General features: G+C 62.9%; 2 protein-coding genes and 2 long non-coding RNA genes across 7 annotated transcripts; 3 read left to right on the top strand and 1 right to left on the bottom strand.

Annotated features, from left to right (window-relative positions):
- The first annotated feature begins 75,536 nt into the window (after positions 1–75,536).
- Positions 75,537–112,927, top strand: PPP2R2D (protein phosphatase 2 regulatory subunit Bdelta). Of its 3 annotated transcripts, none has more exons than XR_016221398.1 (9): positions 75,537–75,755; positions 75,839–75,931; positions 95,174–95,271; positions 99,693–99,858; positions 100,246–100,358; positions 103,257–103,434; positions 105,224–105,407; positions 107,356–107,617; positions 112,476–112,927. XR_016221398.1 is itself a non-coding variant. In XM_051830098.3 (9 exons), the coding sequence occupies exons 1-9, from the start codon at positions 75,749–75,751 to the stop codon at positions 112,753–112,755; spliced, it is 1,362 nt and encodes a 453-aa protein (XP_051686058.1). In that variant the 5' UTR covers positions 75,582–75,748; the 3' UTR covers positions 112,756–112,927. The 3 variants fall into 3 exon arrangements, 2 of the variants coding, with proteins under 2 accessions (XP_051686058.1, XP_069913171.1); XM_051830098.3 differs by having other exon boundaries at positions 75,582–75,755; positions 105,243–105,407; XM_070057070.2 differs by lacking the exons at positions 75,537–75,755; positions 95,174–95,271 and having other exon boundaries at positions 75,901–75,931; positions 105,243–105,407.
- A 7,936-nt stretch (positions 112,928–120,863) lies between these two features.
- Positions 120,864–131,602, bottom strand: BNIP3 (BCL2 interacting protein 3). Its single transcript, XM_051830100.3, has 6 exons — positions 131,411–131,602; positions 125,339–125,489; positions 124,755–124,839; positions 123,180–123,286; positions 122,964–123,113; positions 120,864–121,544 (listed from the first exon to the last, which is right to left on the bottom strand). The coding sequence occupies exons 1-6, from the start codon at positions 131,454–131,456 to the stop codon at positions 121,499–121,501; spliced, it is 585 nt and encodes a 194-aa protein (XP_051686060.2). The 5' UTR covers positions 131,457–131,602; the 3' UTR covers positions 120,864–121,498.
- LOC149121884 (uncharacterized) lies at positions 128,279–129,561 on the top strand. The gene is made up of 2 exons (XR_016221399.1): positions 128,279–128,413; positions 128,632–129,561. It is a non-coding gene; the product is annotated as an uncharacterized LOC149121884 (long non-coding RNA).
- Positions 131,603–131,719: 117 nt separating the features above from the next.
- On the top strand, positions 131,720–137,291 carry LOC149121883 (uncharacterized). 2 transcript variants are annotated; one of them, XR_016221400.1, is made up of 2 exons: positions 131,720–132,055; positions 136,484–137,291. It is a non-coding gene; the product is annotated as an uncharacterized LOC149121883 (long non-coding RNA). The 2 variants fall into 2 exon arrangements; XR_016221401.1 differs by lacking the exon at positions 136,484–137,291 and adding an exon at positions 134,396–134,691.
- Positions 137,292–137,769: the final 478 nt, after the last annotated feature.

Raw genomic sequence — 137,769 nt, 5'->3', positions numbered from 1 at the left:
GATCAGCCCAGCTCCAGCCATTGCAGCCATCTGGGGAGTGAACCAGCAGATGGAAGACCTCTCTCTCTCTCCCTCCCTCCCTCTCTCTCCCCGTCTCTCCCTCCCTCTCTCTCCCCGTCTCTCTCTCTCTCCCTGTCCCTCTCTCTCTCTCTCTCTCCCTCTCTCTCTCTCTCTCTCTCTGTAACTCTGCCTCTCAAATAAATAAATAAATCTTAAAAAAAAAAAAAAAAAAAAAAAAACAAAAAGAAGACCACTCAGCAACACAAGGGGGACACCAGAAAAGGCAGCTCTGTTTCCCCATCCCATCCCAGCCCCTGGCCTGGCACGGTCAACAGTGTCCACTCATGGCTAAGCGCGTGTGCACGCGTGCCACTCCTGCGTGAGCTGGGTGCTTTCGTCTGTCCCTCCCAGCACAAGGAGCATCCTCACTGGCACCTGCCTGAGCTCACATCCTCCAGGAGCCTCAGGCGTGGGCGCCGGATCCGTCAGTCTACCTGGCTGTTACCAGCACCGACACTTGCCCCCTGTGCTGCCCTCGTGTGGCCACATCCTGCAGGCCCAGCCCTGGGCTGCCACATCAGAGCTGCCTTCCCAGTCAGAATCAGCAACCGGCTGACTCCGCCTCCGAGGGCAGGGCCCCCACTACTGGGCCCCACTACCGGCCCGCGGCCCAGCGGCGGAGCTGGGCGAGGAGTGGGGTGGCTGCGCTCATGTCCTGTCCAGCAGTGGGGCTGGGCGAGGGAGGGGGTCGCTCCTCTCACGTCCTCTCCAGCCGTGGGCGGCTGCGCTGCCTTATAGGAGCTTTGCTTCCTCTGCTGCCACCCTGCGTCCCTCGAGCCCCCGGAGCCATCGCGTCCTCCCGGAACAGCAGCGAGAGCAGGTCCCGGCCGCCCTCCCTCTCCTGTCTGCCTACACGTGCAGGGGGCCTGCATGGTGCTGCAGGTGGAGCCCTGTCCACCTCCCAGGCCTGCGTGGGCCCTGAGCCTGTTGCCCTCTCTGGGGAGCAGCGAATGGGGGTGCGGCACACAGCAGTGTGGGTGCACATCAAAGCCCAGTCCAAAGAACATGCAAATTGTATGCAAATGGGGGCTACAAAGGCAGCCTCAGCTTTGATTCCAAGGGCTTTGTGTGTGACCCCAAGTTACAGGCTGCCCTGACCACACGGTCAGTCCACCTGTACTCCAGGAACGGCCCTCCCTCTCCGTCCTGAGCACAGCGCTCTGTGTGGCGAGAAGCCCCCGGTGACGCCGCCGACATCGTCACAGGCCCCGGTCTGCAGTGAGACTGGCGGGCCAAGGGGACAGGCAAGTGCATCTGGGTCCAGCCCCTGTGGCAGGGGGCTCACGTGCGCCCTCCAGAGGACTCAGGTTGGAGCTGCAGCTGTGGACGCCGTGGCTGCACAAAGCATGCCAGGGGCTCAGCTTCGGGCACACCGCCCACCTCCCCCACGCGCTGCCAGCCCCGGAAATAAACCGCCACCCTCTCCCGGCAAAGGCGCAGGCGGGGAAGGCAGCGGCACCTCCCCAGCCACAGCTCTGCAAACGGGCGGCTGCTGGGCGTGATGGCAGAGGGCGGATCTAGAGGTCTCCTTCCCAGTGGCGAGTGCTGCTGTCTGGAGCTCTTCCGACAGGAATTTGCAGGCAAACCCGCACCTCCCCCTGGGGTGATCTGTCCACCCAGAGTGACCCGCACTTCCCCCTGGGGTGATCTGTCCACCCAGAGTGACTCCCACCTGCCCCCTGGGGTGATCTGTCTACCACAGAGTGACCCGCACCTCCCCCTGGGGTGATCTGTCCACCCAGAGTGACTCCCACCTGCCCCCTGGGGTGATCTGTCCACCCAGAGTGACCCGCACTTCCCCCTGGGGTGATCTGTCCACCCAGAGTGACCCACACCTCCCCCTGGGGTGATCTGTCCACCCAGAGTGACTCCCACCTGCCCCCTGGGGTGATCTGTCCACCCAGAGTGACCCGCACCTCCCCCCAGGGATGACCGTCCACCCCAGAGTGACCCGCACTTCTCCCTGGGGTGATCTGTCCACCCAGAGTGACTCCCACCTGCCCCCTGGGGTGATCTGTCTACCACAGAGTGACCCGCACCTCCCCCTGGGGTGATCTGTCCACCCAGAGTGACTCCCACCTGCCCCCTGGGGTGATCTGTCCACCCAGAGTGACCCGCACCTTCCCCCAGGGATGACCGTCCACCCCAGAGTGACCCGCACTTCCCCCCGGGGTGATCTGTCCACCTAGAGTGACTCCCACCTGCCCCCTGGGGTGATCTGTCCACCACAGAGTGACCCGCACCTCCCCCCGGGGTGATCTGTCCACCCAGAGTGACTCCCACCTGCCCCCTGGGGTGATCTGTCCACCCAGAGTGACCCGCATCTCCCCCCGGGGTGATCTGTCCACCCAGAGTGACTCCCACCTGCCCCCTGGGGTGATCTGTCCACCACAGAGTGACCCACACCTCCCCCCGGGGTGATCTGTCCACCCAGAGTGACTTCCACCTGCCCCCTGGGGTGATCTGTCCACCCAGAGTGACCTGCACTTCCCCCCGGGGTGATCTGTCCACCCAAAGTGACTCCCACCTCCCTCCAGGGATGACCGTCCATCCCAGAGTGACTCCCACCTGCCCCCTGGGGTGATCTGTCCACCCAGAGTGACAGGTTTTCTAGACTCATGCCAACCAGCACGGAACATGGCAAACACACGAACACACATGTGCCAGAGACACCCACACACACCACTCACACGAGCTATATACCCCCCACACACACACACCCCAGCCCAGACACTGAGAGAGAGCCTCCACCCACGCTGTCCACGCCCCAGACCTGCAACAACCAGACCTGGGCCGGGCTGAAGCAGGGGCCGGGACTCCACCCAGGTCGCCCACAGGGGTGGCAGGGACCCCGCCCTTGAGTGGTCGCTGCTCTGGTCAGGCGCACGGCCAGGGAGCCACATTCGGGGCGGAACAGCCGGGGCTCAACCAGCACGCGGGCACGGGATGCCAGCCTCCACACGGCCTGACCAGCTGCTCCACTGCCAGCCCAGGGTTTGCTTTTTTCACCCAGGAAACTGCCACTCTCTCCCCAGGGCTGTGCCACGTGCGGCGGCCGGGCTGCCCACGTCCTCGCCAGCATCTGGAGGCTCACGCGTGTCCCTCCAGCCGCTTCCTGGGGGCCTGCGAGGTCTCCCGGGCCCCTTTACGCTTCCGTCCCGCAGAGGATGCACTGCACGGCCTCGGCTGAGACGCCTGCGGCTCCTGTCCCACGGGGCCGCCCCCGCCGGGCACCCGGTCTGCAGCCGGCTCCCTTCCTGTCCCCTGGGCCTTCCCAGAGCGGCCTCTGACCTTCGTGAGGTCCGGCTCAGCCCTCCTTCTCGGCCCACGCACTGATGCCCACTCTGGGAACGCCTGGCCGGCTCGAGACCTGGAGATTTCCTCCGTTTCCTGAGTGAGCTCTGTTGTGCTTTCAAAGCTGGGGCCCACTTGGAGTTACGTCTGGGATAAGGTCCAGATCCGGGTCAGGCTTCTCTCGTTTCCTCTCTCTGTGGTGTCCAGGTTTTGCAGCTCCGCTGTGGAAGCCACCGTCCACCCCGCACTGAACCTGCTCCTGCACCGCCGTCCCAAGTCCCGCAGGCGGAGTGGAGCGGGTCTCCCGCTGGCCTGCACGCTCTGTCCACGGCAGGTCTGGGAGACGAGTCGTCGGCGGACACCACGGAGTGGACTCACACAAGCCACAGCCCGTGCCGGGGGACACCACCCAGTGTGAGCGTCACGGGCAGTGAGCACGCCCCTCCGTGCCCCCGCTGTCGGGCTCAGTCGGGCAGAGGTCGTGTGGCGGTGACTGCGTGCCTCTCTCCGGTTAGCACAGGGCCTGGTGACTACGGCGACACGGTGAGTCCCCGGTCGGCGAGGCTGTGTCCTCCCTCCTGGCTCTGGGTAGCTCGGGGGCCTGGGCCTGGCGAGGGCCTGTTGACGGCCACAAAACGCTCTTCTCGGATTCTGGTAGGAATCACATGCAACCCGTAGAGCGGTCGGGGGCAGATGACGCCCCGCTGGGCCGGGTCTGCAGGCTCCCGAGTGACATCTCGCTGGGCTGGGCCGAGTCCGAGTCTCCAGGCTCCTGGGCACGGTGCCTCTTCCATCACGGGGTCTGATTTTCCCTCTGCAGCGCCGGCCACTCACTGCAGCCAGCGTGCCGTGTAGCAGGGCTGTTACACGCGTTCCTCCCAGCTGACAAAGGGCTCTCCGCCGACCACCGCCTCCCCAGCATCCTCATTCCACCGTCACTCCCAGAAGCTCCACAGGTTCCACACAGAAACCAGCCCACGCGTGTTTGCTTTCCGGGCGTGGTTCATCCGCACAGACACAAACGGCCGACTTACAGAGAGCAGGTCTCCGCTGCTGGCTACGCCACCACCCCTTACCCATTTACCTGCTGGCTCCGTGCTCAGGCCGCTGTGAATAAGGCCACAACACACACGGGGTACAGGGACCCCCTGCCCCGGCCGTGTGCCCGGGGGCGGGGCCAGGTCGGACGGTCGCTCTGGCTTCAGCGTTCCCGGGAGCCTGGACTCGGCTTCTAGGACGCTGTCCCAATTAGTGCGCTTTCCTCTCCTCCGCTCCCTGCCCCACTTGGCGTCCTTCATCTCTTTGATATTGGCCGCGCTAACAGGTGTGCGGGGAAGGCTCTGTGGTCTGACTTTGCATTCCTCTGATGAGCGGCGGTTCTGAGCCGGGTTTCATCTGCCTGCCGGCTGTCTACGCCGCGCCTGTGCGAGTCTCGCCCGTCTTCTAATCAAGGCGCTCTGGCTGCTGAGCTGTGTGAGCTCCCGACACGTCTGCACGCTCACCCCGCCGCCCGCGTGGCTGCACGCGCGTGCCCCCTCCGTGGCGGCCTCCTCGGCAGTGCACAGCTCTCGGGTGCCACGCCAAACCATCAGTCACTTTCGCTTCTGTTGCCTGTGCCTTTGAGTTCATAAAAAAAGAACGGATCATTGCCCGGGCCAGTGTCAGCCGGCGCTCCCCCCATTTCCTCCTAGCGGCTGGCAGTCTCGGGTCTCCCACGACATCCTCCTGGGCACAGGAGCACCTGCCGTGGGGGGCTGAGAAACCACGAGGTGCAGAAGCACGTACTTGGGAGACCCTGAGCCGTCCAGAGCCCACCCCACAAGCATAAAGTGGGGGCAGTGACAGCCCTGAGGCCCCTGTGAGCGCCTGAGACGAGTCCCACACAGCCCAGTGTTTCGGTACCGCACAAGGCCTGCTGCGGAGCCTCGGGCAGCTGCTGGCAGCAGCGGGAACACAGAGCCTTCTCGGCACCTGCAGCACCCGGCCCAGGGCTGCCAGGTCAGAGAGCCGGGAAGCCCAGCGAACGCGTGGTGAGATTAAGGGGCGACTTCCAGCAGCCAGACCTGGAAGGCAAACTCAGGGCGACGGGAGGAGTCGGTGCTGGGTTTGGAGCAGCAGCCGCTGGGCACGGCCGGGGGCTGCAGGGGCAGCGCGGTAGGAGGGGGCCACAGAGGCCCCTGGTAAGAGCCTTGTCCTCGGAAATTCAGACAAACCCCAGGGAAAGAGCAAGCCCACTCCCCTCGGCTCCTGCCCTCCTGCCTCCGCCCCAGCCCCCAGTGGCACAGCAGAGCCGACGTCCAAAGGCCGGGAAGCCCACACGCTCGGCCGTCCTGGTCAGGGGCAGTCAGAGGTGGGGAGAGGGCGTGGGAGTCCAGGAGAGCCCGGCCAGCCTCTCCACCCTGGGAGCTCAGAAGCCGGTCTCTTTGGTCAGCGACCGGCGGTTTGTAGATTTGGCCAGCACTGGCGAGACACGTCTTTCTCGGCACACTTGGTCTCCAGAGCAGCTGCAGTGGACACTTGCGCCCCCTCGTGGCAGGTGCACCTGGCACAGCTGAGGGTTGGGATGGGGGACACAATTCGCCCTGAACATCCTCATCTGTAGGGTCCCGGAGCTGCAGGGAGTAGGGGGCCTGCAAGGGAGCCCGGGGTGATGCCCGCGTTTGCCCCCGGCCGTGTCCCCAGCTGAGATCCCAGGCCCCGGCTGGCTCTGTGGCGCGTGAGCCGCCAGCCTTTGTGCTGGGCGGAAACACGGGGTGAGGCCCCAAGGGCCACCCTGGGCACCCAGACAAAGCCCCAGGCACCCGTTGCCACCACTGTGGGCTGCCTGTGAGCCCAGGCCACACACGGAATGTCCACGGAATGTCCACGGAATGTCCACGGGGCAGGCGCTGCTTCCTGCATGGGAGGAGCTCCGACGGCTGTGAGTTCTCGGCCCAGTGGTGGGGCAGCAGGGAAGTGAGGGAGACCCACGAGGACCCATCAGCGCGCCCAGGGCACTGTGGAGCGAGAGCGTCCCCCGTGGTGGCTCAGGCCGCTCGTGAGGGTGGCAGAAGACCTGGACTCTGCTGAGACAGGCACAAGACAGGACAGCGGCGTGCAGGGCCCACAGCGGCGGGAGGGGCCCGAGCAGGGGCAGCCTGGCTGACCACGAGGTCCCATAGCCGGGAGCAGCAGGGTCAGGGCCAAGGACCGGGGAAGCTGAGGTCAGAGACAGAGATGCAGGGGAGGAATCTGGCTGTGAACATTTACAGGCCCCCCAGGCCCCAGGAAAGGTGGAGCCCGTGAGGGACACGGCTGCCCCGGGCTGTGGCCACAGAGCCACAGGCTCCCGTCGTCCTGAGCCGCCAGGCATGGGTGACCAGTCGCAGCAGCTACGTAAAGCTGGATCAGACTGAATTCTACCAGAACACTGACCCGGAACAAAATCCCAGCGAGTGACCGACTGTGACAGCGTGGTTTCCAAACACCCTTCAACAGACAGGCAGACGCCACAGAGGCTGGGACAGCCACGAAGCCACCGAGGGGTCCTCTGTGTGGCAGGGCCATCATGGAGCCTGGGGTGAGCGGACAGCGAGCCGAGCGCACCCTCCAGGCCCCTTGGCGGTTGCTCAAGTTCAGCTGCCCACCACTGGTCACAAAATACCATCTTCCCGCCAATCAGTGGCCGTGTGTGAGCACGTCCTGCTCTACACATTCTACGTGGGTCAGGTGCACCTGAGGGTGACAACACGGGGGGGTCAGTGGGGGGCTGCGCTTACTCCTGGGAGCAAAGCTGGGGGGCTTCTGTGGCAGTGACGGATGGCCCAGGCCTGGGGGAGTGGGCAGCCATGGCCGAGGACACAGAGTTAGGGTTTGACGCAGGGGAGGCGCAAGGGGGCAGATGTCAGTCTCGCACCTGTGTGGTTCCCACTTGTGAGGGAAACCAGTGGGAGCCAGGTCCAGGGGAGACCCAGGGGGAGGAGCCCACGGTCACCCTGAAGAGATGTCCTGGCCCCCGGGTGTCCAGGCTTGGCGGGGGGGGGGGGCGGGCATGGAGAGCAACAAAGCAGAAGCCAGGGTGGGAGACCAGCAGAGGGGATGGGGAGCTGGGGGCAGGGGCAGGGGCAGGCGAGCTGGGGGCAGAGGAGCTGGGGGCAGGGGGCAGGGGGCGGGGGGGTAGAGGGGAGCTGGGGCCAGGGGCAGGGGAGATGGGAGCCCCAGGATCACAGCGGGGGGGGCAGGAAAGGACACCCCTGGGGTGGAGCTCTGAGAGCGATGGGCCTTCCTGCGATCCCATGAGTGATTCAGGCTGCCCTGCAGGACAGCCGTGCACCCTGGACGTCACTTGAGGCATTTGGAGGTCCCCTGAAGAGAGCAGGGTCTCTGACCATGGAGGGACGGCCTGCACCTGCAGAGGGAGCCCCCCACGCCTGCACACCGGGGCTCTGGTACTTCAGGGTCTTTATGTAAAAATGCGGACAGATGCTTGACAGCACTGGGATATTCCCTGGCAATGGGGGTGCACAGTCCCTGCACAGCCTAGTGTCCCCTTCTGTCCCCTGCTGTCCCAGCTATCACCTGCTGTCCTGTGCTGTCCCCCTGCTGACCCTTTGCTGACCCCAACTCTTCCTGTACTGTCCCCCGCTGCCCCCCTGCTGACCCCAGCTCTCACCCACTGTCCCCCTGATGACCCCTGATGACCCCTGCTGTCCCAGCTGTCACCTGCTGTCCTGTGCTGTCCCCCTACTGTCCCCAGCTGCCCCCCTGCTGTCCCCAGCTGCCTCCTGCTGTCCTCAGCTGCCCCCTGCTGTCCCAGCTGTCACCTGCTGTCCCCCTGCTGACCCCAGCTGCCCCTGCTATCCCAACTATCATCTGCTATCCTGTGCTGTCCACCTGCTGACCCCTTCTGACCCCAACTGTCCCTTTACTGACCCCAGCTGCCTCCTGCTGTCCCCCTGCTGACCCCAGCTGACCCCAACTGTCCCTTTACTGACCCCAACTCTCCCCCTACTGACCTCAACTCTCCATTTACTGGCCCCAGCTGTCCTCTACTGACCCCAACACTCTCCCTACTGCCCCCAGCTGCCCACTGCTGACCCCAGCTGTGCCCGCTGTCCTGCGTGGTGCTGAGGGGGACTGGTGGCAGCGAGGATGAGGAGGGGAGGAGTGACCACAGCGCTTTTGGTGCCTTCTCTGCTGAGGAGGGAGGAGGGGGACCAGACGCAGCCTCCTCAGTGTGGGGTGACGGCGGGGCTCCCACCTGGGGGGAGGGCTCACCTGTGGGGCTCCCACCTGGGGGGAGGGCTCACCTGTGGGGCTCCCACCTGGGGGGAGGGCTCACCTGTGGGGCTGCAGCCTGGGGAAGAGGGCTCACCTGTGGGGCTCCCACCTGGGGGGAGGGACTCACGGTGGGGGGGCTCCTGCCTGGGGGGAGGGACTCACGGGGGGGGCTCCAGCCTGGGGGGGAGGGACTCATGGGGGGGCTCCAGCCTGGGGGGAGGGACTCATGGGGGGGCTCCAGCCTGGGGGAGGGACTCACGGGGGGGTTCCTGCCTGGGGGAAGGGGCTCACGGGGTGGGGGCGCTTTTGCCTGGGACCGTGGGGCTGGGCTCGCTCCCTCCCTCCTCAGTGCCCACTGCCTCTCCCTCTGGCAGGTTCCGTGGTTTCCATGGAAACGGCTCTCTGAGGATGGGCAAGGGAGAGGGCCAGGTTCTTCAAAACAGCGGAAAACTTGCAGGGCCCGAGTTTCCAGCTACCTGGTGGTTTCCATGGAAACTAAGCCAATGACACAGCCTGGTGGAGGAGGCTCGATTCCCACCCCCACCCCAGGGCCCCCGGGAGGAGAGGCCCCCACCCTGCACCTGGACACAAGTCCACCCCCCGGGTGTCCCAGGGGCCCTGTGGAGGGTCAGGAAGGAGGGGGCTGTGGTGCCATCGGCCCCACCCCCGCCCAGGCCCCCAGAACAGGCAGGGGGCATCCTCCAGTTGTCATTCCCGGGTGCAGTCGGAGCCGAGCCCATGTGAGCCCCACCTCGTGCACCCCACAGGTACACCACCCAGAGGGGGCCCTGCTGTGTCTCGGTCCCACAGGCGGCTGCCTGGGCGGCAGACGGGGCCCCAGCTTCCTCACAGCAAGGCTGAGCCCACAGCACTCAGCCGGCTCCCGGCTGAGCGGCCGCAGCTGCTGGGCACCCCCGCGTCCCCCTGGACAGTGCCTGGGTTCGAGTCCCGGCTCCACTCCGATGCAGCTCCCTCCCTGCTAACGCACCCCGGGAGGCAGCAGGGCGACTCAGGTGCTAGGGCTCCGGCCACCCACTGGGAGACCCGGATGGAGCTCCTGACCCCAGTCTAGCTCACACCAAGCTGCTACAGGCATTTGGGGAATGAACCAGCAGGTGGAAAGTCTCTCTCTCTCTCTCTCTCTCTCTTTTTCAAAACAACATGTACTTTAAAACCTTTTATTGAAGGATATTTCACTGCAAGGCAGGAGCACTTCTGTCCGAAGAACGCGCGCTGGACCCACTCCTCCGGTGCAGTCCACAGCCGCCGTCTGTGTCCACCTCCGGGCCTCGTGCCGGGCCTCACTGTGAGTCTTCCAGAAAGATCCGTCTGCAGGATTACAGCCCCACAGCAACGCCAGGTCCGGGGGAGGGGGCGTGGCCAGCTTTCCAAGGGGGCAGCGGGGAGGCGGTGCCTCCACCCTGCCCTGGGCTGCGCCCGCTGGGACAGAAGTGGAGGACGAAGGCCTGCGGAGCGTCCAGCTGGAGCCCACGGCAGAGGCTCCCTGGGCCCAGGCTGCGTCCCTCAGCCGGGCGCTGGCCTAAGTGGACACTGGACAGCCAGGGAGCGAGGCACAAGGACGAGGACAAGCCCCGTCCGTGGGACACAGCCCCAGCCCCAGCCTCTCTCCTGGCCCTGCGGTCACAGAGGGACGCCCCCCGCCCCCCACACTGTGGCCACTGCTTCTGAGCGTGCACTGTGGCCACTAGTCCCTGAGGCCACCGAATCAGGCCAAGGTCAGCGGAGGGAGAGTGTCCAGGGGCAGGGAGGAAGGGGGCACCTGCGCCAGGGCCCTCACTGGGGCCAGTGCGGAGAGTGGACAACGAAGTCTGTCTCCTCGGGCTGCCGGCCCAGGCGAGGTGGGCAGGCGGGCCGGGCTCTGGGCCAGCAAATAGGACGCAGCCTCGCGTCAAACTGTCTCACACCCGGATTCCAGTCTGAGCCCGGAGCAGCACAGGAGCATGGAGTCAGCTCTGCTCCCAGCCTGCTCTTTGCACACGGCCCTCTCTCTGCTCTCTGCACACGGCCCTCTCTCTGCACACAGCCCACTCTCTGCACACAGCCCTCTCTCTGCACACAGCCCACTCTCTGCACACAGCCCTCTCTGCACACAGCCTATTCTGTGCACATGGCCTTCTCTGTGCACAAGGCCCACTCTCTGCACACGGCCCACTCTGCGTACACAGCCCACTCTGTGCACACGGCCCTCTCTGCTCCCAGCCCTCTCTCTGCACACGACCCACTCTGTGCACACAGCCCTCTCTGCACACAGCCTATTCTGTGCACATGACCTTCTCTGTGCACACGGCCCACTCTCTGCACACGGCCCACTCTGTGCACACGGCCCACTCTCTGCACACAGCCCACTCTGTGTACACAGCACACTCTGTGCACACGGCCCACTCTGTGCTCCCAGCCCACTCTGCACATGGCCCTCTCTGCACACAGCCTATTCTGTGCACACAGCCCTCTCTCTGCACACAGCCCACTCTCTGCACATAGCCCTCTCTGCACACAGCCTATTCTGTGCACATGGCCTTCTCTGTGCACAAGGCCCACTCTCTGCACACGGCCCACTCTGCGTACACAGCACACTCTGTGCACACGGCCCACTCTGTGCTCCCAGCCCACTCTGCACATGGCCCTCTCTGCACACAGCCTATTCTGTGCGCACGGCCCTCTCTCTGCACACAGCCCACTCTCTGCACATAGCCCTCTCTGCACACAGCCTATTCTGTGCACATGGCCTTCTCTGTGCACAAGGCCCACTCTCTGCACACGGCCCACTCTGTGCACACGGCCCTCTCTGCTCCCAGCTGGCTCTGTGCACGCAGTCACGCATCACAGGGCAGCAGCCCGCCGAGTGCCCGCCCGCCCGGCGCTTGCTCCCTCTGAGCGTGCAGGCACCTGGCTGCTCAGCGGAGGAGGAGCCTCCGTCGGCGTCTGCACCGCGCTCAGGACCTGCACCACCCGCACAGTGGGGCGCCCACTTCTGAGGACGACGCAGCCCGCCTTCCCGCTGGATCCCAGGCCCACGGCTGCCTGCTGGTCTGGCTGCGGCCCTGGTCCCCGTGGTCCCCGCCCCGTGCTGCTGGGGCCGGAATCGCCGTCCATGGGCTCCAGGCCTCGGGGTTCCGTGAGCTCTCTGCTGTCGGACAGAACTCGGGCCTCAGCGCAGAGGTGGGCCCGATTCTGCAGGAAGTCCCTCGCGTCCGCCTCGAGGCACACAGCCTTTGGAGCAATGGACGCCCCGGCCGTCTTGGCTCCCCGGTCCCACACTGACGCTCACACATTCCAGGGCCACACGCGGCCGGCAGGACCGAGAACCGAAGCCCGTCTCCGCCCCGAGGACCCCGCACGGCAACCACAGAAGGAGCAGCTCTGAAGCCGCGGGATGCGGCCCGACGCCTCCTGCTCCACCTGAACCCCAGCCCCCACGTGCAACTGCGGGTGTGTGTGAGAGAGTGCAAGTGTGTGAGCACGCGTGTACGTGGACACGTGTGTGAGGTGAGCATGCGTGTGTGTGAGAATGTAAGTGTGTGTGTATCAGTGTGAGTATGAGTGTGTGAGCATGTGACTGCATATGTATGTGTGCAAGTGTGCGATCGTGTGAGTGCATGTGAGTCCGAGCATGCATGTGTGTAGGAGTGTATGAGCATGCGTGTGTGGGTGTGCATGTGGGTGTGGGTGTGTGATCATGTGTGTGAGTGTGAGTTTGAGTGTGTGGGTGTGTGTGTGAGAAGATATGTAAGAGTGTGTGTGAGCATGCGAGTGTGTGAGCATGTGTGAGTGTGTGTGAGCGTGCGAGTGTGTGTAAGTGTGTGTGTGAGCGTGTGAGTGTAAGCGTGAGTGTGTGGGTGCATGTGGGTGTATGTGTGAGAAGGTATGTAAGAGTGTGTGTGTGAGCGTGTGAGTGTAAGTGTGAGTGTGTGGGTGCATGTGGGTGTATGTGTGAGAAGGTATGTAAGTGTGTGTGTGAGCGAGTGTGTGTAAGTGTGTGCGTGCAGGTGTGTGTGAGTGTGTGGGTGCGTGTGGGTGTATGTGTGAGGAGGTATGTAAGAGTGTGTGTGTGAGCGTGCGGGTGTGTGTAAGTGTGTGTGTGAGTGTGTGGATGCGTGTGTTTTGACCCACAGCACCTTCTCATGTTACACAGCTGATTTGTGTTGAACACGCCTGTGGACATGAATGAAAGGATAAAGGCGAATAAATGGAGCGGTTCCCGATGTAGCCCCTCCCCCAAGTACTGAGGAGGAGGGGAGGAAGAGGAGGGGGAGGCAAGGAGGAGGAGGGAGGAAGGCTGTGGCGCTGGGCGCGCCCTGAGCTGGCAGGTCCGCCTCACTCCCACGGGGGCACCCCAGCCGCCTCCTCCCGGGGGCCGCTCAGCCCGCTGGCACGAGCCTGGGGGTCCGCAGCCCAGCAGCAGGGCGAGCCCCTGCCTGGGGTGGAGCCAGAGGAGGGCAGGAACCTACGGCCACTTGTGCCGCCTAAGGGGAGCACCCGAGAGAGCGGAGCGGCCCTCCGAACCCTCGTCCTATCTCCCAGGCTCCAAACCCTTGGCGCGGTCACCCCAGGATCTCCAGGAACTGAGAGTCAGGCCACGCCCCCACCTCCCACGTCCATAGGCAGCCCGGGGCACCCGCACGGCTGGGCGGCAGCAGCAGGGCCTGCGGGTCTGTGGGCAGAGGCGCCGACTCGTCCGGAGCTACAGCCATAGCCACCTCGCGGCCCTGCCGAACCAGGTCTGTTCACCGATGACACCACGTTGCTTTCTCAGGAGTTGAGCCATCACACCATCAGTGGTCGTCGAAAACAGGCGGCCTTTCAAGGCTTCGGGCGCAGACACAAGGCCACCACCGCCCCAGCCAGGGGCTCCCTGCTGGCCCTGCCCCCCTCCCCCATCCCCACCCCCCACCCCGCTGCCCTGCCTCCGAGGCCTGATTCCAGGCTGCAGCCGAAGCCACCAGCACACGCGCAGGGATTGGGTCTTCCCGAGGCCAGCGGCTGCCTCGCTGAGTCCCTCGGGACCCTGTAGCGGGGTGGGGTGGGGGAGGGGGTGGCTCCTCTGCCACAGCCAGGTTGCGCCCGCCTGTAGTGCATTCTGGGTAAATACCAGAAACCGCAGTAAGACAGACACTCGGACAGAGGATCAAAAGGAAGCACTTTATATGGAAGCCATCCCTTTTTAGAAAAGATGTTTATACATATTTATTTCTTTGAACGAGTTACAAAGCGAGGAGGAGAGACAGGGACAGATCTTCCTGCTGCTGGCTCACTCCCTAAGTGGCTACAACGGCCAGGGCCGAACCAGGCCGAAGCCAGGGGCAGGCGCTTCCTCCGGGTCTCCCACGCGGGTGCAGGACCCAAGCACCTGGCCGTCTTCCACTGCTTTCCCAGGCCACAGCAGGGAGCTGGATGGGAAGTGGAGCATCGCCGGTGGCGACTTCGCCCACTACGCCACCACACCAGCCCTGAGCCTGTCCTGTGGTTAAACTCCACCTGGGAGCAGGTGTTTGGCCCAGCAGAAAAAGTGCTCACATTCAAGTCCTGGGTTCAAGTCCTGGCTCAGGCTCCTGAACTCAGTTTCCTGCCAGTGCAGATCCTGGGAGCCGCAAGTCACAGCTCAAGTGGTGAAGTTCCTGCCGCCGACAGGGGAGACCTGGATGGAGCTCCTGGCTGCCGGCCTCAGCCTGGCCCAGCCCGGACCACCGCGGGCATTCGGGGAGTAAACCAGCACTTGGGGGCGCTCGCTTGCTCCCTCACTCTCCCTCTCTCTCCCTCATGAATTTTAAAAGCAAACAAAATAAAATTTGACTCAATTTTTTAAGCAAAGCACTCCACAGCCCAGCGCGCAGGCACAGAGTGACCCGTCCCCAGCGGGCCCTGCTGGCTGACCACTGCTGAGGGTCAGGCGGACCACCGCCAAGGGCATGCACAGGACTCCAAAGACCCCTTCCTGCTGGTGACCTCTGACCCCCGACCATCAGTAAAAACTCATGCTAATCCTCGGATGCGGCTGGTTTATTTCAAGTGAGTTCAAGTCAGCCCTCGTGGACGGATTGCTGGGTCTCTCCCTCGAATCCTGCTCCGAGGGCAGGCGAGGGTTCTCGGGCTCCCTTCAGGGGGCAGCAGGGGCTATGTGACCCAGGAAGAGCACCCACAGGTAGTACAGGACCTGGGCCGCCAGTGCGCCCTTGCTCCTAACGCCTGAGTGAGGTTGCGTTCTAATAAGGCTCAGCGTGTGAGAGGGGCTGCATGTGTGTGAGAGGGGCTGTGTGTGTGTGTGAGGGCTGTGTGTGTGTGAGGGGCTGTGTGTGTGTGTGAGGGCTGTGTGTGTGTGAGGGGCTGTGTGTGTGTGAGAGGGGCTGTGTGTGTGAGAGGGCTGTGTGTGTGTGAGAGGGGCTGTGTGTGTGTGTAAGGGGCTGTGTGTGTGTGAGAGGGGCTGTGTGTGTGAGGGGCTGTGTGTGTGTGAGGGGCTGTGTGTGTGTGTGAGGGGCTGTGTGTGTGAGGGGCTGTGTGTGTGTGTGAGGGGCTGTGTGTGTGTGAGAGGGGCTGTGTGTATGAGAGGGGCTGTATGTGTGTGTGAGGGGCTGTGTGTGTGTGTGAGAGGGGCTGTATGTGTGTGAGAGGGGCTGTGTGTGTGTGTGAGGGCTGTGTGTGTGAGAGGGGCTGTGTGTGTGTGCGAGGGGCTGTGTGTGTGTATGAGGGGCTGTGTGTGTGAGGGGCTGCGTGTGTGTGAGAGGGGCTGTGTGTGTGTGTGAGAGGGGCTGTGTGTGTGAGGGGCTGTGTGTGTGAGAGGGGCTGTGTGTATGAGAGGGGCTGTATGTGTGTATGAGGGGCTGTGTGTGTGTGTGAGGGGCTGTGTGTGTGTGAGGGGCTGTGTGTGTGTGAGAGGGGCTGTGTGTGTGAGGGGCTGTGTGTGTGTGAGAGGGACTGTGTGTGTGTGTGAGGGGCTGTGTGTGTGTGAGGGGCTGTGTGTGTGTGAGAGGGGCTGTGTGTGTGTGAGAGCGGGGCTGTGTGTGTGTGAGGGGCTGTGTGTGTGTGTGAGGGCTGTGTGTGTGAGGGGCTGTGTGTGTGTGTGAGGGCTGTGTGTGAGAGAGGGGTTGTGTGTGTGTGAGGGCTGTGTGTGTGTGAGAGGGGCTGTGTGTGTGTGAGCGGGGCTGTGTGTGTGTGAGAGGGGCTGTGTGTGTGAGAGGGGCTGTGTGTGTGAGGGGCTGTGTGTGTGTGAGGGGCTGTGTGTGTGAGAGGGGCTGTGTGTGTGAGAGGGGCTGTGTGTGTGTGAGGGGCTGTGTGTTTGTGAGGGCTGTGTGTGTGTGAGGGGCTGTGTGTGTGAGCGGGGCTGTGTGTGTGTGAGGGGCTGTGTGTGTGTGTGTGAGGGGCTGTGTGTGTGTGAGAGGGGCTGTGTGTGTGAGAGGGGCTGTGTGTGTGTGAGGGGCTGTGTGTGTGTGAGGGGCTGTGTGTGTGTGTGAGGGGTTGCGTGTGTGTGTGAGGGGTTGCGTGTGTGTGAGAGGGGCTGTGTGTGTGTGAGAGGGGCTGTGTGTGTGTGAGGGGCTGTGTGTGAGGGGCTGTGTGTGTGTGTGAGGGGCTGTGTGTGTGTGAGAGGGGCTGTGTGTGTGAGAGGGGCTGTGTGTGTGTGAGGGGCTGTGTGTGTGTGAGAGTGGTTGCGTGTGTGTGAGAGGGGCTGCGTGTGTGTGAGAGGGGCTGTGTGTGTGTGTGAGGGGCTGTGTGTGTGTGAGGGGCTGTGTGTGTGTGAGAGGGGTTGCGTGTGTGTGAGAGGGGCTGTGTGTGTGTGAGAGGGGCTGTGTGTGTGTGAGGGGCTGTGTGTGTGTGAGGGGCTGTGTGTGTGTGTGAGGGCTGTGTGTGTGTGTGAGGGGCTGTGTGTGTGTGAGGGGCTGTGTGTGTGTGAGTGGGGCTGTGTGTGTGTGAGAGGGGCTGTGTGTGTGTGAGGGGCTGTGTGTGTGTGAGAGGGGCTGTGTGTGTGAGGGGCTGCGTGTGTGTGAGAGGGGTTGCGTGTGTGTGTGAGGGCTGTGTGTGTGTGAGAGGGGTTGCGTGTGTGTGAGAGGGGCTGTGTGTGTGTGAGGGGCTGTGTGTGTGTGAGGGGCTGTGTGTGTGTGTGAGGGCTGTGTGTGTGGGGGAGGGCTGTGTGTGGGGGGGAGGGGCTGTGTGTGTGTGTGAGGGCTGTGTGTGTGTGTGAGCGGGGCTGTGTGTGTGTGTGAGAGGGGCTGTGTGTGTGTGTGAGGGCTGTGTGTGTGTGAGGGGCTGTGTGTGTGTGTGAGGGGCTGTGTGTGTGTGAGGGGCTGTGTGTGTGTGAGAGGGGCTGTGTGTGTGTGTGAGGGCTGTGTGTGTGAGCGGGGCTGTGTGTGTGTGAGAGGGGCTGTGTGTGTGAGAGGGGCTGTGTGTGTGTGTGTGAGCGGGGCTGTGTGTGTGTGTGAGAGGGGCTGTGTGTGTGTGTATGAGGGGCTGTGTGTGTGTGTGAGAGGGGCTGTGTGTGTGTGAGAGGGGCTGTGTGTGTGAGAGGGGCTGTGTGTGTGAGGAGTGGCGCGTGTGCATGTGTGTCAGGAGCTGTGCACTTGCCGTGGGCTCAGGTGTGCAGGAGCCGGGCTCCACCTGTCCGCAGCCCGAGGGGCGCTCACCGCACAGCCCCCTTGCTCACCACGCGCCCCGGCCGCTGAGGCAGCCCCTGGGGAGTCCACGCGGTGTGCCGTGTGTTTCGCAGGTTCTTTCTTGCCTCCCTCCCCAGAGCTCATCACATTCAGGGCCCTCGGCAGGTGAGACCACGGGAGCCACGGGCTGCCCGGCTCCCCACGATCGCCCTGGGAGAGGCAGAGCCGGGCCAAGGCAAGGGTGGGTGGCTTCCAGTTCTCATGCACTGGGGAGAAGTGGGTGTCGCTGTGCTGCTGAAGCCTCGCGGAGCATCTGGGGGTGGCTGGGGCGCCCCGGCGAGTCCTCGGGCGTTGACGTCCCGGCCTCCCTCAGAAGTCCCCGGAGCTGCCCCAGCACCAGCGCCCGCCGCCCGCTCCTGGATCCCGCCGCTGTGGGTTCCTGGCTGGCTGCCAGCCGCCTCTCCTGAACCCATCGATGGCCACGATGAATGATTTCTGTCTGCGAAGCCCAAATTGCCGTCTCACTCAAAGCAACACACCACTCCCGTCTCCCTGACAATGGTAACATCCTCTGTGAGGGCCCCACGGGGAAACCTAACCCTGGTGACGGAGGGGCGGGCGGGGGCGCACCAGAGCCCGTGTGCTGGCTCCCCCAGACCTGGGCCTGGGCCTCTCTGCATGGCTGCTGGTGGACGCCCAGCTGACCGGCAGCCCACAGAGACCATTCCCTCTGCTTACCGCGTCGTGCTGGGCCTGAACCAACTTTTCTTTCCTCCCTTACGCGGTGTTCTGGGCGTGGGCAGTGCACCTGCCAGCTGGGCGCTGGGTGGGGTGTGCGGCGAGCACCTGCCCCAGGTGTCACAGGGAGAGAACCTGTCCTGAGACAGGGGAGGGCAGGAGCCCAGGAGACAGGCGCCAGGGACTGAGCAGCAGGAGCGGCCCGGCTGGGGACGAGTCACCCCGTGGAGGGAACCACCTTTCTGGGAAGCCATTGTACCGCAGGAAGGGGCGAGGAGAGGGAGACTGGCTCAGCGTGGCCGGGCTGCCGGGCCGTGGTGTGCACCCTCCTCCTGTGGGAAGGGGACGCCAGCAGCAGGAAGGACCTCTGGCCTCCAGGGTGGCCCGGGGACCGGGGCAGGAGAGCCACAGAGCACCTGGCACCGGGCACACAGGAGCACAGAGGCAGGGCCAGGAGGGGCACGCAGGACGGCCGAAGTCTCCACCCCCACCTCTGTGGCCCCTCCCCAGCCATGCGGCCGCAGGTGAGCCCAAGCCCAGCACCACGGTGGAAGGGCGTCACGCAGGAGGGGCCGGCCCTGGAGCTCGAGCCTGGGGCTCCCAGGCTGTGGAGGGTCCCGGTACTGCAGCCCGTCCACTTGAGGGCTGGCCCAGACGCTGGCCCCATGGTGTCCTCCACGCGCCCCCTCCAGTGGCCTGAGACCAAGGAGCTGCAGCCGCACCTCCGTGCCTGGGAATCAGGCCAAGCTTCCCGGGTCTGACAGCCGAGCCAGTGGTCTGAAACCCCCCTGAGACAACCCAGGGGACGGGGGCCCGGCAGGGGGGCTCTGGCCAGGCACAGAGGATGTGGGGGGCACTACCCAGGGCTGGACAATGTCGGGGTGGGCGCAGAGCTCACCCTGCAGGGTCTGGGGGGGACACAGGATGACCCCGGGACAGACACGTGGACAGGTTTGTCGCTGAGTGGCCTCAGGACCGTGGCGGCCTGGCCCCGAGTGCTGCCTCCTCGGTGCCAGTCCCCTTGCTGGGCGTGGCACCCAGCAGTACCCACAAGGCCAGCGGGACCCAGGAGGGGACAGTGCGTGAGCTGAGGGCACCAGAGCCCCGCCCCTCAGGGTGGTGACCCCCAGGTGTGCACCCTGGGCGTCCTGCCAGCTCAGCCCTGGGGGCTTCTGCCCAGGGAATCTTCCCAGAAGAGCCCCTCCCTGGGGCGGGGGGTGGGGGCTTCTGGCCCCTGAAGCTGCGGCGAGTGGTCAGAATGGGCTACCAGAGCATGAGCTGTGCAGGTGGAGGTGACGGGGACGGAGGCCACGGTCACGTACGCTTAGGGAGGATGGAGGCCATTTGAAAATGGAGACATCCCACTCAAACACCTGGCGGTGACGCGGCCGCCCGTGCCAGGCCTCAGGCCTCAGAGAGCACTCTCTCCCTGGTCTCAGCCGTGAGGAGCCCGTGGGTACTGTAGCAGGAAGGAAGTGGTGTCCCCGAGACACCTGACACGTGGCAGCCAGCAGCAGGCGTGTGCTCGGGGCTGCGTCGGGTTCCCTCCCGTCAGAGCCCTCGGTCACTCGGCATTGGCCGTGGAAAAGGAAACTGAGTCCCCCGGCCACCCGCTGGTTTGACCAGGACGCGAGACGGCGCTGTGAGCGCATACTCCGCCCGGCAGAAGCAGCGTCGTCTGCTACACCGCGTCACGGCTCTGTCGAGGTGCCCCGGCCCCCAGGAGACACTGGGCAGGGGCTGGGGGGACACTGTGCCTCTGTCACTCCTGGGAGGGGCTTGGTCGGTGTCCAGCTGGGGTGGAGGGCGGGGGGCAGGGATGGCCTCCTCCTGCCCACCCAGGACGTGGCTGCTGCCAAGGGCAGCCAGCCCACACCACGCCCGAGCTCCCGGCCACACGAGGTGCATTCCTGTCCCTCCGGGAACCCAAGGTTTTGTTCAGCCATGAAGGACGTCTGCCCTCCTGTGCACATGTGCACACATGTGTCCAGATGTGCACCTCCCACGTACACACGTGTGCACAGACGTGCACACACAAACACATGCACACGTGTGTGCAGACACGCACACGCATGCACACCTGCACTGCAGACATGCACACTCACGTGTGCAGGTGTGCATTCCTACACACATGTGTGATTGTGTGTGTCCACGTGTGCGCACAAGTCCAGACATGCACATGTGCATACAGATGTCCACACCCACACGCACATGTGTGCACACTCACGGACCTCCACGCAGTGCAAGCATTGCTCCCCTCTTCACCCGGCCTCGGCCCCTCCCCGCCTCCCACTCGGCCGCCTGCTGCCCACCCGCACAACCCCACTGCGTCGAGTGGACATCCCTTACGGCCCGCCCCACCATTGCCTTAAGACAGGACTTGGAAAAGACTCGGACTCACAGCCCCGCTCAGCCCTTGGAGCCGCCCGGCGCCCAGGCCGCGGCGCTTTTCTGGCGGGTTCCGCTTCACTCAGGACTGAGCAAGCCCCCAGAGCAGCAGCCACGTCCACCTCGTTCTTCCGGAAGAATCCAGTGAATGGAGGGAGGCGCGGGAGGCGCTTGATTAGCTTAGCCGTGGCCGAGCGCTGGGGGCGTCTGTGGACAAGCGCTTGCAGACGGAACATCAATATTTTAATACCTCCCAGAAGACACATCACCGTGCCGTGCGCATCTGGTCCGAGTCTGCGGCTCGCTTGTCCCTCTGGTAGATGGGGGGGCCACACGCATCCACTCCTCTCCCCCCCTGGCCCCAGCCCCTCGGGAAGGTGACGGGGCCCCAGCCCTGCAGGTGCTCCCAGCCCTCCTGGGTCGCATTTCCATCTCACACACAGGGAGATTAGGACGCGTTTCCAGCTCAGGCTGGTTTAGTGCTGCTGTGGCAGCAGCACAGGTCCCACCACAGACAGACACACGGACAGAGACCCAGACCTATGGACACAGACAGACAGACATACACAGACACACGGACAGAGACACACAGAGACGCACACATACACATAGACGCAGACACACACATACACATAGACGCAGACACACAGACACAGGAACACACACACAGACGCGCGCGCACACACACACACAGAGACAGAGACACACACATACACATAGACGCAGACACACAGACACAGGAACACACACACAGATGCGCGCGCGCGCGCACACACACACACAGCGGTGCCCTGCCCTGTCGGGGCCGCAGCTGTGGCGCCGGCACACACACACACACACACACACACACACAGCAGGGGTCCGGTGCTGCTCCGCGGCGCAGGCAGAGGCAGTGCTGCCTGCTCATAGCCCACCCCCCGCGTGCACAGGCGCCATCGCCCCAGTTCCCGGGTGGGCTGAGTCCAGTGAAGCCGACAGGAGAACACCACGTCAGCCTCCGGCCCCCAGCAGGTCTCCGAGCGCTGGGAGGGACCTCCTGCCCGCACGCAGCCCGGTCTGCTCGGCCGGCACTGACGCGGGAGCCCCTTGCCTCCCTCCACGCACCCCCTGCCCCCTCAAGGGCTGAGAAGAACGAGCCGGGGCCCGATGCTGGCCCCAGGCATCCCAGGGCCGGGCAGAGAGAAAGCAAGAGCAGGCCCGCCCCTCGGCCAGCACCCGGCTCACAGAGCCGAATCCAAGCGCACCCCATGCGACTTCCGTCCACCAGGGGCAGCCGCTGTCCCAGAATGGTGGCTCTTGATGCCTGTGTCTCACCAGACACGCAGAGTGGTACCCAGGAGTCAGCAGGAACTGGCCGTGGAGGCCTCCAGTGGGGCCTCTCAGAGGGGGTCCTCCTGAGTGGGTGCAGCGGTGACACGGGGCAGGGAGTTCACCAGGGAGTGCCCAGGGCCCGGGCGAGGCCATGGCAAGGCATCTCTGCTGCCTGGGAAGACCCCACCTCACTCTCACGAGGCCCAGCCCTGGGGGGAGGGGGAGGAGTCGGCACCAGCCTGGCTGGGCCCCGTCCTCAGGTCAGTCATCCACCTCCAGGTGGGAGCCTCGTGTGCCGCAGTGGGGTTCAGGCCCTGCCCCAGTGCCCCGGGTTGTGCTGAGGTTCACGTGCAGGTGGGGTGACCTGTAAACCAGGGTGCAGGTGCACCCCACTGCAGCTGAGTCCGGCAGCAGTCCACGTGCCAGCCAGTCCTAACAAGACCTGCTGCTCAGGTTGGACAGGCGGCTCAGCCCCACAGCTGCTGGCACTGGGGGCTGGGGTGGGGTTGGGGGGTCCTCTGTGCTGTGGGCCATTTAGCAGCACCCCTGGCGTCGGCCCATAAGTGTGATGACCAGAAGTGTCCCAGACACTGCTGAGTGTCCTCTGGGTGCAGAACCACCTGGACTGAGAGCTCAGAGTCAGGGAGAGTTGCGGAGTCAGGTCAGGGAGAACTGCTGAGTCAGAGTCAGGGAGAACTGCTGAGTCAGAGTCAGGGAGAACTGCCGAGTCAGGTCAGGGAGAGCTGCCGAGTCAGGTTTAGGGAGGGCTGCCGAGTCAGGTCAGGGAGAACTGCCGGGTCAGATCAGGGAGAACTGCCGAGGCAGGTCAGGGAGAACTGCCGAGTCAGGTCAGGGAGAACTGCCGAGTCAGGTCAGGGAGAACTGCTGAGTCAGGTCAGGGAGAACTGCTGAGTCAGAGTCAGGAAGAGCTGCCGAGTCAGGTCAGGGAGACTGCTGAGTCAGAGTCAGGAAGAGCTGCCGAGTCAGGTCAGGGAGACTGCTGAGTCAGGTCAGGGAGAGCTGCCGAGTCAGAGTCAGGGAGAACTGCTGAGTCAGGTCAGGGAGAACTGCTGAGTCAGAGTCAGGGAGAGCTGAGGAGTCAGGTCAGGGAGAACTGCCGAGTCAGAGTCAGGGAGAGCTGCCGAGTCAGGTCAGGGAAAACTGCTGAGTCAGGTCAGGGAGAACTGCCGAGTCAGGCTTAGCACAGACAGGTATGAGGCTTGGTCAAGGGCCCCAGCGGCCCAAGCAGAGGGACACAGGCGTCTGGCAGGCAGGGCTGCCCACAGTGGGCGTGGTCAACAGAGAGGAGGAGAGAGCAGGTCAGCCCACTGCGACCATGCCTTGGATGGAGATGAGCATAGCCCCGTTAGTGCCCAACCCCCTCCCGACATGTTCCCCAAGCAGCGCCTGGGCTCCCCAGGCGCGCCCACAGAGGGAGGTGGCGTCAGCTGAGGCCCTGGTGGCGATGACGTGGTCGGACAGTGGCCACCGACAGGTGAGGCTGCACCGTGCACCCCCAGGCACTGGCTGCCCCCAGGGAGCACAGTGGGAGCCGTGGAGGCTCCCCCGGGGGCCCTGCCTGGTCTCAGCCCCAGTGGCTTCTGTCCGTGGCCCCACAGGAAGGGGAGTTGTATTCAAGGAAGCAGAAACAGGAGGGAGCGCCGGTCAGAGCTCGGCCCAGCCTGGTCTCGTCCAGGCTTCCCCTGCTGGGGCCCGGGCACAGGCAGAGGCACAGAGGCCGTGCGGCCGTCCTGTGAGCTGTGTCCGAGGCTCCGCTGTGGGCCTAGCGCTCCCTGCTGCCAAGGCCCTCTGCTGGGACGGGCGGGGTCAGCAGCAGAGCCAGCCGGGTGCGGCACCACGTGGCCTGGACCCCTGGGCGGGCACCTTGGCTGAGCGTTTCTGGATCCAGGAGCTCAGGGACCCACGGATTTCCCCGCTTGCCTTCCTCCTGCACCTGCCGAGCCGGCACGGCAGGGCAGGGGTGTGGCCATTTCTGGAAGGGAACAGGGCTGTCCCCGCCCCTGCAGGGACTCTAGGCTTCAGCAAAGCGGCCGGTGCGCTCAGTCCCCGTGCCGAGACGGCATCGATCGGCATCACAGAGCTCTGCTGCTGCCTCCGGAAACACCGACCTCGCGGCTCTCACCGGCTCCTCCCCGCCGAGGCGGACCTGGGGCTGCTGAGCGGGGGGCTGGGGGTGCACCTGCATCCTGCCTCAGTGGCAAAGTAGACAGCACCCCTGCCTGTGGGCCCCACCCAGTCTCCCCTTTGCCACATTAGCCACGTTAGACCCCTGTGGCTGGACCCAGAGCGGGTCCCATCCCCCCAGCATCGTCGGCCAGAAGCCCCAGCTCAGCCCCCTCCGCACTGGCTCCCATCAGCCTCTCCCCTGGCCTCCCTCAGCCTGGGTAGGCTGGACACCCACCTCGTCTCCGGCTGCTCCCCACGCCACATCCATCCAGCTGGTCCCGTTGCATCCACCCCAGTGTGGACAGCAAGTCCCCCCGTCAGCTGGGTGCAGCCCTGGCTCCAGCACTGAGTGCCCTCAAGACAAGCCTGGCACCTACCGGGGGGGGACGGCTCAGGCCTGGGGGATGGCCCACCTGCAGAAGCCACACCCATGGCCCACCCCCTGGAGGGCGGAGCCAGGACCCCCAAACTCAGGTCCGGGCTTCCAGCCTCACAGCTGTGGCCCTGCTCAGGCCTCTCCCAGGTTCGCTTGCGTCCACTCCCCACGGCCCAGGCTCAACCAGCTTCCTGAAAGTCTGCTGCCCCCCAATCCCTGCTGCTTCTGCAGTGACTCCTGGCCACTCGATGAACCAGGAAGACCCTGGTGCCCACGAGCCCATGGGAGTTCCCTGTGGTGGTACAGCCGACGGGCTTCTGCTGGCTGTGTCCACACAAGGCTTGGATAAATCACTCTGAAAGCTGACCTCTGCATGTCCGACACACCGGGCCTCTCACGTCCACCATCAGCAGCCCTGAGGCGGGCACTGATACCGCCCCACTTAACAGATGAGACACAGAGACCCCATTCTCCCCAGGTGACAAGGATGGTGAGCCGCAGAGCCAGTCACCGGTCCCGTCACACAGGAGCGGGAAGGGAGGTGTGGCCGCCCGAGGCAGAGCTACTGGCCCTGGTGCGAGGGGACGAGGAGCGCCCGTGGTGGACAGACGCGGGCAGTGACCTGGAGACTCACTGGCAGTCTTTCAGCAGAGCAGGCGCGGAGTCAGGCGGGTGGGGGCGCCCACCATCCTCGGGGCCGGGGCAGGGGCCAGGGCAGGGGTCGGGGCCGGGAACAGGAAAGGCTGAGAGGCGGGTGGACGGAGCGGGGATCTGCATCCGGCCTGGTCTGCTGGGAGCTGTTCCTTCGACAAATGCGCGTCCAGGAGCCCTGGGCGTGGCCCCTCCAGGACAAGGTGACTGTGCCGCCAGCTAACACCATAGCCCTTCCTGGGCAGGCCCCGGCCACTCTGTGGGGAACTCAGGCACACCAGCAGCTGAACGCGGGCCAGCAGCAGCACACAGGGCACCGGCACGCACACGAGAAATCGAATTGAAAGAAAACCAGAAGTCCGTGCCTGGCTATTCCGTGGACTGCTGGCATGGACTGCTGGTGCGGACTGCTGGCAACGCCTTCTACACACGTGTTTCCCACTCAGTTTTGCACCAAAATGGAGGCGTCCTCAAAAAGTTGATAGAAAATGCTTATTATGAAAAACCTTTGTAGCAAATCCACGTGTCTTTCAGTTCCATTTTCCGTGAACTTTTGTTTGGTTTCCTGTTCCAGACGTGGCCACCACTGGAAACCAAACCTGGGAGGAGTGCGCGCTGCGGCCAGGTGGGGGAGCCGGGGTCAGCATCCTGCTCACAGGAGCGGTCGCCCTGCCGCTCACCTCCGCTCACCGGGGGCGGGGGGGGTGGACATGCGTGTGCGTGTTCACCGTGAGCGCCGTGTCACACATGTGATCCATGCACACGCCTCAAGGCAGTGTCTCCACCTCGAGGAGACCACGGCCGCTTTTCAAATCTCCGCAGGGCCTGGGGGCTCCTGCCCAGGAGTTAGCAGCCTGGCGGAGCCGGGGACGGACACACGAGCCGGGGACGCATGCACGAGCCGGGGACAGCCGTGCAGTGCCCTCTCTGTGGCGCGGCGATGGCGAGGGAAGGGCTGCGGTGTTCCCAAGGGGTCACAGCCCAGGCCTCTCTGTTCTGTTTTGCTGTCGGTGCCACACAGGAGGCACACGGGAGGCAAATGCGTATAGATCATGTGGAAGCATTTTGTCCATAATTATCGAGCAAGGTAATTGATTGAATTCCGTGCCACAGTCATTTATCATTTATCACACGGCCGCACTGGCCGCTGGGCCCGGTGCTGGATGCTCGGAGAATTAAGACACAAATTCTACGCGCCAGAGACCAAGAGCCTGCATGGAGAATGGACCCGCAAATAACTGGGACCCGGCGCAGGAACGCTCATGCAAAAGCAGTGTGGGCGGTGGGGAGAGACAGGTGTGGCCACGCCCCCAGGTGAGCTGGGGAGAGACAGGCCTGGCCACGCCTCCAGGTGAGCTGGGGAGAGGCAGGTGTGGCCATGCCCCCAGGTGAGCTGGGGAGAGGCAGGTGTGGCCACGCCTCCAGGTGAGCTAGGGAGACACAGGTGTGGCCACGCCTCCAGGTGAGCTAGGGAGACACAGGTGTGGCCACGCCTCCAGGTGAGCTGGGGAGAGACAGGTGTGGAGACACAGGTGTGGCCACGCCCCCAGGTGAGCTGGGGAGAGACAGGTGTGGCTACATCCCAGGTGAGCTGGGGATAGGCCTGGCCAAGCCTCCAGGTGAGCTGGGGAGACACAGGTGTGGCCACGCCTCCAGGTGAGCTGGGGAGACACAGGTGTGGCCACGCCTCCAGGTGAGCTAGGGAGACACAGGTGTAGCTACATCCCAGGTGAGCTGGGGACAGGTCTGGCCACGCCTCCAGGTGAGCTGGGGAGAGACAGGTGTGGCCACATCCCAGGTGAGCTGGGGACAGGCCTGGCCAAGCCTCCAGGTGAGCTGGGGAGAGACAGGTGTGGAGACACAGGTGTGGCCACGCCTCCAGGTGAGCTGGGGAGACACAGGTGTGGCCACATCCCCAGGTGAGCTGGGGAGACACAGGTGTGGCCACGCCCTCACTCACCGGGAGCTCAGGGCTCTGGGCCGGGTGGAGGCTGGGCCCCCAGCTGCGTGGCGTGGACACAACAGCTCCGTGGCCTGAATATCCCTGGGGAACGTGGACTGCGCCCAGAGCCACCCCCACTGCCCTGACCCAGGACAGGGGCACAGCTGGCGATCCTCACCTGTGCCGTCTGCACTGCACACAGAAGAGGCCGGGCTCTGCCGAGTCACAAGCACTGTGGCCCCGGCCTCCCCACCCTGCGCTCCCCAGGCAGGCGGGGCAGGGACCATGCACTGGCGCGGCTGCCCACCCCCACACAGGAACGGGAACAGTGTTGGCTTCTAAAGCTTCTGCTTAGAGAAGCAAGTCACGTGACCACGCCTACCACCTGACACCCTGCTCTCCTGTCATTGGCCAAGGCAACTCACAAGGCCACGCAGCCACACACACCTTTCATTTCACTGGCTAAGGCAAGTCAGGCGGCCGTGCCCACATTAGCGAGACATCCGGGGTCCTGAGCGCCCGTGGCCGCCCTGGCTCCGCCCTGTCCCCCGTGGTCCCTTCCTCGCCAGCCGGAGCTAGCGGGGAGGGCACCAGATGGGTTCATCCTGGACCCAGGGGGCCGCACTGCGCAGCTCCTCCCCCCGCGGAGCGACTGCCCCCACTGTTCACCCAGGGCCCCCCATGCCCGGCTCCTAACTGGGGAGCCCAGACATGGAAAACGAGAGCCTGAGACCCCACGGAGCCCACACCCCCCGCAGTCAGTGCCCTGGGAGGGAACGCCAGCGTGGAGACGGCGGCCACGCCTCATTGCACCTCCCTCTTAGCAGACACCGCGGGGTTGTCCTGGGTTGTTTTTGCTTTTTAAGATTTACTTATTTATTTATTTGAAAGGCAGAGTTGCGGAGACAGAAGGAGAGATGGGGGGGTGGGGCGCGAGGGAGAGAGGGAGAGAGGGAGAGAGATCTCACATCCGCTGGTTCACTCCCAAATTCGCCGCAACAGCCAAGGCTGGGCCAGACCAAGCCAGGAGCTCCATCCAGGTCTCCCACGTGGGTGCAGGGGCCCAGGGACTTGGCCATCTTCCCTGCTGACCCAGGCCACAGCAGAGAGCTGGATCGGAAGTGGAGCAGCCGGGACTCCAACCAGTGCCCACAAAGGTGCCGACGCCACAGGTGGAGGCTTAGCCTACTGCGCCACCGTGCTGGCCCCAGGTTTTTTTATTTTTTCAAACGCTGTGATGAATGCTGGTTTTTAAAATATTCCTTGAAAAGCTTTTGTGAGGAGATCACTCCAGAACTCAGCACCAAGAAAGCCTCCAGGGGGCTCGGGCTCTGGGAAGGACCTCGTCCCGGCTGCCGGCTGCCCTGCATCTCAGCTGCCCCGTGTCCCCGCATCCTGGCTGCCCCGCGCCCCAGCTGCCCTGCGCCCTGGCTGCCCCGCGTCCCAGCTGCCCCGCGTCCCCGTGTCCCAGCTGTCCCGTGTCCCCGCATCTCAGCTGCCCCGCGCCCCAGCTCCCCCACGTCCTGGCTGCCCCGGGTCCTGGCTGCCCCACTTCCCCACGTCCTGGCTGCCTCGGGTCCCGGCTGCCCCACATCCCCACGTCCCAGCTGCCCTGCGCCCCAGCTACCCACCGTCCTGGCTGCCCCGCATCTCAGCTGCCCCGTGTCCCCGCGTCCCGGCTGCCCCGCGTCTCTGTGTCCCGGCTGCCCCGCGTCTCTGTGTCCCGGCTGCCCCACACCCCGGCTGCCCCACGTCTCTGTGTCCTGGCTGCCCCACGTCTCTGTGTCCCGGCTGCCCCACACCCCGGCTGCCCCGCGTCCCAGCTGCCCTGCGTCCCGGGCAGGATGCAGAGAGGAGGCCCAGGTGCTAGACCGGAAGTATTGCGATCAGGGCAATTTTCACAATTAAATAAAATTTAATTTCTGGTTCACGTGGTAAAGACCATATCCGACTTCTCATTCCTTGGAAAATCAGAGGGAACTTAATAACAAATACCATAATTATGTGAGGACTGAACGGTGATCACATTATCAGGAGCCCGTTCCTCCTGGAACCGTTTCTTTAATTAGCTGAAGCTGGTGGTCTGTGTTAATATTTCCAGAGATATTTGCATACGTTTACAACAAGCCAACCAGATATTAGCTGAAATATAATTTTTCTCATATTATGTTAGAAAAAATTTAAATAAATCATATTATCATGTTTTTCCTATGATCATTAGGGTAGACTTTCTGGATTTATTACCATAAATTCTCTAATTTAGAAACTGAAATGCTCCTTGTTTTCCCCGATAAGATGTTTCGGTTCCACTGACAAAGTCAAGGCTGCTGGCCTGGAAGCCAGGAGCTGCTGTTTTAAACCATCCACAGCCCAGACGCTCACGGGTGGACGCGAGCAGTCCCGCCTGCTGTGCTGCCCGGGGACCACGCCCGGGGACCACGGCAAGGGCTCAGCCTAGGTGAGGACCGGTGGGGTCTCCTTGTCCCCGCCCAGCACGGAGCTGAGGGACAGGGGGAGACCGCACACTACAGCCACAGCCCCTTCTGTCCCCGTCGGCAGCCACGCGTGCTCTGTCTCACGGGAGGCCTCCCCTCGTGCCTTGTCTGTGAGGTTCAAAAACAATTTCCACCAAGGGTGGGATACACAGGAGAACCGAAGCAGAGATTTCTGGGGGACCGGGGGCCGAGGTGCGGGGCCCTGAGCAGGCCGAGCCCGCGAGCAGGAGGCCGACCCCACGCCAGAGCTCCTAGGCTTGGGGCGGGGGGTGATAACGTGACAGTTGGGCTCCTGAGAGCTGCATCCCCCCACAGTGGCCGTGGCTGGGCAAGGCCATTAACCCCATTACTTCCAGCCTCCAGCCAGGCTCGCCCCGTGGACCTCCCGGGGCCAGTGGGGCAGGAGCTTGGGGCAGGAGAGGCACCCTGTCCTCGGGCAGAACCACAGGGGTGTTCTCTGCAGCAGGCGCCCGTTAGCGGGTCCTCCCCGCCGGGGTCCCCGCGCCCCCGTCTCTCCCAGACGAGCCCCGCAGACAACACTGCACAGCCCGCAGCTGATCCCACCCTGTGAACAGGAACCACAGCCCAGGCCCTCACTGCCGCCCCAGGGAGCGTGTGCACAGGCAGCCCCTCTGGGAGACATGGCTACAGCCAGGTCGGTGCCCCCAGGGTGTGGCTCTGCCCCGTCCCTCTCCTGGAGGATGACGTGACTGGACTCAGGGACCCACAAAGGCCAGCATGGCAGTGTCACATGTGTGCATGCACAGAGACACAGGGACACAGATACACGGGGACACGGGGACACAGAGACACGGGAACACAGAGACACAGAGACACGGGGACACAGGGACATGGGGACACAGGGACACAGAGACACCAAGACACGGGGACACAGAGACACGGGGACACAGGGACACAGAGACACAGGGACACGGAGACACAGAGACACGGGGACACAGGGGCATGGGGACACAGAGACATGAGGACACGGGAACACAGAGACACAGAGACATGGGGACACGGGGACACAGGGACACAGAGACATGAGGACACGGGGACACAGGGACACCGAGACACGGGGACACGGGGACACAGGGACACAGAGACACGGGGACACAGACACGGGGACACAGGGACATGGGGACACAGAGACACAGGGACACGGGGACACGGGGACATGGGGACACAGAGACACAGGGACATGGGGACACAGGGACATGGAGACATGAGGACACGGGGACACAGGGACACCGAGACACAGGGACACAGAGACACCGAGACACGGGGACACAGAGACACAGGGACATGGGGACACAGGGACATGGAGACACAGGGACACGGAGACACAGAGACACAGGGACACAGACATGGGGACACAGGGACACGGGGACATGGGGACACAGGGACACGGAGACACAGAGACACGGGGACATGGGGACACAGAGACACGGGGACACAGGGACACAGAGACACAGGGACACGGAGACACAGAGACACAGGGACACAGGGGCACGGGGATACAGAGACACAGGGACATGGAGACACAGGGACACGGGGACACAGGGACACAGAGACACAGGGACACGGGGACACGGGGACACGGGGACACAGGGACATAGGGACACGGGGACACAGGGGCACAGGGACATGGGGACACAGAGACACAGAGACACAGGGACATGGAGACACGGGGACACAGGGACACAGAGACACAGAGACATGGGGACACAGAAACACGGGGACATGGGGACAGAAAGACACGGAGACATGGAGACACAGAGACACAGAGACACAGGGACATGGAGACACAGGGACACAGAGACACAGGGACATGGAGACACGGGGACACAAAGACACGGAGACACAGGGACACTGAGACACGGGGACACAGGGACACAGAGACACCGAGACACAGGGACACAGAGACACGGGAACACAGAGACACAGGGACATGGAGACACGGGGACACGAAGACACAGAGACATGGGGACACAGAGACACAGGGACACAGAGACACAGGGACACAGATACACGGGGACACAGAGACATGGGAACACAGGGACACAGAGATACAGGGACATGGGGACAGAGGGACATGGAGACACAGGGACACGGAGACACGGGGACACAGGGACATGGGACACAGGGGCAGCCCACCTGTGGGCCCCCTCTGAGGCAGAAAGTCTGCGTGCACGATGCCAAAATGTACCAGGAGAGATGCTTCCCTTCCCATCGAGACGGGCAACGTGTTTTAGGAATTAAAATGCAATAAATTCAAATTACGGCCGACTCAAATCATACTAAAAAGGAAATGTAATATTCATGCTCAACTTGTTACCCTAATTAATTTGTCCCTATTATTTCAGGAGTTCTAAAAAAAAAAAAAAAAAACAGGGCCATCATCAAGCAAAAATAGGAAAATAGGAGAATAAATAAGGAGATTCAACTGACTCCCTCTCCATCCAGGCAGATGGGCGGGGGAGGGGCTGGCCCAGGAGGGAGGGGGGAAGGGAAGCAGGCCAGGGACAGCGACTGGAGGACAGCACTTAGGAAGCGTGGCCTGCATGAAAAGGTGAGAGAGAGAGAGAGAGAGAGAGATCTTCCACCCACTGGCTCACCCCCAGGACAGGGCCACGCAGGAGCCAGGAGCTTCCTCTAGGTCTCCCACGGACTTGGGCCATCACTGCCCCCCAGGCCATGAGCAGGAGCAGCCGGGACTGGAACCGGTGCTGTGAGATGAGGTGCGGGTGTTGTGCCTGAGCGAGTGCGGAGGGACCACGCCCTGGTAAACTCTGGGGTCCGCCATTGCCGGGTGGAGAGCGGCTGGCGCCTGGAGAACACTCGACCCCAAAGCTCAAAGCAACAGGGTTTATAAAGGTGAAAACCACGGGAGGGGATGGGAATACGTGGTGCCAGGGGTCAAGCTGACCCACGGCCTGTGCGAAACTACCAGGAATTACAGTCCTGATAATACCAGTCACGGTCCTGACAGTCGTCCAGCTGCCGACCTCAGCCGTCTGGACCAGACGGTGTTGTAATTTTTTTTTTTTTTTTTTTTTTTTTTTTGACAGGCAGAGTGGACAGTGAGAGAGCGAGACAGAGAGAAAGGTCTTCCTTTTTTTTTTTTTTTTTTTTTTTTTTGGTGTTGGTTCACCCTCCAATGGCTGCCGCGGCTGGCGCGCTGCAGCCGGCACACCACGCTGATCCGAAGGCAGGAGCCAGGTGCTTCTCCTGGTCTCCCATGGGGTGCAGGGCCCAAGCACTTGGGCCATCCTCCACTGCACTCCCGGGCCACAGCAGAGAGCTGGCCTGGAAGAGGGGCAACCGGGACAGAATCCGGCGCCCCAACCGGGACTAGAACCCGGTGTGCCCGTGCCGCAAGGCGGAGGATTAGCCTAGTGAGCCGCGGCGCCGGCCTCTGTTAGTAAACTTTAATGCTTAGAGCAGCTTCAAGGTTCACAGCAAAATTGAAGGAGACGCCGGGGTCTCCCATGTGCCCCTCCCCAACTTCCACATGGCTTCCCCTTGGAGCACCTCCCCAGAGCACCACGCTGTGACAGCCGGAGGCCGACACTGTCCCCTCCCTCTGTGCTGTCCCTTCCAGGGGCAACACTGGCATCAGCGGTGCAGCCAACCACACGTCCACCCGGCACCCCGCCGCGCCCTGCCCCCGCTGAGCCTGGACGCCGCTGGTGCCGTGGCCTTTCCTGCACGCGTGTGAGCATCGTCCACGCAGCCCCCTCAGCTCTGAGTGACTTCCCGCTCTCCGGATGCACCACAGAGGACGCTCCACACCTGCAGGGCACTGCTGGCTGTGACAACAGTGACCACAGGGGCTGTGGACACCGCGCCCGTGCTGCTTCGCTGTGCTTGGGTAAAATCCAAGAGGGTGGCAGCTGAGTCAGGGGCTCGGAGCAGGCTCGGTTTTATGTGGAAACCACCGCACCCTCCCCCACCTGTCCCCACCTGTCCCCCACCTGTCCCCCACATGTCCCCCACCTGTCTCTGTCTCCTGCCTGTCCCCCAAGTGTCCCCCACCTATCCCCACCTGTCCCCCACCTGTCTCTGTCTCCTGCCTGTCCCCCAAGTGTCCCCCACCTATCCCCACCTGTCCCCCACCTGTCTCTGTCTCCTGCCTGTCCCCCAAGTGTCCCCCACCTATCCCCACCTGTCCCCCACCTGTCTCTGTCTCCTGCCTGTCCCCCAAGTATCCCCCACCTATCCCCACCTGCCTCCACCTGTCCCTGCCTGTACCCGCCTGTTCCCACCTACACCTGCCTGTCCCTGCCTGTCCCCACTTGCACCCGCCTTCCCCCACCTGTCCCCCACCTGAACCCGCTTGTCCCCACCTGTCTGTCCCCGCCTGCAGCCAGGGAGGCCCTGTGGCCAGGACGCCGCTGCTGTCAGTGTTGGGATTCTGCCCACTCCAGCAGGCGCGCATTGCCGTCCACTCTGCCACTGCTGTGATGCAGTGGAGCTTCCTGTCCTGGGACGTGGGCCCCTGCGGGGCGGGCCCTCTGTGTGGGGTGCACCTGTCATTTATTTACCTGACGCCTCTGTGCCTTCGGGACAAGGTGTGTTTTCGAGTTTGTCTTGTGTTGTTTGGGTTTGGAGATCCTGGATGAGCTGCGCCCCCACCATGCTCCCGGCCACCTGCGGCTTCTCTCACCACCCCACCCGGAAACCCTCAAGGTTAATGGCGCCATCGTGTTCGTGCTCCGGGTCACCCAGGCCACCTGTGTGGTCTTCCCGGAGCTCTGCACTTGCGCCTTCTGCTTCTGGTCCGTGACCAGCTGGAGCAGCTTGCGCTGGCTGAGCCCTGATCTGCACTCATGCGTCTGCCTGTGTCCGTGCGTCCGCCTGTGTCCCAGTGTCCACCTGTGTCCCAACGTCTGCCTGTGTCCCAGTGTCCGCCTGTGTCCATGCGTCCACCTGTGTCCCAGCGTCCCCCTGTGTCCGTGCGTCTGCCTGTGTCCATGCGTCCACCTGTGTCCCAGCGTCCGCCTGTGTCCATGCGTCCGCCTGTGTCCCAGTGTCCGCCTGTGTCCGTGCGTCTGCCTGTGTCCCAGCGTCCACCTGTGTCCGTGCGTCCGCCTGTGTCCATGTGTCCGCCTGTGTCCGTGGTCTGCCTGTGTCCATGCGTCCGCCTGTGTCCGTGGTCTGCCTGTGTCCATGCGTCCGCCTGTGTCCGTGGTCTGCCTGTGTCTGAGTGTCCAGCACAGTTCACTGAGGAGATGATGCCGTCTGTATTCACTGCCTTTGTTCCTCCATCAAAGATGAGTTCCCTGCAGTCGTGTCCGTGTCCCGTATCTGTCTCCTGCCCCATGTCCCATTCCATGTCTGTGTGCTGTGTCCATGTCTGTGTGCTGTGTCCATGTCCCGTGTCCGTCTCCTGCCCCATGTCCTGTGTTCGTGTCCATGTCCCATGTCCATGTCCTGCGCCCTCCCTGCCCCTCAGCGCCCGGCTGCCCTCTCAGCAGTGCCACACCCCCACCGTCCTGGCTACTGTGGCTTCACCACGAGTCCCGAAGCTGGGTGGCTGTCGCTCCCCCACTCGCGGAGGAACGACACCGGACCCTGCGCTGTTCTCTTTCCCTGGTCCTTCCCGGGTTTGCTGCCGCCGCCTCCACGGAGGGGCGGCACCGCGAGCTCTCCGACCGACTCTCTCGGGGGGGCGCAGCCGCGCATGTTGTCTCTCTCCCCCTTTTAAGGGGTTGGGTCAGGAATCAGCTAATTAACGAAGCAGCTGTGTAAGACTTGTTCGCTCTCTCTCAGCACCATATGGTGGGAGATCAGATGCATAGAGTTAGTCCTAATAGTCTCAGCGGTCTAGTCCAGTCTCGGTGGTCTCAGTACTATTTCGCCATGCTGCGGGAGACAGGCCCTGCTCCCCACAGGTGGCGTCAGCCGCGACTTGTTCCTCCTCTGCACTGTCAGCCGTTCTGTGTTTCTGACCCTCCATAGAAACTTTAAAAACAGTCTGTCAGGGCCGGCGCTGTGGCGTGGCTGGTAAAGCCATGGTCTGTGGCGCTGACATCCCATATGGGTGCCTGTTTGAGTCCCAGCTTCTACACTTCTGACCCAGCTCCCTGCTAATGGCCTGGGGAAGCAGAAGTCCTGGGCCCCTGCGCCCAGGTGGGAGACCCGAAGACGCTCCTGGCTCCTGGCTCCAGATCAGCTCAGCTCCAGCCGTTGTGGCCATCTGGGGAGTGAACCAGCAGGTGGAAGACCTCTCTCTCACTCTCGCTCTTGCTCTCCCTCTCTGTACATCTGACACTCAAATAAATAAGTAAATCTTTTTTTAAAAGTTGGTCAATCTCCCATACAAAACAGTTTGCTAGGCCAGCATTCTGGCACAGCGGCCGAACCACTGCTGACGGTGCCGGCATCCCATACGGGCGCTGGTTCAGGCCCTGGCTGCTCCACTTCCGATCCAGCTCCTGCTGAAGGCCTGGGAAAGCAGCAGAGGGTGGCCTAGGGGCTTGAACCCCTGCATCCACGTGGGAGCCCCAGAAGAGCTCCTGGCTCCTGGCCTCACACTGACCCCGCCCTGGCCGTTGGGGCATCTCTCACTCTCTCTCCTCACCGTAACTCTGACTTTCAAAATAAATCTGTAAAAGGACCACAGCTTGCCGGGTGCCGCTGAGCTGAAAACGGGACGGGGCGGACGGAGAAGCCGTAGAGAACTCGCACGGGGGAGGCACGGCCTGCGCAGCACCGAGCATGGAGAGAGAAAAGACCAAGGTCAAAACCTCGGCAAACCACGCCAGAGCAAGGCGAGCCGTGGGGGAAATGCAGTGAACGTTGTGCGTCCGAGACGTCGCCAAGCTCAGGCCTCGCTCAGGAAACCCAGTCTCCACCATGGCAGGAGCCACCGAGCGCCCACCAGGGCGGCACTGGAAACACTGACACCACAGCCACGGTGGCTGTGGCCTTCCTCCACCCCCGGGGTCGCAGACGGCGCCCGTGGCCGTGAGCACACTCAGTGACGCCACGCCTCGGTGTTCGCCAGCGGAGTGGAGATACTCCCACGGAGGCCCGCCGGCAAACGCGGCTCCAGCTTCACCTGGAGCCGGCAAAACCGAGAAGGCACCCGAAGCCCCACCGCCCGCTGCAGAGCTGGCCGGCGTGGTCTGTCCCCCGTGGAACACTAGGCAGCCAGGAAAAGGCGGGGCCCGCGCGGCCGGCGACAGCTCGTTCTCAAAGCTGCCGCGGTCGGTGCGGTGCGAGGCAGAGGCTGCACGCGTGGAGTCCCCTGCACGGGAAAGTGTGGGAAAGGCACAATTCCAGGGCGGCTGGGAGGGAGGGAGGGAGGGAGAGGAGGGGACGCCGCGGGGGCGTGGCTGGGACTCTCTGAGCCTCAGGTGGGCGGAGCTCATCCCTGCCAGTTTACCTGATGCTTGGGCACCCCCAGGCCCCTCAGGTCCTCCCCGGTGGGGCCACCAGTCGCAGGGGCTCTGTCCTCCCTCCCCGTCCTACAAATCTGCCTCCGTGGAGCTCCTGCCCCTGCCCCCTGGCCAGGTCCCCTGCCTGGAACTCCGTCTTCCTCGTTCTCCGCCGCTGTGCAGCCTCCCTGCAGAGGCCCCGTCAGAAGGTCCCTCGGAGACCCTGAGGTTGTCCCGGACAAGGCCGGGCTGCAGCAGGACCCCAGGCCAGGGCCCCCGCCCAGGCGGCGGTAACAGGGAGGACGGGGCGCACGAGTGTGATAGTGTGCAGCAGATCTGGAAGGACACTGGGCAGGGAGGAGGCTCAGCGGAGTGAGCTCAGACGTCAGCGCTCCCAGCAGGAACTGGGTGGACGCGGGCTGGACCAGGAAGGCCTCACCCGCAACGGCAGGACCAGGGCCGTAATCACGCAGGACCAAATCCAGCAGGCGAGGTCGGAGACCTTCACGGGGAAAGTCGTAAAATATTACTCAAGGACGTTTTGTATAAAGTGATTGGAGAGACGCACAACGTTGATGAATGCGAAGACTCAATTTCATAAAGACGTCAGTTCTCTCCGTTAATCTATAAATTCAAGGCAATCCCAGCCCAAGTCCCGGAGGCATAGTTTCCATAGAACTGTAAAATATGTTCTAAAACTCCTACGGCAGCACCAGGGCGGGGGCCGGTGCCGTGGTGCAGCTGGTAAAGCCACCGCCTGCAACACCTGCACCCTGGCTGCTCCTCTTCCGATCCAGCTCCCTGCTGTGGCCTGGGGAAGCAGCAGAGGACGACCCAAGAGCTGGGGCCCTGCACCTGCACGGGAGCCCCAGCAAAAGCTCCGGGCTCCTGGCTTCAGCCTGGCCCAAACACGGCTGTTACAGCTATCTGAGAAGTAAACCAGCAGATGGGAGACTCTCTCTCTCTCTCTCCCCTCTCCATTCTCTCTCTCTCTCTCTCTCTCTGTAACTCTGCCTTTCAAATACACCAGTGTATCTTAAAAAGAAGAAAGTGTGATTTTCCTACGAGTCAACCAGAGAAGATGAAATGCAGAGGAGGCCGCCCGCGAGCCGGACAAGATCGAGGTCCCCGGCACTGAGGGAGACGCGGATTAGGGCAGGAGATGCCACTCGTGCCCAGGAGCCTGCCGGGGCGGCGCCTGTGTGGGCACCGGGGGCCGGCCGGCCGTGGGCTCCGAGAGAGACAGGGGGCGGAGAATGGCCGCGGCCGCTGGGGCCTGGGGTCGGAGGCCCCCACCCCCCGCTCTCAGCCCAGGATCAGGCCCTGAAAGGGCCCAGCCTTTGGAAGGGCGGTGAATCGAGGGTGGAAAAGGCGTGAGCCAGAGGCCTGGGGAGGCGGCCGCAGCCCAGCCGGACACGGATCCCAGCCGCAGAGACGGACAGCCTGCTCCTCAACCCCAGACCCTGGGGGACCCTGGCCGCGGCCTCGGAGCCACCGTCGTCAGCCGTGGGGCGGCTTCGCTGGGCTATCATAGTCAGCTGGTCGAGAGCGCTGCACACGGGGAGCAGGTGTGAGCTCCACAAGTCAGAAATTAGACGACTGCTCCCTCCTTCTCCGAGACGCGTGTTAGCAGCGCCTCGTTAATCTTCCTGCGCTCAGACTGGAGCAGCCTGGCTACTGAATCTTTCAAGCCACCGAATCATTACTCTTTTATAATCTCCAGCGCAGGCTGGGAGCCGCTCATCACGCTCAGGCACCCAGAGGGGGTGGTCCCAGGGAGGTGAGGCCAGGCCACAGCCGGGGGAGGCAGTGTGGACGGAGTTGGCCCATGGGCTGTAGCCAGGGTGGCAGAGGAGGAGCACAGGGGACAGGAGCCCTGGGCGGGGAGGCAGCGTGGACGCCACCTGGACCAGCGTGGACGCCAGTGCACCAGCTCCAGGAGGCACCGGCAGAATCTGGAGACGGCCAAGGCGGCCGTCTGTAACCCGGATGTGTTTCCCAGGTTCCTCAGAGAAAGCCCCAAGGACTCAGACGAGCCCACAGAGGGGAGCAGCACCCCCTCCCCGGGCAGCCGCATGCCTCACGGGCTCCTCACCCAGGCGCCAGGTGAGCCCACCTGCCACCACCTGTCTCTCTGAATGTGTGCGGGCACCCCTGCCTCGTCCCTCCCCCAGTGCTGGGGGGAGCCAGCCCTTACCCGAGTCCACTGTGTGTGCAGGAGGCAACCCCGCCGTGGCGCTGGTCCCCCCCACCCTGCAGCACTGGTTCCCCCCCATGGCGCTGGTTCCCCACCCTCACCCCGCAGTGCTGCCCCCGTACACGAGCAGTTGTCGCGTGTCTGCCTCCACCAGAACCACAGGACCAGAAGATGAGCCTGGGACACTGGCATCAAAGGCCCAACTGTCCTTCCAGAAAGTGCCAGCTCCTCCGCACCGGCCCGGGCAGCAGCACGCCCGACCCTCGCTGAGCCGTCCTTGCTCCGAGTAGCACAGCAGCTGTTCACCAGCATCCTGCACAAGGCGGCCTCCGGCCATTTCTCCAGGACGGGCTTCTGCAAGTGACCGCAGTTGGTAGAGGCCCTGCCACTTCCCCCGCCCGCCCGAGGCCACGCCTCCCCAGCCTCGCCCACCTGCCTTCCAGTCCTTGGTCCCGCTGTTCTGAGAGCTGCGGAGCTCCGAGCTCGGGCGTCCCCTCCTGGACGGGTCTCTCGACTTTCCACACGGGCCTGTCTGACTTGGCCGGGTACAGCCAAGCCTCTCGCCCTCCTCCCCACCCGCCCCCTCCTCGCTGCCTGGACCCCCATCATCCCCATTACCGTGGCTACCATTTACGGACGCTGTCGCCGTGAGCCACAGGTGCCGGCTGGGCCCTCCGCCCCGCGTGGCCGCACGTGGCCTGCCCTCACCCACGCTCCTGTTAATTCTAAGATAAAGGGTAACTTTCAGGAGTTAAAACTTAATCAGGCCTGGGTCGCAGGTGCCTGGGAGGCCCTGAGATGAGATTCCTGGGCGCTGCTTCCTCTCCCCGGGGCGGGGAGGGGGGGCTCTGACCCCTCCAGCCACTCCGCAAGCCTGCACTGAGAGCCCAGCAGCGCCCCCCTCCCCCAGATTCTGGTTCAGAACCTGCCTGAAAACACAGGTAACCAGCAGAGTGATTAAATCACCACATGAATATTCATGAGGTCACCTGGGCTCTGCTAATTCTGTTCTTTCTCTGCTGCAGGGCCTGAATACCAAAGCAGAAAACAAAGGGAAAGGCTGAGTTTAACTCCTTCAGCGCCGGGTGATCGACCTTTGCATCTACCGTGTTGCCCTTCAAACCCCAGCCTGTTCAGTCCCGGATGGAAATTGCCCTGCGAGTGGGCGTGGATTCAGTGAGGCTGTGGAGTGCCTCCGGGAAATCCTCGCCCTTAGCGCAGGGCCGGGCTTTCCCTGCAGATTTCAAACCGCGTCCACACCTGACCACACGCCCTGCGGGGAGAGCCTGGAACTTCAGGCAAAACCTGCACCGCAAAGAAATTAAAATCGCCGGCCTGTGGCCTAGCAGGAACAGCCACTGCCTGCAGGCCAGCGTCCCATGAGGGAGCCGTCCACTTCTACTTCCACTCCCAGGTCCAGGGCCCAGCAGGAGGGAGCCCCACTACCCACCTGGGACCTGCTGAGTCCTGCTCCCTCCCTGGCCCACGCTGTTTCCTGAGAACCAAACTTGCTCTTCAGCCCTTGTCACGGGAGCACACGCGTGTCCTGCTGCACGGAAGCTGTCGCACACAGCAAGGATGTGACTGCGGGAAAAGGTGACCTTGGGACGGAAAACGGTGAGGAGAGCAGAGCTCGCTCTAAATTAACCCGCTCCCTGCAGGGGAAGGATCCCCCAACACACCCCGCCAGATCCTTGGCAAAGCACGCCCGCCTGCTTCCGGAAGGTTCCAGCCTCAAACAGAGACACACGGGTTGCCTTGGGGTCGGCTCACAAAGCGAGCCTGTCGTGACCCATCCAGGTCTGAAGCACTTTCTGAGGGCCCCCCATGTCGACGACACGCATGTGCCACGGGCCTCACCGTCGGCTTCGCACGCACCCATCGTCCCCTGCAAACAGTGAGCTTTGTTGCCTCCTTACGGACAAGCAAGATGGTGCTGCCCACCTGCTGCCCTTCTCACTCGGGCCCCCGGGAAGCTCCCCCGGCCCAGAATCTGCCATTTTGCTCGCTCTGAGGTAACAGCCGTTCATTTGCAAGGGCTTTGGCGCAGCAGTCGGGATCCGCGTCCCACACCGCAGGGCCTGGGTTCCATGCGCAGCTCCGGCCCAACTCCCTGTGCGTGCAGACCCAGGAGCTGGGTGCACAGGACGGGCACACACAGCTCTGGGCACAGGGAGCACAGGACGGGCACACACAGCTCTGCACAGGGAGCACAGGACGGGCACACACAGCTCTGCACAGGGAGCACAGGACGGGCACACACAGCTCTGCACAGGGAGCACAGGACGGGCACACACAGCTCTGCACACAGGGTGCACAGGACGGGCACACACAGCTCTGCACACAGGGTGCACAGGACGGGCACACACAGCTCTGCACACAGGGTGCACAGGACGGGCACACACAGCTCTGCACAGGGTGCACAGGACGGGCACACACAGCTCTGCACAGGGAGCACAGGACGGGCACACACAGCTCTGGGCACAGGGTGCACAGGACGGGCACACACAGCTCTGCACAGGGAGCACAGGACGGGCACACACAGCTCTGCACAGGGTGCACAGGACGGGCACACACAGCTCTGCACAGGGTGCACAGGACGGGCACACACAGCTCTGCACAGGGAGCACAGGACGGGCACACACAGCTCTGCACAGGGTGCACAGGACGGGCACACACAGCTCTGCACACAGGGTGCCCGGGACGGGCACACACAGCTCTGCACACAGGGTACACAGGACGGGCACACACAGCTCTGCACACAGGGTACACAGGACGGACACACACACACTGCAGGTTTTGGCCTCCTGAGGTCTGGCGGTCGAGGGCTGGGCGGGCCACTTTCTCTGGCAGAGTCGGGAGCGTTGGCTGCTCTGAGGAGTGCCCTGGTCACAGCTACTCGGCCCTGTCCTCAGCACCCGGGCGGCCGGGCGGCCGGGCAGCCGGGCACGAACGTCTTCCTGCAAAGCTTTATCTGTAAGAGCAGGGCAGCTGGGCGTCCTGGCCCAGGTCTAAGACACCAGGTGCCTGCAGGGGCCTAGGCTCCCCACCCCGGCTCTGGCCAAGGAGAACCACAGGTGCCTGGGTCCCAGCCCAGGCCCGGCCCTGTGTGGGGCCAGCAGGGGCCTAGGCTCCCCACCCCGGCTCTGGCCAAGGAGAACCACTCCCACGGGGGCCTCTGCCCTCAGACACTGCGCGGGCGCGACCAGAGTGAGCAGGCGGCGCCCGGGCTGGCTCCTGGGGATGAGACAGGCGGGGGAGCCCCAATCTGGGTGGGGGCCCGGGGCCTTCTCGGCCGGGGGGCTTCTCCCTCCTGAGTGAGTGGTGTCTACACGGGCGCCGACGTTGCTCCTTCCCGAACACGCACATTTCTACATCCTCCTCTCTGATCTATTTCATAGCTCATTTTAATTTTTAAGAGACGGAATGAAGCGCCCCGGGCAGCGGCAGAATTTGCATCAAATTCAGAGAGGAGTGAGGCAGCAGGGACAGGAGCAGGTCCCAAGGGTCCCGGGAGGCGTCAGGGATGTCAGCGGGGGTCGCCGAGGCCGTCACGGGCCTGGAGCTATGGGGAGAACTCCCGGAAGTGGAGCTCTTTGACCCCTTGGCAGGGCAGGTGCACTGCGTGTCCAGGTCGGGGGGGGGGGCAGAGGGGGACCCCCTGCCTGGGGGCAGAAGGAAGCCCCCGGGGCCCACAAGCAGGGTCCTGGGAGCGGCCGCCCCCCCCCCACGGCCCCACCGTGAAGCCTGCGCCTGACCCTGACCTTCTGCTGCCCCTGGGAGAGGAGGGAGGAGGAGTCCCCCAGGCTGGGACCATCGTGGGGCCACCGTGACCACAGGCACCTGCTCCAGGTTCTTGGGGCGACCCCCGGAGAGCACAGGTGTGAGGCAGGCACCTGCTCCTGCTCCATGTCCAGGATTCTGTGTCAGACAAGGGCCCGCGGGTGTCCCCGCTGCAGGTCAGGCTCCCCGGCGGCGTCAGGCGCCCAGATGTGGACCAGGAAGGACGTGGGTTAGCGGCTGGGAAAGGTGCCGCCACACAGACCCCACAGCAGCACCAGGGCCAGACCGGCCAGGCTTGCAGACCAGTGCACGTCCCACGTTGGGAACCGGGCAGGTGCCGCGGCAGGCACCCCCGTGGCTGCCGTGTTGGGGTCTCCAGGGGCGGCAGAGCTCCAGGGGGAGGAATGCTGTGCTGGGCACTTGGAGCTCAGGGCGGGGCAGGACCAGGAACCCAGCCAGGAGACCGTGTGCTCTGCACCCTCCAGTGAGGTGGAGACGCCCACGCTGGAGCTCAGATGGGGGCAGCCGGCACTGGACAGGGGAGGGGGCGGCCTGGGAGTCACAGGTGTGCGGCCCAGGGGAAGAGCAGGTGGTCGGAGCAGAGGCAGCAGTGACAGTGGGGGGTGGCCGTGCCCCCGGGCTGCCGGCGGGCGTGATAGCCGGGGCTGGCCAGGGCTGGCCGGGGCTGGCCGGGGACGGAAGCTCATCGCGGGGGAAACAGCGCTGCCTGAATCCGCGGGGAGCAGTGGAGGCGCCTCCGCGCTCCCGGCAGCCCCAGCACCAGCACCCAGCAGCCCCAGCACCAGCGCAGGCCCCTCCTCTTCCTAGCCCCGCCCCGCACCTCCAGACCTCCCCCAAAGGCCGGCGTCCAGCCGGGTCCCCGTCCTGCCCACGAGCTGGGCGGGCTCAGGCCAGGGCAGGTGTAGCCTGCGATGCTCGCCCGCCTCCCCTCTGCCCACGCGCCCCGCGGGGAACCTGAATCAGCGGCGGGGGCTGTGATGCCTGCAGCACGGAGACGTTGGTCAAATCTGAGAAAACGCTTTTCCCGACTGCGCAAGGCACCGGGGTCCAGGCGGGCGGCCCCTGGCCGGGCGTGCGGCCCACACTGGCCTCACACCCTTGACTGCCTGCCGCGTGTGCTCCAATTCCCAGGCAGCTCCAGACCTCGGCACGGGATCCGGGAGCAGCCGTGGGCACGGCCTCCGCCACCAGGTCTGTGCTGGACTCAGGAGGGGGGGCCCTGCCTCCCCCAGCGGGCGAATTTTCAACTCTTGCTTTGGAGCTTTGAATCTCGGGTTTTTACCACTTTACAGCTCACGTCTGGCAGCACAAATGTGTTCCTCGAAAAAGGACATTCTGGGGGCTGGTGTTGTGCCGTAGAAGGCTGAGCCTCCACCTGTAGCACCGCCATCCCATGTGGGCGCCAGTTCGAGACCCGGCTGCTCCACTTCCCATCCAGCTCTCTGCTGTGGCCTGGGGAAGCCATAGAAGATGGCCCAAGTCCCTGGGCCCCTGCACCTGCGTGGGAGACCCAGAAGAAGCTCCTGGCACCTGGTTTCTGCCAAGCCCGTCCCAGGCATTTTGGAGTGAGCCAGATGGGAGATTTCTCTCTCTCTCCATCTCTCTCTCCCCCTTTCTGTAACTCTTTCAAATAAATAAAAAATAAATTTAATAAAATAAAAAGGAAATCCTGTTCTTCAAGAGGTAAAATATAACCACACAAGTAGTTTTCGTTAGAATAAATAGCTAAGAATGTGTTCCAGGGCGGGTTCAGTCAGCACTTGCGACACCTGCATCCCGTATTGGAGGGCCTGGGATCAAGCCCCGCCCCTGCTTCCGATCCAGCCTCCTGCTAACACACCCGGGAGGCAGCAGGCGAGGGCTCAGGTGCTGGAGTCCCTGCCCCCTACGTGGGGGCCCGGATGGAGCTCCTGACCCCTGGTGTCAGCCTGGCCCTGCCCTGACTGCTGCACGCATCTGGGGAGTGAACCAAAGGGTAAAAGATACCTCTCTCTCTCTCTCTCTCTCTCTCTCTCCTGGCTACAAGCGGGTCTCTTTCAGTTCTAGCCTGGAGGTAGGAAGGGCTCTTTCTGAAGGCAGCGTGAAGACCGCAGTGTGACGGGGCCAGCCAGCGTCCAGCGTGGCGTCCTCGGACCTCAGCCTCACACCTGCTCCCCTCCCCAGGAGCTGCGCACACGGAAGACGCCTGTCCCTGGGCCACTGCGGCAGGGGTCTCTCAGGGGCTCCTCCCAACAGCCGGTTGGGAGCCGAGCTGCTCCTGTGTGAGGATGTCCACTCCCTCACAGTGACCTGGAGGCGGAAGCTGGCCCCTGAGGTCAGTCACGGGCAGCGCTGAAGCCCCCGGGCGGTCCTGCCCCTGGGCCTGGGCTGACAGGCAAGACCACCAGCACCGGCATCAACACCAGCCGAGTCTGGTGAGCCGGGCCCGCACGGCTCCCACCCCGTGGCCATGGAGGGCCATCTGCTGTGTCCCGGACAGGTCCCCAGGTGAGAGACACCCCCAGGACGCGACCCCCGTGCCATTGCTCCGACGGGCACGTGCTGCATGGATTCCGCTTCCGCAGCTGTGCTGGATTCTGCTGATTTTAGGAACTTTGCTCTCCTTCTAGCCACAGCCAGGGCCAGGGCGGGGGATGGCACCTGGCGGTGAGCAAGCCAGGGCTGCGTCGTCTGCGTGTCCTGCATGGCTCACGCCCTCCGTGAGGCTCCCGCGTGGCGCGGATCCCACAGCTCCCTCCCACTCCCCGAGCCCGAGGCACCCTGCTGTTCCTGGTGGGTGAACGGCTCGGGGAGCTGCTGTGCACCAGACCCTGGGAGATCCGTCAGCGCCAAGCAGAAGTGGGCCGCAAGCCAGGAGCAGAGGGGGCGGAGCAGGGTGCCTGTCTGCAGGAGACGCCAGCGCGCGGGGCGGGGGGGGGGGTGCGTGGGGAGGGGCTCCAGCTCCAGCGCATTCTGGAGACCCCAGTGCCTCCACTGAGAGGCCACTGTCGCCCGGGACACTGGCCACACGAGACCAGGGCCCTGAGGAGGTGACCCCAGGTCAGCTCGTCCTGCCCTGCCTGGCCACGGCCCCGGCCTGCGGTCTCCCGGTGCTGCAGCTTCCGGATCCAGGAGAGGCAGGGCACCCACGGGGGCTGGGGGGAGGGCACGGCCATTCCCAGAGAGCAGGACTCTCCCCCCGCCCCCGGCAGCCCCACCCCACCGCAGGGACCCACACCAGGGAGGCGGGGCTAACACCACCAGGCCCAGCGCAAACCTTCCTGGCAGCCTGGTTCAGAAGGCTGTGGTCGCCTGCACAGGGTGGGCACACACATGGGGTCAGCACACACACAGGGTCAGCACGCACGGGGTCAGCACGCACACGGGGTCAGCACGCACGGGGTCAGCACGCACGGGGTCAGCACACACACGGGGCGCCCTGTGAAACACAGGCGGTGAGCAGGGCGGCTCTGTGACCCTGGCTCTCGCCCACCGTGTGAGGCCCCGCCTCCCTCCCCAGCTCCACTGACTTCGTCTTTTCGAGGGTTCACACCGGTGGCCGTGTTCATTCCGTCAGCTTTCACATCCGTAAGCTTTGGGCGAAGGCAGCGGAATCCTGTCCTGTGTGCCAACGCGGACGGCTTGCTCACAGCCTTTGCAACGTGTGCACGGGGACAACACGCCCTGAGTGCCTGTGGGAGGGGGCGGGAGCGGGAGAGGGGATCCGGACACTTCGGGGCTGTCAGGTTTGCCGTGGGAGGTGAGCTCAGCTACACGGGCGGGCGTGGGTTTGGGCGCTACTCTGTTTCCTATGCTTCAAAGATCTCATAACTTACGGGAGTAAAGCATGCAACAGAGAAATATCAGTTTCCATCTCAGCAAATAGACACTGGCACACATGTACTCATGCATGCACACGCGTGCACACATGCACGGTACATGCACACACGCATGTGCACGCACATGTGCGCCCACGCACATGCACACACACGCATGTGCACGCACACACACAGGTCCCCACACATCCACAGACCAGGCAGGAGGCAGTGGGAACAGGAGCCTGGTTCTCACGCTCACTCTTGGGTTTCCGTGTGTGTGTGCGCTATTTTCGGTTTTTAAAAGGCTTGACTGTTCCTGAAAGAAAATTGCCCTCTGCACCCGGCGCCACGTCCCACCCCCTCTCCCAGGGGCCCTGTCTGCCTGGCAGCCGGCGGTTAAAAACCATCTGGGGACACGTCATTTAGGCCCTCCAGCTCTGCACCCCCAGGGAGGCAGAAGCCAGCCCAGCCTCCCTCCTGGGGCCAGGACGCCAGCGCGATCGCTGCTGCACCTGCTGCTCCAGTTCAAAGCCTTCTCAACGCTGGGCGTGTGCTCCATGGCGAGCCCGCAGGTGTGAGGAGGACAGAGCGGGGCAGAGGGAGGTCCGGGAGGGGCCGCGTCCTGCAGGTGCCCTCGCTGCCCGTGCAGCCCCCACCCGGCTGGGCACAGGAACCGCAGGGAGGGCAGCTGCATCCCACACTGAGAAGTGCTGGAGTGGATGCCCTGAGGCCCGGTCAGGTCAGAGAAGAGGCGGCCGGGGACGCAGGATGAGGACAGCTGACAGGGACAGCCCACAGAGATGCCTTAAGCGTGTGCACAGACCCCCAGGTCAGGGTCTTCTCCTGTCCCCAGGACTGAGATGGACCCCCGCCTTCTGTGAGGTGCTCCTGTGGCCACGTGTGGCCACTGTCCACCCGTCCTTTGAGCGCAGAGCACTGTCCCGTTGAGTGGACGTCCCAGAGTGGCCTGGTGGTGGAAGCCGGCTGTTTCCGGTTTGAGACCCCTGCGAACGGGGCGGCTGCATGCACGAGGTGGAGGTGTTTCCCTGAGTGCCCGCCCCTGGGGAGGACCCCGGCTGCTCCCAGCTGGCCTGCCACGCCCTGGCACTGCCATCAGTCACGTAAGGCCCCCATCCTGTCCCGGCCACAGCGCTGTCTGCTGGCCGTGCCTTCTCCACTGTGGGCTTTTCCTCTGCCCCTCACTGATGTTCACCCCCGCGACGGCCAACCCCACGCTCACCCACCACCCGCCCCCCGCGCTGGCCAGTGTGCGCGCACGCTTCCTGCTGCTGTTTCTCCAGGGCGGTGCGAGAGGTCTCAGGGCAAACCCTCACTTGGTCACTCCTTCCCTTGGCAATGGATTTGGAAGAGCAAAATTAACTCTGATGGAATCCTGCTTACTAATTCTCACGGCTGTTTTAGGTCAACAATCTGTCTTCAGTTAACTTTTTATTGGGTTGAGATCCTTTTTTCTTCCTTGCACAGAGACTTCCAAGTCTTAGTGCCACGTGCAAGCGCCGGCCCCGCCCCTGCACTCAGGGTGAGTGACACAGGGCAGGCAATGGCCAGCGTGCGGGCCCCGGCGCGCCCGCAGAGAGCAGCTCAAAGACCCCGTGGTTTCTGGGTCCCCAGATCCAGGTGACAGGAGCAACACGTCCTGCTCGGAAAAGCTCAGCAGGCGTCACGTGCTGCGTGTGTGAGGAACGAGACCGACTTCCAGCCTCGAGGGTGGCAAGAGGAGGAGCGCGCAGACGTGAGCTGCGGCCCCGACGGCTCCTTGGGTGCAAAGAGATCAGAGCCCCCCACAATCACATGCACTCACACATGCACGCACGCGTGTGCACACATGTATGCAGGTAGAATGTGTGTACATGTGTGTACACGTGTCACATGTATGCAGGTATGATGTGTGTATGTGCGTGTACGAGTGTCACATACATGTATGCAGGTATGATGTGTGTACTGCGTGCACAAGTGTCACATACACACATGTATGCAGGTATTATGTGTGTACATGTGTGTACAAGTGTCACATACACACATGTATGCAGGTATGATGTGTGTACATGCGGGCACAAGTGTCACGTACACACATGTATGCAGGTATGATGTGTGTATATGCATGTACAAGTGTCACATACATGTATGCAGGTATGATGTGTGTACATGTGTGTACAAGTGTCACATACACACATGTATGCAGGTATGATGTGTGTACAAGTGTCACATACACATGTATGCATGTATGATGTGTGTACTGTGTGTACAAGTGTCACATACACACATGTATGCAGGTATGATGTGTGTACGTGCGTGTACAAGCGTCACATACACACATGTATGCAGGCGTGCACACATACTTGCATGCATGCAGTCACATGCACACACATGTTCGCCCACACACAATGCTTTATAAACACGGGACCTCGTGGGCGCCAGGTGACCACACCCAGAGCCTCTCCTTGAAGGGTTTTTATTAATAATTGATTGGGTGATTACTTCTCCCTTTGCCCACTTAGCACTTTATTTGCTTTGTGTACGGCACAATTGATTTTTGTAAACAGAGCATATTTAAACATAATTTGACAACAGTGATGGCTTATTTGATGTTATCCTGCAAAGTATATTTATCAAGCCCTTTATCTTTGGCACTTGTGATAGCTGACGGCAAACAAAGCCGTCTCTGGCCAGCGCGAGCCCACACACAGGCACCTCATCCTGCTCCTCGGAGGGAGAGGAAAATTAACTCAGACTCCTTGCAGAGGCAAACGCCCCGCGCGTCCAAGCCCCAGCAGCGCCTGGGCCACACAGGGCCGAGTGCGGGTGGTGCCTTCGGTCAGGGCTCAGTGTGCACCTGCCTGTGCCGGCGCCGGAGCCCGGTCAGGAGAGGCTGCCAGAGAAGGTGGCCGCCGAGGTGCCCAGGCACAGCCAGGGCTGGGTGGGCTCCACGGAGTTCAGTCCACAGACTCCTCAGTGCTGCCGCAGACCGGTCCCCTCCAGCTCCGTCCCCATCCTGCCGCGCCCCCCGCCCTCGCCTGCAGGGTCCTCAGTGCCAGGCTGGGGCCTCGGCACACGGCTCTGCCTGGAGGACGCCGCCTGCTGCTGTGACCCCCACCCTCCCGCCCTCCGGGTCTCAACGTTGGCAGCCCGGTCCTCAGCAGAGGGACGTCCCTCCCAGCGTCATCTCGCTCCGGGGCGGGACACACCACGTGAGGGTCCCCCGCCCTGGGGCCACACGCTGCCCCACTGTCCAGGAAGCGTCCTCCGCTGCCCCTCGACCTGCAGTCGGCCGTCGCACACCGTGCCTGGACCGGCCAGCTTTGGGGAGGGCGGCCAGCGTGGACCGCCTGAGACCCAGGCGGCTCCACGGGGCAGGACTTCCAGTGCTGAAACCCAGGAATGCCAAGGGCAGAGAGGAGAGGACGTCCGAGGGCGTCCACGCAGGCCAGGGTTTGCAGCAGCTCAGGCACTCCCAAGGTTCCTCGGAACACTCTTTGAGAAACGGGGCGCCAAGGCGGCTGTCAGAACGTGAGCATCTCAGAGACACCGCAGCCCCCGGCTCCAGGGGGTGCCAATGGGCTTCCAGCGAGCTGTGCCACTGCCCGCGCCAAGTCACCGGCTTCACCCACGGACGTGTCCCATGCCAGACGGCAGCCTGTCCTGTCCGTCACGCCGTCTGGTAACCTGGAGGAGCTGGCAGGAGCGGGAGCAGGGGTGTGGGGGAAGGCGGCATGGTCAGCCTCCCTCCCACCTCCAGGGAACGTGGCACTTCCATGGCGGCGCAGCACCCCCCACACACACACCCCCCACACACACACACACCCCCACACACACACCCCACACACACACACCCCCCCACACACACACCCCCGGTGCTTTAGACTTAGTGCTGTACATTTTAGCAGAAATGCAGGTGCCAGAGGCAGGCATTCAGCACAGCAGCTGAGGCATCGGCTAAGACGCAGGTGCTGGGACGCCTGCGCCCGTCAGAGTCCCGGCTGCTCCGCTTCCCATCCAGCGCCCTGCGGCAGCACCTGGGAGGCAGCGGTGAGGGCCCAGGTACCTGGGGCCTGCACCCACGCGGGAGACCAGCATGCAGCTCCCGGCTCCTGGCTTCAGATCAGTGCAGCTCTGGCCGTTGTGGCCATCTGGGGAGTGACCCTGTGGATGGAAGACCTCTCCCTCCCTCTCTCTCTCTCTCTCTGCCTCCACCCCTCTGTAACTCTGCCTTTCAAATAAATAAATAAATAAATAAATCTTTTAAAGAGAGAGAAGCAGGTGTCTCACACCGCAAGATCTGGGGTTAAGGCCTAACCCCAGCTGCCTGCTGGTGTAGACCAGGGCGGCGGCAGTCAGGGTCAAGTCCCTGGGTTCCTGCCGCCCACATGGGAGACCTGGATGGAGCTCCTGGCTCCTGGCTCCTGGCTTCAGCTCGGGCCTCAGTGTTTGGAGAGGGCCTCTGGGGTGTGAGCCTGCAGACGGGAGACCTCCCCCACCTGTCTTACTCTCTTCTCCAACAAATTCATAAACAAATCATTTTTAGATAAGAATTTCAAGTAAGTAAGTGTGATAACTCTGTTAGCCCTTGGAAAAGACACAAGAAAAAACAACTCTGTCTGTTACAACCAAGAAGGGAGCAAGGCGAGGGCACTGCTGGCTTCCGGCAATCCCACGGCACCCCCGGGAGAGGCCGTCCACTCACCAGGTGCAACGGGCGGCAGCTTCAGAACAGGCTGGGATGCAAACCCCGCGTCTGGGGGGGCCAGGCTGGAGGTCACTGCGGCGTCCGGTGAGAGGCGCAGGGCCACACACAACGGAGGCGGCCAGCAGTCGGCAAACCCCCACAGCTGCGTCCACCCAGCCCACCTGGCACCCACAGACGTCCACCCAGCCCACGTGGCACCCACAGCTGCGTCCACCCAGCCCACGTGGCTCACACAGGCCCTGTGACGGACATGCAGGTCAAGGGAAAGTGCCACACGGGGAACAGGGGCTCAACAAAGGGCACAGGCTACTTAACAAGAAAGGACTACACGTCCAGACCCAGGGAAAAATGGCCCTCGCCACAGCAGTGCCAAGATGAACTCAAGTGGCTTATCTGTCTACACGTCACCATAACCCGCAAAACCGCGAGAAAAAACCACGGGAAAAATCCTTGCCTTGGACAGGACCTGGAAGGCACGGCCATTAAAAAAATCAATGACTTGAATTTCAGCAAAATGAATGACTTGAGCTCTGCGGGAGGCACGGTGCAGGAGATGAGAGGGCGAGACATGGAGGGAGGGCGGCCCGCGGGGTGCGAGGGATGGGGGATTCGCGTCCGAGACGCACGAGGGCCCCCCGACTCAGTGTCAGGAAAACGAGCCATTGATTTATTTAAGTGGGAGAAGAAATTAGAACCATTTACAGAAACAGCGCTGGCGGCAACGTGACAGTGTCGCTAGCACCTGGGAAACGTGGCCAGGGCCGCAGGAGCCCCACAGAAGCCCCGCGCTCGAGAGGAGAATGTAAAGACTGGAAACACCAACAGCTGATGGGACTGTGAAGCCGCGAGACCCCGCCTGTGGGCACACGCAACGGGCAGGCTCTCGGCGGAGCCTGACTCCCTGCTGCGGGGTGACCGCACTGACACACGGCTGGCATGCGAGGCAGCCACACGTCTGGGAGTGGGTGGGCCCTGAAGTGTCCGTCAACACTCAAGGGACATCTGTCAGAGTCCTGGCCCCATCCCACCCCGTCTGGGTCTGTCCTCTTGGTGCTGGTGCAATGGCACAGCTCCAGCCTCCGGCCGCGGGCCTCTCGTTCTGTTCTCCCACTCCCTCCCCCACCACCTCTGGGTGCTGATGAGGGGGCTGGGGAGGCAAAGTCTCTGGCTGCCCCCAGGGCTGCTTTGTGTCTCCTGGGAGCCACCGGAGCCCCCTGCAGCTGGCCCCCACGACCGCTGCTCCACAGCGGGGGGGGGGAGGGGAGGGTCAGCTTGGAGCCCCACCCCAGCTCAGCAGGCAGCAGAGTCCCCGCCCTCCACCAGCCAGCTCCGCCCACCCCAGCGGTCCTGAGGCAGCCGCTACCAAGAGCCAGGGCTTCTCCCAGAGAACGCAGTGTGGATCCCCAGGGCCTGCCTCTGCCCCTTTCCTCCCAGCCTGTGCCAGGGCCCTGCTGGTTCCTGGGTGACGAAGCCCTGCATCCGGCCACAGCCCAGGGGACTGAGGGCCCAGGGACACCGCGAGGACGTGGCAGGGGACCCTTGGCTGAAAGCCTTGTGTGCAACAGTTCTGGGCCACGTGAGGTCAGAGCAAAGCTGGGAAGTTCAACAATTTCCTAAACAATGAAACACGAGGGCTTCCATGCCGGCCGGAGGGAGTGGGCGCCGCCACCTTCTCCCGGTTGAGAACGGCTGCACACACGGCCGTGCATGGACAGACACACTGGCAGAGCCCTGGAGAGCGGGGCCGACCGTCGGGGCAGGAATCAGCCCTCGTGGGGAGGAACCAGCCGCAACCTGCGGTTTCACCTCTTCCCGCTCTCCGGGGAGGGCTCCACCCTCGGCTGCCTGCGCCCCAGAGCCGCTCGTAGGGGCAGTTGGAGAAACTGACCGCCGTGGTCAGGGGAACGGGGACTTCTTTCTGTGTCTCCACTGGCCGCCCTTGAGGACACAGGCGTGCAGCACTGGAGGAAGCCCTGGGCTGCCGCTTCACTGTGGGGGCCAACGGGAAGGCCAGGACATCACGGGAGGCTGTGACGTCACGGGGAGGTGTGCCATATCATGGGCTATGACATCACAAGGAGGTATGTGACATCACAGGGCTGGCTATGACATCATGGGAGGTGGTAACATCACGGGGAGGTATGACATCATGATGGGGAGAGGGCTATGCTATCATAGGGGGCTGTGACATCACAGGGGCTATGACATCATGGGAGGCCGTGACATCACAGGGAGGTGGGGAAAGGCCATGGAGATGTGGTTGTGACAAGACGGGGTAAAGGAGAACTGTGCCTTCACAGTGGGGGGTGTTGGTGCTGTCATGGTGCTGTCATGGGTCATGGGGGCTGTGACATCACAGGAAGCTGTGCCAGCACAGGGAGGTGTGCCACATCATGGGGGCTGTGACATCACAAGGAAGTAGTGACCTCATGGGAAGGTGTGCAACATCCCAGGTGCTGTGACATCACAGGGGGCAGAAACCCAGGCTTCCGGGGGGGGAGCAGGGGGAGGAGCCCGGGGCAGCAGTGGGTGGGGGATCCCAGCGAGCAGCAACCTGCCGGCGTGAGGGGTCTGAGACGAGCAGAGCAGAGGCGTCTCTGGGACGCAGGAGCCGCCCCACCCCACCCGGCTCTGGGACGCAGAGCCGCCCCACCCCACCCCACCCCACCCGGCTCTGGGACCCAGAGCCTCCCCACCCCACCGCCCGCGGCCTGCAGGTGGCACAGGCCGGGCAATCTGCACAGCCCTGCACACGCCCAGCCGAGCACGGCTCAGCGCCGGGCCGACTCCTGGCCCTGCACACGCCCAGCCGAGCACGGCTCAGCGCCGGGCCGACTCCTGGCCCTGCACACGCCCAGCCGAGCACGCTCAGCGCCGGGGCCGACTCCTGGCCCTGCGCTAACCAGGCCGCTGCTGAGACCTCTCTCCAGGGCACTCAACGTGCCCACCACGTACACAAAACGACCCAAACGCAGCAGGGAACCACAGTGGAATCCAGCAGCCTGGAAAGGAAGGGACCGTCGACGTCACACAGCTCAGAGCTGGGAGGGTCCCCGAAGAGAAGCCGTAGGGAAGAGGCCAGCGCACATCTCAGGGCCCAGACCACAGACCCCCAATCCCCGACGCACACGGGCAAGCAGACCCAGCCAGGCGTGAGGACCCCACGTGGGGGGCAGCAGGGTCTGCACAGCCGGTCCAACGCAGGCAGACGAGTCGATGCATGATCCCCGGGATGGAACAGAAGCCGCGTGACTGCAGGACTCAAGCAGGGGGCCATGGGCGGAGCCCAGCACCCTGCACCCTCGGGAGGGGAGAAGGCCTCCCTTAGCCCGCGGGAGCTCCGGGGAAGAGGGAGCACACGGGCAGCGGCCAGCTCCCAGTGACCGCCCACGGGCTCCTGCCTCGGTGCTGGGGGCCGGACAACGGCCTCTCCCCTCCCGCTTGCCACGCCTGCCCCACACTGTCCCAGTCCTCGCCAACGCAGCACAGCCGGAAAAGCCGGAGAGATTAAAAAGTAACAAATGAAACTCTCCCTACACATGGATAAGTGACTGTCCCTGTAAAAATCTACCCACTGCCACCGAACAGCGGTCCTGGGGCCGGCACTGTAGTGCAGGGACCAAGCCGGCACTCAACCCCAGCACCCGTGTCACAGCACCGGTTCCAGTCCTGGCTGCTCCAATTCCGATGCAGCTCCCTGCTGATGCTCCTGGGAGAGCAGCAGAAGACGCCCAGTGCGTGGGCCCTGCACCCGCGTGGGGGACCCACAGGAAGCGCCTGGCTCCCAGCTTGGGCCCGGCCAGTCCTGGCTGTTGCAGCCATTTGAGGAGTGAACCAGTGGATGGAAGATTGTGTGTGTGTGTGTGTGTGTGTGTGTCTCCTTCTCTCTCTGCACCTCTGCCTTTCAAATAATTAAATCTTAAAAAAAAAAGGTCCTGCGTGCAGGCATTAGGCAGAGACGGTGCTGCGGGGATGCACACGCCCCACGGCGAGGGCCGGGCTCCACTTCCAGCCCCAGCTCCTGACCTCGGCTTCCCGCGGGGACGCAGCAGGGGCTCAAGCGGTCTCCTCTGCCGCCTGTGGGAGGGCTTGGAGTTCCCGGCTCCGGCTTTGGCTCCCGGACTGGTAGGGACTTAGCAGCAGATGGGACCCCTCTCTCTCACTCGCTCGCTCTCTGTAAAAAAATAAACAAGATATAAAGGTGCCATAACAGACGTAAGGGTTGTAGGAGCCCTTGTGGAATGTAAGGTTAACACGCAACAATCAAATGCTTTTCTGTACGCTAACGATGACCACCAGAAAAGGAAACACTCGAAGATGTGCATTCCAGCCCCAAAAACGAAATATGCGGGCATGCGAGAGCTGCCTGCAGTCCAGCAGCAGGATGCTTCTTTTTTTAAAAGATGGATTTATTTATTTGAAAGTCAGAGCTACACAGAGAAAGAAAGAGAGGCAGAGAGAGAGAGAGCCAGCGAGAGCAAGATCTTCCATTGCTGGTTCACTCCCAGTTGGCTGCAACGGCCGGAGCTGCTCCAATCCGAAGCCAGGAGCTTCTTCCAGGTCTCCCACGTGGGTGCAGGGGCCCGAGGACCTGGGCCATCTTCTGCTGCTTTCCAGACCATAGCAGAAAGCTGGATCAGAAGCGGAGCAGCCGGGACTCGAACCAGTGTCCATATGGGATGCTGGCACTGCAGACAGCGGCTTTACCCGCTACACCACAGCGCCAGCCCCTGGGATACTTGTGTGGGAGGCACCAAAGCCTGAGCGATGCAGAGACGTCCCTGCTCAAGATGGGGGCACTACATTCAGTCACGGTGCCAATGTTCCCCCGAAGATTGACAGAGTTAGCACAGCCCAGAGGAACTCCCGGCAGGATCTCTTCTACACCTGCGGGTGCCAATTCTCGGCGAAAGAGCCACACGGGAAGGACAAAGCCAACACCCCCGCTGCCGAGCCTGCGTGCCTGGAAAGCCGCGGGGGTCAGGACAACGTGGTATCGGCGGCAGGAGCCACGCAGGAGCCATCAACGGAACCCGCGCAGGGCCACAGCCATCCAGTGGGTGGAAAGCCATCAACTTTCCAGCAAGTTCTCTGCGAACAACAGGGAGCCCCACACAGGGAAACGGACCTCAACCCACACCACAGGCCTGACGCGGAAGTGACCTCCATGGGACCACGGCTACACACCTCTCAGGTGGGGGCGCAGGCCGTGGCCAGGCAGGCTCCTCTAGGGTTCCTCCAATGCCTCTCCTTTAGGCCCCTCCCAGACAAGCCCAGCCTGGGTCAGCGTGTGCCAGGGGCCAGGTGTGTGCAGGGCCAGGCGTGTGGGGGGTCCAGGTGTGCGCAGGGTCTGGCATGTGTGGGCCCTACATGTGTGCGGGGTCCGGCTTGTGTGTGGGGCCAGGTGTGTGTGGGGTCTGGTGTGGGGGGGGCCCTACCTATGTGTGGAGTCTGGCATGTGTGTGGGGCCAGGTGTGTGCAGGGTCTGGTGTGTGCGGGGACTGGCGTGTGTGGGCCCAGCATGTGCAGGGTCTGGTGTGTGCGGGGCCAGGTGTGTGCAGGGTCTGGTGTGTGCGGGGACTGGCGTGTGTGGGCCCAGCATGTGTAGGGTCTGGCGTGTGCGGGAACTGGCGTGTGCGGGTCAGTGGTGGGCCCAGCATGTGCGGGGTCTGGCGTGTGCGGGTCAGTGGTGGGCCCAGCATGTGCGGGGTCTGGCGTGTGCGGGTCAGTGGTGGGCCCAGCATGTGCGGGGTCTGGCGTGTGCGGGTCAGTGGTGGGCCCAGCATGTGCGGGGTCTGGCGTGTGCGGGTCAGTGGTGGGCCCAGCATGTGCGGGGTCTGGCGTGTGCGGGTCAGTGGTGGGCCCAGCATGTGCGGGGTCTGGCGTGTGCGGGTCAGTGGTGGGCCCAGCATGTGCAGGGTCTGGCGTGTGCGGGGTCTGGCGTGTGTGGGGCCAGCATGTGCAGGGTCTGGCGTGTGCAGGGTCTGGTGTGTGCGGGTCAGTGGTGGGCCCAGCATGTGCGGGGTCTGGCGTGTGCGGGTCAGTGGTGGGCCCAGCATGTGCAGGGTCTGGCGTGTGCGGGGTCTGGCGTGTGTGGGGCCAGCATGTGCAGGGTCTGGCGTGTGCAGGGTCTGGCGTGTGCGGGTCAGTGGTGGGCCCAGCATGTGCAGGGTCTGGCGTGTGCGGGTCAGTGGTGGGCCCAGCATGTGCAGGGTCTGGCGTGTGCGGGTCAGTGGTGGGCCCAGCGTGTGCGGGGTCTGGCGTGTGCGGGTCAGTGGTGGGCCCAGCGTGTGCGGGGTCTGGCGTGTGCGGGTCAGTGGTGGGCCCAGCGTGTGCGGGGTCTGGCGTGTGCGGGTCAGTGGTGGGCCGTGAGTCTTGGCTGCGACAGACATGCCAGACGCCAGAAGCATCTCTCCGGGGACGTTTGGCCAGCCTCGGGGGCGTCTCCCAGGTCACTTCCGGTGCACGGGCGTGGTCGTCATGGCCCTGGTCTGCAGGAGGGAGAGGCCATGGCCTGCAGGCCAGGTTCGCTGTGGGCTCCGGTCCGGGTCCCGCCTCGCGGCGCCGTTAGCCTGGGAGATGCGCGGCTGTGGGAAGTCTGCCGAGCGAGACAGGCACCTGAGCTGACGTGCTTGGGGGACACTGCCACGCACCGGGCAGCGGGGGCCCCGTCCTCAGCCACGCACCGGGCAGCGGGGGCCCCGTCCTCAGCCACGCACCGGGCAGCGGGGGCCCCGTCCTCAGCCACGCACCGGGCAGCGGGGGCCCCGTCCTCAGCCACGCACCGGGCAGCGGGGGCCCCGTCCTCAGCCACGCACCGGGCAGCGGGGGCCCTGTCCTCAGCCACGCACCGGGCAGCGGGGGCCCTGTCCTCAGCCACGCACAGGGCAGCGGGGGCCCTGTCCTCAGCCACGCACAGGGCAGCGGGGGCCCTGTCCTCAGCCACGCACCGGGCAGCGGGGGCCCTGTCCTCAGCCACGCACCGGGCAGCGGGGGCCCTGTGCGGTGCTGGCCTGAGGCGGGGTCCTAGGCAGGATGCTGCCAGCACCCGGGCACAGCCACCACGCTCAGTGTGGCCGCTGAGTGTCCACGCCAGCAGCTCCAGGCTCACTGTGGCCTCGGAGCAGCCGTGCTAACAGGGCCCAGGCCTTCTCTCTTTTTCCTCTTTTAAGATTTATTTATTTGAAAGGCAGAGATTCAGAGAGAGAGAGAGATCTTCCATCCACTGGTTCACTCCCCAAATGGCTGCAATGAAGCCAGGAGCTTCCTCTGGGTCTCCCACGCGGGTGCAGGGGTCCAAGCACCTGGGCCATCTTCCACTGCTTTCCCAGGCCACAGCAGGGAGCTGGATCGGAAGTGGAGCAGCCGGGACTCGAACTGGTGCCCTTATGGGATGTGGGTTAACCTGCTGAGCCACAGCGCCTGCCCTGTGTTGGGCTTCTCTGCTGTGCGGATGACACAGCCGAGCCACGCGGACACAGGACCCTGCGAGGGTCAGCTTTCCGTGTCACCCTCCTGCACCGGCTGTGCCCAGATCGCGCCCATGTTGTGCCTTGGAAGGTGAGCGCGGCTGGGGTTAGCGCTTGGATCAGCGGCCTCGGCCCCGGTCACTGCGGGCAGGCGGCGAGCACGGCAGTGGAGGGAGAGCCGCCTGTGCAAGCTCGGCCGTGGGCCCCCGCGCGCACGCCGCAGCTGCCGCAGGCTCCCTGCTCGCCGCTTTGTAGACTAACGTGGATTTGTGTCCAGGGCGCACAAAGAACGTTTACAACTCAGCAAATCCCAAATCAAGATCCTCAAGAGCTGTGGACGGGCCTCCAAACAGGAAAGAGCGAGCCAGACTTAGGTGAGCGGAAACTGAAACCGGGGACTCGGCCGGGTGGGCCTTGTGGAGCCGCGGGCTGCGCTGCGGCTGGGAGGCCGGCAGCCCACACGGAGCGCGGACCAAGTGCTGCCTCTGCTTCCCACGCGGCTTCGCGCTAACGCACTAGGAGGCAGCAGCGCTGGCCCACGCATTCAGGCCCCTGTGACCCAGGCTGGAGACCTGGCCTGGCCCAGCCCTGGCTGTCGCAGGCATTTGGAGGGCGAAGCAGCAGACGGAAGATCCCAGTCTCTGTCCCTCGGCCTTTCAGAGAGATCCGTACACTCTGGACACGCGAGGACGCAGCTGAGCGTTCTCTCGTCCCCACGCGGGGGCCGCGGCGCAGCCGCTTCGGCTCGTGCACCACATCCAGGCCCCAACGCCACCCAGGTTGCTCCATGACCTGAGCGGCCTTCCCTGAGCCAGGAGACGATTCTGTGCCAAGGGCCAGGCCAGCCGGGGCCCAGCTGAGCCTCCAGGCCCTCCTGCCCCTGTGAGTCCCTCCCTGCCAGGCCTGCAGTCCCAGGACCCCTGAGCAGGGAGCAGATGGCCCTGGCTACAGTGACGCAATCCCTGGCCTTGGGCTGGAACTGCAACTGGAGCTCAGGATGGACAGGGGGGCCTGGCTGTGGCCACTCAGGGGGTCCCCCAGGGGTCCCCAGACCCTGCTGCCAGGAAGGCCAGCGCCACGCCATCTCTGAGCCCCTGTCCCCTCACTGCTGCAAACAATGCCTGAAGCGGACGTGAGAACTCTGCCCGCTCAGTCCACGCCGTGGCCAGTTCACGCACGCAGCCTGCAGGTGGCTGGAGCAGGACCTCACGGCCGGGGGGATGCGGGACCCCAGCCCCGTCCTCAGTCCCCAAGGCCCCAGGCTGTGCTGTGACACCCACCCGAGGCACCGGCCAGGAGCCAGCAGTGTGTGCCTTTGTCAACCGCCTGGAGTTCAGGGAACCCCACGTGGGCACTCATTTCTTATCAAATGGCACACCACGGCCGAGGGCCGCCCAGTGGGGCAGCTGGGGGCGGGCGCTCACCCGCGACTCGGCGGCTCCTCGCCATCCTGCTGACCTTTGCATTAATTTCGGCCTTTCTTCTCCTCGTTAAATCCTACTCCCGGGGCCTCATTAGCTCCGGCTTCTCCCCTGAGTAAGCAGTGAGCCAGGATCACTCACTCCGGTGTCTCCCGTCTTCATCACGCCGCCAGCTCGGGCACCCGGCTCCGGCGGCAGGCACTGTGGGCACTGGCTGTGAGGCAGGCGTCCCAGACCCCTGGCTGGGTGGGGGGGCATCGTTTTCATACAAACACAGGCTGAGACGTGAACTCCCTGCAGTCGGGGGACACGGACGACACCCCCCCCCCGTCGAGTCCTCTTCTTCCTGTCCGAGCTGGGCGAGGGGCTGGTCCTGCTCACGGCAGAGGGCCCATCCCCTGGCCTCTCCTTCTGAGCTGGGCCCCCCACCGTCAGCCCCCATGGCCCAGCCCGAGGATTCACTGAGTTCTGTCAGAAATCCCAGCCCCGACTTCTCGTGGGCGCGACTCTGGGCTCGATGAAGGGGCCTGAGGCTCAAGGAGGGCCGGCGACGGCCGGTTCCAGGCCGGGCCAATCGCAGCCGGCGGGCAGGCGCTGCACGAGCCCCAGGCCGCAGTGAGCGCCCACACCCTGCGCTCGGCCACAGAGAGGGGTGACTCCTCTGAAAACAAGCAGGACTGCCAGGTGACCCCCAATTCCACTTCTGGGGACGGAAATTTGCTGGTAAGCCAGACTCACAGCAGCTTATCTATGAAGCCCGAAGGTGGGGGCACCCAATGTCCCCCAGCGGACGCGTGGGCTGCACCATGGGGCCATCCGGGGCCACTCAGCGGCTGTGACCACATCCCAGAACCCCGTCTTTATCAGCCCAGCGAGAGCAGGTGGCCCCTGGCCCGTCCTGAGGGCCCGCGCTGGACCCTGTTAAAGGGGTCTGTGCCACGGGCTGTGCTACCAGGTCGGCCCACACCAGCAAGGGCCTGCAGCAGCCCCGGCGTCCTGAGCTCTGCCGCTGGGAGGACCTTGGGAGGAGCAGACGCAGCTGTCAGTCACCAGGGGCTCCTCCCATCGACCGTGGCAAGCGTCATCCTCAACCCACACGGGGAGACGGGATGCAGGCTCCTGGGGAGCTGGGTGCAGCCCACAGTCTCAGGTAGCCACGGCCCCTGCTGCTGCTCCGCCAGGAGGCCCTGCTCCCCCAGCATGCACAGGGGCACGGGGACCCCTCCCTTATCCTGAGATTCTCCCAGCATGCACAGTGGGGGCTGGTCCCCTGCCTTGATGCTGAGATTCTCCCAGCATGCACAGCGGGGGCCGGTCCCCTGCCTTGATGCTGAGATTCTCCCAGCATGCACAGCGGGGGCCGGTCCCCTGCCTTGATCCTGAGATTCTCCCAGCATGCACAGCAGGGTCAGGGGCCCTGGTTTGGGGGAGAAATGCAGCGGCTGCCCCAGGTCCTTGTGCTTCTGTAGAGAGAGGGGTGAGGGCGAAGGTTCCCACCAGAGCTGCACTTTCCCGGCGGTAACCTCTGCCCACGCGTGGCTGTCACACTTTTCTTCCCACTCATTGCAGCGAAGTAAAACTTCAGATCTGCATACTCAGGCCCAGGAGCCCTTGTGGGCAGTGTCCACCATGCTGGACAGGAACAACCCAGAACACCCATCTAGGCAGAAGTCTTATTCCCGGGGTGAAAATGCGACCCCAGAGCCTCCTCCCCCCGGGCCGCGGGGTCTCAAGTCCAGGAGGACCCCCCAGCCTTGTGCCTGCAGCCATGCGGGGCGCCCCCTGCTGCCAGGCACTGCACGATGCTTCCGGAACGCAGCCGCAGGCAGAGCCACAGCCAGGCTGCTCCCCAGGACTCGCGAGAAGGACGCTGTTGTCCCCTGCTGGTGAGCGGCCTCGGGGCACAAAAATCCACGTCACTGATGCATCCTCCAGCGCCACTGGCTGGCTGTGCCCAGGCTTCGTCTCATAGAAATTCCACCTCCACTTCCCACTGCAGGCTGCGAGGGGCTGCAGTTAGGACGTCGGCGCGCAGCCGCGGGGAGACCCCTCTCTCCCCGGCCGACAGATGCGAATACTGCAAGTGACAAGTATTCCCGTACCTACACAAAATGAGCTCCAAATCTTCAGGTCTAGTGAGAGGACTTTCCAGACACCTATAGGGAATCTGCATTTACAATATCAGAAAACTGAGCAATGTCGGGGGCTTGACGGGCCATCTCGTCCTGCCTCTTCAGGAGCGTCTGTCACGGGAATCCGGGCTCTCGCCGTCTCCAGCTGCAGATACAAAAGCTCGCAGGCCAAGTCTCGCCGCGCGTACGCAGTGGCTGGAGGGGGCAACATCACCACTCACAGCTCAGTCACAGGCCCAGGCCTGCTAGGGCTGGTCCAGGGTCCTGCAAGGGTCTGTTGACCACTGCCATGGACCCAGCCAGGCCAGGAAGACGACAGGGTGCAGGGCTCAAGGTGGGGGGACTGGAGCAGAGGGCGGCCTTCCCGGCAGGTGCACACGGCACTCTGGGGAGACACCGGCCAGCCTGTGCACAGTGTTCCCGACGTCTTCTGGTGATGAGGGTCTGAACTGAGCTCTTCAGAGACAACTGCTGGCCCCAAGCCTCGGGATCGCTCGTCACCATGGGGGACACGGGGACGGGCCCCTTCTCATCTCCGGAGTAACAACGGGTGGAGATTCTTACTCTCAACTAAAGGCCTCCCAGCTGGGCTTGGGACTGCACCTGAGCCCCCTCCGGGGGGGGGGGGCCCAGGGGTCCTGAGCCCCCTGATGCCTGGCCCTGCTCAAGGCCCCCACACAGAGGGGCCTCCAGGTGCAGCTGGGGCAAGAATGGCCCTGGTGCTGGAGAAGCAACCAGGCCTTGGCTCGGAGAATCGCACCCACCCCTCTGCTTCACCCCCAGGCCCTCCCCGGGCACCCACCTCACCCGCTGAGTCCCCCACTGTTCCTAAGCCCGGCCGCTGCCCCTCCTGCTGCCCCCAGGTTTCCCCTGGGGGCCTGGTTCCTCTCAGCCACAGGAGCCTCAGGGCTCTCTGCTTATGCTGTGCCACCAGCCATTGCCACAGACAGCCCAATCAGTGCCATCCTCCTGCCCCCAGAGCCACAGCCAGGAGTGCCGGAGATGACACGGGGTCTTCCATGCCTGGGGGTCAAGGTCAGGACCCTCCAGACCCCGAGGGAAGCCGCCCAGAGCCCAGGCTGCCCCTGTCCTCATGAAGGCTCTGGCCCTGCTGCCCCAGGGCTGAGGGGCCTCGAAGTCCCAGCGCTGACCCCGGACCTGATGCGGAGAGAGGCTAGAGCCACCGTTCCCAGAGGGGTGGCGCCCACTCCTGCTGACCGGGGGGTTCCAACCCGCCCTCACACAGCACACGGGCCGGCAGGGCCAGAGGCCATCGCCCGGAGCTGCCAGCACTCGGGGACAAGTCCAAGGGCTGGGCTGGGCTGGGCTGGGCGAGGCGGGGCTGGGCTGGGCGAGGCGGGGCTGGGCTGGGCGAGGCGGGGCTGGGCTGGGCTGGGCTGGGCTGGGCGGGGCTGAGCTGGGCTGGGCGGGGCTGGGCTGGGCAAGGCGGGGCTGGGCTGGGCTGGGCTGGGCTGGGCAGGGCGGGGCTGAGCTGGGCTGGGCTGGGCTAGGCTGGGCTGGGCAAGGCGGGGCTGGGCTGGGCTGGGCGGGGCTGGGCTGGGCTGGGCTGGGCGGGGCGGGGCGGGGCGAGGCTGAGCTGGGCTGGGCTGGGCTGGGCGAGGCGAGGCTGGGCTGGGCTGGGCGAGGAGGGGCTGGGCTGGGCTGGGCTGGGCGAGGCGGGGCTGGGCTGGGCTGGGCTGGGCTGGGCTGGGTGAGGCGGGGCTGGGCTGGGCTGGGCTGGGCTGGGCTGGGCTGGGTGAGGCGGGGCTGGGCTGGGCTGGGCGAGGCTGGGCTGGGCTGGGCTGGACTGGGCTGGGCTGGGCGAGGCGAGGCTGGGCTGGGCTGGGCGAGGAGGGGCTGGGCTGGGCTGGGCTGGGCGAGGCGGGGCTGGGCTGGGCTGGGCTGGGCTGGGCTGGGTGAGGCGGGGCTGGGCTGGGCTGGGCGAGGCTGGGCTGGGCTGGGCTGGGCTGGGCTGGGTGAGGCGGGGCTGGGCTGGGCTGGGCTGGGCTGGGCTGGGCTGGGCTGGGTGAGGCGGGGCTGGGCTGGGCTGGGCTGGGCGAGGCGGGGCTGGGCTGGGCGAGGCAGGGCTGGGCTGGGCTGGGCTGGGCTGGGCGAGGCGGGGACCAGCCACTGGGAGGCTCTCTCCTGAGCAGACACGGGCAGAGGACGGGCACAGGGGGCACAGCGGCCTGGACTGGCGTTGGAAAGGGCGGGCGGTGCCCCTGCTGGGTCCAGGGACAGCCAGGCCTGGGTCCCTGAGGGGCCGGAGCAGCAGCCAGCCAGTGCCTGGCCACCTCCTGGTCACCTCCTCACCTGGGGCTGCTCCTCACCCGCTCCCTTTGAAGTCAGAGGCCGCTGCAGGCTCAGAGGCCCTCAGCGGGGGCCCCCACCAACCAGGAGCCAGGACTGGGAGGGCAGAACCACAGACCGAGTGGGAGGAGCAGGAGGCCGTGAAGGGAGACCTTGGAGGCTCAAGCCACGCCCACCCCATGAAAGCAGAGCCCCCGGGCCTGTGTGTCCGCGGGACACGTGTGCCCAGGCCAGCTCCACAAATGTCGCCCAGCAAAGGCACCCGCGGAAGCCGGGGACGTCCATGGGACACCTGCGTGGACTGGAGATCCTGGCACTGTCGTCACAAAGTCTTTGTGGAGGCCCGGGGCACCAGGACGTCCTCACAGCCCCTCCCCCGACCCCAGTCCTCGGTCCATGGCCAACCCAGCAGAAAGATTCGGGGCCCAGGTTGTGAGAACGGGCGCTCGCCCAGCACTTGTCCTTGAGTGGACAGGAAGTGCCTCCATTTTCTGTAACCCAGCGAGGGGCAAGCGCAGACCCCCAGAGCCGCGGAGCAGCAGCCCGGGAGCACCTGCTGCCTCCAGCCACGATGGCCACCCTCAGCAGCTCCCACCCCTCCCGGGCCCAGAGAGGCGCCCCATGTAGTCTGCACATGCTCAGCTCTGCCAGGTCCCACCCGGCTTCCTCCTGTGACTGCCCGAGACCACCTGTCACCGGACTCAGGAACCCAGCACACGCACCCCACGGGGAAGGCGCCAGGCCATCCACAGGCAGCCTCCCTCTCATGCCCCTTGCCCGGACGTTTGACTGACAGGTGCCATTCAGCTTGAGGCTGGCAGGGTCACAGGACGCGAGGCCCACACGCGGGAACCAGCTGGGTTTCTGTGTACGCACTGCGGGACAGCTGGCGTTTGGGGCTAAAAATACAAAACTATTACAGACACATTAAAATGAAAGATTCAGGCATGAACGTAACAAAGTGTGGCAGACCCACACGAGGAGAACTACGGAACTCTGACGGGTGGCCCGGAAGCGCGAGCGGAGGCTGCCCGCAGTCCCGCCTGGAGGACCCCGCATGGCCGAGGTGTCCCCCTCGTAGCTTCACCACAGTCCCCATCAAAACCCCAGCCCGTCACCCGCGTACATGGAGCCGCTGATTCCAAGGACGGCACCGGGGGGAGGGCCGTGCAGCACAGCGTCCCATGTGAGAGCACCTGCCACCGGGTCCCGCCTCAGCGTCCTGCTCACGTCCACCTGGGAGGCAGCGGGTGAAGGACCAAGCACGTGGGCCCCTGGGAGACCTGGGTGGGGGCCCTGGCTCCAGGCATCAGCCTGGCCCAGTGCCAGCTGTCACAGGTACCTGGGGAGATCTGGGGAGTGAACCAGCCCCTGAAGGCATGTGCAAAGCCCAGGGAGGCTGGCGTGTGGGGCACACGTTTCCCGAGGCCACCGTCACAACTGCGTGGCCTGAAGGAAGACGCATTCTCGCTGCCGTGGCTCCAGAGCCCAGAATTCCAAACCGGGGTTCCCGGGCCAGAATCCGGGTGAGGGCAGGGCTGGGGTCCCCCGGCAGAGGATCCTCTCTCCACTCTCCCCCTGAAGGGACGCCCAGGGCTGCCTGGGCTCCTCCTCGTCCTCCGTCTGTTCCCCTCAGTCTCTGCAGTGAGGGCGCTCTGCCAGCAGGGGGCGCCCAGGACAACCTGGGGTCTGGGGCTCCCAGGATCCTTGACTCAATGGCACTGCCGATCCCTCAGCCAGAGGTCCCATTTGCAGCTCAGAGATTAGAAGATGCAGGGCCCAGGGCGTGTGTGGTGTGTGGTGTGTGTGTGTGCATGGCGTGCGTGGCGTGTGTGCGGTGCATGTAGCATGTGTGGTGTGTGTGTGTGTGTGTGGTGTGTGTGGCGTGTGAGGTGTGTGTGGCGTGTGAGGTGTGTGTGGCGTGTGTGGTGTGTGTGTGCGTGTGTGGCGTGTGTGAGGCGTGCGTGGCGTGTGTGCGGTGCATGTAGCATGTGTGGTGTGTGTGTGCGTGTGTGGTGTGTGTGTGCGTGTGTGGCGTGTGTGAGGTGTGTGTGGCGTGTGAGGTGTGTGTGGCGTGTGTGGTGTGCACACAAGGAGGCGTCAGAAGTTCACTGGAAAGTGCATTTGGTAATTTGCATGGATTTCAAAACTTTTTACACCAAAACAAACTTTTAATTCCATTTCCATGAACTTTTGGAGCACGCTCATTACGTGGGATTTATCTGTGCTGTGTGGCACGGAGGGCATGTGTGGCATGGACACCCACGTTCCATTGTACTGAGGTGCATGTGTATGTGTGCCGTGTACAGCATGTGCTCTGTGTGTGGTCCACGTGGGGCCATGTGTGGCGCGGACACCCGTGTGCCGTGTGCACTGTGAGGGTGTGTGTGTAGGGGACGGGGCAGGATTGGATCCAGGTCCTGCTCCGCCTCCTTGGGGTGCGAATGCCCTGGCCGTGGACGCAGTCAGGGGCTCGAAGGGCTGTGGCAGAGGCTGGGCTCTCTCGGGGGCTCCTGGCAGGTGGCCCCAGGAATGGGGCTGGGGTCCCAGCTGGGGAGGGGCGGCCGCGTCCCGGCTTCCTGCGGAGGAGCTCTGGGGGTGCAGCAGTCCTCCCAGCTGTGCCCCAGGGGAGAGGCCCCCCGCGTGGCCCCAGCAGGGCAGCGTGGGGCGGAGCAGGCCATGGCACCTGTCTGCGTGGATGCTGGGCCTGCTTAGCCCAGCCCCAGGCTTCCCGGGGCAGGGGACGCACCTGCCTGCTCCTGCGAGTCCAGGCCAGGAGCGTGGGGGCTGCGTTTGCTGCTGGGACGTCGCTGACACCCCCCGGGCCAGGTAACTGCACACTGGGCCTGCTCAGCTGGCCAAGGGCAGGCTATGGCCCAAGGGCCTCGCCCCTGAAACAGGGACACAAGGACCCCCTGTGTCAGTGGCCAGTGCATGCCAGCGGGCCTCGGGGGCAGAGCTGGGACAAGGGCGAGGCCAGGGGCCCTGTCCTGGCTCCAGGGGGCGCCACACCTCCGGGACAGCGGGTTCTCCGGAGCCGCCCACTCCTGCCCAGGCAGCACCTGCTGGGCAGAGCCTTGGGGCCTCCACCCCGGGTGGACACTGGGCCGCGCCTTCTCGCTCAGCCAGCAGAGGGCAGCAACGCGCCACCCAGGCCGGCTCTGAACGCGACAGCAGCGGCCGGAGCGCCGGCGTCTGCCTTGGATTTTTGGGGTCATTTTCCTCAGACTGTGAGGCGGTGTTCGCACGCCGACCCCCGGCACTCTCGAGCCGTGCCCAGGGACTTTCTTTTACCTCCTCTCGGCCGCGTGACTTCCTGTTTACAGAGGTGAGGTCCGGAACGGGGCGCCCGGCCGCACCTGCCCGGTGCCCTGTCCCCTGAGCTGCTTCGTGGGGTCACACCGACTTCTCTGAGGGGCAGCAGCCTGCCGCGCCTGGGGTTCCGGTTAGGAAGAGCACATTGCGGCACTTCTTCTTCTCTGTTGATTTATCCACAGATTGATTGGCTTGAGAGACAGAGTGCCCATCCACTGGCTCACTCCCCGAAGACGAAGACACACAAGGGCTGAATGCAACCCGGCGTCCATGTGGGTGGCGGGGCCCTGTACTTGAGCAGAGGCCGCTGCCTCTGGGGTGCACCTGTGCAGGGGGCTGGCGGCAGGCACTTGGATGGCTGCCACCTTCCTCTGCCAGATTCACGGGCTCGGGAGCAGCCCCCGAGCTGAGCCCCTCCGCTCTGGGGGGCGTTTTGCTGCCCCGGGAGCAGGTGGAGCTGAGTAGAGGACGAGGACAGGAGGGGCCGTGTTCTGGGACCAGGAAGCTCAGGGTCCCCGGGCACCGGCCTCAGCGTCCTGCGGTCAGTCAGGCTGACACCTCCCAGGGGCCCGGAGGTCACAGGTGCACAAAGGGCTGCCTCCAGTGGACAGAGCCCAGACCCTACCCAGACGAAGGGGAGGAGCTGGCGATGGGTGACTGACGCCAGGCACCGCCTCCTGCCCGTGTGCACCCGGGGCCTTTCGGCTCTGCCCGGCTTAGAGAGGCCCCATTTGTGTAACAGAGAACCAAACCCCACTACAGGGAGCTGGCGTTTTCATTCTTGAATGACTCAATCCCCATCTGTGAATTGCTTTAAAAAAAAAGAGACACTTAAAATGAGCGAATGTTTTATTCTCTTCTAAAGATCAGATTTGAAAAAGAGAAACGTGAAGTGGCTGACGAGCTCCAGAGAAACGCACAGGTGCAGGTGCACCTTGACTTTGGGGGGAGAGGGTCCCGGGGGGCGTGGACTCTCACGGCAGGGACGGCCCCTCCACCTCGCACACCTTGACTTTGGGGGGGAGAGGGTCCCGGGGGGCGTGGTCACTCACGGCAGGGACGGCCCCTCCACCTCGCACACCTTGACTTTGGGGGGAGAGGGTCCCGGGGGGCGTGGACACTCACGGCAGGGACGGCCCCTCCAGCTCGCACACCTTGACTTTGGGGGGGAGAGAGTCCCGGGGGGGTGTGGACACTCAAGGCAGGGACAGCCCCTCCACCTCGCACACCTTGACTTTGGGGGGAAGAGGGTCCCGGGGAGTGTGGACACTCACGGCGGGGACAGCCCCTCCACCTCACACACCTTGACTTTGGAGGGGAGAGGGTCCCGGGGGGCGTGGACACTCACGGCAGGGACGGCCCCTCCACCTCGCACACCTTGACTTTGGGGGGGCGTGGACACTCACGGCGGGGACAGCCCCTCCACCTCGCACACCTTGACTTTGGGGGGAAGAGGGTCCCGGGGGGCGTGGACACTCACGGCGGGGACAGCCCCTCCACCTCACACACCTTGACTTTGGAGGGGAGAGGGTCCTGGGGGATATGGACTCTCACGGCAGGGACGGCCCCTCCAGCTCGCACAGCGCCCAGCACACCCACCGTGCTCCTGGGAGCCCTGCGCCCCAGGGCATGGGCCTCGCTCTGCCTCGCCTTGGCGTGGCGTGGAATGGCTGCAGGGGCTCCAAGGTCTGCCGGCAGTCGGGCACGGAAGTGAGAGGACCAGGGCTGGTGCTGTGGCACAGTAGGAAAAGCCACGGCCTCTGACGGCGGCGTCCCATGTGGGCGCCACATGGAGTCCTGGCTGCTCCGCTTCCCACCAGCTCCCTGATTATGGCCTGGGAAAGCAGGACAGCCAAGTGCCGGGCCCCTGCGCCACACGGGGGACCTGGCTCCTGGCTTCATCCTGGACCAGCCCCAGCTGTTGCAGTCATCTGGAGAGTGAACCAGCAGGTGGAAGACCTCCCCATCTCTCCTCTCCATCTCTCTCTCAAATAAATAAAATATGTTTTTAAAGGTAGCGAAAGGACCAGCACTGAGGGGCTGGAGGGAAGCGCACAGGCCCTGGGCTCCCGGCCGGCAGCGAGATCCCGGGAGCTCTCCTCCTGGGGGCCTGGCTCCCCGAGAGGACCAGCAGGAGGGCGCCTCATCTCCCCACTGGGCGGGATGCTGGCGGGCAGGGAGGTCAGGGGCCCCGTGCCTGCTGCGAGGCCTGAATGGCCCACAGGACAGGGCACGGCGGTGCCCTGGACCCTGAGAGTCGGCAAGGGTCCTCAGAACTGAGTAGAAACCGCTCGGTCCCTGGGTGGTAAGAGCAGCCCCCCTTGGGGGGGGGGGGCTGGCTCGTCCCCGCCAGGCTCAAGCCCCTGGAACTTAGCAGGCCAAGGGGATGGGGGCTCGGGGGAGGGCCCACCCTGGAAGCACCCCCAGGGTCAACGACACTGGAAGACACCCCCAGAAGTCGGGGTGCTTGCACCCGCAGGACCGGGGAGGGGGCACGGGGCGAGTCACAGCCGCCACTCACGCAGCTGACCGGAGCCCTCCGGCCCCTGGTGGCCATGGCCACACAGGCCCCCTGCTGCCCCTCTCACCTGCAGCCCAGGGCGTAACCCCAGCCTGAGCGTTCTGGCAGGGGGTGTGCAGACCTCACCTGAGAGACGCCACTCCCCCAAATGCGCGTCAGAGCAGAGCCAAATCCCTCCACAGCTATGCCTGCCCCCAGCCCCAGGCAGGAAGGGCGAGACCCCACACACACACACACACACACACACACAGCGGGTGGGTGGCTGGAGCCTGCGGGAGGTCTGTGGGGAGGCGGGGACAGTCAGGCTACCCTGCTCCATCCTCCAGGCCAGAGCCAGCCTCCTCTCCACCCTGCCACGGGCTCGGCCCCTCCCCCACCAACCCGGAGCTCGGTCTCCCTCCCTCAGCGCTGCCCCGCGCTGACCCCGCACCCTCCCTGGCTGCTGCTGTGTGCGTAGCGCTGCTTTGCTCACCATGGCTAACCCAGCCTGCATGAACCCCTACGGTTGCCATGGAGATGGAGCCCAGAGAACTGGGGTGGGGGTCTGAACCAAGGCGAGGGAGCACAGGGACACCGTGCAGGGGCGGGGGCAGCAGACTGCGCCGTGGGAACAGGTGGCAGGGCCGCGCCACGGTGAGCCCCATGGGCCCCAATGGCAGAGGGAAGGCACTTAGGGTCCTCGTCAGGGGCCTGACTGCCCCCTCCCCACAGGCTTCCCACCAGCTCCAGTCCAGGTGCGAGGTCACAAGCTCTTGGCTTCCACACACAGTGTTGTGCCAAGTCCATGGCTCTCAACCACTGCTGTCTGTCAGAATCACTGGGAAGCCGGGCACACAGATGGCCAGCCTATCTCCTCACACACACACACCATCACCCCATCACCCCCATCACCCCCATCACCCCCATCACCGCCATCACCATCACCACCATCACCGCCATCACCACCACCATTAGTAGCACCACCGGCACCAGCGGGGACAGCCGTGAAGCTCACAGGGCAAGCTCTGCCCACGGCTCCCGGTGGTGGCGGCAGAGGGACGCTCCTGTCCGGGTGGTGACGGCTGTTACACAGGAGGGCCTCCTGCTTCTAGAAGCTGGGGCCACGTACAGGAGGCCCTGAGCGGGCAGGTTTCGGCCACTCCCACAGGGAAGACGCACAAAGGAACACAGCACAGATGGAAGGGGCTGGTCCGCGTCAGCCCAGGGTCTCTCAGAAGTGACCACAGGGGCCCGGCCAAGACAGGGCCACCCGCTCAGGGGCAGCACCAAGCCAAGCTTGTGGAGGACCGCAGAGACAGAGAGAGGAACGGAGGGAGGGGTGGGGAGGGAGGGCACGGAGGCAGGAGCAACGTCGGAGCCACTAACCTCACGCTGACATCGGCAACGGCAAACTGCATCCAGCTGTTCCGCAAAAAGGGACTGAGGGGCATGGCCGCCCCCACGGAGGGCTCGCCCCCGCCCAGGCCCAGCGGGCCGGTGAGGCCTCAGGACACCACGGACGGCTCGCCCCCGCCCAGGGCCAGCGGGCCAGCGAAGCCTCGGGACACCATGGAGGGCTCGTCCCCGCCCAGGCCCAGCGGGCCAGCGAAGCCTCGGGACACCACAGACGGCTCGCCCCCGCCCAGGGCCAGCAGGACGGCGAGGCCTCAGGACACCACAGACGGCTCGCCCCCGCCCAGGGCCAGCGGGCCGGCGAGGCCTCGGGACACCACAGACGGCTCGCCCCCGCCCAGGGCCAGCGGGCCGGCGAGGCCTCGGGACACCACAGACGGCTCGCCCCCGCCCAGGGCCAGCGGGCCGGCGAGGCCTCGGGACACCACAGAAGGCTCGCCCCCGCCCAGGGCCAGCGGGCCGGCGAGGCCTCGGGACACCACAGACGGCTCGCCCCCGCCCAGGGCCAGCGGGCCGGCGAGGCCTCGGGACACCACAGAAGGCTCGCCCCCGCCCAGGGCCAGCGGGACGGCGAGGCCTCAGGACACCACAAAGGATGTGCGGGAACAGCCTGAGTCAGATGTTGGAGCGCTGGACGCCAGGGGAGAGAAGGAGAAACATTTAAAATTTAAAATTCATCTCAAAAACGAAAACTAAAGTGGAGGGAACACAGGAACGGGAACCCGTGGCAGGAGGCGCCTGGGGGAAGAGGCAGAACGCAGAGGGACAGCGGGCAGGAGCAGGGGCTGGCTGTTGAGACTGGCCAAGCCCGCACAGGGGACAGGAGCCTCCAAAGAGCGGGAGCGAAGCGAGGAATCAGCTCACACAGCTCAATCCCACGGGCTCTGAACTGTCTGGATTTTGCTGGGGACACCCGAGTCTCCCATCGAGTTCCAGAAGGATCTTGGCCACGGCCCCGAGCACCATGATGCCTTTCAGGCACTGGACGGGCGGCTCAGTCCCATTGCAACCCGGGGGACACCCAGCCGCCTGTGCCGAGCACTCGGGGAGGGGGCAGGCTCAGGAGAGGGGAAGAGCGAACAGGAGCGAGCGAGCCAGCTCAACGCCAAAGGCCCGCGCAGGGGAGACGGTGAAGCGGTGAGGGCAGAAGGCAGGGGCTCTGGCCGCCGCCTCCAGGGAGCCCACGGTCACGCGGAGCCGCGCTCCTCCAATGCTTTCGTCCCGGCTGGTGGCACTGCAGTGCCACATCGTAGGAATCCAATCTACAAAACTTAAAAATCCGCAGACTGCAAAGGCCGCGTGATCCGTGCGCACCCAGCAGGACGCGGGAAGGCCCTGGGTTGCCCCCACCACCACGCCCACCAGGGTCTTTTTTGGTGTCCAGGAGAGTCCCGGCCCCACCTGGAGGCCACGCGTGCCTCCTTCTCTCAGCCCGGGAAGTGCGTGACCTCAGCGGGACACGTGGGGACGCGGCACAAGTGCGTGGGTTGCAAGGCCCTGTTTCTCTGGACAGCGTCCTGGACCTGACATGCAGGAGATGAAACGCGGGCTGCAGCTGGACACGCAGCCCAGCTGCCAGGCTCCGCCGGGGTCCACAGGAAGTCCCGTGTGCAGGAGCCCCCACGGAGAACCACGCGTCCTCCCGCACGCCGTGAACCATCTTCAGGCAACTCACGGTGCCCAACGCCACGGGAAGCCACAGAACAGCCATGGGGTGCTGGAAAAGCAGTCCTTAGAGGGAGTCCATGCATAGATCCAAAACTGAGAACCTGAACTCCCAGCTCGGGAAACCGGCGAGACCAGCAACGTGAAGCTAAAAGCAGCAAAAGCTAGAGCAGAAATGAAAGTGAAGATGGGAAACCAGTGGGGAAAGACGTCAACAAACCAAAGCCTGCCTTGTGTTTTTGTAATTTTTTTTTTAAATAAGATCAATAAAACTTGTGGCCAGGCTAACCAAGGAAACAAGTAGGAAGACATAAATTTCTACACAAGAAAGAGGCATCACCAATGATTGCAGAGTCATTAAAGGGATATTAAATACTGCAAACAGCTCCACGCCACTGCTCTCTTAGGCAGAATCAGCCAGGTCCCTGAGAGGCGCATCCACCAGAACTCACGCAAGGACAGCTGGACCGCCAGGAGAACCTCGCGTCTGTGCAGAGCTAAAGCCACGCTCGCAGCCTTCCAAACCTGCTGCACCCGGCCAGGCGTCCTCCCTGGTCCCCGCTCGCCCCCACCTCTCCTTCTGGAGCGGGTTCGCCGGCTTCGGGACTCCTGGGTTCTCCAGGAAAGCGGTGTGTAGGAGACGCTGTCTAGGGACACTGTTGCCGGGTAAGGCTGTAGGAGGTCATCATCTAAGACGGAGCCAAGCCCCAGGGACAGGCAGTGGGGCTCCTGCCCTGTGATGGTCACAGACAGCAGCCGGCGTCCACTGGGCGTTCACCTGCCATCAAGGACCACTTCCCAGGGGCGGCGCCGTGGCTCACTAGGCTAATCCTCCACCTTGCAGCGCCGGCACACGGGGTTCTAGTCCCAGTCGGGGCGCCGGATTCTGTCCCGGTTGCCCCTCTTCCAGGCCAGCTCTCTGCTGTGGCCCGGGAAGGCAGTGGAGGATGTCCCAAGTGCTTGGGCCCTGCACCCCATGGGAGACCAGGAGAAGCACCTGGCTCCTGCCATCAGATCAGCACGGTGCGCCGGCCGCGGCGGCCATTGGAGGGTGAAGCAACGGCAAAGGAAGACCTTTCTCTGTCTCTCTCTCACTGTCCACTCTGCCTGTCAAAAAACAACAACAACAAAAATCAAACAAAAACCACTTCCCAGTGCTCCGTCTCCCCCTCCCCACCTTATGGGGACGGGGGCCTTTGAAACAACCAATCCCCTCTGGCGGCAACAGAGCCAGTGGTGCACAGCACGGGGCTGAGCTCGCATTTGATGAAGCAGTGCCCGGCTCTAGTAGGCCTGGGGAGAGGCTGAGCCGGGCAGGAGGGGGGCTGGGGGAGCGCGGTGCCCTGGGGCGACCCCCCAGTGCCCCTGATGCATCCCACACCATCCCAGTGTGGTGGCCCCGGTGACCCCCCGAGCCCGTTAGGCCTCCCCCACGCCGCGCGCGCCCCCAGCCTCCCTCCATCCTGCGGTCCCTGCCGCCCGCTGCACAACTCCGACTTCGGTCTTCTCACGGCGACTCCGCCACGACCCCGCACCAAGCAGCGCTGGCCATCTGCGCGGCGCCCCGGAAAGCGGCTGCGAACTCAGACACGGAAGCCCACGCGAGAACAGCTCCCACAAACGGACAGCGACGCGGCCCAGGGGCCCCGGGAGCTCCGAGGGAGCTGCGAGCAGGGGCAGCCATCAACAGCTTGCGAGGTCCTCCCGGGGCTCCGCGCCGCGCCAGGGAAGCCCCGCGGACAGTGCGCTCAGGTGCGCCACCTGCATGCCCCGCCCAAACGCGCCGAGGGCACGCTCGATTGGTTGCGCCGTGCAGGGCGCGCGCTCCCATTGGCCGGGGCGTGGGCTGGGGGCGGGGCAGACCGGGAGGCCCGCCCGGGACCCGGAGAGACGCGGACGGATGGCAGCGGCTGATGCTCAGGAGCGCGTCGGCCAACGCCAGGCACGCAGAAGCCGCCGGGCAGGCCGAGGGCCGAGACCGTTGTCTGCACCCCCCGGATTCGGCCTAATGCCGCCGCCTTGAGGCGCCCCCTTCCCGGCCCGCAGTAGGGTCGGTCCTGGCGGCAGGGCAGCTCGCGCAAGCGCAGTCGGCGGGCGGCGCGCCCCCGGCAGCCTCCGCGGCCCGCCCCGCCCGCGGCTGCCGAGGAGGCGGAGGGGGATGACGTCATTCAGCGGGGCGACGGGTATTGGGCGCCATTTTGAAAAGGGAAAAAAAAATCCCTCCCCGGCGGCGCGGCGGCGGCGGCGGCGGCGGCGGCGGCGGCCGGGCTGAGCGCGGGGCGGCGGCGCGGAGGCGCCTCCTGGTCCGCCGCGGTCTGTCCCCGCGCCGCTGCCATGGCGGGTGAGCCCACGCGCGCGCGGGCGGGGGCCGGGCGGGCGCGGGGCGGGCGGGGGCCGGGCCGACCTGACGCCCTGTGTTTGCAGGAGCCGGAGGCGGCGGCTGCCCCGCGGGCGGCAACGACTTCCAGTGGTGCTTCTCGCAGGTCAAGGGGGCCATCGACGAGGACGTGGCGGAAGGTGAGGCCCGCGTCCCCGCCCGCCGCGGCAGAGGCCGCGCCCGTGCCCCGCGTGGGCCGCGGCCGGGTCCCGCCCCGGTGGCCGCGGGGGCCCCGGGCGTCTGCGGACCCCCAAGGTCACGGCGGAGCGGCGAGCGGGCGCGGGGAGTGGGGCTGGGGGTCCCGGGGTTCTGCCCGGCCTCGGCCGGGGCCCGCTGCGGGCTGCGGGGCGGGCCCTGGCCCCTGGCGCGCGCCCTGCGGCCGGGGGAGCCGGGGGAGCCGGGGAGCGGACGCGGGGCGAGGTCGGAACCGGCTGCCCGCCCGCCCGCCCGGGGATCCCGTTTCTCGTTGTCTTGAAGTTTGCGTTGACCGGACGGGTTCTGGGCGCCGGCGGACACGCTCGCCCATTGAAGCGAGCCGCTCGGCGTCTGAGTGGCGATGCCTGAGTGTCCACAGCGCTGTTGCGGCCCGCGGGATGACCCGCAGCGGCCGCGGGGACGCCGTTGCTTTGCTTGGATGCCTGGAGCGCTGAGCGGAGCCGCCAGCACCCGGGTTGTGATGGAGGCGTGTGGACTGGGTCCCGCGTGGGAGGTGGGCGTTGCACGGTGACCCTCGGCCTGTGAGTTCCACGTTCTGGTCCAGCCCAGCCCTGCAGAGCTCCGCGGCGGCCCTGCGCTGGAGAAGGCAGCTGGGGTCCTCTCCTGACCTCGGGTGGGGCCGGGTGGGGGCCTGCAGTCCTGCGGGGGTGGGGGGGATGGAAGGTCATGGGGGGCACAGTGGCGAAACCTTTGTGTTTAGAACCAGCAGCCCTGGGAATGCGTGCTTGATGCAGACATCGACTGGGTGACATCTGGCACTCAGCGAGTGGGGTGTTGTGGGGGGTGATTGGGGTGATTCTTTAAGTGGAGGGAGCTGCTCCCTGGAGGGGGCGCCCACAGGAGCGCCTGGGGGCTTCCAGCGGAGGTTGGGCTGCCGTGCAGATCGGCCGTGCACGGCTCCCCGTCTCGGTGCACAGTCCGGCTCGTGCGCGGCTCCCCGTCTCAGTGCACAGTCCGGCTCGTGCGCGGCTCCCCGTCTTGGTGCACAGTCCGGCTCGTGCGCGGCTCCCTGTCTTGGAACACAGTCCGGCTCGTGCACGGCTCCCCGTCTCGGTGCACAGTCCGGCTCGTGCGCGGCTCCCTGTCTTGGAACACAGTCCGGCTCGTGCACGGCTCCCTGCCTCGGAACACAGTCCAGCAGCCACCACACGTGTGGCAGCGTCGTCCTCAGCTTCTCTGTCTGCGGAGCACGGGTGTCACCTCTGGCCGCTGCGCTTTGTGGCGGACCCAGCACGGAGGGGATGAAGCTGCCGGTCGTTGAGTGCCCGTTGCGTGCCAGAGATGCCCAGGTCCTTGGCCTGTGCGCTGATGCGATCTTCGCGCAGGCCGTGGAGAGAGGGCCGCCTCTTCCTAGTTCCAGACAGGAGGAAGAGCACCTTGGCGGGTGCTGGGCCGCCTGGCTGCAGAGCCTGCGTGTGCTGTGCTGCCTCAGGGGCCCTCCGGCTGGTGCTGAGCCTGCCGTTGTGGGATGTGGCCACCCCGCCTCGGCATCAGAGACCCCGCCGAGAACCGTGAGACACGGGCTGCTGCTCGCGACGCCTGCGTCACCTGGAGGAGCACTGGTGCAGGTCCCGGCTGTTCACGCTTCCATCTCTCCCTGCCGATGGCCCGGAGCCGCGGGTGACACCCAAGGACTTAGCCTGCCGATGGCCCGGAGCCGCGGGTGACGCCCAAGGACTTAGCCTGCCGATGGCCCGGAGCCGTGGGTGATGCTCAAGGACTTAGCCTGCCGCCGATGGCCCGGAGCCGCGGGTGACGCCCAAGGACTTGACCTGGATGGAGCGCCTGCCTCTTGGCCTCCACCTGCCCCATCCCTGACCGCTGCAGCCGTTTGTGGAGTAACCAGCAGACGGAGGCCACGGCGTCTGTGTCTGTATTTTACGACAGCGCCTTTGGAACTGCCCGGTTTCGCCCGTAACTCTCGAAGCTGAAGGGCGGATGTGAGCGGACACCGGGCAGCGGAAGCACCTGTCTGCCGTTGCCAGGAGTCGCGAGCAGAGCGCGTGGCCCCCTCACTTGGAGAGAAGCTCGGGTCTTCAGAGGAAGACGGGGAGGAGCTCACACTGAACCTGGGTTGCGTAACGTGGATTCCTCACAGCTGGTTCCTTTTCATCTCAGACTCTGTAGCTGTGGCTTGATGCTGTAATTAATTTTTATTTTGAAAGGCAGAGACAGAACTGCTGTCTGTTGGTTCACTCCCCAAACGCCCAGAACAGCTGGGCTGGGCCAGGCTGGGACTAGGAGCCCGCATCTCCACCTGCGTCTCCAGGTGAGACAGGAACCAACTACCTGAGCCGCCACCTGCTGCCTCCCAGGTGGGCCTGCGGGGCGGGGGGGCATGAGGCCCGAGCACTCGGTGTGGCACCTGCCGCCCCGTGCCAGCCCCCCCCCCGGGGGGGGCTTTAATGCCGTTGTGACTGCTGAGAACCCGGAGCAGGCCCTGTTGCTCTTGGAAGGACTTGGAATGTTTATTCCTCTAAAACAAGGTCTGCGAGTTTTCCTGAAACTTGGAACGAAGGCTGCTCTTCCCAAGAGGAAGGTTGGGAAGGTGAGTGCAGCCGGGTGGTGCCGCAGCGAGCGCCGGAGACCGGGCGTGCGTGCTCACGCGGGTGCCGCCGTAGGGCAGCCAGGGGCAGTGGCGCAGCCCTCTCCCTCAGCGTCGTCAGCGGCTGGTGCTGTGTCCGGGCTCGTTGCCGCTCCGAGTCTAAACCTCGACCGCGAACTGTGGCGCCAGGCGTGTGGGCATCGGAGGCCCCGCCTGAGCTTTCGTGGTCTCGTGCGAGTGGCTTGGTGACCGTGTCCCTTGGTCACCTGGAAACACGGGTGCCCTGGGCTGCTTTGCTCTCCCCGTGCTGACGCACCTCGGTGAGGAAGACCCGAGGGAACTGCACTCTGTGTCGCTGCCCCTGAGGGCGTCAGAGGAGGCCACGGCCAGGAGCTGTCATTCGAGAGTCAAGAAGTACATGCCTCCCAGAATTCCAGTTTTCTCCTGAGAGCTTGCATGTTATCATCAGCAACACACGTGGTTATTTCCTGTGAAGTGTGAGGATCACTTTCTTCATTTTCTGGAAAATTCCTGTCAAATGGGAAAATCTGAATGCCCAAATACGATGGATTGTCCTGGCGAAGGAGTGGCGTGAGGTGACACCGACGGCTCGGTGGCACTAGGCGGACGCTGATAGCTTGGGTGGCGCTAGGTGGACGCCGACGGCTCGGTGGCGCTAGGTGGATACTGACAGCTCGGGTGGCGCTAGGTGACGCTGGCGGCTCGGTGGCGCTAGGTGGATACTGACAGCTCGGGTGGCGCTAGGTGACGCTGATGGCTTGGCTGTGCTTTTCCTGCAGGCGTCCCTCCTTGCTGTGTCACAGCTTGTGGAGGTCGCTCCTGAGCAAAGCGAGGTTTTCTCTTTCCCTATACTCAGGCCACCTCCACGTGGGTGGGCGCCTGCTGGCAGGACGTGCCCAGGCCCCAGCAGTCTGGCCCCGTGATGGCGTTCGCTGGTCCCTGCCGCTGGCAGCACGGTGAAGACAGCAGGGAACATGGCGGGGCTGGCGGGTCTCGGGCTGACCGGCTCCTGGTCGTCCCTGGGTTTGCTGTACGGAAGTGGAGTCTGCAGACGGGAGTTGAGGCGGTGCAGGTGTGTGAGAGAACGCGGCGAGAGTCCTTCTGCATCCATGGCCGTGCTGGGGTCCTCCTCGCAGGTGTCTGCTCTGCCCAGCATGTGGGTCTTTTTACATGGTCTTCGTGGACTCATCCCTCTGTGTTTTGAAGTGTACTTTGTGTGGGATCGGCTTGTGTCCCGCGTGACCTGGAGTCCTGTCCCAGACGCTGTGCTGCAGCTTGTCTTCAGGTCGCTCTGTGACTGAGGTCCGGCCGGGATCCTGCCTTCTGCCAAGCTCACCGGATCTGGCACAGCCTCTGCGGTGGCCGTGCTGCCATGCTGCCCCTCCATGGGCGAGAACACGAGGCCTTGCTCAGGAAGGTGCGTCAGCTCACGGCTGCTGGCTCGGGACTTCCACCCGAGCTTTCTGAGTGCAGAGTCCAGACTTAAATACTTCTAACTGAACTGCCTCCTCAGCTTACTGTTGCTTGCTTTTCATGGTTATATAGTGTACTTTTTAAAGATTGGTTTTTGAAAGGAAAAGCGACAGAGAAAAAGATCTTCCCATCTGCTGGTTCACTCCCCAGATGGCCACAGCCAGTCCTGGGCCAGGCTGGTGACAGGAACTCCCTCCTGGTCTTCCACATAGGTGGCAGGAGCCCAGGTGCTTGGGCCAGCATCCGCTGGCTTAGCTAGATGGAAGCAGGGTATCCTAGACTAGGAATAGCACTGCAGTGTGGGGTGCTAGCGTCGCGAGTGGTACGTAACCCACTGTCCCGGTGCCGGCCCTCCCGTCTGCCTGCAGGCAGAGTGGGCACAGTGTCAGTGTTGCCCAACGCCCTCCCCAAGATGGTGCCCACTTACACCTTCCCCAGAAGCCTCCCCACACTCACAGCCGACATCCGGGCTTTCTATTTAAGCTATTTCAATACCAAACCTGTCGTCATTTTTATTTTCTTTCTAGTTGTGCGAGAAAGATTTTAAAATTATTTTGGCTTAATCGCTAGGCTCAATGCCCCTCCCTGCCTGTGCCCCGTAGGGAACGTTCAGGGTAAAACGTGTCCCTGCGTAGAAGGCACTGTGTAGGTCCTCACTTCAAGATCAGTTGAAAGTTTACCTTTGGGGGCATAAAAACCAAAAGCATATGGAGCCCCCAACTGCAGCCCTTCGGTCTCAGAACTCTTGTCTGGGCAGGCAGGCAGGGGCTACACGGGAGAGCCCAGCTGCCCCTGCGGTGAGACTGTCTGTGCCCTCCCCCAGAGCAGCCTGGGGTTGAGGGGCTGCACTCAGGCTGCCATAGGTTTGGATCTGATTCGAAGTCTAGCAGTGGGCTTTAACGCTAATTTTAGGGCCGGCGCCATGGCTCACTAGGTTAGTCCTCCGCCTGTGGCACCGGCATCCCGTATGGGCGCCGGGTTCTAGTCCCAGTTGCTTCTCTTCCAGTCCAGCTCTCTGCTGTGGCCCAAGTGCTTGGGCGCCTGCACCCACATGGGAGACCGGGAGGAAGCACCGGATCCTGGCTTCAGATCGGTGCAGCACTGGCTGTAGCAGCCATTTGGGGCGTGAACCAACGGAGGGAAGACCTTTCTCTCTGTCTCTCTCTCTCACTGTTTAACTCTATCTGTCAAATAAAAAAAAATAATTTTAGGGGTCATTGCTATGGCACAATAGGTTAATCCTTCTGTAGCATCAGCATCCCATGTGGGCAACCATTTGAGTCCTGGCTGCTCCTCTTTGATCCAGCTCTCTGCTATGTCCTGGGAAAGCAGTGAAAGATGACCCAAGTGCTTGGGCCCCTGCACCCACGTGGGAGACCCTGAAGAAGCTCTTGGCTCCTGGCTTTGGATCGGCACAGCTCTGGCCATTGTGGCTGTTTGGAGAGTGAACCAGCGGATGGAAGACCTTTCTCTCTGTCTCTCCCTCTCACTGTAACTCTACCTGTCAAATAAATAAGTAAAATCTTTTTTAAAATTTTTTTATTTTGTTTATTTTTTGACAGGCAGAGTGGACAGTGAGAGAGAGAGACAGAGAGAAAGGTCTTCCTTTGCCGTTGGTTCACCCTCCAATGGCTGCCACGGCCGGTGTGCTGCGGCCGGCGCACCGTGCTGATCCGATGCCAGGAGCCAGGTGCTTTTCCTGGTCTCCCATGGGGTGCAGGGCCCAAGCACTTGGGCCATCCTCCACTGCACTCCCGGGCCACAGCAGAGAGCTGGCCTGGAAGAGGGGCAACCGGGACAGAATCCGGTGCTCCAACCAGGACTAGAACCCGGTGTGCCAGCACCGCAAGGCAGAGGATTATTAGCCTAGTGAGCCACGGCGCCGGCTAATAAATAAAATCTTAAAAAAAAAAAGTTAACTTTAGTCATTCAGGGGTGTGTGGGCAGGACAGTGCAGTGGCATCCCACATGGCGTCTGCCACCATCACTGCTGTCTGCGGCCAAAACACATCCTTTTTCCCCAACAAAACTTTGTCCCCATTAAACAATAAATCCTCCTTTTAAATGTTTTTAAAGCAGTTTTTATTTATTTAAAAGGCAGAGTTAGAGAGCGCGCCTGTGTCTGCTGGATCACTCCCCAGATGGCCGCAGTGGCCAGGGCTGAGGCAGACCAGAGCCAGGAGCCACCCAGGTCTCCCACGCGGGTGCAGGGCCCCAAGGACTTGGGGCTTCTTCCACTGCTTTCCCAGGCCATCGCTGGGTCAGAAGTGGACCAGCTGGGCCTTGAACCTGTGCCCATATGGGATGCTGGCCTTGCAGATGGCGGCCCCCACTGGAACTCCCTGTGTATGCCCTGCCCCCAGCCCTGCCTGCCATGTCTGTCTGTCTTCTGAGGTCTGTGTCTGCCCCTTTAATGATGCAGGCTGTTGTCAGGGTCCAGCCGTGTTGTAGCAGGTGTGAAAGAGTTTAATTTCATTGAATGGCAGAATTCGATGAGAATTTTTTATTTGACAGACAGTGAGAGAGAGAGACAGAGAGAAAGGTCTTCCTTCCGTTGGTTCACCCCCCAAATGGCCGCTACGGCCGGAACTACACCAATCTGAAACCAGGAGCCAGGTGTTTCCTCCTGGTCTCCCACGGGGGTGCAGGGCCCAAGCACTTGGGCCATCTTCCACTGCCCTCCCGGGCCACAGCAGAGAGCTGGCCTGGAAGAGGAGCAACTGGGACTAGAACCTGGTGCCCACATGGGATGCCGGTGCCGCAGGTGGAGGATTTTTTAAAGCAGGAGTCAGTACGTTTCTTACCTACTTTTTTGTTGTTTATGTTGCTTGCTCGTGATCATTGAGTGTACTTTTTAGAATCTTACTCTCAGGGTGGGCGTGTAGCACAGAGGTTGAGTCACCTCTTGGGACTCCTGTGTTCCATGTCCAAGTGCCTTTGTCCAAACTCAAACGGCTCTGCTACCTGCTGGTGCGTCCTGGATGGGGTTCTGGGCTCCTGGCCTTGGCCTGGCCCAGCCCCCAGCTGTGGTGGGCGTTGGGGGTGATCTAGTGGATGGAAAATCTCGTCTGTCTCTCTGCCTTTCTGATCAAATGACAGTAAGTAATTTTTAAGTTAAAAAACATTTTTTCTCTATTAGTAAATGCATTCCAGTGTATTTTGGAGTTGGATTAGTGATGCCTGAATGTACTTACCTAATAGTTAATTACTCTTGGCTTAAAGTTCAAAAGAATCTACTTGTCTTTGTGATTTGCCTGGTGCCTTGGTCACCCGCTTGGTCTTGTCCAGTGTTTCCAGAAGTCTGTTCTCGCCTGTGTGTGTGATCGCGTGCAGTCCCAGGACCGCTCCGGCTCGCCGCCAGCCCACCTGGAGGTTTAGGAACGTGGTAGGAGCAGAGCGTTAACAGCCCCTTGTGCCGAGGCCTCTCTTGTGTGCTCTGTGTGCAGCAGGAAGCGCTTGTCGCTCTGTTCCTGCCGGTTGACTGAGTCTGAGACGTTGTGCTATGTGTATCTGTCTGCAGCTGGAAGCCGGGGCTTTGACGGCCAGTAGGGAGCCACCAGGGCCTTGGGTGGACTCTGCACCAGCCTCCTCTGCAAGGGATCCAAGCAGTGGTGAACTGGTCATTTGCCATTTTGATGGGGGCTCTGGAAGGAGCCAGAGGACATCTCTGGACAAGGACCCTCGAGCTCAGAGGAAGGGTGGACATGAACAGGAGCAGCAAATGCGGCAGGGCTGGAACGGGAGAAGCAGGAGCCGCTCAGGACAGAGTGAGGCCTGGGTGCTGGACCCAGGACGCCAATCAGAGCGTGAAGTGAAATGCTGATCTTGACTGTGGACAGTGAGAATGTGAAATAATAAGATCAGAATGCGTTTAAAAAGTAAAAATCTGGGGCGGGCACCGTCATGTAACGGGTAAAGCCACCGCCTGCTGGCATCCCATATGGGTGCCAGTTCGAGTCCCGGCTGCTCCTTTTCCAATCCAGCTCTCTGCTGTGGCCTGGGAAAGCAGCAGAAGATGGCCCAAGTCCTTGGGCCCCTGCACCTGTGTGGGAGACCTGGAAGAAGCTCCTGGCTCCTGGCTTCAGATCAGTGGAGCTCCAGCCATTGCGGCCAACTGCGGAGTGAACCAGCAGATGGAAGACCTCTCTCCCTCTGCCTCTGCCTCTCTGTAACTCTGCCTTTCAAATGAATAAATAAATTAAAAAAAAAAAAGTAAAAATCAGAGACTGGTGTTAGCACAGCAGATTAAGCTTGTTGCTTGGGACACCAGCATCCCATATCAGAGTGCCAGTTCCAGCGCTGGCTGTTCCACTTCCAGTCCAGCTTCCTGCCAGTGTGCCTGGGAGGGTAGCAGGCGTGAGCTTCTGCCTGGCCCAGCCCGAACTGTTGGGACCATTTGGGGAGTAAATCATCAGGTGGAAAATTCTCCCTCTCTCCTCAATCTATGTTTCCAACAAATAAACCTTAAAAAAAAAAAAAAAAAGTACACACCGGGCTTGCTGCAGTGTGCCGTGTGGCTGGAGTCCGTGTCAGGCCAGGCGTTGTGTGGTCAGTTTTGGAGTGCCCAGTAAGTACGCGTGCTGACAGCTGTGTCAGGCTGACTCGTGTGGAGGCTGGCAGAGTCTCCGATTGGCTTATAAGACTGCCAAGCTCACCGGTCTTATTTACTGAAATGATTTCTTGGGGGGGGGGGTATTTTATTTATTGTCGAGAGTTGGAGGCGGGGACGGGGCCATGTCTTCCATCTGCACGCCCTCCCCCAGGTCGCAGTGGCTGGGATTGCACCAGACCACAACCAGGAGCACAGGCGTGTGTTCAGCTGGGTCACCTTTTGTTTAAACTTTTTCATTTTTGTGGCATGGAGGAAATGCATGGATGTTTTGTATAAATCAGATTTTCCTTAAAAATCATTAGATCTCTGATGAGCTTTCGTGGCAGAGGTTGAATGTGGCTCCCCACATTGTGGAGTCTTCTGAGACGGAATGGTATAGGCTCTGGTGTTACTGGCCAGCCCCCAGCACAGGACTGACTCCCTGGGCCACCCTCCTCTCCTCGTGCACGTGATTGGAGTAGTACAGCCTTTTAGGTTTAGAGAGAAAAACAAGTTTAAAATAACATTTTTTGGAAACATATAGTATAGCAGGGTATGTTTTTATTTTTATTTATTTTTTAAAGATTTGTTTTATTTATTTGAAAGTCAGAGTTACACAGAGAGAGATGGAGAGGTCTTCCATCCTCTGGTTCACTCCCCAGTTGGCTGTAATGGCTGGTTCTGGGCCTATCAGGAGTCTCCTCCAGGTCTCCCATGCGGGTGCAGAGGCCCAAGGACTTGGGCCATCTTGTATCGCCTTCCCAGGGCATAGCAGAGAGCTGGATTGGAAGTAGAGCAGCTGGGACTCGAACCAGCACCCACATAGGATGCCTGCACCGCAGGCGGCAGCTTTACCCACTGCACCACAGCACCGGCCACAGCAGGTATTTTTTTTTTTTTTAATGTATGTTTATTTATTTGAAAGAGTTACACATAGAGGCAGAAAGAGGTCTTCCATCTGCTGGTTCACTCCCCAACTGGCCGCAGTGGCCGGAGCTGCACTGATCTGAAGCCAAGAGCCAGGAGCTTCTTCCAGGTCTCCCACATGCGTGCAGGGACCCAAGGACTTGGGCCATCTTCTGCTACTTTCCCAGGCCATAGCAGAGAGCTGGATCGGAAGTGGAAGAGCCGGGACTGGAACCGGCTCTGGCACTGCAGGCGGCGGCTTTACCCAGCAGGTTTTTGCTTGGGAAAAACAAAATAGTTTTGTCAGGTTTTGAATACAGTTTTAAAAGATTGCAAGTTGAGACCCTTTGAATGAAAGGTGAAGGTGCGTTGACCTCATGGTGGACTTCGGTTAGCAGCTTCGTGGAGGCAGAGTTACACTAGCCAAAGACTCGCCTTCTGTTGGTTCAGCTGCACCAGCTGTCGTGCAGTCACTCCCTCCTTCCTCCATCCCCTAGCAGCCACGACCCACTCTCTGGTCTCTGTGGATCTGCCTCTCCTGGACATTTCCTACAGCGTGTGGCCATCTTCCACGCGGCCTGGTTTCTCTGGGTCAGTACCGTGGCCCTGTCTGGCATGGGAACGCCCCGTTCCTCTCAGGACATCCCTGGCACTTGTGGGTTGGTGTTGCTGGGAGTGCTGTTTTACCAAGGGGGCCGCAGTCTGCATGGATTTGGCTTGGAGGGATGGGGCTTCCTGGAAGGAGCCTGGGCCCTTGGAGATGCGTGCTCCAGGAGGTTTATTGCACAAGACTGAGTCTGGGTCCCAGGCCCCTCTGCTGCCTGGCTCTGTGTGTGGTCCTCGGCACCTGCTCCTGCTCTGCCTTTGCCGTTTGCCGCCTTCATCTGAGGCCAGGCCAGTGTGACCACCCCATGGTAGACTTGAACTCCCAGAACTGAGGGCTGAGTAGCCTTTTCTTTTTTTGCATAGTTTCCACGGGCATTTCATTACAGTGATGAAAAGCTGACCCAGCACGTCTTCAGTTATCTTGGGGAAAGCCGTGTTTATCCGTGATTCTCACGTGTGTGAGCGAGGGCAGCCCTCTCCGTCTGCATGCGGGTGTTCAGCTGCCTGGCTCCACTGGCTGAAATCTCTTCTCCTTGAATTGTCTTGGTGGTTTCCAGAGGTGCAGCATGTCTGGATTCTGGTTTCCGTCCATCCATCTGATTGCCCTTACTCCAGTACCACATCCTCTTGAGTCCTGCAGCTGTCCACTAAGCTTGGAAATCGGAAGTCAGAGTGGTGGGTTGGCATTGTGGTGCAGTGCGTTAGCCACTGCTTACTGTGCTGGCATCCCACATCCGAGTTGTGGTCTGAGTCCTGGGTGTTCCCAGCCCCTGCTGTTGCACCTGGGAACACAGCAGAATATGCCCAGATGCTTGGGCCCGTCACCCACATGAGATTGAGCTCCTGGCTCCTGGCTTCAACCTGGCCCAGCCCTAGCTGTTGCAGCCATGTGGGTAGTGAACCAGCAGATGGGAGACTGCCCTCCCTATTTCTCTGCTTTTTAATAGATACATAAATAAGTTAAAAAAAAAAAAAAAAAGAAATATGGGGCCCGTGCTGTGGCGCAGCCAGTTAAAGTCCAGGCCTAAAGTGCTGGCACTCCATATGGGTGCCGGTTGGAGTCCCAGTTGCTCCACTTCTGATCCAGTTCCCTGCTAATGTGCCTGGGAAAGTAGCAGAGGGTGGCCCAAGTCCTTGGGATCCTGCACCCATGTGGGAGACCTGGAAGAAGCTCCTGGCTCTTGGCTTCAGATCAGCTCAGCTCTGACCGTTCCAGCCAGTTGGGGAGTGAACCATCAGATGGAAGACCTGCCTCCCTCCCTCCCTCCCCCCTCCCCTTCTCCACTCTCTCTAACTCTTTCAAATAAATAAAATCTTGGAAAAAAATGAGTCTTCCAGCCTTGTTCTGATTAACTCTCTAATTCCCCCCCCCCCCGCCCCGCCCACCACCACCAAAAAAGGCAGCTAGGACTTTGATGGAGAGAGTACTACCTTGACGCTGTGGATCGGCTTAGAGAACGTTGCCGTCTTCACGTTAAGTCCTCTGGTTTGAATAGTGGGTGCTTTTTCATTTATTGAGGTCATATTTAATATTTCAGTGATGCTTTGCCATTTTTAGTAGATTGATACCTGCTACCCCCAGGGTGTGCATTAGCTGAAGTTGGACTGGGCTGGGACTGTCCAGTGTGGGACGCAGGCGTCCTAAGCCGTGACGTGCCCGCCGCGATGATGGTTGCTGTCAGGGTGGGAGTGTTCCGCAGTGTGGGCTCTGCCTGCTTTGCCCTCAGAGCTGGAGGCGGCGTTGTTTCTGGTGATCATTGCCCTCAGAGCAGGTGGCTCCTTCTTGGGACAGCCTCCTCACTCCATGAACTCAGTTGTGAGGGGAGGCTGTTGGGACGGGGTAGGGGTCTCGTGAGGAATGTGCAGAACGCCAGCCCCTGAGTCCTGAAGGCTCATTTGGTCAGCAGAGTAGCGTTTGTGTGGGCCGTGGTCCCGTGCCAACTGTGTAACTGTAGGCCGGGGTGGGATGTCTGACCTGACATCACCTGGTCTGGGCCTGCCAAGGCAGCCACAGGCAGGACTGGAAATTCAGTAAATCTACAGTTGATAATTCTGTGGAGCCACGAGTGATGTTAACATTCAAGGGGCCCTTGGCAGAAAATAGGCTCCCAGCCCTGGTGTAGGTGATGAGTTGTGTAGGTTCCGTGTCTTGGTGTCTGGTGACGAGGTTGGTTATGGTCGGGCATGGGTGTGGCAGTCTTCACCGCCCTGTGGAGGTTGGGCACCAGGGCAGGACGGGGCCTGGCGCAGCTGTGACGGATGGGCGCTGGCAGCAAGCACTGAGCGGGGAGAGAAGTCCAGCACCGCACTTGTGTTGTTCTGAAAACCCAGTGCCGGGAAGAGTGCAGGAGTAAACACCTGCCTGTGTCTGCCTCCCCCGCTTGGTGGCTTCCTCATCTGCTGAGTGAGTGGCCATCCCACTTTGTCCCGGACAGCCTTGTCCTCGCCAGCTGTGCGGCTCCAAGTTTGGTCTCAGACCCCCGAGGTGTCTGCCTCTCTGTGTGCCGCCTGCACTGCCCCAAAGCTCTTGTGTGGTGCTGTGGGCTTGACCTGGGTCCCAGAACTCACGTGCTGTGAACTTAGTTGCCAGTGCAAGGGTGCAGGCAGGCGTGTGGGTCATGAGGGATCTTGGGAGGGGTCTCATCCCTCTCTCTAAGGACACCCCAGAGGCCACACCTTGGTCTTGCACTTCCCGGCCTTGAGAAGTAAGCCTCGGTCCTTATGGTCGCCTGGTCCCGGGTGTCCTGCCAGAGAAGTCCAGACACGGTCGGACACAGGCACTCGCCTCTGCTCGCACTCGCGGTCTCTACCGCTCTCTTCCTCCTCCCAGCCCACACCCGAGCCCCCGAGCAGCCAGAGCAAGCGGCCCGTTTTACACTCCGGTGTCGGGGACTTCGTCTTCTCCTCCTTTCCCCAGAGCGCTGGCTGGCACAGCAGTCACTTGTTTGTGGAATGAAGATGGCGGCTGCCCAGTCCCGTGGGCGTTGATGCTGGCGGGCAGTCTGCATTCCCCCAGAGGGGTCACCCTGTGTGCTGCCCCCACGGTGATCTCTGCTTCCAGGAAGAAGTAGCTGCACGCGTGGACACAAGGCCCCTTCTCCACGAGCACCCGGCCCCCAGAGGGGCTGCCCTGGTGCTGGTGCCGTGTTGCTGCGTGACTGAATGCCACCACCTCTGAAGATCCCCTTGACCTCCTTCCCCTGCTCTGCGCTTCCTTGTCTTCTCCTGGCGTGACAGGCCTGCCCTTTCTTTCTTTATTTTTTTTAAGATTTTATTTATTTATTAGAGAGGTAGAGTTAGAGACAGGGAGAAAGGTCTCCATCCATTGGTTCACTCCCAAATGGCCACAACGGCCGGAGCTGCACTGATCCGAAGCCAGGAGCCAGGAGCTTCTTCCCGGTCTCCCATGTGGATACAGGGGCCCAAGGACTTGGCCATCTTCCACTGCTTTCCCAGGCCACAGCAGAGAGCTGGATTGGAAGAGGAACAGCTGGGACTACAACCGGCACCCATATGGGATGCTGGCACTGCAGGCAGAGGACTGACCTGCACCACGGCGCCGGCCGCAGTCATGCCCTGTAAAGCCACCTCTGCCCCAGTTGCCTGACCCCCCCAGCCCTGAAGCGTCCTGAGAAGCCCCTGTTTGTAAATAAGGACTTCCTGTCAGGTGCCTGAGAAAACTTAGCTTTTTCCTGTCCTCTCTGTGGGGAGCAATCCGGGTGCCTGAGAAAACTTAGCTTTTTCCTGTCCTCTCTGTGGGGAGCAATCCGGACTGGACTGAGTTACTGGAATTAAGACTTATTCTATGCATCTGCTCTCCCACAATATGGCGCTGGGAGAGAAGAAAACAGCTTCTACACAGCTGCCTCCAGTTCAGCTAATAAACTGTAGGACTTGCTCCTGATTGGAGGAGAGCAGCGTACTCGGCGTGTGGGCAGCCGAGTTAGGGTTGGCGGAGGAGGACTATAAAGGAGGAGAGAGACGGCATGCACCAGGAACATCTAAGGGGAACACCTGTGCAGCCCCCGAGAAAGCCGGCCGGCGGTGTGCCGCTCCCCTGCGGAAGTGGGGAATGTGGCCAGGGGGAACTGCCCTTCCACGGAGGTGGAAGGGATAGTAGCCAACCCGGGAAGAACCAGCAGCAAACCCGGGGAGGGCCGAGCAGACGAAAGAACAGCGCAGGGTCCTGTGTCGTTCCTCCACGAAGAGGGGGAGCGACATAATGGTGCCGTGACTCGGATATGAAGCCTAGGCAGGGTTTGGTGTCGTTCCTCCACGAAGAGGGGGAGCGACACTCTCCTTCAGCCCCTGGTTCCCAGCTCCAGCGTCCTGCTGATGCACATCCTGGGCCTGCTGTGGGCGTGCAGGTGACCCCGTCCCATGGAGGACCGGGCTTGAGTTCCCATCAGCTCCCAGGCCTGCTGTTGAGGGTGTTTGGAGAGTGGGTCGGGAAGTAGCCACTCTCAGGGTCTCTCTCTCTCTCTCACTGATTTTTTTAAAGGGGGGGGGAGAATGCCGTTACAGGTGGTTATTACCTCACTCGAGTTGACTGAACCCCAGTGTGTGCGCCTCTGCAGCCCATGACTGTCCGGGTTTCAGGGCTGCTCCAGCCCGGCGGTTCCTGCCCTGGGACTCCCCTCGCCTTCGGAGCTCAGATCCCTGATCTGCCTTTCTTGTTTTTTTCCCTCTGGTTTTGCCAAACAGCATCTTCTGTGGTTTCCTGAGAAAATTTTGTTTGCTTTGGCTCCTTGTCTGTCTGAAACTACATTTACTCGTTCCTAGGAGCTGGCGCTGTGGCGTAGTGGGTGGGGCTGCCGCCTGCAGTGTCGGCATCCCATATGGGCATGGGTTCGAGTCTCGGTTGCTCCTCTTCCAGTCCAGCTCTCTGCTGTGGCCTGGGAAAGCAGTGGAGGATGGCCCAAGTGCTTGGGCCCTGCACCCCATGGGAGACCCAGAGGAAGTTCCTGGTTCCTGGCTTCGGATCAGTGCAGTTCCGGCTGTTGCGGCCATCTAGGGAGTGAACCAGCAGATGGAAGACCTCTCTCTCTGCCTCTCCTTCTCTCTGTGTAACTCTGACTTTAAAACCAATAATAAAAAAAAAAACAACTCATTCCTGAGACTGAACTGAGCGTTTGCTCGGTGTGGTGTGCCGGGTGCGGGTTGCGGTGCTTTGGAGCGTTGGAGACGGCTGGGCTGCCATCCAGGCTTCTGCATCCCGAGTGTGGCCTGCCCACCGCCTCCCCGGCTGAGACACTCCGGGCCTCCTTCCACCACTGGAGTGCAGACTCCCCGGGCCTGGCTCTGTCCATGGAGGGCGCTGGTCCTCGCAGAGCTGCCAGCCTGGGCCCCAGTGCTGTGCTGCCGCCTCCTTCCCCCCCTCTGTGTCCCGCTGGGACTTGTGAACTGGTGATTGGCCGCCGAAACCCACCCCTGCCTGTCTTTTCCTGTCTGTCTCTTTCTGTTCTACTCAGAAAGGGTCTTGAGGTTGGCGCCCTTTGAACCTCCAGTTGGACCTCCTCCCTTCTCCTTCCTCCTCTCCGCCTGCTGCCTGCCTTCCAGAAGCTTTGTTGGGTGCAGGCGCCAAGACAGGCCTGGGGGGCCGCCAGAGCGCGTCCTGCCCCTCCCTGTCAGGTGACAGTCGCCCCGCTCCTGGGCCTGTCCTGAGGGCTGCCCGTGACTTGGGTTGTGGCCTGCTGGAGAAGCTCCTTGAGGACGTGAGCTGTGGCTCTGATGCGTGCCGGGTGTGCTGTCCCCGTCTCCGTCTGACACAGGAGCTGTTGGTTAGACTGGCCGCCTTACAGAGGAAGCCACACCGTCAGTTGTGAGCAGCTGGGAAGTTCACTAGGCTGCCCTTGGGGGCCGGGGCACAGGTCTGAATATGGAAACCTCTCCTCTCGGGCTCTGGCAGTGCAGAGAGGACCCTGGGGGTGGTGAGTGCTGAGCGCCTGGCATCTTTGAGGGACGAGAAGGGGAGTAGCCGCTTGCTCCCACCCCACCAGCTATGGCTCAGCAAGCAGACCTGCTCCTGTGTGCCAGTGCCCAGCGCTGTCGCCCGGGGCCGAGGAGACCTGGGCAGCCACGTGCATGTGGACCACGAGGGTCCCTGATCCTCACCCTCAAGCTCCACGGGTGGAAGCTGCTTCACACACAGCTTCTGGCCTCCTCTGACCTCTGCCTTAGCGGCGGGGGACGACTGGGGTCTGCTGTGGGCTGTGTGGGCTTGCGGCATGGGATTGATGGACATGTAAGCACTTGGCAGGGACTTTGTGCAGCCACCAGACAGACAAGCATAGCACCAGAGAGCCGTCATGGTGGAGCTTGTCTCTGACTGAGAAGAGACCGGTGCCACCGTGAGACAGCCCGAGGGCACCAGGCTGTGCTGTGGGTAGGAGCGCCACACTCCTAGGCAGGAGTGGAATCTTCATGAAGTGCAGAGTGATTGTGAAATACCCTCCTGAGTGTCTGTCACGACCATGCTTGTGAATTCAGCACAAGTCTGGTGTTGTGTGTGTGTGTGTGTGTGTGCATATAATGAAATAGATGTTGATCACTTGATGCCGCTGGTGTTAGCACACCTGTTGGTTTTGGTTTTAGGGCTTGCCAAGTTCTGCTGAGGCTGCACCATCTTACGTTCCTGCAGAGTTACACAGCGTCATGAAATTGCGTCTCCGCACTGGCAGTCAGGGGCGTTCTCTTTTCAGATTTAGTCCATCTTAATTAAGTTTGGAAATCACGGACAGAGCTGGAATACCATTAATCATGTAATACCATACGTCCTCTGGGCATAGTGACATAGATTTAGCTGCTTTTAATCCAGTATATCATATTTTAGTTTCATTTAAGCAAATTATGTTATTTTGAGTAATTTAGGAGTGATGCTTCTAATAAGAAGGAGCATGATCTTTTCCCCGAGTCTGAGGATTTCTTTAAAGAAAGGGCCAGCATCGTGGCACAGTGAGTAAGTCACCGCTTGCAACACCAGCATCCGTATTGGTACCCTGGTTCAAGTCCCGGCTGCTCCCCATGCAGTGCAGCGCCTGCTGACGCACCTGGGGGGCAGCAGGAGGTGGCCCAGGAGCGTGAGTCCCTCCACCTGTGAGGGAGACCCGGATGCCGCTCCTGGTTCTTGGCTTCAGTCTGGTTCAGCCCTGACCATTGCAGCCTTTTGGGGAGTGAACCAGCAAGTAGAAACTTACTCTTGACTTTCCCTCTTGATAGCTCTGCCTTTCAGATACATGAATAAGTGAATAAGGGGTTCACTAAGAGTGCCTGGTCTTGGGAAGGGGTGGGAGGGAAGCAGGAGAAGAAACTGGAGCGCGAGGGCGTGCGTGTGTCAGAGTTCACCGTGACCCCCGCCTGTGTCTCGCGCACAGCAGGTGTTGGCTGTGTTTTGCCCCTGACAGCCGTGTGCATGTGTTGCTTGCTGCTTCCGTGGTTTTTACACTCACACTAAAGGGTTTCACCCAGTCATCTTGTTCAGATGGCTGAGGGTTGTATTTCTTTGGCTTACCCTGTGTTCTTGTGTTCAATGGTATTTCTATAATTATGTAGCAAGAATAGTGTTGCACTGTAGTCCATCATATAGAGCTATATGTATGGAAAATTTTGATCACTTTTTTTTAAGAAATGTATCCTGTTTGGAAAGGCACAATAAAGTTGCATCTTATAGACTATATGCAATAAAATTAACAATAGACCTTATTTAACACAAAAAAATAAGTAAATAAATAAATAAAGCCTTTTTTTTTTTTTTTTTTTTTTTTTTTTTTAGTTTTTGACAGGCAGAGTGGACAGTGAGAGAGAGAGACAGAGAGAAAGGTCTTCCTTTTGCCGTTGGTTCACCCTCCAATGGCCGCCGCTGCAGCTGGCGCACCGCGCTGATCCGATGGCAGGAGCCAGGATCCAGGTGCTTTTCCTGGTCTCCCATGGGGTGCAGGGCCCAAGCACCTGGGCCATCCTCCACTGCACTCCCTGGCCATAGCAGAGAGCTGGCCTGGAAGAGGGGCAACCGGGACAGAATCCGGCGCCCTGACCGGGACTAGAACCCGGTGTGCCGGCGCCGCAAGGTGGAGGATTAGCCTATTGAGCCACGGCGCCGGCCAAATAAAGCCTTTTTTAAAAGCCGTGAACATAAGACAAGTTGTTTTTTAAGAAAGCAAAGCAAAGAAACCCCAGAAAGTGGAATCCAGGGATGGAAACGGCAGTGTGGATGCCATCCTGCGAACGTTGGCAGGATTTTTTTTTTTAATTTTTATTGATTTTCCTTTTATTTGAAAGAGATAGATGGAGAGAGATTCTGTATCCCCAGTTCACTCCCCAGATGCCCACAACAGCTGGGTCAGGCCAGAGCCAGGAGCCCAGAGCTCCACCAGGTCTCCCGCATGGGTGGCAGGGACCCAAGTACCTGAGCCGTCGCCGCGGCCTCTCAGGGCGTGCGTTCAGCAGGAAGCGGGGTCTGAAACCGGGTTCTCGTGGGGGGGATGCAAACGTCCCAAGTGGCAGCTCACCTGATGCACGCCAACTGCCTCACAAACTCATTTCTTGTTGGCTCAGCCCTTTAGGAGCTGCGTTCTGGCGTGGCCACTCTCGGGGGTGTTCCCGGAGCAGTTGGGTCTTTGGGCCTTTTCTTCCTAGGAGATCACTGCCACTCGGTCACCCAGCTGTTGTAGTTTGTGTGTACCAGCTCCTGACTTCCCGCGCTGCGTGCCCGGCAGCAGGGGGACTTTGGGGCCCACCTTCCTGGCGCACCTGGGCGTCTCCCTGGTCCAGATAAGCCCAGCACCAGGGCACCGCACACTGGGCGGAGAGTGACGCCTCACCTCTGCTGTGCGCAGGGCTCTGCACTGGTCCCGGAGTGGCCGCGCGGTGATCCCAAGTTTGCCGTTGAACGTTTCGCTTTATCTGGGGAGAAGGTTTTATGTGTGTGTGTACCTTTCTTCTTGTTGTTGGTGTTGATTTTTGATGCTCATTGTGACTCCTCCCACAAGCATAATCTGGTGAACTGCTTCTGTATTCTGTTGACAGCTGACATCATTTCAACCGTTGAGTTTAACTGCTCGGGAGACCTTCTTGCAACAGGAGACAAGGGCGGCAGAGTGGTTATTTTTCAGCGGGAACAAGAGGTCAGTAACTTCCCACCCACAGGGCCACGGCGCAGGTCCTTGCTCGTGGCGCTCACAGGGAGGGCCCGGCTCTGCTTCCCCACTGTCAGTCGCGTCTCCAGTTACCCCACGTTAGCCGTGTCGGGTCTTGGGGAGTCGGCTCATCCGGCTCAGGGATGTGCGCGAGGCTGTTTCCGCTGCCCTGCGGCTGTGAGTTCCAAACACCGTTAGGCAGGGAGCAGAGAGGGGTGGCTGGTGCCGCCCAGCCCCGGGGGAGACAGTTCCAGCACGGATGGACGAGGGGGTGGGGCCGTGGCCGTCTCGCGCTCAGAGTGCCGAGAGCTCCAGTCCTTCACGCCCCTGGGAGGGTCCACTGTAATTCGGGAGGGGCCCCAGACACAGCTTGACAGCACCGGGGAGTTTCATCCCGTGAAGAGAATGGAGAGCAGGACCAGGCCTCCTCGCCCCCTTGGTTTCTGCTGGGCCTCGTCCAGCCGCGCTCTCGGTGGTGGAGGAGGAGCCACGGCCGCACCTGCCACGCCGGGCCCCTGCAGTGCGGCGCTTGCCTCTCCCGAGCAGGTCCAGACGCTCGGCCTCTCTCTCACCTCTCAGTTCTAGTCCAGATTCGTGGTGAGACTGCTTGGGGGAGGGGCCCCGCCCCTTGCCGTGACGCCTGTGTGCGCAGAACGTGCCGGCCCTGCCCCTGAGGGGCCTTGTGGCCCCTGTAACATAGGACCCCGGGCCCGGGGCTGATGTGCTGACAGGTGTCATTGGAACACATGTGTTGCAACTTAGGTTGTGATCGTGTCTGTGTGAGGAGAGATGGTTTCAAAGGCCTCTTTTGGGATGGTGAGACCTTCTCTCATGAGTGATGGCTGTCATTCATCTTTATAAACCCCGTATGTGACAGGTGCGTGGGTTTGAGCTCTTCCGCCCTGGTGGTCTCCCCCAGCACTGCTCTGAGATTGCCGAGTCACAGCTGTCCACGTGTCAGACTTCCCACAGAGACATCATTGGGGAGATGACTCCATTGCTAAGACTGTGATCTTGTTCTGAGACAGACTGGGTATTGCAGAGTTTTAAGGATTACGATGTGGGAAGTCATTGTGTGAGGTGACATTTGTGTAGGACAGGTCCCTGAAGTTCACTTTGATAAACCTGATCGACTACAACCTGATAAACCCTGGGCAGCTTGATTTCCACCGTGGCCGTCCTGTTTTAGTGACCACAGCTGTGTGTCATGTGGTCTGTGTGTTGGGTGTTTTCTGGGGACCTGCGTTTTCCCAGCATGGCTGACGTGCAGCCATGTGGCTCCCACACTCCCAGGGGGCTGCTGGCGGGGTCGCAGCACCACAGCCCTCCAATGGCCACCAACCCAGATTGAGGCGCGTCGGCCAGAGGAGAAATGAGCACCGTGGGCCGCGCAGCCTGAGGCTCGGGGGCTTGCTGCTGGCGGTGCCCTGCCATCTCCTTGTGCGTCGGGGCACTGAGATGGGCGTCCCCGCCACGCTGCAGGACGAGGTTGGAGCAGAAGCCAGCGTGGCCAAGGACGCGTGTGCAGGGACAGGAAGATCTGTCCACCTTCTCCCCTTGTGTTTGGCGTCCTCTCCCCGCACCTCAGGCTCGCAGCTTGCAGTGCGGCCACGGTCCCAGCGTTCTCCCCTGCGACACTTGCTGCTGCTGCTGGAGGCCAAGGGAGTGCCAGGGCGTGGGCGTCTGGTGGAGGTGGCAGGCGGGCGTCGCGGGAGACGGGTGGGCCTGGGCCTGGGCTGGGCAGCCAGTGCAGGCTGCCCAGGCCGACTTTGACCTCAGCGCTTCCTCTGCTGGCTCTGGTGGCTGCTGTCTTGGGCGTAGGACTGGCTTGATGGCACAGACTTGTTTGGAATAGCTTCGTTTTCCTCTGTGGCGCGCTGTACTTGGCTGAGAGGGAGCAGCCCCGTCCTAGAGACAAGGAACGTGCAGCCCGTCCACCGTCAGTCCTTGGAGAGGTGGACGTCGTAATGATGTTTACCCTCATTCGGGGAAACACCATTCTAGATGTAGAGGTTTACTTGTGTAATTCAGTTTCTTTGGCACACATCCTAAGTGCTACAATGTAAGCTTGTCAGATCCTGATTATAGAGCAAGAATTAAATTTTGATGTCTGTGTTTCAATGACATAGTTAAGGACATTTCCCTTCAGACTGTTCCGAGGTGACTCCAGCACCCAGCCCGGCTCCTTTACGGAAGGAGACGAGACAGATGGTGTCCCCTGGGCCTCTCCCCCGCTCTCCTGTCCTGGCGACTCGTTACTGAAGGTGGTATACAAGGGGTCTTCAAGGCGTTCATGGAAAATACGTAGTATGAAAGGAGCTATGCAAGAATTTCGAAGTAAGCTCGTGCTGACTTGTTATGAGCTGTCTGAACCGGCCCTGGTGCGAGGCCCCAGGAAGGCTGTGGCAGCCGTTTGAAGAAGAGCCCTGCCATGGCAGCGCGGAGTGTGCTGAACTGGAGCGAGAAATTTGTGGAACATCAGATTATGAGACTTGGATGGCAGAGTGAGGAAATCTTTGATGCTTCACAAAGTTAATAGGACTGTGCCTCAAAGAACTGAGCAGTTTACAAGTGGGTAACTCATTTTTAAAAAGGGCTGAGATTGGCCGGCACCGTGGCTCAATAGGCTAATCCTCCGCCTGTGGCGCCGGCACCCCGGGTTCTAGTCCCAGTCGGGGCGCCAGATTCTGTCCCAGTTGCCCCTCTTCCAGGCCAGCTCTCTGCTGTGGCCTGGGAAGGCAGTGGAGGATGGCCCAAGTGCTTGGGCCCTGCACCCCATGGGAGACCAGGAGAAGCACCTGGCTCCTGCCATCGGATTGGCGTGGTGCGCCGGCCGCAGCGGCCACTGAGGGGTGAATAAACAGAAAAGGAAGACCTTTCTCTCTCTCTCTCTCTCTCTCTCACTCTCACTCTCACTGTCCACTCTGCCTGTCCAAAAAAAAAAAAACTAAATAAAAATTTAAAAAGGGGGGCCGAGGTGGCAAAGGTGCCACCCCCACGTCTGTTTGCGTGGGGTACGTTCTCCTTGTTGGTGCCCTACCTGACGAGAACCAGTCACCAACAGCAGAAGCAGTGGCTGATGCCACAGGCACCTCAGCTGGCTCAGCTCCCACGATTCTGGCCGAGAGATCCAGTTTCTGCTCTGGCTGCCGGAGCGCCTGCGCCGACACAGCTGGGACAGGGCCAGAGCTTTCGGTGGACGTCTGGCACAGGTGTGGCTGGAACTGAAGCGTGTCTTCAGGCATCGCGCCCGCCTGGAGATGCAAGTGGAGCAGTCGCCACAGGAGAGGCCGGCGAGCGCAGAGGCCGTGGCTGCAGACGTGGCGGTGCTCAGGGCATTTTTCTTGCTGGCCTTCGTGAGGAGCCAAAGGACACGTGTGCTTGTGAGGAGAGCGGGGAGAGTCCGCAGAGAAACGCCTGGGAGCGTCACCAGCGCCCTCCACAGCGCTCCCGCTCGCTGCTCTCGGCGAGCACGCAAGTTAGCAAGGGTTTTTTATATATTTGTACATACATATAAGTTTTATTTTCCTTTTACTTGAAAGGCAGAGAGAGAAATGGAGAGAGAGAGATCTTCATTTACTGGCTCATTCCCCACCTCCCAGCAGCCAGAGCCGGGCCCCCCGAAGCCAGAGTCCAGCACTCAGTCCAGGTCCCGTGAGGGTGGCGGCACCGCTGCCTCCCAGGGCGTGCATGAGCAGGGAGCTGGGAGGGGGCGTCCCGAGCGGAGACTGAACTGATGCACAGAGCAGTGGGCCCACAGGACTTCTGGATGGGAGATCACTGGGCACCCATCCAGGTTTGGCTCCTCCTCACTGCAAAAGTCTTAAAGGGCACTCGTTTTTCTCCAGTTAGTAACGCAGGAGACACCGTGTTCACGTGGCTCCGTGTGCAGAGCCCTCAGCTCTTCAGCGATGCACTGAACATCTGGTGTCGTCGCTTAGGATGAGAGATGGTTGACATTTTATGTTTTATCTTTTAATTCCATTTTCCATGACCCTTTGAAGTCCCCCGTATACCTTCCCCAGCATGGTTTTCTACTTTGACAGTAGTGCACAGACGTACGTGAGCAGTACCTCCGCAGAGACGTGCGTGCTGACTGCCGTATGCTCGCTGCCCACTGCGCAGCGGCCAATTCCGTTTCACCTTTTCTGGTTGCGTGTGCGTGGCTTGGCTTTGTGACCGCCTGTGGTGCTGCGGCCACGTCGCCAGGCTTCCCCTGGACTGGGCCAGCTCCTCTGTCCGGCTGGAGACTGCCCACCGCACACACTGTGTGAGGGCTAGAGGCATTCTTCCCTTGGCTTTCTAAGTAAGTTAATTCCGCCTCGGGAATTTTGATATTCAGATTGGTGTTTGGAGATTCCTCTGCCCTGTGCTTTGTTCATTGAAACAGCTGTTTTGTTTCCTTGCAGAGTAAAAGCCGTCCCCATTCTAGGGGAGAATATAATGTTTACAGCACCTTTCAGAGTCATGAGCCAGAGTTTGACTATTTGAAAAGTCTAGAAATTGAGGAGAAAATCAATAAAATCAGGTGGTTACCACAACAGAATGCTGCTCATTTTCTACTGTCTACAAATGGTAAGAGTTTTGAAGTGGTTATTGATCCCTTTACTTCACATTTTCTCTGCGTGTGGATTCCTTTTTTAAAAAGTGATTCTAGATGTTGTTTCTGCCTTGAACCTTGATGAGGAGGATAAACTATGATCCAGGAGCAGGCGACAGGTTAAAATTGGAAGTCTCGAAGCAGCCCCGCCCCGCCCCGCCCTCTGGGTGGCTGTGCGTGAGCTGCGTGTCTTGCTGTGCACAGCGCGGGGCTCACGTGTCCCTCGAGGAGACTCCGGCGAGGAGGGCGAGCAGCCCCGTGCGGCCGCTTAGTGCAGTCTTGAGGAACAGTGCGCGTGGTACCGGGTTGTCTTTTAACACCAAGAATGAAGTGGGGGGTTTTGTTTGTTTTTTGCTTTTCAGATAAAACGATTAAATTATGGAAGATAAGCGAACGGGATAAAAGAGCGGAGGGCTACAACTTGAAAGACGAAGACGGGCGCCTTCGGGGACCGTTCAGGGTCACGGCACTGCGGGTACGCGCTGTTTGCCTTCATCTGATGCTTCTCGGGTCAGGCGTGCTCACAGCAGCTGTGGAGAGGGCGCTGCCTTGTGATGGGCGACGGCCACGCCAGTGGCAGAGTCACACGGTGCCCTCGGGAAACACGACGCCAGGGAAACTTAGACCTGTGTGACAGCAGCCTCTGCTGCAGCTGGGCAGCCGAGGTTCGGGTGGTCCTCAGAGCTCTTCCGGGGGGAATGGCACAGCTGCCGGTGAGGGAGAGGCTGTGGCCCGGGGGAGCTCCGGGGTGGCCAGGGCAGGCCCCTGTCGGTCTGTGAGCCTCGTGCCTTCTGATTGTTGAATTCTTCGCCCCCTGCTTGGTAGCCCTAGTGCCACGAGAAATGGCCAGATGTCATCAGTTCTGATTCCTCACTCTTTCCACGTCTTCACCTCTGAGGTTGGGTCAAACTTAAGTCGAAGTGTCCTCTGCTTGCCTGTGGCATGCACGCCGTTGGTTTCTCAGATCGGGCGGGGTGGGGTGCAGGAGAGACCCACTGGGATTGTGGCTAGGGCTGCCCTGTCCTGGGGAGAGCGGCTGGCAGAGTTGAGGAGGTCGGTGACTGGTTGATTTTTTAGGCCCCTGTGGCCCTTCGTTGATGAAGGGAAGACCCAGCCATCGAGCAAGCGTGCTGGCAGAGGGCAGCGCGTGGACGCCGACCTCTTCCCACGCACACCCCCATGGGTGACGGCAAGTCCCCAGGCCCAGGGTGGGCTTGGTCTGTGTTGACACATTTCTTGAGCAGATGTGGGCAGGACGCGGGCCCTGCCCCCAGGTAGGCAGGAGGAGGAGAGGGCCTCGCACCTGAGCCAGGTGAGCAGCATGGTTCCGGCGTCTGCTGGGCTGAGGAGCGCGTGGTGTTTGCTCCAATCTGGTTTACAGGAACCTCCGTCAGCGCCAGAGGCTTTACTCCAGGTGTCGTGACACCCCCCACCGCGGGCGTTCGCACACTGCTCGTGTCAGTCGTACTCATGGACGACACTTTGGGTGGATACTACAGTACCGTGGGTTTGGCTGCTGCTTGGCACACCGTATCCCACGTTGGAGCACAGGTTCAAGTCCTGGCTGCTCCACTTCCCATGCAGCAGGTGGTGGCCAGGTACTAGAGCCCCTGCTTCTCATGGGGGAGACCCAGATGGAGTCCCAGGCCCCGACTCCTCTTGGCCCTGGCCCTGGCCCAGTGGATGGAAGATACTTAACTCTCTCTCACCCAGTTCCTCACCAGGTGATAGGACCCCCTTCATGACCCCAGAGTTCACCTTGTTTATTTTGAAAAAAAAAAAAAAAAAAAAAAAAACTCTTTGCCCAGTCTTGGTTTTATGTGAGGCCACGTTTAGCCTAATAAAACCAATCCATTTTCGGTGGCCAAGGTGAGGTGGGTGAGACAGGTGGCACTAGTGTTCCCTCAGGGTGTGGGGTGGCCTCCCAGCCCCGTAAAGCTGTGCCGACAGGGCCGCAGGTGAGTTCTTGTTTCTCTGCACCTAACTGGGTTTGACTCAAAAATGTTGGTGTTTTAGTTTCCGTTCTCTTAAGTTAGTGCCAGAAAAGAGGTTTAGTGACTGAGGGCTTCTCTCCCTCCTGTGCGTTGCAGCCGTGAGTGTGCTCAGTAGGTAGTGCCAGTGGCCGAGCTGGCAGTGTGCCTGCTTCAGGTACTTCTAGCCCTGAGAATGCAAGGGTGAGCTTAGTGCTTGGCCAGGTGAAAACAGGGCAGGTGTCCCTACGTGTGTCTGCACACAGACCTGTACATGTGCCTGCGTGTGTCTGTGTGTGCCTGTATATGTGCCTGTGTCTGCATGTGCCTGTGTGTGTCTGCGTGTGCCTGTGCGTCTGCACATGTGCCTGTGTGTGCCTGTACATGTGTGTGTACATGTGTCTGTGTGTGCCTGTACATGTGCCTGTGTGTGTCTGTGCCTGTGTGTGCCTGTACATGTGCATGTGCCTGTACATGTGTCTGTACGTGTCTGTGTGTGTCTGTACATGTGCCTGTGCGTGCCTGTACGTGTGTGTGTCTGTACGTGTCTGTGTGTGTCTGTACATGTGCCTGTGTGTGTCTGTGCCTGTGCGTGCCTGTACATGTGTGTGTGCCTGTACATGTGTCTGTACATGTGCCTGTGTGTCTGTACGTGTCTGCGTGTGCCTGTACATGTGTCTGCGTGTGCCTGTATGTGTCTGTGTGTGTGTACCTGTGTCTGCGTGTGCCTGTACATGTGTCTGTGCGTGTGTCGTGTGTTGCCTGAGCGTGGTGTTTTATGTAGGACTTGGCAGGGAAGACTAAGGTGAGGGTTTCTTTCCAGCCTTCAGGAAGGAGCTCCGCCAGGAGCGTGTTGTCTTGCTTTCCTGGCACATGCAGGGCAGGGGTGCTCTGTGCCGCCCCCACCCCTCCACCCTTCCCCACACTCGTGCGCTCTGTCCATCGCGGCTCAGCCGCCTGCCCTGGGGAAGCCTCCCTGAGCACACACGAGTCGTCGTGGGGTGGGGTGGGGTGAGTGGGCTCTGACATTCTGATGGCCTTTGCTGAATGTGACGTACACTACACGTGACAGTGCCCTGGAGGGCCGTGGACTGACCGCCCTTGTAGCCGACCCCTCGGCACATGGAGCCTCCTGGGGCCCAGCAGGGTCTCCCTTGAGTCTCCAAGAACTCTGCTGTCCGGGTCGTGGCTGGGCCCCCATGGCATGCACAGTGAAGCTGGGGCACGCTGGGGGCCGAACGCAAGCACACAGGAGGGGGACGCCACGTGGGCAGCTGCTGGCACAGCTCTGCTGGTGGGGGACTGGGCGTGTGCTCTGCATGACACCAGCTCTCGGCCGTGAAGGTCTGTCCCAGTCCCTGCTATGTGGTCGTCATTTCAATTCCTGTGCCTTCCGTTTACAGGTCCCCATATTGAAGCCCATGGACCTTATGGTGGAAGCCAGCCCGCGGCGGATCTTTGCGAATGCTCACACGTATCACATCAATTCCATTTCAGTGAACAGTGACCACGAGACGTATCTCTCTGCAGATGACCTGCGAATTAACCTGTGGCACCTGGAAATCACGGACAGAAGTTTCAGTATCCTTCCCCGCACATCCCATGCCTGCTTCTTTCTTTCTTTTTTTAAGATTTACTTATTTATTTGAAAGTCAGAGTTACACCAAGAGAGAAGGAGAGGCAGGGCCGGGGGTCTTCCACCCGCTGGTTCACTCCCCAGATTGCGCCAGTCTGAAGGCAGGAGCCAGGAGCTCCCTCCAGGTCTCCCACACGGGTGCAGGGGCCCAAGAACAAGGGCCATCTTCCACTGCTTTCCCAGACCGCTATAGCAGAGAGCTGGATCGGAAGTGGAGCAGCCAGGACTTGAGCTGGCGCCCATACAGGATGCCACACTGCAGGCAGCGGCTCTACCCGCTGTGGCACAGCGCTGGCCCCTGCTTCTCAGTCTCACCGCACGCTGCACACTGCTTAGAGCCAGTGCTGTAAGTTCCCCGTGAGATAAAGCACTTTTCCCTGAGAACACGGCGTTGTTCTGCCTTTGGGGGAGGTTCTCAGTGTGCTGGGAATGACCCGAAGGCCGTGGCCCGCGTGGCTCCGCCAGTGGCAGTGTTGACCAGGCTGTGTTGCGTGTTTTTTCTTCTACATTGCTGACAGATCATGAAATGGCGGAAGCTTAGACGAGGGTGACGAGGGTGGCATTTCACTCCCTGCCTGGGAGCAGTGTGGCGTGGGGCTTGCGCTGCCTCCGGGCAGTCAGTCGTCAGCCGTGGCCTCGTGCCCTCCGTCGCCTGTCCGGCTGCTGCGCCCGGGGCCATGTGGATTCTGGGCAGAGCCCCAGCCCTGCTCACACATGCTCTGGAGACTCGGCCTCCTGCCCGTGCTGCCCCGCACTGAGGTCACGGGCCTGGCTGGGCAGCTCCTCGCGCTGAGCCCTGCAGCCTTCCCGGAACCTGCTGCCTCCTCTCGGACTCGCTGGGCCCCTCGTGGGCTCCCCCCGCCCCGTGGCCCGCACGTGCCCCAGCCAGCAGGCCGGGCAGACAGGGCTCACTGTGCATCTCTCCCTGCCCGCTGTCGGTGTCGGTGACTTCCCCTGGACAGCCGCGGGCTAGTCTCTCCGGCACAGCTGCAGCGGGCGGCCAGGCTGACCCATCGTGGAATCCTGACTTCCCTCTTGTCTCAGTTGACTGGTTTCTACGTGGACGTGGCTCCAAGTATTCAGAGCAAGCTCTCCATGTCAGATAATCAGATTCTCTGTGGCAGTATTGGGTGTGTATTGGGTGTGTGTAGCGTGCGTCTGTTACTTTTTCTTGGTGGTTAAACACACGCTGAGAACAGCAGAGAGGTGGTCCCTGCATGGCCCTCCGTGCGCTCCGTCATCTGTTAGCGGGCTCACGCCTGCCCTCTGTCCGGTCCCTGCATGACCCTCCGTGCTCCGTCGTCTGTTAGCGGGCTCACGCCTGCCCCCCTCTGTCCCGTCCCTGCATGGCCCTTCGTGCTCCGTCATCTGTTAGCGGGCTCACGCCTGCCCTCTGTCCCGTCCCTGCATGGCCCTCCGTGCTCCGTCGTCTGTTAGCGGGCTCACGCCTGCCCTCTGTCCCGTCCCTGCATGGCCCTCCGTGCTCCGTCGTCTGTTAGTGGGCTCACGCCTGCCCCCCTCTGTCCCGTCCCTGCATGGCCCTCCGTGCTCCGTCGTCTGTTAGCGGGCTCACGCCTGCCCTCTGTCCCGTCCCTGCATGGCCCTCCGTGCTCCGTCGTCTGTTAGCGGGCTCACGCCTGCCCTCTGTCTGGTGGCTGCTTTGCTCTGAGCCTTCCACCTCCCTGTGTGGTGACGTGTTCCCTGTTGAGGGCAAACTTGGCGCTGAGCCCTGAGCCTTAACGCTGCTCCGCAGACATCGTGGACATCAAGCCCGCGAACATGGAGGAGCTGACGGAGGTCATCACGGCGGCCGAGTTCCACCCGCACCAGTGCAACGTGCTCGTCTACAGCAGCAGCAAGGGCACCGTGCGGCTGTGCGACATGCGCTCGTCCGCCCTGTGCGACAGGCACGCCAAATGTGAGTGTCCCGCGGCCACCAGACAGGCGGCTCCCTGGGGCCCACACGGCAGGCTCCCGGCGGGCAGTGCTGTCTCCCTCAGAGCACTAGCACCTGGGCCGGGCTGCGAGAGCGCGTCTCACCGGTGAGCTCTGCTGGACCTGGAGCCAGGTCCCTGAGGTCTGGCGTTCGAATGCGTGCAGTCATGAGAAGAACGGTGGTGGCTTTGTTCTTACTTGGCCCGACTCGGTGGAAAACCACAGTCTGCCATGGTGTTTGGAGACAGGCGTCCTGGAAACCTTGCTGGTCCTCCCCCAGGCCGGGCAGGAGCAGGTGCAGCTGCGCCCGCGGAGCAGAGCGCACTCACCAGCCCCAGAGCCGCCAGGCAGCGCCTGTGGGACCTCTGTCAGCTGCAGCCTCAGGCACCCTTGCTCATCCTCACCCATTGACTCTAGCTGTTGACAGCTTTCTGCCTCGCTCTCTTCCTCAGACTAAGTGTGTTAAGGATTCGGCACCCCTGGGGAGAGTGTGTGGCACGGTGGTTTAAGCCATCCCTTGGGAAGCCTGCATCCCACATTGGAGTGCCTGCAGCCAGGCCCCAGCTCTGCTTCCAGTCCAGCTTCCTGCTAATGCAGACGCCCGGAGGCAGCAGTGAGGCCCCAAGTGCGGGGTCTCTGCCCCCCACCCACAAGGGAGACTGGTCCTGGCTTCAGCCTGGCCCAGCCCCAGCTAGTCTTGGGCATTTGGGAAGCAAACCTGCGAACAGAAGCTGTCTCTGTCTTCCTCTCTGCCTTTCAAATAAATAAAAGTAAACTTTTAAAAGGGGGCGTTCTGTGCTCCTGTGCCTGCTACAGGGGCCTGCGGCGCAGAAACCCTGTCCCATGGCACTTGGGGAGGGGCCGTGTCCTCTGATGCCTGCCCGTGTCTTCATGGTGGCACCTAGAGCACAGTTTCCTGTTCCTGAAAGTAAAGCTTTGTTTTTGATTGGAAAGACAGCTAGAGATCTGCCATCTGCTGATCCACTCAGATGCTGCAACAGCCGGGGCCGGGCCAGGCTGAAGCTGGGAGCCCAGAACTCCCATCTGCGTCTGTGTGTGACTGACAGGGCCCACCTGCTGTCTCCCAGGGTGTGCCCTGCAGGAAGTCGGGTTGGACTGGAACGCACTCCGACAAGGCGCATGGCGTGCCGAGCGCTGTCCTAGCCCTTGCGCCAGGGCCCACCCCAGTGCAAAGGAACTGAACTCAGTTACTGTTTGGTGTTAGAACCTGCTGCCTGGAAGTTAATTTTGGTTGCAAGACCTGCAGGTGAATAAGTTTGAGAGTTAGAAGAAGAGAGGAAGAAGCAGAAGCAGCTGAAAACCAAGGGCTGCTGTGTCCTGTGCTGCAGGCGTGGCCGCGTGCTGGGCGGGGCGGGGGGGGGGGTCTCAAGCCCTGCCCAGGAGCGTTCGGGGCCTCTGTGAAGGCGGGAGCTGAGTGTCGTCGTGGCAGCACGTGGCTGTCGCAGTTGAAAATGAACCCTTTGCCGAGTGGCTTTGGCAGGTGGGACCCTAGCTCTGCAGGTTGAAGGGCTGCTCACTGCGGCAGACTCTTCAGCGTGTGCGCCCCAGACACGGCAGGACACCTTGTGCTCGGCCCAGGCCTGGGAGGGGGCCGGCGTCCCCTAACGCGGTCTCTGGCTGTGCACGCATCAGGAAGCCCCGAGGAGCTCCTGCAGATCCCAGCCCAGGGCCTTGCCCGGAATCCAGGGGAGATTCCGTGTCGGCACCTCCGCGGCCCGGCCCGTGTTGGTGCCTGGTGCTGGGATGTCTCACTTGGAGCCCTGAGCCGGGGGCGTTGAAGGCGATGTGAAAACCTGGGAGGAGTCGGAAGGAGCGGAGGTGCAGCCCCGCCCTGCGGAGCCCCCGCGGGCCGGCTGCCTGGGCCGGAGCGGCCGCGCCGTCTGACCCTGACCGCTTCCTCTGCTTTTCAGTCTTTGAGGAGCCAGAGGATCCCAGCAGCAGGTCCTTCTTCTCAGAGATCATCTCCTCCATCTCCGACGTCAAGTTCAGCCACAGCGGGCGGTACATGATGACCAGGGACTACCTGTCGGTGAAGGTGTGGGACCTCAACATGGAGAGCAGGCCCGTGGAGACGCACCAGGTGCACGAGTACCTGCGGAGCAAGCTCTGCTCGCTGTACGAGAACGACTGCATCTTTGACAAGTTCGAGTGCTGCTGGAACGGCTCCGACAGGTGAGCCCGGTCCTGACGAGCGGCCCCGGGGCGCCCTCGGCCGTGGGCCCAGGCCAGACTCGCAGGTCAGGGAGGGGGCGTCGGGGAAGGGCGCGCCGTGGTCCCGGCGGGAGAGGAAAGCGGGCGCCTCCTGGGACGCGCACGGCACCGCTGCCCCACGGATGGCGGCTGGTGCCCGGGTGCGTGGGCAGGATGTCGCTGGATTGGCCGTGTGTCTGGCTGCCCTCTTCTGGAAGGAAGGGCCAGGGCCCCGGCCACGCTCACAGGGCTGACGGGGCGCCTGGGCACTTTGTGCGGACGCTGGCGATGGCACCATCTCTGGGGGTTTCAATATTGTACCAGAAAATGCCAGGTCAGAGGACAGAGGGTCTGACAGCATTTTATGTAGAATTTAAGTTTACAGAGTTCAGTGAGTAAGTGATCGACCAGGCATTCTTTATTTTATTTTATTTTACTTGAAGGGACAGAGAGACAGACCTCTCTCATCTACAGGTTCACTCCCAAATACCCACAACCAGGACGGGGCCAGGTTAAAGCAGGAGTTGGGAAAATTCAGTCCTGGGCTCCACGTGGCTGCCAGGAACCCGGCCACGTGAGCTGTCACCTGCTGCCTCCCGCGTGCGTCTGCAGGGACTGGGGTCAGCAGAGCTGGACTAACCAGGCACTCCATGTGGGATCAGACTTCCCAAGAGGCGTCGCGACCGGCACAGCCCCTGCCCAGACACTGGCAGAGGCCCCTGGAAGCTCCCGTGAGAGCTCACACATGGGCGCAGGGGTCTCACCAGGGCCAGAAGTGACGCGGGAGCCGAACCAGAATGAGAAGGAGCCCCAGTGTCCAGGCTGCCGTGGGGGCACCGGCTGATCCCAGAGGGTGCTGCTGCCTCCTCTCTGACGGCCGAGTGTGCTGCGGTCACAGCCAAGCATTCTGAGAAAAGCTCTTGCGTGTGACCGTGCCTGCCTCGGAGGCCCTGACGCCGGTCTTGGGACCGCAGCAACCTGGAAACCCGCGCACTCGGGAGCCCAGGGTCCCACACGGCAGCGCTGCGCACCTGGAGGGGCAGGGCGTTTCCAGCGCTGGGCTTTTGCACTGTTTGCAGACTGACAGGCCGACCCAGAGTTCTGTGATGCTGCTGAAGACATGGGGTTCCCGGGTCAGAGGGCAGAGCCCACGGCTGCACAGGGCGCAGCGGGCAGCCTGGGCTTCGGGAGGGCACCCTTGATTGTGCAGTAAGCAAGCCTGCACTTTTTATCTGTTTGTTTAGAGAGTGACACAGACATAGATCTTCCACCCACTGGTTCGCTCCCCAAATGCCCATAACAGCTAGGGTTGGGTCAGGTTGAAACCAGGAGCCTGGCACTCCCATCTGGGCGGCAGGGACGCAGGTGTTTGGGCCGTCGCCGGCAGCCTCCCAGGCTGGGCCCCCACAGGAAGCACAGGTGGGACCTGCCCCCAGGCGCTCAGCGTGGGCTGCAGGCGTCTCAACTGGCCGGGAGCACCAGGGCGGCCTGCAGCAGCCGCAGCCGGGGGCGGCCCCTCCCACGCTCCCAGGGCACTGAGGATTCCGAAATGGGCGCGCGAGCAGCGCACGGGCACACACTGCCACGCATGTCTGCATGTGAACTGCAAGGAGAGTAGAAGTTGTCCACGGTTCAGCCCAGACTGTCAGGGGAGAGGTGAAGGAAGAGGGCTGGGCCAGGCTGGCCGTAGCCAGGCAGAGAAGTGCCCGGACGTGCAGGGGCAAGAGGAAGCAATCGGCAAAGTGATTGCGGCCGGGAGTTCTCTTGGCTTAGGGAGACCCAGATTCCGGAGCCCAGTGGTCCCTTCTGCTGGTGACACGCTGTGGGCGCAGCCGCAGTGGCTGGATGGATGCGTTTCCTGTCTGAATGGCTCCTAACCAGGAGAGCTGCATTTACTGCAGAGCCTTGGACTTGACAGGATGGGGCGGCTCTGCCGGGCCTCTGGCTGTGTCCCAGCGTGGCAGGTGGCATCCTGTGGTGGGAGGGAGGCGGAGGGAGACTGCATGGCGGAGAGCAAGCTGAGGAAGCCCCCTCTTGCAGCCATTGTCATGGCAACTAACCCCGGCAGCTCAGCTCGCTGCTGCACTGGGGAGGAGGCCTCCGTGAGTTCTGGTGGGCGCAGACCGCGGCTGAGCCCGACGCGGCGTGACAACTGCCGTAAGCTCCTGTGCGCGCCACAGGAAGCCACCAGAATCCTGTGCCGAATCAAGTGATGGCCCGGGAAGGTGCCCGTGGGGGCCAGCGTTCGGCGCAGGGTTAAGGCGCTGATGGGGCCACCCACACGCTGGAGTACCTGGGTTCGAGTCCCAGCTCTTTCCAATTCCAGATGTTGCTAGTGCGCACCCTAGAAGGCAGTAGGTGACGGCTCAGGCGTTCTGCCACTCATGTGGGAGACTTGGGATGAGTTCTGGGCCCTTGGCTTTGACGCAGCCCAGCCCTGCTCTGGCAGGAGTGAACCGGCAGGTGGAAGCTGTGTCATCCACCCCTCCCCCCGCTGTGTGTATCTTTCAAACAAATTTGTAAAATACTTTAAGATACAGTTACTTATTTGAAAGGCAGAGTTACAAAAAAGAAAGGCAGCAACAGAGAGTCTTCCTCCCACTGGCTCATTCCCCAGACAGCTACAGTGGCCGGAGCTGGGCCAGTCTGAAACCGAGAGACGGCGCTTCCTCCTGGTCTCCCTCGTGGCTGCAGGGGCCTAGGCACTCGGGCCGTCTTCCACTGCTTCCCTAAGCCATTAGCAGGGAGCTGGGTCAGAGATGGAGCAGCCGGGACTCCAACCAGCCACCCATATGGGATGCCGGTGTTGCAGGTGGTGGCTTTACCCACTGCATCACAGTGCTGACCCCCAAATAAAAAATTCTAACAAAGTAAAAGTGAACAAATTAAGGCATTATCAGGCGGAAACCAGGAAGCGCACAAGAGTGAGATCCAAAGGAACCAGTGTGGGATGTGCTGCAGCAGGGAGCCGTCCTGGAATTGGTGGGGTCAGAGACAGCCGAGCCAAGAGGCCTGGAGGCGGAGCAAGCCAGGGCAGCCTTGCCGTGCACGCCCGTGCTGCTCCCGACGGCCCTTCCTCACCACGCGGTGAATGAGCCGGGTGTTTGGAGGTCCTGAGGGGGACCGTGTGGGCCTCCTTCAGCGAAACCCTGAGGGAAGCAGTGAGAAACTCAGCCGCACTCAGGTCCTCACCATCTCGAGGCTGCGGTGAGACCCGAAGCAGAATGCACAGAACCGGGGGGAGGGGCGAGCAGAGCCCGGGCACTCGGGCAGGGCAGGGTTGCAGGCAGCTCCCTGGAGAAGAGCGGCATCCGACCCTGGGAAATCCCAGAAGCGGGTGCAGACTCTCATCCTGGGTAGGACTCGGCCAGCTGACGTCACCAGGGCGCCTTTTCTTCCCTGAGCCAGAAATCCAGGAAAGGGGCGGGGCCGGGGGGCGTGCCCACGCTGGCTGTGGGACACCCTGAGACCACCCACCCGGCATGGCAGCGCACAGCTGCGGGCGGCACCCAGAGCAGGCTCAGGGACACAGCTCGCCGTGGGCGCCGCCGTCTGCCATGCAGGGTGCAGGTGCCCGAGACCCGGCGCTGTCCTCTGGGAGGACGGTCATGGAGGCCGTCTCCTCGCTCTGCCTGGGACCCTGCTCCTGCGCCCCCGCGCTTGTCCAGCAGAGACCGGCAGAGCCTCTGGCCGGGAGTGGGCCTTTGCCCTGTGGGGCACAGAGCCAGCGGCTCAGGCGCTGAGGCGGGCTCGCCACCTCTGCTGGGCGCTGCCTGCCAAGCACTTGAAGTCGCGATAGAGCTGCCGGGAGCTTGCTGTGTCGCGCCGTTAGCACGCGCCGGACACTCGAGTGGTGCCGGCCACACGGTGCTGTTCTGCTCTGAGTGGCAGCCGCCGCTGCTCTCAGAGCGTCCCGGAGAGCCCCGCGGGGAAGGCGGTTTGGAGAACTCGGGGGGGGGCCGCGCCAGGCCTCGCCGTCATGGTCTGCGTTCTCCCGCCGGCGTCAGTGGCAGCGTGTGCTCTGGCTCTTGTTTCCTGGTGCACGTGCTCTGTGGGGTTGGACAGACGCTGCAGGGTTTGCAGGCAGCTGGCTCGGGCCTGGTCCCCTTGTAGGAACCGCAGGCGTCACGGGGAGGCCGGAGACGCTGCACCAGCCGCGTGGTGCCATAGGACATGGTGGGACCGGGGGAGAAAAGAACCTCCTGGGCCAGAACCAGACGCGTCCTCAGGCCCAGGATCAGGTGGCAGCGCCGCCTGCCGCCTCTCTCTTCCTTTGTTGCAAGGGCGGGGGCCTCGCTGCGCAAGGCGCTGCTTGTGCCTTTGAGTGAGAACTGGGAAGCTGAAACGCACCGTGTGGCCAGCGCCTGAGTGACAGCGCTGAGAGGTGGGGACCTGCAGGGCAGGGCAGAGGCCGGGGCTGCGCAGGCAGGCGGTCCAGCCCACGGCCCCAGCCCCCAGCCGTCCCCCAGGCCCATTGCCCCGTCCCTGCAGAGACAGCGTCTGAGCCCAGGAACGGGAAATCAGCTGCTGCTCCTCCTCCTCCTCCACCTCCGCCTCCTTCTCCTCCTCCTCCTCCTCCTCCTCCCCTCCTCCTCCTCCTCCTCCTCCTCCCCTCCTCCTCCTCCTCCCCCCCTCCCTCCTCCTCCTCCTCCCCCTCCCTCCTCCTCCTCCTCACCTCCTCCCTCCCTCCTCCTCACCCCTCCCTCCTCCTCACTCCTCCTCCTCCCCCTCCCTCCTCCTCCTCCTCCTCCTCCTCCTCCTCCCCCCCCCCCTTGTCCCCGTCCTGCCGTCTGCCCGGGACCTGGCTGTGCTCACGCTGTCGCTCTCTGGCTTTGCACAGCGCCATCATGACTGGCTCCTACAACAACTTCTTCAGGATGTTCGACAGGAGCTCGCGGAGGGACGTCACGCTGGAGGCCTCTCGCGAGAACAGCAAGCCTCGCGCCAGCCTCAAGCCCCGGAAGGTGTGCGCGGGCGGGAAGAGGAAGAAGGACGAGATCAGTGTGGACAGTCTGGACTTCAACAAGAAGATCCTGCACACGGCCTGGCACCCGGTGGAGAACACCATCGCCGTGGCCGCCACCAATAACTTGTATATATTCCAGGACAAGGCCAACTAGGGGCGCCGGCTCTTCGCCGCCGCCATCGCCACGCCGGCCCCCCTGCCCCAGGCGGGCAGCGGCCTCCCCGGCACAAGCGCCAGGCTCCTCCTCCCTTCCCGCGCGGGGCGAGCGGGGGCTGCTGCTCCAGGCGGAGCTGGCGGACGTTGCTCAATAAAGGCCATTCCTCAGATACACGGCTTCCGTACGTCCGAGCCTTCTTTTCCAGTCGATAAGCCCGAACACCCAGGGAGCGGGTGCCGCCAGGTCCTCGTGGGCTGGGCTGGCTCCCACGGCCCTTCGGACGGGGCGCCCGCCCGCCCCCAGCTGCCCTCACGCCTCCCGCTGCAGCACACAGTAGACGCGGGAGCGGGGCCCTGAGTCCACGCCCACGGAGGGCGTTTGGGTCCCGTGGAAAGTGCCTCGCTCAGAGCCGGGTCTTAGGTCGCGTGCCGTCCGTGACTCCGTGTGGGGCCGAGCCACCCGGCACGGCCTGCCTGTCAGGAAGACGGGGCCGCCTGTCTTTGTTCAACTGTTCTGACAGAAAGTGCAGTGAGCCGCGTGGTTCGACGGCAGGCACTGTGGACAGAAACGCCTGCTGAGCCCTGAAGGGACGGACAGGTGAGCGCACCTGCGCGGGGTGGGGGGGGGGGGCGGAGATGCGCTTCCCACAGGCTCCGCCATCAGTCTGTCACAGACTCTCACGGAGCGCTTCTCACAGGCTGGGAGTCTCCATCAGACTGTCCCTGAGCACATCCCGCAGGCTGGGAGTCTCCGCCATCAGACTGTCCCCGAGCGTGTCCACAGGCTGGGAGTCTCCACCATCAGACTGTCCCCGAGCGTGTCCGCAGGCTGGGAGCCTCCGCCATCAGACTGTCCCCGAGCAAGCGCGTCCCACAGGCTGGGAGCCCCACCCCCATGAGGTAAGGCTCCGCGGTTGTCAGACTTGGTGTGTTTTGCGTGTTTTCCTTTTCGTGGACCGTGGTCTCCCCTTCCCCGCTGGTAGCGCTCCGGAGAGCTCACCCTGGGACGTGTCCAGCGCTCGGGATTCGTGGGCTGCGGGCTGTGGGCTACGGCTGCTGGGCTGCTGAGTGCTCGCCTCCCTCCCCTGGGCTTTGTTCCCATCGTCCCCTGTTCACTCCCCGGGCAGCCAGGGCCGGGAGCTCCTGGCGGGGACCCAGGGCTGCAGCTGCCACCTGCGCCTCCTCGGGGGACCGGAGGAGCCAGGCACCCACGGGGTGGGCATTCCGCGCTCCCTGCCCTGGGCGCGTTCTTCGAGAGGAAAATGGAGCTGCACACGGGTCTCGCCATTCAGGACAGAAAGTCCTCGTGTTGGAAAGCCCACGTCATTGAGAAACCTCAGCACACGCAATGGGAACTTCTGCGCCTGGCCCGGCGCGGCCCGGGGCCCTGCGTCTGTCACAGAGCTGAGGACATGGGTGTTGGCACTGGCGTGGGGACCAGGCCAGCCCGAGCGCGCCACGTCCGGCCTGCGAGACCGGCAGTGCTCAGAGCCCCGGCATGAGGCGGGGTCGCGGCTCAGGTGCCAAGAGGGGTGGGGCCTGGGCCAGCAGGGGGCTGGGCAGAAGCCTGACAGCAGGCTTGGAGGGCCCGGCTGGGCCCACTGCCCTCTCCCAGGGGCTGTGCCCACCTCAGAGGGGCAGTGCCGCGGCCAGGCCGCAGTGAGGCTGCCCTGGGCGTGAGGACCCCCGCTCGGGGCGCTGGCGCCCACAGGCACTGGGCTGAGGCCTCCCTGCTCCCCTGTAGCCAGGCTGGCCACCGTTGCAGGTGGGCGTGCGCTCACGGGCACACACGGGTACACGCTTGCCCACGGCACGTGCTCACAGCCCAGCACAGGCGCGCTCACAGGCACGCGTGCTCACCAGGGCTCCTGTGCTGGTGCCGGGAGGCTGCGTTGGCTGGGGCTCCACACGTGGGACCTGCGCCCCTGGGGCAGGGAGGGAGGGGCCTGGCCACTGAGCGTGGGAGTGGGCGGGGCAGCCGCAGCCGTCCTCTGGGGTCCCAGGACAGCAGCCTGCGCCTGAGGTCCCTGTGGGCCTCGCCGGCCGCTCGCCCACCTTCCCTGCCTCCTTTAACAGGGCTGCTCCCCTCGGGACCGGCAGGGGGCAGCAGGGATTTTTTTTCTGAAGATTTATTTTGTGTATTTGAAAGAGTGACAGAGAAGTCTTAATCCGCTGGTTCACTCCCCAAATGGCCACCACGGAGCTGAGCTGATCCGGAGCCGGGAGCTTCTTCAGGTCTCCCACGTGGGTGCAGGGGCCCAAGGACTTGGTCATCCTACGCTGCTTTCCCAGGCCACAGCAGGGAGCTGGGTCGGAAGTGGAGCAGCCGGGACTCGAACCCACACCCGTATGGGATGCTGGCACCAGTGCCCTACACTACAGCACCAGCCCCCGAGGCAGCAGCTCTAAAAAACTGGCCTTTAATTCATTTGGAGAGCAGAGCCGGAGACCGTCCGCCGGCCCACTCCCCACGTCTGCGTCAAGGGCTGGGTCTCCCGCGGCGGGGTGGGGGCCGCGTCCCTGAGCCCTCATCTCCACTCCACTCTAGGACAGCAGCAGCACGTGGCCCCGGGGGGCTGGGGGTGCTGGGGGTCCTCTCCAGCGAGGCTCCGGGGGCCTGGGGTGCCGGGGGTCCTCTCCAGCGAGGCTCCAGGGGCCTGGGGTGCCGGGGGTCCTCTCCAGCGAGGCCTTGGGGGCCTGGGGTGCCGGGGGTCCTCTCCAGCGAGGCCTTGGGGGGCTGGGGTGCCGGGGGTCCTCTCCAGCGAGGCCTTGGGGGGCTGGGGTGCCGGGGGTCCTCTCCAGCGAGGCTCCGGGGGCCTGGGGTGCCGGGGGTCCTCTCCAGCGAGGCTCCGGGGGCCTGGGGTGCCGGGGGTCCTCTCCAGCGAGGCTCCGGGGGCCTGGGGTGCCGGGGGTCCTCTCCAGCGAGGCTCCGGGGGCCTGGGGTGCCGGGGGTCCTCTCCAGCGAGGCTCCGGGGGCCTGGGGTGCCGGGGGTCCTCTCCAGGGAGGCCTCGGGGGCCTGGGGTGCCGGGGGTCCTCTCCAGGGAGGCCTCGGGGGGCTGGGGTGCCGGGGGTCCTCTCCAGCGAGGCTCCGGGGGCCTGGGGTGCTGGGACTCCTCTCCTGCGAGGCGTTGAGTGTTTGCCGCTTTCCAGCCTGGAAGCCAGTCCAGAGGAGGCGTCAGCTCCGTAAGGCTTCCCCCAAGGAAGCTTTAGGCTTTCCACCCACGCTGCCTGCAGGTGACGGCAGGCCCGCGTGGTCGCGGTAGAGCCGCCTCCCTCCTCGGCAGCCCCTGGAGACCGGAGCCCAGGTGTGTGGACGCAGAACGCCGGCTCCTGCTGGGCCTGGGCTGCGGCCGAGAGGCGGCCTGGAGGGGCCAGTTCCCTGTGTGCTCCGAGAGTGCTGGGAGAAGCTGGGGCGCCTCGGGGCTGCGTGTGTGCCCTGGGGTGAGGGGACCCTCGGGGCTGTGTGTGCCGTGGGATGAGAGGGACCCTCGGGGCCGCGTGCCGTGGGGTGAGGGGACCCTCAGGGCTGTGCGTGCTGTCGGGGTGAGGGGACCCTCGGGGGTGCGTGTGTGCTGTGGGGTGAGGGGACCCTCGGGGCTGTGCGTGCCGTCAGGGTGAGGGGACCCTCGGGGCTGTGCGTGCCGTCGGGGTGGGGGGACCCTCGGCTGTGCGTGCCATCGGGGTGGGGGGACCCTCAGGGGTGCGTGTGTGCTGTAGGGTGAGTGGGGTGAGGGGACCCTCGGGGCCGCGTGCACGCCGTCGGGGTGGGGGGCCCTCAGGGGTGCGTGTGTGCTGTGGGGTAAGTGGGGTGAGGGGACCCTCGGGGCTGTGCATGCCGTCGGGGTGAGGGGACCCTCGGGGCCGCGTGCACGCCGTCGGGGTGAGGGGAGCCTCGGGGCTGTGCGTGCTGTCGGGGTGGGGGGACCCTCGGTGCTGTGTGTGCCGTGGGGTGAGGGGACCCTCGGGGCTGTGCGTGCCGTCGGGGTGAGGGGACCCTCGGTGCTGTGTGTGCCGTCGGGGTGAGGGGACTCTCGGGCTGTGCGTGCCATCAGGGTGAGGGGACCCTCGGGGCTGTGCATGCTGTCAGGGTGAGGGGACCCTCGGGGCTGCGTGCGTGCCCTGGGGTGAGTGGGGTGAGGGGACCCTCGGGGGTGCGTGTGTGCTGTGGGGTGAGGGGACCCTCGGGGCTGTGCGTGCCGTCGGGGTGAGGGGACCCTCGGGGGTGCATGTGTGCTGTGGGGTGAGTGGGGTGAGGGGACCTCGGGGCCGCGTGCCGTCGGGGTGAGGGGACCTCGGGGCCGCGTGCACGCCGTCGGGGTGAGGGGAGCCTCAGGGCTGTGCGTGCTGTCGGGGTGGGGGGACCCTCGGTGCTGTGTGTGCCGTGGGGTGAGGGGACCCTCGGGGCTGTGCGTGCTGTCGGGGTGAGGGGACCCTCGGTGCTGTGTGTGCCGTGGGGTGAGGGGACCCTCGGGGGTGCATGTGTGCTGTGGGGTGAGGGGACCCTCAGGGCTGCGTGCGTGCCATCGGGGTGAGGGGACTCTCGGGCTGTGCGTGCCATCAGGGTGAGGGGACCCTCGGGGCTGTGCATGCTGTCAGGGTGAGGGGACCCTCGGGGCTGCGTGCGTGCCCTGGGGTGAGTGGGGTGAGGGGACCTCGGGGCTGTGCGTGCCGTCGGGGTGAGGGGACCTCGGGGCCGCGCGCCGTCGGGGTGAGGGGACCTCGGGGCCGCGCGCCGTCGGGGTGAGGGGACCTCGGGGCCGCGTGCGCGCCGTCGGGGTGAGGGGACCTCGGGGCCGCGTGCGCGCCATCGGGGTGGGGGGACACTTGTGCTTGCGCCTCTTGGAGCTGCGGGCGCGGCCCTGGCTCGGGAGCAGCCCTCCTGCCCAAGCTGCGACCTGAGGACGCGCAGACCTCGCTCGCGCCGGGACCCTCACCACCGTCCTCCCCAGGCCGGTCACAGTCGCCTGCCGGCTGGGCTGCCGGGGATCCGTCACCCCACGTCCCAGGAGAAAGGACCCCATTTCCCAGGAGCCCCTGCGATGCCGCTAGCCCGGGACCACACTTGCAGGGAAGAGGTAGGTCTGCTTATTTTCTTCACGTGTTCCTTTGAAGAGTTTACGTGGGTGCTCGGTGGCAAAAACGGCGTCCCCGGCCACCCCCCCCACCGGGGCTCCCCAGCCCTGGGCCGCTCTGCCTGGGCCTCGCCCTGCGTCCCCGTTCCCTGCTGCTGCCTCACGGGGTAGAGGCGATGGGGTGGCCTCGCAGCCCACGTGGTAGGTGACCCCGAGAACACCCGTGTCTCACGCCGCACGGCCCACTCGGGAGCCCACCGATGGGTCGGGGGTGCATGGCTGTCACTCCTGCCGTGTGACTGGGTTCCACTGTGGACACCTGCAACACCACAGTCGGGGTCACTCGGTGTCCCGGTTCTGGCCACTGGCGCCTGGGTCCCGTGTGGGCTTCGTGCTTGTCGGAAACCAGGATCTTCCTGTTGGCCGGGCTCACTGCTGTCGGGGTGCACTCAGCACAGCCAGGACACGCATGTACTCACGCACACAGAGCCAGGGCACGCATGTACTCACACAGGGCACGCACAGAGAGCCAGGGCACGCATGTACTCACACAGGGCACGCACAGAGAGCCAGGGCACGCATGTACTCACACAGGGCACACATGCACGCATACAGAGCCAGGGCACGCATGTACTCACACAGGGCACGCATGCACACAGAGCCAGGGCACGCATGTACTCACACAGGGCACGCATGCACACAGAGCCAGGGCACGCATGTACTCACACAGGACACGCATGCACACAGAGCCAGGGCACGCATGTACTCACACAGGACACACATGCACGCACACAGAGCCAGGGCACACATGCACACACACAGAGCCAGGGCACACATGTACTCACACAGGACACACATGCACACAGAGCCAGGTCACACATGTACTCACACAGGACACACATGCACACAGGGCACACATGTAGTCACACATGCACACACACAGAGCCAGGGCACACATGTACTCACACAGGGCACACACATACTCACAGGACACACATGCACGCAGAGCCAGGACACGTGTGTACTCACACACAGGACATGCATGCGCACAGCAGGAGTCCCTGCCGGACCTGCAACTCGACCCGCAGTGCACGCGCTCTGCCCCTGCCTCCCGCGCCTGCCGTCAGCTGGCTGCAGAACTGCTGACCCCCGGACGCACGCACGGACGGACGGACGGACGGACAGCAGGAGACGCTGGCGCTCACGGGGGCCGTGCATCCTCCCCACCCCCCCCGCAGCTCAGCCAGCCCCCTTCCCACTGAGGGTTCCCGGTGGATTTCACTCAGTGAGGGTCTGAAGCATTAGTGGGACCCAGCGCCAGCGATGCAGAGTGCGGGCACGCACGCCTCAGCCACGCGCGACCCTCGCGCGCCCACTCTGCCTTGGGTTCTGCTGCGGGGTCCCCGTAGCTGTCTGGAGGTTGGTGGTTTAACCTCTGCTTGTTTGAAAAGCAGGCAGCGTTCCATCCACTGGCTCACCCAGAGGTCCCGCACAGCCAGGCACAGCCAGGAAGCCAGAACCCCGTCCTCTCCGAGGGGGCAGGGAGCCCGGCGCTGCAGCCATGGCCGCCGCCTCCCAGGGGGCACGTTAGCAGCAGGAAGCTGGAGTCCGAAGTGGAGCAGGGACCTGACCTGGCCGCTCTGGTGTGGCGGCAGGTGTCCCAGGCTGCGCCAAAACCCCTGTGCCAAATGCCAGCCCCCCCAGGTCTGAGCTGGGCAGGGCTGGGCGCTGTGTGGCCAGCAGACTAAAGTGGCACTGCCAGCTTCTCACTTGTGCAGCCGAGCAGGACAGCGTCTGTGGGAGGGAACGGACCCCGTGTCCGTCCCCAGGCCCACTTCCTCTGCACCCCACCGTACTGACAGCGCACCCCAGAAGCCACTCGGCTTCCTGGGAAGCCTGTGGTCCACACTCAGATGCTCTGCACTGTCCCCGGTGCCGTACGCAGTGTGGACGACGGAGGTGGGGGCAGCGGAGACGCCCGCGCTCCTCGCTGGATCACCTGTGCCTGCGTCCGGCTCGGCCCAGGTTCCTGCTCCTGCAGACGCTGGGAGCCCTGCGATGAGCTGCAGCTCACGGGTCCATCCGTGAGGGCGCTGCCTCAGCACAAAACCAGGGCAAGGAACTGCTTTAACCCACGCAGGCAGAGTTCACTTCTAACCTTTTGAAAACTTGCACACATGGATTTCAGTTTTGGCACCAGATTTACTTGAGGCCGGCGCCGCGGCTCACTAGGCTAATCTTCCGCCTGCGGCGCCGGCACACCGGGTTCTAGTCCCAGTCGGGATGCCAGATTCTATCCCGGTTGCCCCTCTTCCAGGCCAGCTCTCTGCTGTGGCCAGGGAGTGCAGTGGAGGATGGCCCAGGTGCTTGGGCCCTGCACCCATGGGAGACCAGGAGAAGCACCTGGCTCCTGGCTTCGGATCAGCGCGGTGTGCCGGCCGCAGCATGCCAACCGCGGCGGCCATCAGAGGGTGAACCAACAGCAAAGGAAGACCTTTCTCTCTCTCTGTCCACTCTGTCAAAAAAAAAAAAAAAAAAAATTTACTTGAAAGGCAGTTACAAAGAGCCAGAGAGAATCTTCCATCCGCTGGTTCACTCCCCATTGGCCACAATGGCCGGAGCTGGGCCGGTCTAAAGCCAGGAGACTTGGGCATCTTCCACTGCTTTCCCAGGTCACAGCAGAGAGCTGGATCGGAAGCAGAGCAGCCAGGACTCGAACCGGTGCCTGTATGGGATTTCGGCATTGCAGGCAGCAGCCCACCCGCTACACCACAGCGCTGGCCCAGCCCCAGCACCAAAATACTCCTCCCCAAACCTGTCACTTTGAAATTCTTAGAGTCTGATACTCAGAGCAGATTCCTACAGGTGGGTCGTGTCACTCGTCTGTATTTCCAGAGAGCCCGCCCATCCGGCTGCTCCAGCCCCGGCCCCCGGCCCCCTGCCCCCTGAGCCCCACTAATGCAGGACGGAGAAGGGAGGACGGGCCTGGCTTCCTGATGTCGATGTGAAACTGCACATGAACACAGTACCCTCTGAAGGTTTGGCAAACATTTATTTTTTTCTATTTCCAGTCTCTTAAAAGTAGACAGATTTGCTTTACAAGGACACCGGGGTCAAGCACAAAGCAGTGCAGGAGGAGAAGCGAGGGCACCCGGCCGACCCCAGCGCCCAGGGAGCAGCGCCTGGCCGACGGAGCACGGGGTGGGGCTGCACCTGCCCCCACCCCGTGTCTAAGCATGACTTAGCAACAATGAGCTTAATCAAGTGTCTTCAGTAGACGACCTTATCCATTAAATGCAGCACATTTCCTACAACAGTGTGAATGTAAGGCCACGATTCTGTTCTAGACAGACCCCTTGCTGTGCTGATTTCCCATCCACATCACTCCCTCGTCTGCACGTCGTGTTGACTGGATTCACGTGTCAGCTCCACTTCTCATGCTATAGGACATCATGGCTGAGTATTAGAACTACCTACCAGATATTTCTACCTAATATCCTAAGAAAACTGGCAACCAGACCGGTGCAGGCGGTACTCATCAGCCTGACATGCGCACTGATCGGTTCCCGCACGGCCCGCGTCCGTTCTTGCACTCAGGGAACCGCGCAGCCGCAGCGACCCCCGGGTGAGCGAGGGCCACGTCCACGTGCACGTGCGCGTCCACGTCCTCAGAAGGTGCTGGTGGAGGTGGTCAGACGCCGGCCGATGTAGATGCTGAGCGGGAAAGAAGGCGGTTAGTCCCCCGCCCGTGGCGGCACCGCCTAGATCTGTTACACAGGACGTGAGGCCGCCTCTCCTGTGAACCCCCACCGAGCGCCAGCTGGGCACAGGGCAGCGCGGTTACCCTGCGCCAGGCGGGCGCCCTGCTTAGTGCCTGCCGCGGCCGGGTACAGGCCAAGTCGCCCAGCAGGGCGGGCCGGCCTCACTCTGAGCCACCTACCAGCTTCTGCCCTCAGTCCTGGGGAGAGGCGCCCAGGGCGTGGGGGAGCGGGTGGGTGCCCACCCGGGGAGGCACGAGGAGGGCTCTTCAGGGAAGGGCAAGCACAGAAGCCCGGCCGCCCGGGCCTGCAGGAGCGCGCGCGGGCTCTGTCCCCGCGTCAACAGGAAGCTGCTGGCACCGCCGGGCTCCGTGGACAGAGCTGCGTCCCGATACGGCCTGTCCAGTAATGGAACCTGCCTCCGGGGACCGTCCCCCAGCTGTACGGAAAGCTCGGAAATGACACTCGGACTCCCTGGTGACACGGGCGCAGCCTGGTGACTCCGGAAAGCTCTGCCAGAGCCGTGGAGCAGCGTGGGGAGGGGCGGGCGGGCGACCCCGACCCAGCGGACAGCAGCTGCGGCCCAGGAAGCAGAGGGGTGCCTGCCAGGGGAGCCAGGAGGAGGGGTGCATGGCCCTGGCCAGAAGTCATCTCCACGGGCGGGGAAGGACAGCCCCACAAGGTCCCGCAGGACGGGAAACAGACGGCCTCGCTGGCCACGGGGACGGGGTGGGGGAAGGGAGGGGCTCTGCACCCTGCCCCAGGCACGCGCGCTCGGGCCAGCCCAGACGGAACACGTGCGCACACCAGACTGGGCGAGCCCGAGGGAGAGCGCAGCTGGGGGTCCCGTCAACCCCCCGCTCTGCCGCGCTGCTCGAGCTGAAGTCAGAATTATATCCATCTTTTCTTTGACAGACAGACACACACACATCTTGCACCCACTGGTTCGCTGCCCGGATGCCTGCAACAGCCCAATCTGGAGTGTGGAGCTCAGTCCAGCCTCCCGTGTGGGCGGCAGGGGTCCAAGGACTTGGGCCATCGCCTGCCCCTCCCAGGGAGACCAGCAGGGACTGGAGCCGCGCCGGCCTGTCGGGGTCACAGGCTACAGCCAGGATGAAGTGGCCGAGCCGTCCAGCAGGGGGAGCCAGCTGAGCGCAGGCAGGCGCCACGTGCTGTGCGCGAGGGAGGCTGGCTGCACCACACGCGTGATGCACGCAAGGCAGACAGGACCCCCTGCTTGGACGCCACGTCCTCGCGGGACAGGAGGCACGGCCAGGTGTGCGGGGTGGGGACACAGGCTGTGTGGACACGCCGCCGGCACAGCCGGGAGCTGGCCCCGAGGGCTGAGGCCGCGCGGGCCGCGGGCCGCACCTACCCCAGCCCGATGGCCAGCAGGTGAGAGAGCAGCAGCGACGGCAGGAAGACCTTGAGCACGTCCGCCGAGAAGACGCCCCCCTTCCTCATGACGCTCGTGTTGCGCATGCTCAGCGCGGCCGCGCGTCTCGGGTGCCTGAAGAGGAGCTGCCTGCAGGGACAGGGAGGTCAGCCCGCGCCTGCGCACCCGGCGCCCGCCAGCCGAGCCCAGACTCACTTCGGGGGGACGTTCTCCGGCCGGCTTGACCAGTCCCATATCCAGTCTGAGTTTTTCTTTAAGATGCTTTCCACTTCTTTCCTTCTCTCAATGAAATCCTCCTCGGACTGAGAGAAAACGGAAAAGCAGATCAATCGCCACATCCACAAGCGACAGCGTCCACTGCACCCAGCGGCAGGCCGGCAAGCTCGGAGGGAGCCAGGCGGTGGCGGCCCGGGGGACGAGCGGACAGAACCCGCCGCGAGGTCCTGCCCAGAGCGCCCAGCCTGGACTCAGCGGGATGGCGGTGGCGCCAGGAGCGGCAGCCGCGCTTCCAGGGAGGCCCGTGACGCGAGCCCGCCAGAGACGCGCGTGGAGGCACAGGCAGGGGAAGGTCCTCCCGTGGGACGCGGAAAGCAAAGAGGTCTACAGACCACCGCGGTTTAAGCTGCATTTAAAAAAATCAGGTATCTGTACAAAATACTAATTAAAAGGGATTTTAAATGCAGGAATGTAGGTGTTTTTCTTTTTGCATTTTCAAAATTCCCCATCTAATCATGAATTCCTTTTTAAAAGCAGGGGAAATAAACAATGCGAACACCCACAGCGTGGGTCCGCCGAGCCGCACTCGGGCCTCACAACCGGCTCCTGCCACTCAGTCTGCCCGTGCCAGGGGCGCCGCCCCGGCCAGCGCCCAGGGTACCAACTGCCTGCTAGCCCCGCCTCCCCCCCAGCTCTGGGGTCACTACAGACAAACCATTTCAGAACACACACACTGCATCTGACAAGCGCAGCACTGCACTCCTGGGTACACTGAACACAGCACTCCTGGGTACACTGAACACAGCACTGCGCTCCTGGGTACACTGAACACAGCACTGCGCTCCTGGGTACACTGAACACAGCACTCCTGGGTACCACTGAACACAGCCCTGCGCTCCTGGGTACACTGAACACAGCACTCCTGGGTACACTGAACACAGCCCTGCGCTCCTGGGTACACTGAACACAGCACTCCTGGGTACACTGAACACAGCACTGCGCTCCTGGGTACACTGAACAGCCCTGCGCTCGTGGCCCGAAACCCCAGAAAGACCTGGGGCTCACACTCAGCCTTCAGAGGGTCTGCAGCCCCGCCCACAACAGCACCGAGCGCCTGGTGCACCAGGCTGAGTTCAGGCTGGTGAAGCGGTCTCACCCTGGGCTCCGGCCGCTTAGTTGCCAGTGCTAAGCCCCGCGCTGGGTGCCAGGAAGGACCCGGTGTCTGGAGTGAGAAGGACGCCCAGAGCCACAGCAGGAGGTAACTGACAGCCAGTGAGGCCCAATCGGCCAACCAACAGCGGAGGGAACGCGCCCAGCAGGGGGCTCCCTGCCACCCTTCGACCTCCCCCGGGCCGCAGGCACAAGGGAACGCTGTCTCGCTTGCCGGGAGTCCCTGGATGGTGGCAGGGCACCCACGCTCCACGTTCCTCCCTCCACGCCTTCCGTGGTCAGCTCAGTGATGTCCCTCTACTGGGGACATCCCACCCAGAGCCCCTCAGAGCCAGGCCTGTCCCGCTCAGCGCCTCCGAGGCTGCGGCCCCTTCCCGAGCCTACCTGGGAGCTGGTTTTCTCCCCGGTGCTGTGCGTGTCCGTCTCAGAAGCTCTGGTAGTGTCCTGCGGTGTCTGCGAGCGCGGCGGGCTTGGGAAGGTGTGAACAGAATGGAAGAACAGACGGCCACGTCAACATGCTACCAGAGAGGCAGGGCCCGTTCGCAAGGACCGAACTCCTCCGTCTTGACAGCGGAGCAAGTCAGCCACCGGGTGTCCCCCAGAAGAGGCGGGGGGCTGACTGCCGCCGCCAGCTCCGTGGTCTGCCTCCCGGCTCTGGGGAGCACCCCAGCTTTAGACCAGTGACTCGGCCCCGCCCTGACCAGGACCCGCAGAGGCGTGTGTTCCTAGAGACCGACCATACTGCAGCTGCGAGAAGGGCGGGGCTCCGCTGTTTCCGGGGGGCTCCTTTGCTTTATTTGGTCCCCCCACAGACAGCCCCAGGTCAGCTTCCCCACCAGGGGGCGCAGTCCCAACATCAGAGCTGTTCCCGAGTGCAGCCCCCTATCCTGGAATCCAGGCATCCCGTTGATCCATGGACCATCTCCCCAGCGCAGCAGCCCTGCCACGCGCGGCCTGTTCACGCCTACCTGTCACAGTGGGAGCTCTTGGAGCTACTCCGTCCGGACTCATGCTGGGCGTCCAGCAGTATTTTTTCCAGGTCACCATTATAAATAGAAACGGAGGCTGGGACGCTGTTCCCGTTGCCATTGTTGCTGAAGTGCAGTTCTACCCAGGAGCCTGCGGGACGAGGAGGGAAAGGGGGCGTGGCTGGAATGCAGCCAGCCTGGGACTGGAACGTGTACCCCTGCAGGCCTTCCATTCCCAAGAGGTTCCCCGGCGACACACAGTGACCCATGTCCGTAGCACACACACCCCCACGCAGCCTGGGCTGGCCTCGCCCTCACTCCCCGTGCACAGGCAGCCCGTTACCAGACAGAGGTTCGGTACCTGTCCAGGGTGCACGCCTGCACGGGCTTCGGCTGGGCACCTACTGAGCAGGAGGATTACTGGGCTGAAAAGTAACGTGTGCTCGGGTTATGAGCAAATGGTCCCACTTTCCCACACAGCCGACGGGGCCGCGGCGCCTCACGCGGAGCCCCTGCGCTTTACCTGCCGTTTCACTTTTTTTTTTTTTTTTAAGATTTATGGATTTATTTGAAAGAGTTACACAGAGAGAGAAGAGAGGCAGAGAGAGAGAGAGAGAAACAGAGAGCTCCCAACTGGCCTCAGCGGCCAGAGCTTCAGCAATCTGAAGCCAGGAGCTTCTTCCAGGTCTCCCACGTGGGTGCAGGGCCCAAGCACTTGGACCATCTTCTGCTGCTTTCCCAGGCCACAGCAGAGAGCTGGACTGGACGTGCAGCAGCCAGGGCACAAACTGGTGCCCTATGGGAGGCCGGCACTGCAGCGGCGGCTTTGCCCTCTGCGCCACACGCCGTGCCCACTGGCGTCTCACTCCTAATGAGGGTTTCGCTTCTCATGACTGTGGGTCACCTGGACCTCGGCCTGCACCACGGCTGTGTGCTCCCTGCGCAGAGCCTTTCGCACGTGATGCTCCCCTGTGGCTGCTTCCCCCACGCACCCACCTGCGTGCCACCCCCACCCGACCTGAGACGGGACAGCTGCGTGCCACCCGACCTGAGACGGGAAGCTGCGTGCCACCCCCACCCGACCTGAGACGGGACAGCTGCGTGCCGCCCCCACCCGACCTGAGATGGGACAGCTGCGTGCCGCCCCCACCCGACCTGAGACGGGACAGCTGCGTGCCACCCCCACCCGACCTGAGACGGGACAGCTGCGTGCCACCCGACCTGAGACGGGAAGCTGCGTGCCACCCCCACCCGACCTGAGACGGGACAGCTGCGTGCCGCCCCCACCCGACCTGAGACGGGAAGCTGCGTGCCACCCCCACCCGACCTGAGACGGGACAGCTGCGTGCCACCCCCACCCGACCTGAGACGGGACAGCTGCGTGCTGCCCCCACCCGACCTGAGACGGGACAGCTGCGTGCTGCCCCCACGCGACCTGAGACGGGAAGCTGCGTGCCACCCCACCCGACCTGAGACGGGACAGCCTCGCTCCCCTGCACTGCGGTGCCCCCTCGTCAATCCAGCACACAGACAGACGGCGGCCGTGTCACACGTCTGCTTGACTGTATAGCAAAGATCTGCTCACAGGTAATGCAGGCGGCACACAGAGGTACGGGCTGCAGTAGGGAGAAGACGGAGGCAGACTACAGAAGATCGGGAGAAAAGTCATACTAGAAAGGAGTAAGTTAATTCTGCAGGCACTACCATTAAGTACAGCAACCATCACCCAGCTGTGCCTGTGCTACACCCACGCAGCACCACGCAGCACAGGGAAGCAGGGCAAGTTCCCGATGCCACAGCACCTCTTCTGGGGGAGGCAGGCCTGGCCCTGTGCACAGAGCGCGCCTAACCATCCGAAAAAGCACCAAAGGCAGGCCTGGGAATGCAGGGTGGGTTTGCAGCAGACACGGTCACCAGCCCCAGCCCCACGCCTTCTCTGTGCAGCTGCCTGCACTGCCCCGCGCTGGCCCGGCCCACGTGGGGCATCATTAATTCACACGGGCCCGGGATCTGCAGCACTCCAGTCTCCCCGGCCTGGGGACGGTGGCCCCTTGAACGCGGAGCCACTCCCCGGGCCGCGGCCTCTGGCTCCTGTTTCCCTGGGTCCGCTGTGTTACGCAGATTCTCCATTTACCTGAGCGAACACTGCCCAGGTTGGACACTGACAGGTACGCAGTTCTAGGGGAGTGGTCCTTTCTCCAGCTCCACCCTGGCACCAAACGTGGGGTTCCTTCCCCCACACCAACAAGCAAGGTTCTGACACCCGCCACTGTCCCAACAACTCAATCCTGCTACCGCTTAGAGCGAGCGGCAAATGCCCCCTACAGACACCAGCTGCAAACGGGGTGCCAGGCTACCACACTCCTGCCTTGCCACCTACACACCCAGGGGTCCCCACGACCCTCAGGCCCAGTACTCTATCAGGAAGGACACAGTTCGGGAGTGAGGGAGGGGCCAGCGCCCCCACTGCAGGGCACACCACCCTGCCACCACAGGGATGTGCCCACAAACTCTGAAGCTCCGTGGGCCTCCAAGGCCCCTCCCTGGGGCCTTGCCAGTGTCCTCCCTCCACTCCTCCTCTCTTCCCAAGGCCTCATGTGCTGGCTCCAGGAGCACCAGTCAGTCCCCAGCTGTTCCTTTTAAGTGTTGTTCCTTCATTTCCACTTCTGAAAAGCAGGGAGAAGAGACCTTCCACGTGACGCTCAGTCCCCAAGTGCCAGCAACAGCCAGGTGTAGACCAGGCCAAAGTCAGGAGCCGGTACTCAGTTCCAGTCTCCCACGTGGTGCCTCCAGGGTGCGGTGGCGGGAAGCGGAGCTGGGCGTGACCCAGGCACTGCCATGAGATGCGTGTCTCGGGCAGCCTGCTCACCGCTCACGTCTCACCACCACTGGAGCTCCGGGCCAGGAACTGCAGACAGAGGCAGCGGGAGTTTCTCACACGGGGAGGCCAATGCACGTCCCTGACGGTGCTGCTTTCACAGAAACCAGAGACGAGACGCTGCTCACATTCTGGGGTCAGCAGTCCAAGCCAGTGCCCTCCACCAAGCCCCTCCAGCAGGGCACCCGGACCCACAGGTAAGGAGGAACCCTCAAGGCCTCGCTGACTTTAAAAGATTTATTTGAAATGCAGAGTTGCAGAGAGAATCAGAGGTAGAATCTTCCCTCGGCTGGCTCCCTCTCCAAAGGGCCACAACAGCCAAGGCTGGGCCAGGCTGAAGCCGGGAGCTTCATCCAGGTCTCCCCCATGGGTGGCAGAGGTCCAAACACTGGGGCCACCTCTGCTGTTTCTCCAGGTGGATCAGCAGGAAGCCAGAGCAGCCAGGACATGCACAGGGGATGTCGGGGCCACAGGCGGCGGCTTTACCCACCACGCCACAGCGCCAGCCCCCTCGATCAACTCCAACTATCAAAGCACACACCTGAACTTTGGAGGGGACGTTCAACCCGAGGCCCTGCACTCTCCCGTCACCCCGCACGGGCGTGCAGCACGCGGCTGCGGCGCTGCTTGGACGCCCCATCCATCAGAGTGGAGTCTTGGCTGCTTCCGGCCGCGGCCACAGCCCAGCAGGCAGGGGAGTGCCTCCGCCCGGCAGGGAGACCTGGACGAGTCCGCTCTCCTGCTTTGTCCTGGTCCAGCCACGGCTGTGGTGAGCATTTGGGCAGTGAAGCAGCAGGCGGAAGCTCCGTCTCCAAATCTCAAAATAAACAAACTCAGAAAACAAAAACTTTGGGTTCAAAAGTTGTATTTCAGGAAATGATTTACTAAGGGACAGGAGTTTTATCATTAACCTGTAGCAACTCCCTGAGAAGGTGCTTCCTGCAAGTGAGAGGCCGCCGCTAACCCCCTCGCTTCCTGAGCTGGGCACTGGTGCCATCCAGTTCAGTGTCTCCTGGTAACTGTAACCACAATGTATTCCCAACGACCGACCGACCGCAAAGGCAGGACCCAGGGACCTCATTCTAGAAGTCTCTAGCCAGGCTTGCGTGGTTGGGGCTGGCAGGCCCCCCCCCCCCGGCGCAGGTTTCAGCACCCACGTCTGGTACTGGCTCCCTGCTCCCAACCAAGCTTCCTGCCCCGGCAGGCGGCAACCGACGGCCCGGCCCGAGCCCTGTGTCTGCGTGAGACCGACGGAGCTCCTGGCTCCGGCCAGCCACCCCAGGCTGCTGTTTGGCAAGCAATCGTCTGTCGTCCGCCTTTCAAATAAATCAAGGTTTGTTTTTTAGTTTTTGGTTGACTTTGCTAACAAGATACACAGCAGGCGGATGTAAACCCCCTCAACCACAGACTCAATACGACCCAGCTCTTCAGAGTTCTGAAGCCACTTCGTAGGTTCCACTTATTCTTCCATTTTGTTAAAATAGCAAGCTTCGTCGGACCTCCACCCCGCTGCCCTGTCAGAGCCGGGGTAACCCTGTAGGCCCCCGTCCCCCGGTGCTGGTTCCGTGGCCACAGCCAGCCCCCGAACCTCACGTGGCATCTGGGATGGGACAGTCGCCCCAGGGCCTGTCCCCGAGTTCAGAATCCCTGTGCCACCCACTGCACACCCAGAAGCCCCACGGAGACGGTGCACAGCCGGGGGCTCTGAGACGGGAGACGGGGCTGCAGAGGGACGGGGGGGGGGGGGGGGGTGCACTTCCCCGGGAAGCCTGACGCAAGGGAGCTGCTGAGCCTGGAAGGGACCGGAGCCCCAGGCCCCACAGTGCTTCTCCCCGAGGGTGGGCTGCAGAAGTCCTGTTCTTCCATTCAAAAGCCCATTAGCGGGGAGAGGAAAGAGACCGGATTGGCACGACTGGACGTAAGAACTCAGGCTGCGGGCTTCTACCAGCGCCCCAGTCACGTGGCTCAAGCTCCCCGCCGGCGCTCCCGAGTCCCCCGTCTTTCCTCACCCACCGTGCAGCCTTGTTTCCCACTTCACCTCTGAACCTTCCTGCGATGTAGAGACCAGAACCCGGCTGCCTGAGACCCCCGGGCAATGGACCCGACGCGCCCCCCCCCCCAGGAAAATGCGACTCCCCCCCCCCCCCCCGCAGAACACCGAGAGCACAGGAAAGGCAGGGCGGGCGCCCGGAGCGCGGGCAGCGGGGACCAGGGCTCCCGAGCCTGCTGCCCGGGCCCAGGGAGGGCCGCCTGGGCCGGCGCTGGGCCTGCCCGCGGGCCAGAGGTAAACAAGAGGCGATCAAACCTCGCAGGCAGGCAGGGATTACATATCCTGGGCAGCTGCGAGGCCCCACGTGACGGCGCTGGGCTGGGCAGCGAGCGAGTGCCCGGCCGCACGTACGCCCAGGCCCGCAGGATCCGCAGTGAGTTTGCCCCGGTGCAGCCGTCCTCTCTCGGACACTGAGAAAGCGCCATCGGACGCTGGCCGGGACCGAGCAGGCCGGTGTGCGCAGGGCACGGGAGAGCCAGAGGCCAGGGCGGGGCGGCCACGGCGCACCCCTGGGGTCTCGCTTTGCACCGAAACCCCGGGCTACGTCACGGCGGCACTGTCAGTCACTGCAGTTTTCGAAATCGCTGCGTTACGGCGCTCAAAACGGGGCCGTTCCAAAGCAGGGCTCGAGAACCAGGAGACCCGGGCGCTGCGGGGCCCATCGCCCCGTCCCCAGCGCTCTCAACCCCGGCCGCCCGGCTCTCCAGCGGCGGAGCGGCGAGCAGACGGCATCCGCCTCCGTGCGCTCCTCCCGCGCTCCCCCTGCGCGGCGGCCGCCCCTCGCAGGCCGCAGAGGTCGGGCCCGCGCCCCGCGGACCCACGCGCAGGCCGCCGCCCTCCCCGCGTGGGCGTCTCTGTAGCGCACGGACGACCTGCACCGTGGGGTCTCTGTAGCGCACGGACGACCTGCACCGTGGGCACCAAGCGAGCCGCCGCGGACCCGCGCCCCTCCCCCAGGAAAGCCTCCCGGGCACGGACGTTAGAGACCCCGAAACCCCACTCCGCCGAGCCGGGGCCGGGGGTCCAGGGCGCGACTCCAGGCGGTCCCGCGCCGCGGAACGCAGGCTTCTCCGTCCCGTCCGACCCGCCCGGCCCCGCTGCGAGGGCCTCCCCGCGCCGCCCCCGCCGCCTCCCCAGGCCTCACCCTGAAGGTTCTCCTCCTGCAGCCCAGGGGCCCCGCTCTGAGCCATGGCGCCGGGGCCGGCAGCGCGGCCGGGCTGTGGGTGCGTTCCGACGGTCGAGGCCGGAGCGCCGAGGGCCCGCACGGCCAGGCCAGCGCGCCGAGCCGCGGCTGCGTGAGTGAGGCGGCCCGGCGCCCCGCCGGCCAAGACGCACTGGGCGGGCCCTGCGGCGGCGCCCCCGGGCCGCGGGGCGGGGCCTGCGCTGCGCGTGCGCGGGGGCCCGTGGCGCGTGCGGCACGTGCGGCGCGTGCGCGGGGCGGGCCCAGGACGGCGCTGGGCGGGGCTGCGGCGCGGGCGGGGGCGGGGCCGGGGCCGGGGCTCCGCCCCCGGGGCTGTCCGAGCGGCCAGCGCGGGTCAGCGGGCTGCGTCAGCGCGGGGTGGCCCCGGTCCGCGTCCGCGCGCCCTCTCCGAGCGTAGGCTCTGCCGGGGCCCCGGGCGGGCAGGACGCAGCCCTCCGGCTGGCGTGGAAGGTCGTGTGGCGCCCCGTGTTCGTGCCCTAAGGGCCTGGGTTTGGCCGGGCGACCGCCGTGAGCAGGGCGGCCTCCGGGTGGACGCGGTCGGGAGCCCCAGGGCGGCCTGCCTGCCGTCAGGAGACCCTCGAATCTCTAGTAAGTGAGGAGTGCCGCGGATCCTTCCGTGAAATGGAGCAGCCGGGACTCGAACCGGCGGCCAGGAGGTGCAGCCTCACCCGGGCCCCATGAAGTTCCCTGTAGGACGTGGGCGATGGGCAGGCCCGCGGCCGCCTCTGCCTGGGCAGGGACGTAGCTCGACGCACTACCTCCACACTCGCTCTTGTGATGTGGTTGTCCATTTCCGACTCATCTGCAAGGCACAGAGCTGGAGAAAGATCTGTGCTGGGTCACTCACCAAATGCCGCACAGCCAGAGCTGGCCCGGGCCGAAGCCGGGAGCCAGGAGCTCCACGCAGGCCCCCACCGCGGTGACACAGGCCCCCACCACAGTGGCACAGGCCCAGGAGCTCCACGCAGGCCCCCACCGGGGTGGCAGAGGAGCCAGGAGCTCCACGCAGGCCCCCACCGCGGTGACACAGGCCCCCACCACAGTGGCACAGGCCCAGGAGCTCCACGCAGGCCCCCACCGGGGTGGCAGAGGAGCCAGGAGCTCCACGCAGGCCCCCACCGCGGTGACACAGGCCCCCACCACGGTGGCACAGGCCCCCACCGCGGTGGCACAGGCCCAGGAGCTCCACGCAGGCCCCCACCAGGTGGCAGGGCCCGGTATCTGAGCCGGCACCTGCTGCCTCCCGGGTCCACACTGCCAGGGAACTGCGATGGAAGCTGAGTCAGGACGTAGGTTCGGGCGCTCAGGTAGGGATGCAGGCGTCCCAGCAAATCCCAGCTCCATAATACATTTTTAAAGTTTAGATTTTAAAGTTTAGCATTGCCGTGTAGCAGGTACAGCTGCCCCTGCAACGGGTGCATCCCGGCTGCTCCACTTCCGATCCAGCTCCCCGCTGTGGCCTGGGAAAGCAGCAGATGCCCAGTGCTTGGGCCCTGCACCCACGTGGGAGGCCTGTGTGGAGCTCCTGCCCCTGGCTTCTGCCTGGCCCAACCCTGTGGCCCTGTGGGGAGTGAACCAGTGGAAGGGAAATTCTCTTTCCCTCTCTGTAACTCTGCCCTTCAAATAAATAAATTTTTAAAAGAGAAATTAATAAACTAACATTTTTATTAAAAACAAGGAAAAGTAAACAAATTAGAAATTAATTATCCTCATTGAATTCAAATTTTATTTTGTTGATAAATGACTTTTTTAAAGATTTATTTGTTTGTAAGACTGAGTTAGAGGGAGGGACAGAGAGAGAGAGGTCTTCTATCGCTGGTTCACTCTCCAAATGGCCTCAATGGCCAGAGCCGAGCCTGGCCAGAGCCAGGAGCCAGGAGCTTCTTCAAGGTCTCCCACTTGGGCTCAGGGCTCAAACACTTGGACCATCTTCTACTGCCTTCCCAAGCACATTAACAGGGATTGGAAGTGGAGCAGCCGGAACCTGAACCGGTACCCATATGAGATGCCAGCATCTCAGGCGGTGGTTTTGCCGGCTGCACCATGACTTCGGCCCCAGTAAGTGACATTTTAAATGGTGAAATGCATAATTAAAAATCCAAAAGAAATATTAAAATCATGCAAGCATCATCTGTACCTTTATTTTAATAAGAAGTAAGCAAGATGCATTTCTTTTTTTAGATTTTTTATTTATTTATTTGACAGGTAGAGTTACAGACAGTGAGAGAGAGAGAGACAGAGAGAGAGGTCTCCCTCCATTGGTTCACTCCACAAATGGCCGCAACAGCCAGCGCTGCGCCGACCCAAAGCCAGGAGCCAGGTGCTTCTCCTGGTCTCCCATGGGGTGCAGGGCCCAAGCACTTGGGCCATCCTCCCCTGCACTCCTGGGCCACAGCAGAGAGCTGGCCTGGAAGAGGGGCAACCGGGACAGAATCCGGCACCCCAACTGGGACTAGAACCCGGCGCCCATATGGGATGCCGGCACCGCAGGCGGAGGACCAACCTAGTGCGCCACAGCTCCGGCCCCTCAAGATGTTTTACCAAAACTCATGAGGGGGTAAAAATTCCAAAGAGGAAGAAAAAATTAGAAAGGTAGAAAAGCCAGGCTGTGAAATCCAGCTGTCCAAGAGGAGGGACAAGTTCTCTGCTATTTCCAGGCACAAACAGGGAGATTTTACAGCTTCATTCTCCGCAGTGGATCGAACCCTGAAGCTAAAGTCAGATGGTGACACTGTATTTAGGAATAGCATATTAAGCCACGTTCACTTAGGAATGTTCATGTAAAAATACGAAACAAAATTCCAATAAATTAAATTCCAAAGAAGATGAACACATTACAGGCAGGCAGAGTTTCTCCTGGCGAGGTAAGGATGGCGTAATATCCACTCCATACACGGTGAGGGGAGAAAAATGTGTTCATCATCTTAGGAAAAGCCCAGAGAGGCAGACGCTGGGCCCAGCACCGAGGATGCCCGTGTCCCTCGTCCGAGAGCCCAGGGTGGACCCCAGCTCTGGCTCCTGATTCCAGCTTCCTGCTACTGGACACCCGGGAGGCAGCAGGTAATGGCGACTGAACTGGGAACGGGCCGTGCTGGCTCCTGGCCGCAGGCTCCACTGTTGCGGACGTTTGAGGAGTGAACCAGCAGGTGGGAAACCTTTGAATGTCCCTGTGTCTCTGTGTCTCAGCCTCTCAAATGCACAAATAAAAATTGAAAAAAAAAATACTCAACAGACCAAAGATTAACCATCGTTTTTGAAGCCAAAGTAATGCAATACCATTCTTAATGTAGAGCAGACACACAGCCCCAAAACACACCTAGTGAGTTAGAGAGGGGAAAGGCTCGTTACCAGGGTGTGAAGGGCGCTTGTGGGCGGCCGTGCTGTGCCTGACACCCCGTGCAGGCCCTGCGGCCTCTGCTTCCGTGCGCAGCAGCCGGCTTCCCTTCCCACCAGGAGCACCCGGGACCGCAGGCAGACTCCACAGGGCGGTGGCCTCTGTGGGGGTGACCCTGTGCCCGGGGTGGCCCTGTGTGGGGGTGGCCCTGTGTCGGGGTGACCCTGTGTGGGGGTGGCCCTGTGTGGGGGTGACCCTGTGTCCCGGGTGGCCCTGTGTCAGGGGGACCCTGTGTGGGGGTGGCCCTGTGTTGGGGGGACCCTGTGTGGGGGTGGCCCTGTGTTGGGGGGACCCTGTGTGGGGGTGGCCCTGTGTCCCAGGTGGCCCTGTGTCGGGGTGGCCCTGTGTCGGGGTGACCCTGTGTCGGGGTGACCCTGTGTGGGGGTGACCCTGTGTGGGGGTGACCCTGTGTCAGGGGGACCCTGTGTCGGGGTGACCCTGTGTCCCGGGTGGCCCTGTGTCAGGGGGACCCTGTGTGGGGGTGGCCCTGTGTCCCGGGTGGCCCTGTGTCGGGGTGACCCTGTGTGGGGGTGGCCCTGTGTCGGGGTGACCCTGTGTCCCGGGTGGCCCTGTGTGGGGGTGGCCCTGTGTGGGGGTGGCCCTGTGTCGGGGTGACCCTGTGTCCCAGGTGACCCTGTGTCGGGGTGGCCCTGTGTCCCGGGTGGCCCTGTGTCAGGGGGACCCTGTGTGGGGGTGGCCCTGTGTCAGGGTGACCCTGTGTGGGGGTGGCCCTGTGTCGGGGTGACCCTGTGTGGGGGTGGCCCTGTGTGGGGGTGGCCCTGTGTCGGGGTGACCCTGTGTGGGGGTGGCCCTGTGTCCCAGGTGGCCCTGTGTCGGGGTGGCCCTGTGTGGGGGTGACCCTGTGTCGGGGTGACCCTGTGACCCAGGTGGCCCTGTGTGGGGGTGGCCCTGTGTCAGGGTGGCCCTGTGTGGGGGTGGCCCTGTGTCGGGGTGACCCTGTGTCCCAGGTGGCCCTGTGTGGGGGTGGCCCTGTGTCCCAGGTGGCCCTGTGTCGGGGTGGCCCTGTGTGGGGGTGACCCTGTGTCGGGGTGACCCTGTGTCCCAGGTGGCCCTGTGTGGGGGTGGCCCTGTGTGGGGGTGGCCCTGTGTCAGGGTGGCCCTGTGTGGGGGTGGCCCTGTGTCGGGGTGACCCTGTGTCCCAGGTGGCCCTGTGTGGGGGTGGCCCTGTGTCCCAGGTGGCCCTGTGTCGGGGTGACCCTGTGTCAGGGGGACCCTGTGTGGGGGTGACCCTGTGTGGGGGTGGCCCTGTGTGGGGGTGGCCCTGTGTCAGGGGGACCCTGTGTGGGGGTGGCGGCTGCCTGGCTGTGTGGCCGTCTTTGCTCCATCTCCTTTCCAGCATTCTCCGAGCCCTCCCACATTCTTTCTGCAAATGTCTTTTTTTTTTTCAATATTTATTTATTTGGAAGAGTTACAGAGAGAAAGATGGCGATCTTCCACTCACTGGCTGGCTCCCACACGGTCACAAGGACGGGGGTGGGGCCGGGACAGAGCAGGAGCTGGGAGCTCCATCCAGGTCTCCCACGCGGGTGCAGGGCCCAAGCGCTTGCGTCATCTTTTTTTTTTTTCCTTAAGGTTTATTTATTTATTTATTTATTTGAAAGGCAGAGTTACAGAGAAGCAGAGGCAGAGAGAGAGGTCTTCATCCACTGGTTCATTCCCCAAATGGCCGCAATGACTGGAGCAGGGCCAATCTAAAGCCAGGAGCTTCTTCCAGGTCTCCCACGCGGGTGCAGGGGCCCAAGGACTTGGGCATCTTCCACTGCTGACCCAGGCCACAGCAGAGAGCTGGATCGGAAGTGGAGCAGCCAGGACACGAACCGGCGCCCATCTGGGATAGCGGCCCTGCAGGCCTGCCACAATGCCGGCCCGTGTGGGGTTGTCCGGGAGCAGGATTGGAAGTGGAGCTGCCGGGACTTGAAAGCCTGCTCTGAGGAATGCTGGCGAAGCCGGCGGCCGCGCGAGCCACTGCACCGCGATGCCGCCCCTCAGCAGTCAGCCGGACCTCGGCCCTGTCACTGGCAGCTAAGAAGCCTTCCCAACAAGGGCAGTCACCAGAGCTCCCCCGGAAGCCCCCCACAGGTCCGCAGGTCGGCGTCCGCCGCGTCCGTCCGGCTGACGGCAGCCAAGTCCCTGTCCCGGCGCTGCTTCCTGGAGGTCTTGCCGTGCCCGAGGCTGGAAGCAGAAGTGCACTTCTATCCCAGGAAGAAAGGACAAGCCGTGCCCCCGCCCCCCCCCCCGCCCCCCCCCGCCCCCCCCCGAGGACCAGGCGCTGGTGGGGGCCTGGTCGGCGAGTGCAGCCGCCAGGAAGGGCAGTCGGATGGGATGGCTCGCTAGGAAGCCAGGCGGCCTGCTGCCACGCTGCCACAGGGGCCCGTGGAGTGTGCTCTGCGAGGCGTTGAACAGGAGGCCGCCGGCCCAGCCGGCCAGGCTAAAAATAAACGCGGAGTCACTCCCGCGGCAGCTCCACGTCACCGAGCTGGAGCCGGGCGGTGCTGCACTCCTGACCTGGGAAATGGAGACGAGGGGGACGGCCTGGCGGAGCGCCGTCCACTTTAACCTTCACCCAAGAGCCGTGACTGAGGGGCCTGGTGTTAGTACTCAGCCACTCCCCTGTTGTTGTCTCCCTCCTCCCAAGGAGAGTGGCTCTGAAGGGTCCATCTGTGTACACGTTCCCCGTCCACAGACCCCACCACCCCGCACAGGCCACGGGCGCGCCCATCGGCGGGGATGAGGCGTTGCCCTGTTTGGCAGTGGGAAATAAAACGAAGATGGTTAAACTAAATCGAAGTTCGTCCTCTGACAGAGGCAAGCACGCGGACGGCGGCGGCAGCAGGTGAAGCCACCACTTACCACGCCCGTTCAAGTCCGGCTTCCCGCTAACGTCCCT

The sequence above is a fragment of the Oryctolagus cuniculus genome, chromosome 15, assembly GCF_051225735.1.
Source record: "Oryctolagus cuniculus isolate XC-2025 breed Fujian yellow rabbit chromosome 15, ASM5122573v1, whole genome shotgun sequence".
Taxonomy (NCBI): domain Eukaryota; kingdom Metazoa; phylum Chordata; class Mammalia; order Lagomorpha; family Leporidae; genus Oryctolagus; species Oryctolagus cuniculus.
This window is presented reverse-complemented; position numbering and strand designations above follow the sequence as displayed.

What these genes read in the sequence shown, in the direction of transcription:
- BNIP3 (XM_051830100.3), bottom strand. Translation starts at nt 131,456, where the DNA reads ATGGCTCAGAGCGGGGCCCCTGGGCTGCAGGAGGAGAACCTTCAGG. An exon ending in GGGAGAAAACCAGCTCCCAG is followed by an intron (nt 123,287 to 124,754) that starts GTAGGCTCGGGA and finishes GTTTTCTCTCAG; the next exon opens with TCCGAGGAGGATTTCATTGA. An exon ending in CCGGAGAACGTCCCCCCGAA is followed by an intron (nt 123,114 to 123,179) that starts GTGAGTCTGGGC and finishes CTGTCCCTGCAG; the next exon opens with GCAGCTCCTCTTCAGGCACC.
- PPP2R2D (XM_051830098.3), top strand. An exon ending in TCAGGGTCACGGCACTGCGG is followed by an intron (nt 100,359 to 103,256) that starts GTACGCGCTGTT and finishes TTCCGTTTACAG; the next exon opens with GTCCCCATATTGAAGCCCAT. An exon ending in TGCTGGAACGGCTCCGACAG is followed by an intron (nt 107,618 to 112,475) that starts GTGAGCCCGGTC and finishes GGCTTTGCACAG; the next exon opens with CGCCATCATGACTGGCTCCT.